The sequence below is a fragment of the Episyrphus balteatus genome, chromosome 4 (assembly GCF_945859705.1).
Source record: "Episyrphus balteatus chromosome 4, idEpiBalt1.1, whole genome shotgun sequence".
Lineage (NCBI taxonomy): Eukaryota > Metazoa > Arthropoda > Insecta > Diptera > Syrphidae > Episyrphus > Episyrphus balteatus.
Window position 1 is genome coordinate 15,134,949 of NC_079137.1, and position 102,519 is coordinate 15,237,467.

At 32.1% G+C, this 102,519-nt stretch overlaps 7 protein-coding genes across 8 annotated transcripts; 4 read left to right on the forward strand and 3 right to left on the reverse strand.

Moving 5' to 3' along the window:
* Window positions 1-7,729: 7,729 nt before the first annotated feature.
* On the forward strand, window positions 7,730-9,039 carry LOC129919084 (zinc finger protein 595). Its single transcript, XM_055999916.1, has 2 exons — window positions 7,730-7,856; window positions 7,913-9,039. The coding sequence occupies exon 2, from the start codon at window positions 7,919-7,921 to the stop codon at window positions 8,858-8,860; it is 942 nt and encodes a 313-aa protein (XP_055855891.1). The 5' UTR covers window positions 7,730-7,856; window positions 7,913-7,918; the 3' UTR covers window positions 8,861-9,039.
* Window positions 9,040-14,617: 5,578 nt separating this feature from the next.
* On the reverse strand, window positions 14,618-15,409 carry LOC129919721 (NADH dehydrogenase [ubiquinone] 1 alpha subcomplex subunit 13). The gene is made up of 3 exons (XM_056000701.1): window positions 15,218-15,409; window positions 14,904-15,124; window positions 14,618-14,837 (listed from the first exon to the last, which is right to left on the reverse strand). Exons 1-3 carry the CDS (start codon window positions 15,315-15,317, stop codon window positions 14,700-14,702), a joined length of 459 nt encoding a protein of 152 aa, XP_055856676.1. The 5' UTR covers window positions 15,318-15,409; the 3' UTR covers window positions 14,618-14,699.
* Window positions 15,410-19,749: 4,340 nt separating this feature from the next.
* On the forward strand, window positions 19,750-38,129 carry LOC129918421 (nuclear RNA export factor 1). The gene is made up of 11 exons (XM_055998943.1): window positions 19,750-19,947; window positions 20,046-20,212; window positions 20,279-20,392; window positions 33,983-34,504; window positions 34,572-34,681; window positions 36,298-36,334; window positions 36,704-36,933; window positions 37,001-37,169; window positions 37,238-37,549; window positions 37,618-37,751; window positions 37,987-38,129. Exons 1-11 carry the CDS (start codon window positions 19,869-19,871, stop codon window positions 38,084-38,086), a joined length of 1,974 nt encoding a protein of 657 aa, XP_055854918.1. The 5' UTR covers window positions 19,750-19,868; the 3' UTR covers window positions 38,087-38,129.
* Window positions 25,228-27,156, reverse strand: LOC129918424 (putative sodium-dependent multivitamin transporter). Its single transcript, XM_055998946.1, has one exon. It carries the CDS (start codon window positions 27,032-27,034, stop codon window positions 25,295-25,297), a length of 1,740 nt encoding a protein of 579 aa, XP_055854921.1. The 5' UTR covers window positions 27,035-27,156; the 3' UTR covers window positions 25,228-25,294.
* Window positions 38,130-41,882: 3,753 nt separating the features above from the next.
* On the forward strand, window positions 41,883-45,590 carry LOC129918428 (NADH dehydrogenase [ubiquinone] 1 alpha subcomplex subunit 10, mitochondrial). Its single transcript, XM_055998949.1, has 4 exons — window positions 41,883-42,023; window positions 42,194-42,914; window positions 44,888-45,286; window positions 45,346-45,590. Exons 2-4 carry the CDS (start codon window positions 42,198-42,200, stop codon window positions 45,445-45,447), a joined length of 1,218 nt encoding a protein of 405 aa, XP_055854924.1. The 5' UTR covers window positions 41,883-42,023; window positions 42,194-42,197; the 3' UTR covers window positions 45,448-45,590.
* Window positions 45,591-47,397: 1,807 nt separating this feature from the next.
* On the reverse strand, window positions 47,398-83,058 carry LOC129918420 (uncharacterized). 2 transcript variants are annotated; one of them, XM_055998941.1, is made up of 11 exons: window positions 82,957-83,058; window positions 57,904-58,270; window positions 57,426-57,839; window positions 57,300-57,368; window positions 54,756-55,142; window positions 51,930-51,980; window positions 51,114-51,875; window positions 50,722-51,048; window positions 50,567-50,656; window positions 48,929-48,958; window positions 47,398-48,865 (listed from the first exon to the last, which is right to left on the reverse strand). In XM_055998941.1, exons 1-11 carry the CDS (start codon window positions 82,965-82,967, stop codon window positions 47,498-47,500), a joined length of 3,876 nt encoding a protein of 1,291 aa, XP_055854916.1. In that variant the 5' UTR covers window positions 82,968-83,058; the 3' UTR covers window positions 47,398-47,497. The 2 variants fall into 2 exon arrangements, with proteins under 2 accessions (XP_055854916.1, XP_055854917.1); XM_055998942.1 differs by having other exon boundaries at window positions 57,904-58,410.
* Window positions 76,945-89,939, forward strand: LOC129918430 (achaete-scute homolog 1a). The gene is made up of 5 exons (XM_055998952.1): window positions 76,945-77,038; window positions 82,982-83,133; window positions 83,194-83,332; window positions 83,462-83,673; window positions 89,448-89,939. Exons 1-5 carry the CDS (start codon window positions 76,992-76,994, stop codon window positions 89,573-89,575), a joined length of 678 nt encoding a protein of 225 aa, XP_055854927.1. The 5' UTR covers window positions 76,945-76,991; the 3' UTR covers window positions 89,576-89,939.
* Window positions 89,940-102,519: the final 12,580 nt, after the last annotated feature.

A 102,519-nucleotide genomic window follows, 5' to 3' on the forward strand; every position in this document is an offset into this window, starting at 1 on the left:
ATTTGGTTTAGTGTTTATGAGACAACAAGTTATAGCTAAGATTGTCGTCAGCAGCTTTCGGGAGTAGACGGTAGTAATAAGAAAAATGTAAGTACTTGATTTTAAAGGCATAAGAGCCTTGATTTCGAATAAATTTAAGTGTCTCCTCTGCATTAACTGCATTAACTTATGTGAAGGATTATATCACTTTAAATCTTATTTAAAATATAGGGAAATTCTAGATTGGTAGAGATGACGGTCCCAGGGAGACTCAGTGACCCAATTAAAGGTGAACACGTCAAGAAGGGGATCAAATCTCTGATCTTTGATATTGAGAGCATATATGTATGTCATTAAACAATTCTCTCCCCCGAAAAGAAGTGCTTTCTTTCTAGCCAAAACAGGACAGAGAATGCGAATGAAATCTCTTTTTCTTTCGACTCTAAAGTCTGGTATATCATCTCTTGTAGCATGTTATTCTATCGACCAGTTTCTTTTGCATACTGCAATCATCCTGGCTATGCCTTGTCTCGATTTGGAAAATAGCCCAGCTTTAAAGCTTTACCACCTGTGAAACAACTTTAGATTCGTTTACAGCACTCCAAAAAAAAAACATAAAGTTACCCACGTTATACTTAAGTAATGAGTTTGAAGAGAATTTGACTGGACTAGTCTGGAAAATTCAAAAATGTTAAATGTGCCTCACAAGATCTGCACATTGTTTGCTAAGACCTATACTTTTCCAACGCAATCACAGTCAGCCTAAATAAATAAATGCATTTGAGTTGAGGTCATTTGAATTTTTAAAATTAATTTATATTCAATCACTCCGCTTAAAAACGTAACGTCCAGAAAAACATATTTAAATTTAATAGAACATCCTTGGAAAATTTCTAAGAGACAAGCAATCTTATTCAGCTGAAAACTGCAGTGAAAGAAGAGCCGGAGAATATTTTACAAGAAGGCCTTCAAAACTTACTTTGTGGAATGAACAGAGCGCTAGAAGAGGCAATACCAAGTATTGAATACAAATTCTGGAAAAAAATTCATGTTTTTGAAGCGAAACGAAATTTTCCATACAAAAATAGCACAGCGAAATCTTGAACGAAATTTAAATTTTTTTGTTTTTGCTTTAAAACTTATTTTCTGATACTTTTTTTTTTAACTTTGCCATAATACCCGATGGTATTTTTTCGTTAACATGTTCGCTGTTGACTTTAGAGACTTATAAATTTTATCGTTTCGCTTTAGCTGCGTACTAAGCTTAAAGAATAAAAAAAATTGAAACAAGTGAAATTGTTTCAATTTTTTTAATCTTAAAAAACATGAATTGTTAAATTTTATTGATTTTTGCTCTTTAGCATTTTTGTCGACTTAAAAAAAAATTTAAAAAAAGTACAGATACTGAGTACGAAAGTAAAGATGTGTGCTTTAAGTTTGAGCTTGAGTGTTTCTTTTATTCTGTATTTAATGTTTTCTATATATAATGAAATCTATAGATGACTTGGTTAAAATACAAGAACAAAAACTTGGATATCAAAATTAACTGCAGACCTACCCAAAAATGTATGCAGTAGATAAATCAAACGAAATGGACAAGCTAAGGAATTTTACAAACAACAATTTATTTTTGGACCTCTTGCCTGGTTAAGGATGTGGAAAAGATATTAAGTAGCAAAGGAAAAATTGATTTTTTTCAAGTGCCGATCTGCCTCCCATCGGCATCGCACGTATTAAGTCTTGTCCCGTCGGAAAAGAAAAGTGTCTCGTGTCACTAATTGTTTATAGTACAATAGTGCTTTTTCTATGTCAACTAAATATTTTAATAAAATTCCCCCAAAAAAATAATATAATAAAAAAAAAAAATCAATAGCCCTATTCAAATTAAAAAAATAAAATAAATAAATAAATAAATGCATCCCTTCTTTACGTCCCTTCTTTCCAAGGTCATGGAATCGCTGATTAATTTCCAGCTTAAGAAATATCTTGAAGAACGGAAGCTTCTTAATGACCGGCAGTATGGCTTTCGTAGCAATAGATCCACTGGTGATTTGATGGTTTATCTCACCGATCAGTGGAACAAATCTTTACATCGTTTTGGAGAAAGTAAGATTGTTGCGCTTGATATTTCAAAGGCATTTGATAGAGTTTGGCATCAAGCTCTCTTATCGAAAATGCTTGCATTCGGTATTGATGAATCTCTTCTTCGTTGGATTAGAAATTACCTTTCGAACCGTTCAATTCAAGTCGTTTTGGATGGATTCAAGTCTGAAACCCACAATATAAACGCTGGTGTGCCCCAGGGCTCCGTTTTGTCTCCGACTCTCTTTCTAATTTTCATTAATGATTTGCTCTCTGAAACTTCTAATCCATTAAATTGTTTCGCAGATGATAGTACCCTCAGCTTTTCATATTCGTTTGAAGATTCACACCCATGTCCTTCGGATGTGGAACTCCAACGGCAAAATATGATAAGCTCATTAAATTCTGATCTCGAATGCATTGTCCAATGGGGAATAAGAAACCGCGTAGAATTTAATGCTTCTAAAACACAATGCTGCTTACTATCATTAAAACGAAACCTTCCCCCTTTGCCACTATCCATGAGTGGTACTTGCATCGAGGAAACTGATCAGCTTTCGATTCTAGGTATGTCCATTACAAACCACCTTTTGTGGAATGAGCACATATTCGATGTAGCCAAAAACTCTGCGAAATGCTTAGGTTTCCTCCGAAGATGTAAGAAATATTTCACCCCTTCTGATCTGGCTATAATTTATAAAGCATATATTCGTCCAAAACTCGAGTATAACTCCCATATCTGGGCAGGTGCTCCTAAGACCCACTTGAGTTATTTGGATAGAATTCAAAATAGAGCTTTTAAAATGATAGGTGATAGGTCCATTACTGGTACAATCCCAAATCTTGAGCACCGCCGGAATGTATCATGCCTGTCCTTATTTTATAGGTACTTTTTTAAAAAATGTTCTAATGAAATAGCTAGCTGCATTCCTCCCCTTAAACAATTCAACCGTGATACTCGTACTTCAAGGAATGCCCATCAGTTTACACTTGAGCCCAATTTCGGACGTACCGTCAAATACAGAGATTCTTTCTTTAGTCGCACTACGAGAATGTGGAATGCATTACCCGGCTCAGTTTTTCCCTCCCATTTTAATGTCCAGAACTTTAAAACTAATGTGCATCGGTTTCTCCTTATAAACCCCTCCCTCTTTTCCTAACGCTCGCACTGTGTTGATACATATTAAGGGTACCCAAAACCCCTTTAGTGCGCGCAGATTATAAAAAAAAAAAAAAAAAAAAAAAAAAAATTTGTAACAGGCTGATTTTTGGTATAGGGTGAAAAGTCGCGAAGTTTTCTCTGTCCGCTTGTCCCATTATAAGGGGTGTCCCATACAAAAAGGTGCAATTTGATTGTCAACTATCAAATACTACCTTAGCCGATTCGGTTCATGGTTTTTAGATATTTGAACTCAAATAAACAAGTTAAAAAAAGGAGCGACACGGTTAGCGAAAAATTGAGGTGTTCAAACTCATAGAAAAATCGCAAAGGATCATGTTAACAGCTCAAGTAAATACAGTGGTGGAAAAATAAATTAGAAGCACGCTGTTTCTTTTCAAAATGTATGAATGTTCTTAATATAAATAAAAAATATTAGAAATATTTTTTAACAGAGACATTTGAAGAGCTCGATATTTTATTAAGGATCTCCTCTTTATTGCACCTTCTTTTCTAAAATATAAGGGGTTGACCTGTCTGGAATTGTTAATGACTTTTTTTTCGGAACATGTGGCATTTTTCGGGGTCTGCAAACTGCAACCACATAAATTATTAATAGTACGTTAAATTAATTGACCAAGTTTTGCAAATGTAAATGCTAAAAATCAAAAAACAGGATATTTTTTAATAATTTTTCCTCAGTGTTTCTAATTACACTGGTCAACAAGGTTTTTGTTACAGACATCAAGACATACTTTTCTATAGGTTTTTTGGGTGCTGAGCTCGAATCTGGAGTCAGAACAATTCTATCACATCACGTTTTTGAGATAATCCCGTTAGAAAATCGAAAATGCCGCTTTTTACCAGTTTTCGAGATTATTTCTTAGCTTTTGGTTATTTGTTTTAAATAAATTTGTAACGGTTTCTAGTAAAACTAAATCTTGTCTTTCTAAATCCGTTTAAATCTTTTAAAAATTTCTTTTCTTCGTTGAGAAATCTGAAGTTGAAATCAACGTGTTTGGTATATCTTATGTTTATTTACTTTTAATAGCGAATCTCAAAAAGTTCTTTGCCAATCGCTTTCAAATTTTGACACAACGTTCTATTTTGAATCTTTCAAGTTTTTATATCTGCGAAAGTGGTGAATCGCGGTGAGATACATCAAAGCGTGACTGTGTCAGATAAGTTATACTAAATAATTACTAGTGAGAAAAATATAATTTTTTTCTTGTTAAAAACAAGACAAGAACTTAATGGAATGTAAACGAAACGTTGTGTCAAAATTTGAAAGCGATTGGCAAAGAACTTTTCGAGATTCGCTATTAAAAGTAAATAAACATAAGATATACCAAACACGTTGATTTCAACTTCAGATTTCTCAAAGAAGAAAAGAGATTTTTAAAAGATTTAAACGGATTTAGAAAGACAAGATTTAGTTCTACTAGAAACCGTTACAAATTTATCTAAAACAACTAACCAAAAGCTAAGAAATAATCTCGAAAACTGGTAAAAAGCGGAATTTTCGATTTTCTAACGGGACTATCTCAAAAACGTGATGTGATAGAATTTTTTTGACTTCGGATTCGAGCTTAGCACACCAAAATCCTATAGAAAAGTATACCTTGGTTTCTGTAACAAAAAAAAAGTTTAATTTTGTTGACCAGTGTTATTTTACCACACAAAATTGGACTATACAATTTTAGATTTTTTGCAATATTTTTCTTTTGTTGGATAAATTCTAAAATTATTATTTTTTTAAAATGTCACAAGGACTATATCATCACTCGTGTTTGCTAAAAGTTTGTTAAATATTTTGTAGTAAGAAAAAAATAACATCTTGTAAACAAAGGAGAACTTTTCTAATTATTTTGCCACCACTGTATCTCTTTCAAGCATTAATTTTAAAAATTGTTTTTTTCCCGTTGTGGAACTTTTGAGTTTTTAATCAGTACATTATCTACCCACTTTCAATTCTGATTCTACCACCTCCCCCAAAATTTGCGACCTATGTATTATGTATTTTCTTATTACAAATATTCCTTCTTAGATTTCTGAGGAGCGAGTTGAAAAAAAAAATAATAATAATAAAATAATACGAACCGAATTTTTGTTTATTTGGAAAGAATTGTTTATGTTGACAAACCTTTTAATTCAAAACATTGGAATGGCGTCTTTTTAAATAACGTCTACATTCATACATAAATAGAAAAGTATTTATCAACAACATAATACGTAAGTTTAATTTTTGGTTTTTCTAATAAAAAAGTATTTATTTAAACAATTGCATACCTGAAAAAAAAACACATACCAAATCAAATTCCAAATTATCTAGCTCACAGGTGATTATTTTGTTTATTTATTTTAAAATTTTGTTGATAAAAAAAAAAAAACAGTTTTGTTTTTTATTTGGCGGTAGTGTTCATAGATGAGGAAAATGAAATAAAGCTTCGTCAAGTTTAAGTTATTTTATCTGAAGGTTGGTTATACTTTTCCATTTTTAAGGCTTAGCTACATTGGCCCAAAAAATAAAATAACTACAGAAGTGAAAGTTTTCAAATTGATTTTTTGGCATTTTTTCAAGCTGGAAAACTTAAAAAAAAAATTATGCAGAATTAGAACTTAATTTGAGCTGACATTTTTTATCTCGGTTTTTTCTTCACTTTTTTTCCGTGCACTTATTTGTGACATAAACACAAAATATGTACTAAGAAAGTGCCTGGCTACACATGCGGTGGCTACACACTGTTGTGCCCAATCACCTTCCACTTTAACATTTTCTAGGAACAAACGTCAAAAAGAGGAAAAATTTAGCAATGGAACTGTACTACCCTCAGAAAATTCAGTTCCCTTCGTGAGCATCTTCCCCCTTCACTCCTCATCCCTCTTGCCTATAAATTCACTGCTTAAGGCGATTGAAAAATCACCGTGTAGCCAGGCACAAACGAAAATGTAGCTGGAGCTGCGCACAACTCCTTTGAAATTCTGGAATAAATTTTAGTTCGGCTAAATTGGAGAGAATTTTGTACTAGCTGAAACTTGATCAAGATTGCCCATTTCAGAAATTAAAAGCTGGTCAACCACGGATAGAAAGGGGACTTGATTTGTGTTATAATCACTGATCTCTATAGAATAACTGGAAATTGTATTCAGAAAAAGAACTTGACTTCATTTGAAGAACCTTAAACAGTAGCCGTTTTTTATTATCACTTGATCCATATAGATCATTAATTAAAACGTATTACAACAACTACATGAGATCTTGCTTTTCATCAGGATCACGAATCGTGATATTGCTTTTCATCAGGATCACGAATCGTGATCTTGCAAGATTCCAATTAGTTGTTGTAATACGTTTTAATTAATGATCTATATGGATCAAGTGATCATAAAAAACGGCTAGTGATTGTTTTTATTTTCGTATAATTACCTGGGACACACTACTACCTTAAAACTCTAGTATCTTTACCACGGTGTGTACTAGCATGGTATTCTATGACACACATATGGTATTAGCTTATACCATGCTATTTATGCTAGCAGTGTGTCACGATTATAACAGTTTAGTAGTTTATAACAGAATTATTTAGAATGTAAACTTCATTTATATATAGTGTTGAGAATATCTCAACTACTCTACAAAACCCCTTGTAAAGCTGGATCGAGTTGAAATGGATTTGGTTCTATTATTTTCGATCTGCATAAAAAAGAGACATAGACTGTTCCATAATGCAGGAATTTTCACAAATTCAGATTATAGGAAGAGTATGACAATGAACATGTTTTTCTGCATTTTGCCGCTGGTCATACGTATAGAGATCAGAGATTTTAGGTATATAGCCATAACTACAATGACCTAAAAAGTGAAAAAGTGGGAAATTTACAAAAGTAAAAAAATTTTATTTCTTTTTAGCGCAATTTGTTTTTAGAAAAAAACTACAATAATTGTTTTTTAAACCAAAAAATAAGCTTTCTGCATCATTATTTTAAATTTTGTGGACGGAAAAACTGTCACAAAATGAGTTTGAAAATGTTCACTTTTTGAATTTTTGCAAAAAGTGGCCGTTGTAGTTATACCTTATATCTATAATCTATATCTATAATCAAAATCCATGGCTACATTTTAAAGCCTTAACTACATTATCCCAAAAAGTGAAAAAGCGAAAATTTTCAAATGCATTTTTGTATAGTTTTTCGGGTTGAAAAATTAAAACAAATGACGCAGAAAGCTTATTTTTTGGTCTGAAAAACAGTTTGTATACTCACATATCACATAACAAATGCGCTATTCAGAAAAAAAAAATCTTTTCACTTTTGTACTTTTTCAAAAAGTGGTGTATGTAGTTAAGCCTTAAAGCCTGGTACGCTGCTCGCGCTAAATTTTAGCTCCCATACAAGCTAAATTTTAGCGCGAGCAGCATACCAGGCTTAACAAACTAATTGCGCTAGGAGAAAAAAATATTTGACAGTTTCAAAAATTTCCCTCTCCCCATTTGTTTGCAAGTGTTTTTTGACATTTGGGTGAAATTCTCGTTTCCCTTTGTGGAAAAAAATCCTTCATCAAACCAAGTATTCTATTCAATTTTCTAAATACTCTGTGGTTTGGTCGGGTGTTGACTATTTTCAAGAATTTGTCGCGGTAAACAACAAAAAAAAATACTATTTTATTTAATTTTCACAATAATTTTTTTTTAGAAAACCATGAATGTAAAACAAGAAAAATACACTGTAGAAGATGAGGTGGTGCCAGTTGTTTTGCACGAGGGCTCCTACGGCACCTACACCATACAAACTTTTCAGCCATCACAAGAAGTTGCCGCTGCAGTGGCAACGCTGGAAGCCAATCACCTTCATCAAATTAGAGAAATTAATGGTGAACAACAAATTATTCATCTCAATGAAGGTGATTGTGTTGAAATTGCAACTGTTTCTGATACAACTGCTTCGGGACAGTCCGCTAATGTGTCGCAAATCATGTCAGACACATCCTACCACAGCGACAACTCAGCCGAATACAGCATGGTCCCCGAAACCAGTCGTGCCAAGACCTACTACTGTCCCAACTGTGGCAATTGCTATAGTGCAGCCGGCAGTTTAAAATTGCACATTCGAGCATGCACTCGCGAGAAGGAAACCAACACAAATGACAGCAGAAAATGTGAGATTTGCCAGAGAACATTCAACTCGAGCACCTATTTGCGAGAACACATGCTACGGCATTCGGGCAAGGGCCCAAAGAAGTGTCCCAAATGCTATCGCAAGTTTATTGACGATGCCAAGTACGAGGCTCATTTGGAGACCCACAAATTAGAAGAAAGAATTGCCATTGAAGCTGGCAGTCCGTTGAATGCAGATGGAGCACCCAGCGAGAAGAAGATCATCAAAGAATATGTATGCTCTTTTTGTTCAAAAAACTTTACAGTTGTCTTCGATTCACGCCACACAAAGAGGCGTTATGCTTGCGATGAATGCAGAGAAAAGTATTCCAATGAAGAAATGCTGAAACAACACAAAGCTCAGTTGGAGGAGAAGCGTGAGTTTCGTTGCGAGAAGTGTGGACGAAAGTTTGTTTTCGAAGGATTTTTGCAGAGGCATATTCCGGCGTGTGATGGAACTATTCGTAGACGACGTGACCGTCAGTAAAACAAAAGAAAAATGTAAAGTTATCTAATTGCTTTTAAAAAGAAAAATCATTTTATATCAAACAAGTCTCGTCAGTTATTTAGGTATTGATTTATTTTTCTCCCCTCTCTGACCTACCCCCCATTTAACTATTACTTGTAATATTTCCTTGCAATAAATACACGTTTTAGAAGCTGAAAGATTATTTTGTGATTGAAAGGACTTCAAGCTTTATGAAGGTTCTTTTGGTTAATTTGTACTTTAACATTATAGTGAAGTTAGTGGAAAGGCAGGGTGAATTAGTGAATCTAAGACTACATTCTCAATGCACAGCCAATGGGGCTGTTGCAGGAGTCTTACGCTCTCAACTTGCTTTCAATTGGGACGATAAAAGTACCTAGAATATAGATTGAAGCAATAAACTTGTATGTAATTAGATTAGAGTGAACAGGCGTAATGAACTAGGCAAATATTTATACTGGCCTAATGGATACGCTGTTGTCCAGGAAGAAGAGAGAAGATGATTCGTTGACAGGGCTGCCAGAAATCATGATTTAGCATGATTTTCATGTTTTCGAACTTAAATCATGTTTTAATGTTTTCGTGCCCAAAATCATGTTTTTTTTTAATCCAAGAGAAAAATCTTTATAATCTTTTTGTAAACCAACAATCTTTTTCACTAGATGAACTGTTATTTTTAATGGGGGTTATCATGAATAAAAATTTCCCTCGAAATGTTTTCCATGTTTTAAATATGGGAGCGAAAATGATCATAAAAAGTTTCCCTCGGAATTTATTGGTATCGGCAATCAATTTTCCAGGGGAATTTAGACATCATTTCTTATGATTTTTTGCTCCCTGGAAATATATTCCGAGGGAGATTCAGGATCGCACAAAAAATTCCGAGGAAAAAAAAATATTCCGAGGGAAACAAAATTCCCCTCGAGATTCACGATAGGGCCCAATAAGTCATTCAATACCTACATGAAGTATGTATATCTTATAACTTTAAACGAGCTAAAATTGTTTATATATATATAAATATATATAAAATTGGGATCTCGGAAACGGCTCTAACGATTTCGATGAAATTTTCAGGGTTTGTTCATCTAAGCGAGTAAAAAGTTTTGGAAGTATTTTTGGAAAAATCCGCCCACTGCCACGCCCACTTTTTTAACATATAAGTTTTTTCGGGAACGGCTCTAACGATTTCGATGAAATTTTCAGGGTTTGTGTGTATAAGCGATTAAAAAGTTTTGGAAGTTTTTTTTGAAAATCCGCCCACTGCCACGCCCACTTTTTTAACATAAAAGTTTTTTTTCGGAAACGACTCTAACGATTTCGATGAAATTTTCAGGGTTTGTTTATCTAAGAAAGTAAAAAGTTTTGGAAGTTTTTTTTGGAAAAATCTGCCCACTGCCAAGCCCACTTTTTAAACATAGAATTTTTTTTTGGTAACAACTTTAAAGATTTCGATGAAATTTTGAGGGTTTGGTCCTCTAGGTAAATACAACATTTTGGAAGTATTTTCTCTTATATTAGTTTTTTTTTAGCGGAGACAGATTCAACGATTTCAATAAATTTTTGAGGGATGGTTCCATGTGTTACGCATTGTTCTTTTTCTTTTTGTTACAATAACTAAACAAAATTTTTTAGATCATGACTTTTTTGATTATGTATTGAAACTTTTAAGTAATTTGTTGATTTGGTATCACTAATTATCTTTGTTTTACGTTTTTTTTTCGTTTTAATGCGACTATTGTTAACGTATAAGAATAAAATAACTCACAAAAAGCAACACCGTTGACCTAATGTCAATCTTATAATATACAGGGTGTCCCAAAAGTAATGGATCAAACGAAATATGCTAATTGGTGAACTTAAGGGCTCTCAGAATTTGGTAACTTGTTCATCCCAAATCCTTACGGTTTTCGATTTAATGCAATTCTTGTGAAATTTCGAAAAATCCCTACTTGGCAACAGTACTCTGCTTCTTGCGCCCATTATTAATTTTTGTTACGTTAACGTTGTTTACGACATTGTCAAATAATTAGGAACAATTAATTAATCAAAATATTTTTTATTCCATACGCCATTTCGCTACAAATTAACTAACAGTTTCAAGTTTTATAAAAAATCTATTTCTAACTTTTATTTGCGACCAACACCGCAAAAAAAATTTTCGGTGTGAGAATGGTTTATTATTTTAAAAAGTTGCCCTCTTATTGTAGTTTTCAAAAAAGTATAAAAGTTTCCAAAGTTGCAGTTAGATCGCAAAATATTACAAATTGAATTCAACAAAACAGGGTTTTTCAGCTGGTTGTTTTTTGTTCTGAAAAACCCTGTTTTCTTGAATTAAAATTGTAATATTTTGCGATTATTGATTAATGGCCGCAGGAAGCAGAATACTGTTGCCAAGTAGGGATTTTTCGAAATTTCACAAGAATTGCATTAAATCGAAAACCGTAAGGATTCGGGATGAACAAGGTTCCAAATTCTGAGAGCCCTTAAGTTCCCACATCAGCATATTTCGTTTGATCCATTACTTTTGGGACACCCTGTATACCTAAGTAAAAAAAAGAAAGGAGTAAAGCATCCACTGATACAGAAAAAAAAAAGAAAAAAACAGGGATAAAAATAGTATTTCTTCATACAAGGCTAAACTTGAAAAAAAGCTTAACTTTATATTCACCATCCAAAACTTTCTGACCCGAAAATTAAAGTTTGAACAAAAAGAGATCTCATAGCTGTAAGCATTTTCGATAATGCAGATTCCTGTAACCCTTCTATTCATTGCTGATCGTATATTCAAACTTAAATAAACTGGATTATAAAGTGGGAATGTAGCGTTTTGTAACCCGCGAAAAAACTGGTCATTGCAAACTCAAACCCACTCCAAAAAATTGCTGTTTACATTTGAATTTTTTCACTGAAAGTTATAACATTTAAGGATACCGAGCAAAGCTCGGTCACCCAGGTACTATGAAATTAACCTTAAATGAGTACAAATTATAAACTGATTTATGTATTCAAGTTTTATTCCCGCCATTTTTGTAATTTAAGTTATAATTACAATGGCCACCTTTTGAAAAAAAAGTGGGTAAATTACAAAAGCAAATAATTATTTTTTCCTTCAAAGGGCAATTTTTCCCGAAAAAAAACTATAAACGTTTTGAAGCCAAGATCTAAGAATTCTCCATCATAAAATGAGTTTGATAATTTTCACTTTAAGAATATTTGCAAAAAGTACCCTGTGTAGTTATACCTCTGATACCTCTGATAGTCACGATGTGGTTGTTCATTTTCTTTCAATTTTTGTTTTTTTTTACAAATCATGTTTTTTGAACTGAAATCATGTTTTTTATCATGTTTTTTTAAATTTCGAAATGGCAGCACTGTTCGTTGAAAAGAAAAGAGCCACAGCGTTAATGCTATTGTTTCTGAACCATTTTGAGGTGTAGAAGAAAATATGATCAGAAACGAAGAGGAGGCCAAACAGCAAATTTGTAGAAACTAAAGTAGACAATTGTGTTGCTTAGGAAATATAAAACGGGAATCTAAGAAACGAAGATACATACGTATGTTCAAAAGAATATAAGAAAAAGACGATTACGTTTACGATTATCGTTTTGATAATTACGGAATGACCCCCGGTTAATTATTTGAATGCGGCTTGATGAGAAGAATAATATATTAAAGGATCGTTTGAACGATGCCCTCGAAGTGCGTGTGATTACCCTCGGTTCTAGATATGTGAATATTTTGGTACCCTTGAGAAACATTCAAGCAGAAATCGAATGAGAGCAGAGCTCGCTCTTTCGTCTATCTGATCTGTGTCAAAAAATTAAGTTCCCGGGCGACATAATAGCCCTAGATTAGAAGCGACTCCTGATCATGTAAAATATTAGGACGGGAAGTAGATTTGGTACGTTACGAAAAAGAGTTATTATATACAGCTCTATTGTGAGTTTCCCGTGAACAAGATTCCACACGGAAAAATTGAATTTCACTTTTCCCCTATTGTGAGTTCCGGGCGAAAAGTTTTTCACGTTCGGACGTCTCCCTTTACTTTCAACTTTTTTTTCAGGTAATTTGCGAGGTATTCGACAGCTCTTCTCTCACTTAAATTTTGGTGCCGAACAAGAAACTAGTTTAGCGGAAAATGTAAATTCCCTTCGGGAGAAACACATGATAGATTTTAAAATTCCGGGCGGAAAACATTCCACGTGAAACTCACAATAGGGCTGATAGTTTTTTAAGCAGCAAAGTGAGAAATTGTCTAGATCGAATTGAAAATGCTTAGAATCATGATTCGACGAAATATTTTTAAAGAACTTGGTATTGTCGGGATATATTAAGATAGATGTATGTATGGCAATTTTGTACAACCATTTCGATATCGTTTATAGTGAAGATAAAAAGAAGAGGACCTAAGTGACTGCCTTGAGATACTACGGAGGTAGCTAGAAAATGATTTAAAATTGCTGATCTGAAACGATTTTTTTTTTGTAGCGGTTTTCTAGGTAAAAAGATTTTCAGCCCTATCAAGGTATCCGTTCGGAAAAAATTTTTTCCAATTTGTTTGAAATCGGAGGATTTTCTATCGAGGTATCCGATTGACATATCGGAGAATCTTCCGATGAAACATGGCGCCAATCAAGAATCAACGCATTGCGATGAAGTGTGTTCAGCAAAGACTTTTTGGCAGTTGTGCGTTAGATTTCTTCGAAATAAAATAGTTGCGGAATATTTTAAGAAAATTGGAATCTTCACAGAAAAAATATAAATATTTAAACATAATTTTGATTTTTTAGTGAAGATTAAGAAAAACAACGACAAAAACGGTTGAAATGTAGAAGACTTTTAAGCATCACAAGGATTTTCACTTATTGAATTAATCTCGATGACACTTGTGTGAAATGAATGCAATTGTATACTTTATTTTTTTGTTCAGAAGTGGATACCTTGAAAGAAATCTAAGTTCCGATCCGATACCTCGATAGGGCTAATTATACAACATAAAGTAAAAAAAAAAACATTGATATTTGAAGACGTTTAAAAACAACTAAACTAACCAATTCGTTAGTCGTAGAAGGTCGCTTTAAAAAAAAAAAAAACAATTGTCGGTAGACTTTACACATATTAGAAATTTTACATCATCAGCAAACAGAAACGTAACTGAGTTAAACAAGATATAAGGCATGTCGTTAACAAAAATGAGTTAAAATAGTGACCTAAGATGGCTTCCTTGGTGTTTATCTAACATCTAATGATCTAATGAAACCGTGATGGGTTCTGAAAGAAATCGGTCAATGGATACAAATTGACCTTCAAGATAGGATTTCAACCATTTTAAAATATTTGAATGTACTCCCACTTTTCCAAATCTTTTTATCAAAATAAAATTACTAAACCTTTCAAAGTAGGGTAGCTCGATTTCATTTTTGTTTTTTATTAATAGAAAGTTGTCCAAATTATAAACAAAAATTAATTCAATACTGCCCCAAGTCTTCACTTTTATTTTAAATTATTTTATATTAAATTAAGGTCTTCACCTTAAATTAAATGTGGAAAAATAAGTAAGCATAGCAGAGGTTCCAGTGTAAAAGAATATTGCATACTTTTGGAATTTACAAGTTTAATTTGGGCTTTCTTACCTTCCAAATTCTGGTAGCAATACTATCATTTTTCAAATCTTAATTTTATTCGTTTATTTCTTTTTCTTAACATTATAAATCTATTTTTTTTTTTTCGATCTAGAAGAAATAATAAATTAAGTCGTGTGAAAGTTATTTATTCGCAAAATATTCCCTCACAGTAATAAGATAAACAAATTAACTATGAACTTGATAAACTCAATTTAAGTCCACAATTTCAAATTAGCACGCTTAGCGTAATCTTTGTAGTCAGAATGAACGTAGAATTCTTTAAACATTGGTGTAAGGAGTTTGTCCTTTGGCAATGTTTTAAAGACAGGTTCACCATACCAAGTTCCGACCTTTTGGAAAAACAATAAAAAATATTAAATTTGCTTTGATCATATAAAAATGTGCTAACTACTAACCTCCCAGCCTTTAACATTAGCCATCAATTTGGCTTCTTCATCACGATTCCTTCGCAATTGCTTCAAGTATTCTCTATCACGTTCGGCAATTAGAATTGGAAAGATGACATTTTCAGCTGAGCGCATCTCAATTTCCTCACGCTTCACTTTCTTGGCAGTTAAATAGTAAACGTAGATTCCTATTACTGTGCTCACTGCATAACCAGTGATCATTTGCCAACCTGGGAAGAAGAAAAACCATCACATTGTGATGTAAGATGGGTGAATAGAATTGGATTCTTTGATTAATAAATAAAAACAAAACAAAGATTTACCGGTGAAATAACTTCTTGCTGGCACTCGAGCAAAGGGAATTTTTTGGTAGCCTCCTGGTGGAGGCATATCCTGCTTTTTAGCAGTTGCTGATGAGGCCATGGCTGAAAATTAGATGAAAAATGCACCACAAATTTCACGACTTTGATATTTTTCCAACCAAAAAAATTAAACCTGCCAAAAGTGACAAGTTTACATAACTTTAGTGCGTTCAGGCAAAGAAAATATAAAAGGTGTGTTCATATAACTGAGTTTTTTTTTGAAAATTAAAAATGTCATAATAGGGTGTTCCTTTTTAAGGAGTGACGAAGGCCACAAACAAACACGTGAAGTGCACTAGTAGCTCATCGAAATCAGCTGAAACTAGCGCCTTCTATAAAGTTTTCTAAGGTTTCAACTAGAGCCCAAATAAGTTTGCAAAATTATCAAATTTCATCTTCTAAAATAGGTGGTAAAGGCTGAGATTTATCACTGGTTCAAGGTTCATATATGGTGGATTTACATACGTCTGCATTGAAAGGAGACACAGCATGTAAGACCCACAGATGTTGGATAGAGAGAGAGATTAGATAAAAATGCAGACATCTTCTCAAATGCAGATTATAGGAAGATTATGGCGAAGACGAACATTTTCTTCTTCATCAATGGTCTCTCCCTCATACGTACGATTTTCAGGTGTTATATCTATCCCCCTTTAAGGCTTGACCACACCGGAAGGTATGCGGTAGCAGCACGGGTAGCGGTTACGGTACTTGTATTAAAAAAATTCCACATCTGAACGTTGATGTGTCAGTTTGGAATTTTTTTCATACAGGTATCCGTATCGTACCCGTACCGCTACCGCATACCTTTTCGTAGTGGTCTTCCCTTAAAGGCTTGGCCACACCGGAAGGTACGCGGTAGCGGTACGGGTAGCGGTGAGGGTACTTGTATGAAAAAAATTCCAAACTGACACATTAACGTTCAGGTGTGGAATTTTTTTAGTACAAATATCGTTACCGCTATACCGCATACCCTCCGGTGTGGCCAGAGATGGCAAAAATGCGATTTTTTTTGATTTTCTACATTTGTTACGTCTACTACATAAATGAGGTAGTAAACGTAGTTTAATGTAGTTAACGTAGTCAAATGTAACAGACGTAGCGCTAGACGTCAAAATGTAGTTTGAAATGCCAATTTTACCACCAAATTGTCAAAGTGTTATTCAAATCGAAAAACATAGCTGTGATAGTGTGAATTTGAATAGAATATTTGAAACCAGATTGACTTGGGATGGTTTCTGTGAAAAGGTTTTACTTTACTAAACCTAATTCTCAAGAAAACACAGCAGTTGCCGTACCGCCATCAACTTAGCAGCACTTAGTGGGGATTTTCAAAAATTTTTATGCAAATAATTAGGTGAGAATTAGGTGAAATTTAGTGAATCAATTTTACAATTTGGTGAATCATAGTTTAAAAGTTATTAACAAATTACGTAAGGCGTAAAGTTAGCAGCACTTGGTCATGAAATTCAAAAAAAAATTCTCCATAATTCAGTGTCAATTTAGTGAATCGTATTTCATCAGTTTCATAATTTGGTGAATCATAGTTTATTAAATAATAACTAAAATAGAAAAATTAACAAACGTGACGTAACGTAAAAAAGCATTTGTTAATCATGGACACAGACCTCACGAATGAGAATGGCAGAGTTCAACACACCAAAACTGAACCTAAATTCAGATTTTTTCACATTGAACGCACTTAATATAAATGTATACTATGACAATGCGTTCAGGTGACGCTTTTCATTTACAAGATACACTTTGATTTGAAAATTTCCAATGCGAGTTACAACAAAAATGCTATTTTATAATACAAAAAAAGTTTGTTTACATCTTCACTAGCCCAGAACTAACATTCAGTGGAAGTTACTCACAAGAAAGATTTTGTTTTTTTTTTCGCATGAGTCTTGGACACTGATCTGTCTTGGAACATTTTTGAAGTTCCGCAGATGATTACTTCAAAAGTATGATTCACCAAATTCTGAAATTTGGAACATTTATTCAGAAAAAGACCACAAGCATTTTGGTACATAATTCATAATTTGGTGAATCTTAATTCAAGAGTTACATGCGATTTTCTTTTTTTCGCGTGCGTCTTGGAACATTTTTGAACTTCCGCAGATGATTACTTCAAAAGTATGATTCACCAAATTCTGAAATTTGGAACATTTATTCAGAAAAAGACCACAAGCATTTTGGTACATAATTCATAATTTGGTGAATCTTAATTCAAGAGTTACATGCGATTTTCTTTTTTTCGCGTGCGTCTTGGAACATTTTTGAACTTCCGCAGATGATTACTTCAAAAGAATGATTCACCAAATTCTGAAATTTGGAACATTTATTCAGAAAAAGACCACAAGCATTTTGGTACATAATTCATAATTTGGTGAATCTTAATTCAAGAGTTACATGCGATTTTCTTTTTTTCGCGTGCGTCTTGGAACATTTTTGAACTTCCGCAGATGATTACTTCAAAAGTATGATTCACCAAATTCTGAAATTTGGAACATTTATTCAGAAAAAGACCACAAGCATTTTGGTACATAATTCATAATTTGGTGAATCTTAATTCAAGAGTTACATGCGATTTTCTTTTTTTCGCGTGCGTCTTGGAACATTTTTGAACTTCCGCAGATGATTACTTCAAAAGTATGATTCACCAAATTCTGAAATTTGGAACATTTATTCAGAAAAAAACCACAAGCATTTTGGTACATAATTCATAATTTGGTGAATCTTAATTCAAGAGTTACATGCGATTTTCTTTTTTTCGCGTGCGTCTTGGAACATTTTTGAACTTCCGCAGATGATTACTTCAAAAGTATGATTCACCAAATTCTGAATTATGTACCAAAATGCTTGTGGTCTTTTTCTGAATAAATGTTCCAAATTTCAGAATTTGGTGAATCATACTTTTGAAGTAATCATCTGCGGAAGTTCAAAAATGTTCCAAGACGCACGCGAAAAAAAGAAAATCGCATGTAACTCTTGAATTAAGATTCACCAAATTATGAATTATGTACCAAAATGCTTGTGGTCTTTTTCTGAATAAATGTTCTAAATTTCAGAATTTGGTGAATCATACTTTTGAAGTAATCATCTGCGGAAGTTCAAAAATGTTCCAAGACGCACGCGAAAAAAAGAAAATCGCATGTAACTCTTGAATTAAGATTCACCAAATTATGAATTATGTACCAAAATGCTTGTGGTCTTTTTCTGAATAAATGTTCCAAATTTCAGAATTTGGTGAATCATACTTTTGAAGTAATCATCTGCGGAACTTCAAAAATGTTCCAAGACAGATCAGTGTCCAAGACTCATGCGAAAAAAAAACAAAATCTTTCTTGTGAGTAACTTCCACTGAATGTTAGTTCTGGGCTAGTGAAGATGTAAACAAACTTTTTTTGTATTATAAAATAGCATTTTTGTTGTAACTCGCATTGGAAATTTTCAAATCAAAGTGTATCTTGTAAATGAAAAGCGTCACCTGAACGCATTGTCATAGTATACATTTATATTAAGTGCGTTCAATGTGAAAAAATCTGAATTTAGGTTCAGTTTTGGTGTGTTGAACTCTGCCATTCTCATTCGTGAGGTTTGTGTCCATGATTTACAAATGCTTTTTTACGTTACGTCACGTTTGTTAATTTTTCTATTTTAGTTATTATTTAATAAACTATGATTCACCAAATTATGAAACTGATGAAATACGATTCACTAAATTGACACTGAATTATGGAGAAATTTTTTTTGAATTTCATGACCAAGTGCTGCTAACTTTACGCCTTACGTAATTTGTTAATAACTTTAAAACTATGATTCACCAAATTATAAAATTGATTCACTAAATTTCACCTAATTCTCACCTAATTATTTGCATAAAAATTTTTGAAAATCCCCACTAAGTGCTGCTAAGTTGATGGCGGTAGTTGCCGTCCACTATTTTTCGCTGGTTAATATTTTTTTTTTTTTAATATTTTTGAAATTTAACTTTTTTTTTTTGTTATTACACGGAGCAAATGTAGGTAGTAAATGAAACAAATCAAGCGAGTAGTTTATTCGATTAACTACGCGTAGTTAACCGAGTAGATTACCTGACGTAATCTACTCTGCCATCTCTGGGTGTGGCCAAGCCTTTACTTTTCTGCATACAGATATATGTAAATCCAGCATAAAGGCTTGGGCACACCGAAGGGCACATGCGGTACGGGTAATTGTATGAAAAATATTTCACACCCTAAACGTTGTTGTTCCAGTTTGGAATTTTTTTCATACAATTACCCGCACTGCTGCAGCATATACTCTCCGGGTCTACCTTTTATTTTTCTGTTTGAAAACTTTCCCATAAATATCCCCTATTATGGTAAAAATAAAACTAAATTTCCCTTTGTAGTGGCAAATCTATCTTCAAATAGTCTTTGGTTGTATAGTTCGTTATCTACGTAATGATTGATCTATGCATAATTTTTTGATTAGTGTGATTTTTTTTTGACATTTCACAACTTGCAAAGGAAAAAACAAATTTGCGCGTGTCGTAAAAGAAAAAATATAAAATTTAATTAATTTCACGCTTGTGTAAAAATAAAATAAATATTTACCCTTCGAAATGCCTAAACGTGGAGGGCAGCGAAATAATTATAATAACAATGGAAACAGATTTGGTGGATTAAGCTCATATTCTGATGGTAAGATGTTTTTTCATTTTTTGTCTATATAGCCGCCATTGATAGAAAAAAACATTGCGAAAAAAAGAAAATTAATAAAAAAAACAATTTTTCTTCAGAACACGATGATCGGGCGAAGGAGAGGTCAACTACTCGACGAGTTAGTTTTAAGCCTTCTAGCTTACACCAGAATAAACCTGGTTATAATAGACGAATGGCCGAAATGGCCATTCATTCTAGATTGGAAGATGATGATGATATGAATGAGTTTATGGGAGGGTCAAGAGTAAGTTGAGGAATAGAGTGATCTTATTCATGAATTTGTTTGATGATTTGTTTTTGTTGTAAACAGTTTGATATGGGCCGTTCTGATCGAGGGGGAAGGAGAAAAGGATCGCCGATACCTCGAGGAAAGTTTGGAGGCAGGAAACTCTTAGCAAATTCTCTTGGATGGTATCAAGTTACGGTAAGTGATAGTCATTTATGTTTTTAATAAAAGATACACTTTACTCTAATTATCATATTTAATTGATTGGGGACAGGTATATGTCTGTCAGAAGCTAAATCATAGGTATTTGGTTAGGTCGATTTACTGTTTAAACTTTTTTGAGAAATTAAGTTTGTGATTTCTTTGGAACAAATGGTTATCAGTATTTGTTCCAACATTTCAAAATTTTTTGTCTCAATAAACTATTCGGTCTATTTTTATTACGGCCTGCTTTATTTGGAATATATTTTCTATGATTTAACTATATTTATTTATTTATTTAAAGCAGGAAGCAATCCCTTATGATATCTTCAACCACAGTACTGTGTACTTTGGTCTTCAAAAGCCAAAATGGCTTTTGTTCGTGCATAGAGGAAGGAATACCTAGAGAGCCGACTCGTACCCCCCTTGCCTAATGCCGAATTCCTTTCAATTGAAAAATCGAATTTTCGGCGATCTCGAAGCGAATTTTTTCTGAAAATCATGTTCCATAGAAAAAAAATTCGCCTCAAACGAAGCAGAATTCGAATTTTTTTTAATCCCTCTTTTTTGAGAGATTTACACGGATTTGCACACACACTTGGAACATTTGACATTTCTCAAACGTCAAGCTGAAAGTTTTCTTCGTGTTGTTTGTTTATTTGAGAACACCAACTTCAAATAAAGAGTAAATTTTAATTGAATATCGTATTTTTATTGCGGAAAAATATGAAATAAATAAAAAAAAACAATGTGCGATCAAAATATATATAATAACCTTCTACTTCATCTTCACTCAGATCTTAATAATAACTGCAATTTCCCTTTGATTCTGATTAAAATAAATCTATATTACCGAAGAAAATAAACAAAATTATTGATCAAAGGAATCTCTGGTTTTATTTTGCAGAAATTGTTTTGGTTTCAGCTTGACGTTCGTGTAAAAATTGTTGTCAAATGACACACATACAATCGCAAAAAGAATTCGGTCTGTTTTCATGTTCCTTTTTAACACCAAAAATTCGATTTTTTTGAGGCGATTCAAAAAATTGAAAGGAATTCGACATAAAACACCCGCAAATTTAATTTCAGATAATTGGTATACATCTCTCTTATTTTTCTCTTGTTTTCCTATCTGTGAATACGTGTGAAAGCTATAATGTTCCTTTCACCAGTAGATGTCCTCACAAATTTTGAATTTAAACATGATTTTGGTTTGTACATGAACTTGAATAGCTCAAATAGCTCACTCCAGACACCCACCTTTCAATAAATATGTACAGAAATAAAAAAAAAGGTTCGTGTTTTGAATTTATTATATTATTTTTTTATGAATTAATTCCTCTACTGAGCACTTAAATTGTTTTTAATTGTTTTGAGCTCAACTCCACAGTTGAATGTGTTGGTGCCATTTAAAATGCACGGGAAAACTACCACATATAAGCACTGTGGAGTTTTTCCTCTCATTGCAGCTTGTAGGGTGGAAGAGAAAAACCAACCGAAGTCGCGTCTCTAGGTATTCCTTCCTCTATGTATGTGTTCGTGTTTGTTACATAAACATTTGATTTAAAATAAGTCTTTGTTTTATTTTTTTTACATTGCATCGATTTTCTCTAAAAAAAGTTTTCTTTAAATCTTCTGAAAGAATAGTTCTGAAGAACGAACACTATGATTAACCTCCAAAGGGGAACGAAAACTGATTTAGGTATTTTCTACCAAAGTAGTCTTGATTTACCTGTACTTACAAAAATGAGAGGAAAAAGTCATTAAAAACTGTGTTTATCAAGCGAATGGTGTTCCAAAAATTCGTATAGTAAAATTTGAGCCCAAGAAGTCTTGATTCGATTTAGCTTGTTTTTTAAGTCCCAAAATCTATTTTCCAACACTTAATAGATCTTAGAAAATAAAACCTAAATGTCTACTGCGGCATCTAACAAAAAAAATCCTGAAATATGTATATGCAAACTGAAAAATGCAAAAATATTTCGAAGAGTTCGGTAGTAATAGAATAGCAAGCAGTATATGTTTTCACATAGATTTAGATTACATTAGATTGATTTTATTTAATAACTTTGATTATTGTTTACAATATGTGATAAATACAATTATTTCAAAATCATTTGAGCATGGCATTCCCGTCTGCCTGATTGACAACATTTAAAAATATTTACTGACAATTTTAATAAATTAAGTTACAGTTATTGACTATAAATATTCTGCTATTATTTTGCTTCTTTAATTAAGAGCTATTTTACAAAATTTGTACAACTTTGGTACGTCCATTTCATTTAATAGGCCTATCACTTCATTCTCTGTGAGAAAAATGATCGGAAGCTCTTTCCGATGCGGAATAAAATTAAGATTAAGCAGCTCCCCTCTTAGACGAAACATACATGACGTTCGATAGTAAAATCGTCTCGAAAATAGTTTTTCAGATTGATGTCAAAATCTGGCGATGTAGTGAGTTTGTGGCCTCTTCTCTGTAAGTCTCTCTATACCTCTCATCCAATCGACTGATTACCTCATACAGATCCGATTTCCATGATCCTCTTTCGATGTTTTCGAGCTCCACGCCAGTTTGTTGAGCCAGTTCTATCCACTTCTTGAACCAGCCTGCCTTGCCTTGGATAGCTTCAAGAGCTGCTTTTTTCGGTAGGCATATTGAGTGCTTTCAAAATGTAGTCCACTTTCAAGTTTCAAAGTGCTAATAAATAGAGGTGACGCACCTGTTTCCATCATTAGCATGTAGTTTGGGCTGTTCGGAGGTAGATGAAAAATTCGTTTTTCCACAGATTCATACTTCATTGCTCCCCACACTTGAGCTGCATAAAACAAAACAGATTCAGATACCGCTGCATTCCCTTTTGCGGAAATTTTTAATTCGAATGCTGTACCAAATTATTTCAGGAAATCAATCATCTACCCACTTTTTAAGAAAAGAGAAAGGGAGCTAACTTTTGTCCAACCTTATTGGACTGTCTTTTTTAACAACACGTTTTATAAATTGTACACCCGCATTCTCTTATGAGGAATTACGACTTCAGTTAAAAATAAATATTAAAAAAATAATAATTTTAACTGAATTTCAAGCTGGCTACAGATACAACTATTTCTTAAGGCTGCAATCCCAGCAAGCTGTAATCTGTTGTACTCCAATGTACGAAAATAATTTTTATTTTAAATTTCGAAATATGACTTATTTTTTATTTTTTTTTATAGCTCTTTATGTATATACAATTTAAAAACGTTATCGTCTTTTTAATTAGAATACATATAAAATAAAAAAAATATTATTAACACTCTGTAGACACGCCTCTTTTTTGTGACGTGATAGGCAGACGGTTGCGAATTTAGTTTTTACTTTTTCAAGTCGCTATAACTTTTTTCGGTTTAAATATTTAATGAAAAATACGGTATGAAATCGGTGTAGAATTTTCCGAGAAATTCGAATATTTTATTCATTCCTATTTCAAAAAAAAACATTTTGTCACCATTTTAAAGAGAATCTTTTGCAACAATGCCATTGTGCACTGTAGGATAAAAACTAGAAATATATTTAATATCAACAGCGGAAAGCAAAATTGTGTTGCTTTCCGTATCCTTCTGTTTCGCGATTTTTGTGTAAAATTCCCAGATTTTTCTTGGCAAATGGAAGATGAAATCTAGTTCTGTAATTATGTGCGAATTTATCTTAATGCCAAAAAATAATCATGAATGCATACAAACCAACATCGTCTTAAATAATGTTTGAAATAAAAACTAATGGAGATTTACCTTTAACTTCGACAAAGTCGCTTAAAAATCGCAGAAAAAAAGCTCGATATTAAGCAAGAAAGCTTTATTTTCCACAATTAAAATGTTATCAAAAATATTATGTTGTCTTCTATACTTATTGCCCGACCATATCTTATAAAATCTTTTTTCTTTGCTTATTCATTTTACAACTTTAGCCCCATTTGATTTGTTTGTATCACCATAATCTCTATGAGGTAGCATTCGATTAAATTTTATGTTTGACTCTTACCATATACAAAGATTATCTTAACTGATTTATTTAATTGCCAAAAAAACAGCAACAACTCAGTTTCCAACTATTTGTTCTAGTTTTTTGTTAAAAAATTAGATTTAAAAATATATTCAACTTTATTTGTTCTTTGGTTGGTTCTCACGTGAGTAATTTGACACTTTCAAAAGAAACTGCTTATCTTGGTGATGAAGAAAATGAAAGATGAGCCAACACAATTTCTAATGTTCTTTTTTGATAGAAGTAAAAAACAAATTTTTGTATCTATGTATATTACATGCGTTTCATTGTTTTTAGCCAAAAAAATAGAAGCTTTAATAGAGCTTCAAATAAATAAACAAAATTATTAAATAAAAATAAGCTTTTCTTTTATTTGCGAAGATAAACACGAATGTATGATGAAATTGTTTTCATTCTTAATTGTTACTTCATCTATCTTTTATTGGATAAATAAATAAACAACTGTCTATAAATATTCTTCTAATGAATTCTATTAAAGCCAACCCAGTCTTAGACAAAAATGCTAATTGATAAAACTGCAACATTTTGTTAATGCAATTCCTTACTCATGAACTGACAGCCACTTGTATACTTTCTATCATAGTAAATATGATAAAAAAAAATACCTGTCTTATCTTCCGTCAATTATTTTGTAATTAACTTAACAATCACTGATAACAAGAATAAATCCTTCATCAACCTCTAAAACAAACATTAATCATTCCTAGTACATAATGCATATGTATTTGTATATATGCAATGAAAAAAACACGTTTAACAATTTTTATTTGAAATTTATTATAAATAATTTATTTAAATTACGCTCAGTCATCATTGCATCATTTAATTAGTTTTTTTTTTTTTTTTTTCATTTGTTGTTATTGATTTCGATCTCCGCCATTCACTTTCGAATTATTAATATTTCTTGATCGCAATTGTTTTGCAATTGGTGTTATAAATAGATCACAGTTGTATTGAGTTCGCTCTTTATCGGTGTATATCAATCGATTGTCATCAAGTTTGAGTAGTTCACAAACAAAGCTTAAAATATATCCGCAGATGAATGTAGCTGCAAATCCTAGTACAGAGTACCACATGTATGACAATCGATATAGATAAAAATAATCACTGTCTTCCGCCCTGGGTTTCATTAATTCCAGTAATAAAGAGTTAGGTGATGAATCTTTGTAGATGGAGCATCCTACAATGGACATAGGTAGTTGAGGTGGAGCCGGCTTTGGTTGTCCAAATCCTATCCAAAAGCCAAATAAGAGTCCTAATATAAGACCGGCTATGCATCCTTTCTGGTTGGCTCGCTTGGTAAACATGCCGAGTGTAAAAAGACCTAAGAGAGGTCCTCCCACAACTCCAAATATTGTCAGAGATGCTTGAAGAACACCACCAAGAGCTTGGACTGCAAACGCCAAACCAATGCAAAGTAATCCGTATACAAATGCGATGGATTTAGTAAGAAAGGTGCGTTTTTTATCAGATAGAGGTTCCTTTCCAAGACACTTGTAGATTTGTCCAACATAATCCTCCAAAGTAACAGCAGACAAAGAGTTGATCGCTGAGGAAATTGTGGAAAGACTTGCACAGAATATACCGGAAACGAAGAGCCCGGCCAAGCCAGGCAAATGACCCATACTGTCTACAACAAATAATGGCAGTAGTTGATCCCGAGAGTTTATACGTCCTTCAAGCAGAGGGTCACAAGATCGATAGTAATAGTATATACACAATCCAGAGAATGAAGTAGAAAGACTTAGCAAACAAAGGATAGGTAAAGTCCACCAAAGAGATAATTGGGCTGATCTAAGATTTTTCACCGACATCAGACGTTGAATTTGAGTTTGATTGACCCCATACAGGGACAAATAAGTGAATCCTCCTCCAATAAGTTGCGTCCACCATGTGGTACGTGTGGTAGGATCAATGCTTACGTCGGAAAAATTTATTCTTCCACCTTCCTGAGCAACAGACCAAATTGTACTCCAATCGCCAGCCAAAATTGTTGCACAAATGATAACACTAAATATTGCCATGTACATTAGAAGAGATTGAAACACATCGGTGATGATAACTGCCTTCATTCCTCCAATCGTCGAATAAAAAGTACAAACAACTCCAATTGCTACTATTGCAATTACTTTATCCAGTCCTGTGACGGCTTCTAATGCCAAAGCAGGAGCGTACAAAACAATTCCCATGTATAAAATCATTTGCACAGAGAATGCCAATGAGGCGGCAAGTCGTGTAGCATATCCAAAACGTTTTTCCAGGTACTCATACACACTGGCAGTTTCGAGACGATAAAATACTGGTAGAAATAAATTCGCGGCGATAGGAGTTGTCAATATATAGGAGAAATTAATGATAACAAACATCGTGCCATATTGATAATTCTCCATAGAGACACCCAGAAGTGTTATAGCTGACATAAAACTTTGCATTAAACTGAATGCAATAGGGAAAATGCTCATATTTCTATCGGCCAAAAGGTACTCTTGTGTGGTTTTTTGTTTGCCACCGGTAAGACGGTAGTACAATCCAATTCCGGCGGATATAACCAACACTACTATTAATATAACGTAATCCCATATTGAAAGCACTGACATTTTTAAATGATTAATAATAAATTAATCTATTTGGAAAAGCTGATAATCCAAATTTAAAAAAAAAACAACTCTGGGAACTAAGAGCCGCGGAGAACCAATCACTAACAATGCGGAATGGCAACTAAGACTGCAAAACAGGTTTACTTTATAATTTGATTCGTTATATATAACAATTTGTTGTATCTATTTGTTGTTCAATTAAAAGCTTTCGTTCATAAAATAATAAGATTTTATTGATACCAATATCAATTAAAAGATTTTTTTTAGTAAATTTAATTTATAAAATATCTTACGCATCTAATCTACCGGGATGTTGGTTATCGCCTTTGTGAATCACGGTAAATTGTTAAGCGGATACTTTGAAGTATCTTTGGTCTCTGAGGAAAGATTTTACATACATAGATACAAACTTCATAGAAAAGTTTGTTTATGCATTTCAACCGGTATTTTATTAATTTTAGTTACTAGGTTATTTGCATTGAACATGTTCTTCGGATTAATAACAAATGGAAAAATATCACAATATAACAAAGTTATTAGAATTTACTTTGTGAATCCAAAACGCCAATCTAATGTTGTTTTCGATTGGCTCTCCGGAAGCGTCCGGAATCATTCAGAAGCCTTCTGAAAGTGTTTTATTCACACGAATATGACAGCCAAAACGCTTCTTAGAAGAGAAATTCTCTTCTCGATTTAAAATCGGAATTCACTCAAAAAGCACTAACACATGAATATTTGAAAGTCAAATTAATCACTCAATCAATGTTTTTTTTTATTTTTTGAAATAAATTATTGTTTTCCAAAATAAATTTTTTAATTAATTTTAAAATTTACTTAAAATATTTTGGAAGCCAACTTCACCATTAATTTCTTCAGCATTAACATTTTTGAACAATTTTAAGGATTTTTTTTTGAAAGAAAAATAAATTAATATGAATATTTGACATTTGAAATTTCAAAGAAAAACACACAAACACAAAAAAAAATGAATTGAGTGGAAGCGATTTAAACTGTTTTATTGGATTTCAGAATGAGTGAATCCTTGAGTGTTTCCAATCGAAAACGACATAATGTTGTTTTCGATTGGCTCTCCGGAAGCGTCCGGAATCATTCAGAAGCCTTCTGAAAGTGTTTTATTCACACGAATATGACAGCCAAAACGCTTCTTAGAAGAGAAATTCTCTTCTCGATTTAAAATCGGAATTCACTCAAAAAGCACTAACACTCATGAATATTTGAAAGTCAAATTAATCACTCAATCAATGTTTTTTTTTATTTTTTGAAATAAATTATTGTTTTCCAAAATAAATTTTTTAATTAATTTTAAAATTTACTTAAAATATTTTGGAAGCAAACTTCACCATTAATTTCTTCAGCATTAACATTTTTGAACAATTTTAAGGATTTTTTTTTGAAAGAAAAATAAATTAATATGAATATTTGACATTTGAAATTTCAAAGAAAAACACACAAACACAAAAAAAAAAAAGAATTGAGTGGAAGCGATTTAAACTGTTTTATTGGATTTCAGAATGAGTGAATCCTTGAGTGTTTCCAATCGAAAACGACATAAATAAAGAACGATTTAAAAATTAATGTCGTTTTCGATTGGTTTCACTCAAGGATTCACTCATTCTAAAATCGAATGGAACAGGTCAAATCGCTTCCACTCAATTCTGTTTTTTTTTTTGTGTTTGTGTGTTTTTCTTTTAAATTTCAAATGTCAAATATTTATATTAATTTATTTTTCTTTCAAATGAAATGTTTTAAGTTTTTTAAAAATTGGTAATGTTCAAGAAATTAATAGGGAAGTTGGTTTCCAAAATATTTTAAGTAAGTTTGAAAATGAATTAAAAAATTTGTTAAAATTAATTTATTTCAAAAAATAAAAAAAATATTGATTGAGTGATTAATTTGACTTTTAAATATTCGTGTATTAGTGCTTCTCGAGTGAATTCCGATTTTAAATCGAGAAGAGAATTTCTCTTCTGAGGAGCGTTCTGCCTGTCATATTCGTGCGAATAAAACGCTTTCAGAAGGCTTCTGAATGATTCCGGACGATTCCGGAGAGCCAATCGAAAACGACATAAATCAATTTTAATGTTTGGTATCAATGTCAGGTTCAAAAATCCTACAAAACTCTGCTATTGTTTATTTCTTAAACTTCTGTTAGACGTGAAGCTATTGAGCATGGCAGGTTTTTTCAATGTTTTACTAATAAACAATTGCATAACGTCTGACTATGTTTTTATAAGTTCATAAAAAAGAATAAACACATAATTTTTGAGTAACTAATATTTTTTGTATTGTAATTTTGTAATAATAATTGCGTTTATGAATAAAACAACAAAAGACCAAAAACTTTGTTTTAGAAAATAAAAAAACGTACATACATATATCAATTTTAAACTAAATGTTTATATGTATATGTATGTTAATAAAAATAAGAAATAATGATTTAAGATAAAACGATGAAATCTAATATTGATTAAATTGAAAAGTCAATAATTGGGCTCTAATTTTATAAGTTCATAAAATTTTGAAGAACAGATAAAGCATCTGAACTTAAATTCATATTTTTTTTAAATGCTATGTTTGGACAGCTGCGATAAAATCCCAGAGGGCATATTTTTTATACTAAAGCAAAATAATAAGTCTTAAAAAATTCTGAGCAAAAGTTCAAATTCTTTGTTTTGAACGTTAGTATTGTCTTAGGCTCTTAGGTATATTCTCATGATATTCACCTCTAAAATCAGTTTGTTTTGATACTTCTATAAATAACCTTTTTTAACCAGAAATCTTATGCCGCACTTGTGGCAACACAAACAGCTGCAATTGAGTACAGTTTGTAAGTTAGTAAGTGATTTGTTATCGTTTAAATTCTAAGGTACTTGATTGAAAAATTTTTTTAAGACACTTATAAATGGTTATGTGATCAAAACATGAGACATTTTTTTCCAAGTGTGAGATGCAACAGGAATCAAATGTCAAATTATAAACGAGTCGTGTATCATTTTAACCAAACTTTTTTTGCCGTTTTTTCTTAAATTTAATTTGTTCATAAAAATAGGAGTGCTTTCTTATAGCTGATTGAAAACTGAACTGCCCAAAAACAAAGTTAAAAGTGTAACAACTCTGGATGCCCAATTCCAGATCGTTTCAGGCCAAAGTCGCCAGCCGATGATTACGAATTGGAATAGGCACATAGAGAAGAGTTTGGTAGATAAGACGAGTCGTGCTCTGATGAGTCTGATATAAAATAAGCTATTTCTTTATTTGATTTAATTAACGTTTCTTTTTCTAATAAAATAGTAATAAAATATATTGTTATAAAAATATATCGTTTATAGAATCAGAAGTGGAAGGATTTGCGCGCGTACTGGAAGTTAAGTAGACGGTATTTATTGTTAATAGTACCTATTTATAACTAAGAGAGAGATATTATTTAAAGTTGATCGAGTGCTGTGCTGTGGTTTGGTATGAAGGATATTAGATACAGTTTGTAATTGTTTTATTGTATTCTTGAGAAATTGAATTTTAATTCGAAGTATCTGGAATATAACGGCAAAGCTATGGCGTTATGTACAAGATGAAGCTTGTTTGAGTGTATATACATAAGTTGAGACGAGAGAAAAAGAAGAATTTTGTTAATGAATAAAAAGTAAGAAAAGGATGACACGTTTCGGTGAACGAAATGTGTTGGGTGTGAGCAGTCAGCAGTATGAGTGAAGATCGCTGAAAAGTATCGAAGAAAGAGAAAGAAAAGAAAATTCAAAGTCTCGAAACGAAAGAAATAAAATTAAAAAAAAAAAAAATTATAATAGGAAAGAAAAGGAAGGGATATTGAAAGATGAACATGAAGTAGTTACTGTTTTGGCATACGAAATAGTATCCTTACTGAATGTGTCATTTTGAACAAGGGAGGTAAAAGATATTGAAAAAAAAAAAATCAAAATGAAAGCATGTGTTTTTCTTGTTTACATTTTCGGTATACGAAAGAGTAACAGAGAAGTAATGCTTTTTAGCTTTTATGAACGTCAATCATGAATTGAAAGGGTGAAAATTACTGTATGAATGACAATTAAAATGTAAGATACCTCAAACAAGTTCCATTCTGATTAGAGTATTAATTTGTTAAACCGATTGAGCGACCACTAGTCAATTAAACCACATGTACAAACTTAATCTTTTATGTTAACAATTGTCGGACAAAAATAAATAGTCAACTTTTACTGCCAGAAGCAAGAATTCAGACATACATAAGACATACATATTTTTTTGTTTTCTTAGATTGCGATGGAGAAGCTTAGCTCTAAAGAACTTCAGTCTCAACTGAAAGATAGGGGACTATCAACAAAAGGGGCCAAGCGAACGATGATAACTCGAATCCGGACATATGACCGACAAAAAACAAATCAAGCTCCGAGAGATGTAGTGGTTGATTCCAGAGATAACAACGAGAATGAGACTAGAGTTGGGGACCCCGGTGAAGAGGTTGCAATTTCACTGTCTGAATCAGGCACAATAGACGATCACCTCCAGAGGGAAAGGGAATGGGACCTTATAAGGCGTCAAAGGGTGCTCCTCGAAAATGAACGCAAGATGCTTCAAAAAGAAAGTGAGATTGCACATAATCTCAAACGTCTGGGAAGAACAGAGGCTTCAATTCCAGAAACAACACACAAAACTAAATTTAATTGCAGCATCAAAGATATTGCAGATGTACTCCCAATATTTTCACCTGGCGATATAACATCATTATCAGCTGAAAAATGGGTAAACCGAGTGGAAACACTCTTTAAAATATATGACTGGGACGAAAGGGCTCTGTTGATGGCCGCAGCTTCAAAGTTGCATGGCCCTGCAAAATATTGGTGGGATACATCTCAGGAAGTATCCGTTACCTGGGTACAACTTGCAACGGGACTCAAAGCCAACTTTACAAATCAACAAAACGAAATCGAAATTCACCGACAAATGGCACGAAAGATTCGCAGACTTAACGAGTCACTTGAAAGCTTTTGCTTCGAGATGAATATGTTGGGAAAACGAGATCAACTCGCCGACAACATAATTATTCAATATATCCTTACCGGATTAAACAACCCACAATTGAGTTCAAGCTTGGCAACAGCAAACTTCAAAAGTATTGCCGATCTCATAGAGAAAGTCAAATATTGCGAAGATATTCGTGAGAATCTTCGCTACACCCCTTCGCCTAGCACTGAGCTGCTTAGAGCAAATAATTATAATCACCAAACAACCAGTGGACAGACAAATTGGTCACGACAGTCGCCATTAAATGAACGTCCTGGGTGGCAGGGCCGACCACCATTGCCTCAAAGGAGTTCACCCACTTGCTACAACTGCAATCAAGCGGGGCATATTTCCCGTGAATGCCCACAAAACAGAAAGAGACCTTGGGTACCTACCAAGGACAACAACTACCGAGTTCCTAACAAAATTGAAAAACAGACCGATAAGAACGTCCGCGTTAATGTTATCCACCGACAAGAAAATCAAAAACGACACCATGATCAAAAACATCAAAAGGCAAATGAACTAGACCTAGACTTCGACGAGGACGGCGAAGGGTATCAGGATGGTCGAGTCTGTAACAACTCTGGATGCCCAATTCCAGATCGTTTCAGGCCAAAGTCGCCAGCCGATGATTACGAATTGGAATAGGCACATAGAGAAGAGTTTGGTAGATAAGACGAGTCGTGCTCTGATGAGTCTGATATAAAATAAGCTATTTCTTTATTTGATTTAATTAACGTTTCTTTTTCTAATAAAATAGTAATAAAATATATTGTTATAAAAATATATCGTTTATAAAAGCAAGCATAAAATCGCATTTTGAATATTTTTAAATTAAAAATCAAAATTACTGGGGAGCTGTCGAAAGCTAGTCGACTCAGACAAAATAGATATAAAAAGGCAAAGCCTGAAATAATTCGCATAGGGCAGAAAATTGATACAGAACATTGAAATGTCGATTAAAGTAAAATGTCAAAAGCCCCCAAAAGCTTTTCATGTCAAATGTCGAAAATAACGGTTTTTTGCCTATTTTTCTTAAACGATGAGTCCTATAGAAAATTTATATTTGAAAAACTGGTAGATAATGTGCTCCTCTATACAATAACCTTTTTTGTTTTTTTTTTTTTTAAGTAGTCGTTCAAAAAAAAATTTGTTTTTATTTGGTCAAAACTCTAAAATTGCAAATTTTTGTACCTAGCTTCTAAAATAAGAGTTTTTTGACATATATTTTTAACTGCCTTCAGTGTAAGTGTGAGTAAATGAGACAAACAAAAAATTCAAGATATTTCGACAAAAACTTTAAAAATCCACCTACATGAACCAAAAAATTGTATTTTTTTCGCTTGGCCCTAATAATATGGCTAGGTACTGTATGTCAGCGAAATGTCAAAGTGTGTGACAGATAGTATGAAAAAATTTGGACAACAGACGACCGAAAGTCGAAAAGAAATAAACTTTAAATAAATGTCAGGTCGTTGTTTGGAATGATGATTCTAGATTTGAGCTTTATTTAGGTGAATAAGGCTAGTGTATTTTATCTTAGTATAAGCGATGGGCAATGCTGCGAAATATATTTCAAAAGAAAATTTAATTACGTGGTACGTGTTGGAGCTTCTAATAAAGCGAGCGGGACTACCTATGTATGTCTATATTTCCTAGATCAATAGGATTGTTATAGTACAATTCTCCCAAATGGAGTCTACGTGTAGTTTTTTCTGATTTTGAATTTCATTTGATTTGACCTTAAATAAGAAAATTTTGAACATTTGCGGGACATGTCCTAGCAATTGAACGAAATTGTTAAGTTATGTCGCGCTTATATTTCCATTATAAACCATTTTTTTTTTTATTAAAAAATCTACCAAATTGAATACATAAAACTTAAACGTAAACTTTTTATTTTTATAGATAAACGTTGGCCAAAAATACAACAAGGATGATCTTATTAGACAAATTCTAACCACAATTTCTCCAGAAATATTTATTCCTCTCTATTGGCGCACAGAAAAACATGGTGTAATTTTCTTTGTGACCGACTATCGTATTGCTGAGATACTTCAAAATGCCGATCGAAATATTATTATGTACGATGGGTTCAAATTACCAGTGCGAGTACGTCCTGGGACTCCTCAAGTGCCGATCGATGAAGCATACAAAGAAAAGATAAAACTAGCTATGGCCAAACGCTACAATCCCAATACCAGAGCTCTCAATCTCTCGAAATTCCATGCAGATGAAGATTTTAAAGAAATGTTTTTATCTCTGGCACGTGCACCAATTATGTCTGCTGTAATTGATATCATCGAAAAAAACATTCCCGAATTAGAAGCATTAAATCTGAATGACAATCAAATGGTTACAATGGAGAGTTTTAAAAACATTGCACAAAGATTGCCGAATTTGAAAATTTTGTATCTTGAAGAAAATAAAGTAAATTATTTATTAACTTTTTGTTTATGAATAAATTATAATCAAATTAATTTTTTTCTTGCTTCAGATTCCATCATTAGCACATCTATTGGTATTCCGAAGTGCAAACATTACAGAATTGGCCCTCAAATTGAATCCATTGCGAAATCGTTATAAAGATCAATCGCTTTATATCAGGTATCAGATTGTGTATTAGAAATATTAATAATAATAATTCCAGTGGAATATTGAGCAACGTTGCATCCTTCAAGTTCGAAGCACATTAGGCACTCGGTCGACTTCTGTTGCTGAGATAAATAATGTGACGGTATTGGAGTACCGAAACCAACATAAATAAAAAGAATTATCAAATAGAATTAGATTAAGGAAATGTCTGATTGTTTTTCTACTTGATTATGTTTACTTTACAATAACTTTAGTTTCATACAAGATCAAGTTTTGCTTGAAGTTTAGAAGTGAACATAAATGCAAACCGAAAAAAGAGCTTGAACTTTAGTTATGAAATTGTAGACACAAAAAAAAAATTTTGAAACAAAATGGTAACGATAATGGAAGTCAGTCAAAATTAAATAAAAAATAAAATAATTGTAAAAGTAAATGAAAAATGAATCGAAAGTAGAAAATCTCAAACAATGTCTGAATGGATGATAACTTTCAAAAAAGAGGAGAAACGAATGTTCGCGAGTTTTATAATATGTAGAAAAAAATAGCATGCATATTCTCTTAACGGTTTTGAATGTTTCAAAAATAAAAAAAAAATAGTTCTCCTTTTCCAAATTTACAAAAGAAGTTTATTTGCGCCAATAATCACTAACATATAAAAACATAATAACCTAAAATATAACAAAAAAAAATATGTTCATTAAGAGATAAACCCTGAATAAGGGTTATCTTTGGAAACATAAAATATACTCAATGAAAAGATAATTCCTGAACAAGGATCGTCTTTGGATTTTAGAAGAACAAAATAGTGTATTCACTTACACTTCGAAACCTCAAAATATGCAGCATAAAGGGCATGTAACTGGTACAAATTCAGTTACACCCTTCAACTAAGCATTGGTTTAACATCAATATAAAATATGAAACTAAAACCAAATGCTGAATATAAAAAGAAAAGAAATCAATCAATCTGTTTTGGTGTTCCCGACAAAGGTGCACACCAAACGGTTGAGCAAACATCGCCGCAATAAACTTAACTAAAAGAAAAAATAAAATAAAGTAAAATAAATAAACTAAAGTAAAACACCGTATAAAGCTTCTTTTGTTTGTATTAAATGAATAAACAAAAAAAAAAATTTTGAAACACAAAAAACCTTTCAGAGAATATTTTCAAATAAAACGCGCTGTAAAAAAAATAATTAAACTTTCTTATAATATAAGCATTTCCTTTCTTCTCCTTGAAACTAAGGTATTCAATATTGTTTGAATTTGAAACTTTTGAATCGTTTTCTATTTGAAACTAAATTTTAAAAATAAAAAGTACATAAATTGTGGTATATTTGTTCCATTTTCGTTTAAATTTTGGTTCAAATACTAAAAAAAAAATATACAAAACATAAAAAAATTCTGACAAAAATAAATAGAAAAACATAAAAATTAGATCCATAAAATGATTCGCGAGTTGAAACTTGTTTGTAAGCTACTTTTTTTGGCGCTGAAATTTATTAAATTGTAACAAATGGTTTGACTCGCATATCATATTAAAGTTAAACATTTATAAAATATTTTTTTTTTTACAAATAACTTTTAAATAACTTTTTTTTGTCACAAAATTTAAACTCGATTCACAGTGAAGTTCGCAAAAAGTTTCCAAAACTTGTCAAATTGGTAAGTTTTATTTGAATATTATTTTTTTGAAACATTTTTTAACCAGTTTTTATATTATGAATGAGTTTGCACCAGGCAAACAAATAAATATAATTTTAGCAAAAAATAAGTTCTCCGAGTAATTTATAATCGATTGGTATAGAATTTTTGTTTCAAATCAAATGAAAACCTAACAAAATGTCTATTTGAAGTTTTTTACTGATTCATTTTCCTGATCGCTGACTCCTTATTAGTTGTAAGCCTTGAATCAAAATTGTGAATTTTGTGAGATATGTGATTGTTAAAAAAAAACATTAACTGGTTAAATTTTTGTTAATACCAATGCACTGAAGTTAAATAACATAACTAATTATCTTTCTAAAAAACAAGGACGGTCGAGACTTGGAGCCACAAATTCTATTTGATGTACATGACACAGGATCACTGCCAAAGCCCAAGGCATCATTTTTATGTGATACATCGGGAGCGGAAATTATCCGACAATTTTTAGAGCAATATTTCATTATATTCGATTCTGATAATCGGCAACCTCTTTTGGATGCATATCATGAGCAAGCAATGTTATCTATTTGTTTGCCACCCGTAAGTCAGTGTGGAAGGTAAGTTTGAAAAAAAAAAAATCTAAATTATTACATCTTAATACATTATTATTATTTTCTTTTTTAGACTTGCAGCATTTTGCAAACTTAATCGTAATTTAAGAAGATTGAACAACGACAACGATAAATGGCGCCTCGTTAAGTACGGACGTTTGCCAGTTGTTTCAACACTCACAGAATGGCCAAAGACGCTGCATGATCCACAATCGTTTACCGTTGATTTAACTTTGTTTACTGTAAGGTTTGAAATGGTGGTATTGAAAGAACAATGTTTCTATTAAGAATTCTTATTTTTTCCTTCTAGCCAAAACTGCTTTCTTTTACCGTGGCTGGACTTTTTAAAGAATTTGATGTTGATACAGGCGCAAGTACAAGTACCGGAACTCCCAATAACACAGAGATTCGTTATTTCCAAAGACAATTTATAATCGTGCCAGCAGGAAGTGGTTTTTGTATTAGAAACGAGTTAGTATTTCTTACAAGTGCAACATTTTCACAACAAAAGAGGGCTTTTAAGCCACCAGCAGAGATCGCCCCAGCAACGAACAACCAGCCAATGGGCCTTCCTCCTTTGCCAAGTGCTGGGGGGCTACAAAACAGATTACAAGTCGGCCAGGTTGGTGTTATTTTTTTTATAAATAACTTTACATTCAAGATTTTATAAATTTACTTTGTATTTTTTAGCCATCTACGCCGCAAGTTGCTGTTATGGCTCCACAAATAGCTGCTGGCAGCATTATACCCGATGAAGCTACAAAATTACAAATGATTCAAGCAATGAGCACGCAAAGTAACATGAATCTGGAATGGAGTAGAAAGTATGTTATATTAATTTTATTTCCTATTAAAATATTTTGAGAACTGATTTGAGTACGTTTGACATGAATTCCATGTATAAAAATAAAATAAAAAAGTTAACTATTAATTTTTTTACGAAATTCTCCAAAAATAATTATGGAATTTCTTAAGTTTCATTTCTTTTTTGCGAAACAATATAAATTTTTGTGATATCAAAACAAAAAATTTAAGGCATTTTTTCGAATTTCTTTTTAGGTGCCTTGAAGAAACTAAATGGGACTTCAATCACGCTGCCTTTGTGTTCGATAAACTACAAAAAGAGAATAAGATACCAGCTGAGGCGTTTATTAAATAAATTCGTTAACAAAATAAAATATATCGTGTCCTCAGATTTTGTACGTTGCAATAGTTTTTAACTTTGATAATGATTATTCGTAAATATAAAAAAAATCAAATATCTTAAAGTATTGAAAATCTTAAAAAACAAAAATATTAATAATTAAAATATTATTAATTAAAATGTACAAAACAAATTTATCAAAAATCTATTATGTTTATGTATTAAATTAAATTAAATCAAAGATCTAGAATACAAGTTTATCTAATTTTCTCATTAAAGTCACGTTAAACACAATACTTTTGTAAAAAAAAATCTATTAACAAAATTTCAAAACCTTTTCATAAAAATAAAATATATGAAAGTTAACAAAATTCTTAAAAGTAAAAATTGCAACGTTTGTATATTCAATTTGAAAGTTTATATTAGCTTTAATTTATCATTTTTTTTAGTCACTTAAGAATATAATCTTTTGTTTTTTCTTTTTTTTTAAGTATGCAACAAATATCAAAACTCAATATGTTGTTTTATTTTGCATGTTTAAGTCAAAAGTCAAATAGCAAAACATTTCAAAGGACGATTATTGATTTGGAAAATATTATTTCGATATTTAAAACATGATTTTTTTTATCCATTTATGACAAACTATGATTGACAATAACTTTGTCTTTATTATGTCCATTTTTTTTAATAAATACATATTTAAGTTTTAATTTTGCAAATCGAAGAGAAGAAATAGAAAAAGAAATAAAGTTTAGTTTTAAATTTAACTAGGTAAAATAGTTTTTTTTTGTTGCAAATAAATTTTACATAAAAATTAAAAAAAGAAAATAGTTAACTTTGTTAAAATCAGCAACAACAGTTTAATAATAAGATTTTTAATAATAATTTACAGCAGCTCTTAAAATAAACTATGTAGATTGAAATAAGAAGTAACATAATGTAAATGCTGTTTTATTTAATTTTTGTTAATTTTCTTTTAATGACTACACAACGGTTTGGTTTAATGTCGAAAATCATCTGTTCACAAGTATTAAAATAACGATGAATCATTAAAGTTCCTACATTTTAGAAGAATTATTAACGGTTTTCACTAGAGGATCCACTCATTCACCTTCACTCAATTCTTATATCTGTGGTATGATTATGGAAACTTTTTATTATTTATTTAAATGTTTACAAAAATAAGCAATTGAGTCTTTAATTGATCTGTTTAATAAAAAACAGCAGCAAAACAAAATCAGCTAAGAAAAAGGTGTCGAAAATCGATGGAAAGGTAAAACGATAGAGGCGAAAGCGAAAACAATAATACAAATCTTCACATTCGCCTTGTTAAACGATCGACTTTGTATTCTATAATCATACAGTGGTATTGGAGAATAAACAAATTTGTTTCTTCACCAGGAAATTTGGTTTTACGTCTGAGTAGAAATGATTCACTTGGATTTTTAAAAATTAAAGTGCTCCCTCGCATATGAACTAAAGATAAGTAAAAATCAATAAATGCACCTATATTGAGTTTCAAAACCGTGGTTAAATATTCCGCCCTAATCATGAATTCAGTTCGTATTAAAGATTTGAAACGAGTTTACCACAAAATCCGTTTGTAATGACCATATGGCAATTCGTTAAAAATTATCCGTTACGAACGGATTCGGTGGTTGTTTTTTTCCATTTGATTAAAGGCTCTTCCAAACCACCGCGACAAAAAAAAAACGCTGCCGATGGCGTTTTTATGTGATAGCAACCGGAACGTCGACGTTCAGGTGTAGAATTGTGTTCATACCAAAACGCTGTCGGGAGTGTTTTCTTTCTTCGGTCGTCGTTGGGCCTTACTATAATAGGCGGACGGGTGCGTACGTTGACGTACGAACGATTTTGTTTATCATTGCTCAATTCTATGGTACACCAAAATAAATTATTATACAAAATAAATCTTAATCAATTTTGGTTTTTCTATTTATTTTTACATAAAATTTTGTAAGTCTGAAAGAAAATGAAACATGAATTCTCGAAAACAACTTGACTTGAATTTAAACTTAAAGAAAGAAGGAACATGACGTAAAAGATGATACAGCTTTTCTTTGTTTCTCAATTCTGTCAAAATATTAATTGGAAATTCAAAGTTCAAGTCAAAATAACAAAAATAGCCGCGAATTTCTTCATATAATAAATTTGTAAATATTGACAGAAATGTTTAAAAAAAAGTTTTTTTTCTTAAAGGATGGAATTAAGATAATATATTGTTAATTTTGCAGAAGAGGTTGAATTGCAACTTAAAATTTTTGACAAATGACGCAAATCAGAAAAAGTGTTCATAAATTCAAAGTAAAATACATGCGCAAATAGTTTTTCTGACATTAGTCTGATCGCAAATGACCGCATGTAAACAAAGCAACCATGCAGTTATGAAAGCACCCATAATCATGCTTCCGTTCTCTTAAAGCCTTAACTACAATGACCTAAAAAGTGAAAAAGTGGGAAATTTACAAAAGTAAAAAAATTATTTCTTTCTAGAGCGATTTGTTTGAGGAAAAAACTAAAAAAATTGTTTTTGAATCCAAAAAAAAAAAAAACTTTCTGCATCATTATTTTTAATTTTGTGGATGGAAAAACTGTCACAAAATGAGTTTGAAAATTGTCACTTTTTGACTTTTTGCAAAAAGTGGACGTTGTAATTATACCTTAAAACCATGATACAACTAAACAGATAGCGCACTCGCGTTTATAATTTTGTTTCGTTCTGCGCATCTACGTCACAGACTCTCAAAGAGTTTGACATTCCTCCTTCAGCATAGGAATTCAAAGCAAATCATGTCTGTATTTTGGTTTGCAGTTTTCTTTTTTATATTAAAATGTTAATATACATTTATTTCTTCACAAATCGATTTTAAAATTTAAAAAATTGTTTGTTCTTGTCGATTAAAGCAATTTCATGTTGTTTTCATCAATAAAAATGTCACCTTAAAGTAAATACTAAAAGCAATAACAACAGAAATTAGAGTGAAATCCCGCCAAAAATACCTACTTGCCTCAACTCAGTGACGTCAGCGAGGCGCATAAAAGTGTGAAAACCAACAACAAACATGCGCAATGCCATATCTTTAGTAGTTGTATCATGCCTTAAAACAATTATGGGTAAGCGGATACAATTGACAGTCGGAAAGAAACGGTTCGTTCGGTTTTGATAGTAGCTTCCGCTCCCGTCCGTCTATTATAGTTGGGCCTTTAGTTTGAGAATACCTTAAATCTTTGATTCGAATTGAATTCGTGATAAGGCCATTTTGCTTCCAAGTGCTTGTAACCGAGCCTCGTTGGGGTATCATTCGTTTTTGTTTTGAAACCTTGGTTTAGATTTGCTGATTGCTGTGACAGCGTTTTTGTATGAAAAATAATCCGCACCGGAAAGTCATCGTTCATGTTTAGAATGTTTTTCAAACAAAAACGCTGTCGGTGGCGTTTTTTATCGCCCGTCCTTGTTAGTGTGAGGCAGCCCTTAAGAAACGACCAGTTTCGCGTTGTTGAGTGTTTTTTGTCGTCGTCGTTCAGGTGTAAAAATTGAATTACAGTTTCTTATGGAAATCCCTACACCAAAACATATCGCTACCGTTTGGTGTTTTTCATACGACACTAGTTAGCGTATTTGGTCATGCAAATGAACGCGGCTTCTCCCACCCTCGAACGAACACGGCTAATATCAGATTGGTGTTGTTGTTTCTCGTGTTATTTTTCTTTTTCGTAAAAAAAGAGAGCGACAAAGACAAATGCAAGAAAATCCCGAACATTGTAAGTTTGAGGTTTAATAATTTCCCCATTTGGGATCAAATTTGACAGATCTACAAGTGGGATATCTAAAAATTTTGTCTATGGCGAGAAGAGCAATTTGCAGAACGTTGTGTTTTGTCACCCAAAAGTGAAGTTAAAAATATAAAAAAAAGTTATACCATTAACCAAGGTAAAAACAAATTAATTCAATTTAAATTAATTATTTTAAAATCTAAAATCATTTGAATTAAAATAATAAAATAAATATCATAATAATCCCATTTGTTAATCTGAAATCAATTCAATGTTAGAGAACCTGTGATGTAACATTTATTTATGCTCTTTAAAAAAAAATTTCAGAGAAATGGCATCTGTAATTCGTGCAGGCATTGCTCGTCTCGGATGCCCTGGATCATCCAACAACCTGCTCAGCATCACCGTCTTTCCAGCCCTCTCCCAATCATGCGGCATTTCCAGCAAATCAATGCGCGGTGGACCCCGCATTCCCAAAGCAAAACCATGGCCATACCAAGAAAAGAACTACGGAGTCTTTCAGGCTATGTACGACAAAACTAGCCATCGCATGGATGAAAATTCCAAACTTATCCTAATCGAAGGCCCAGTAGCGGCTGGCAAATCAAAACTAGCCAAAGAAATCGCTGCCGAATTGGACATGTTGTATGTTCCACCTGCCAATATGGATAGTGTATTTATAAATGATTATGGTTTTGATTTGCGAAAGTTGGACGATCAACTGCCTGAGATGTGCCGCAGTTTTGATGAGAAGAACTTCTTGCGCAATCCCAATCATCCATTGGCGGCACAATTCCAGATCCGCATGTATATGTTGCGTTATTCGCAATACATTGATGCACTCGCTCATATTTTATCGACTGGGCAAGGTGTTGTATTGGATCGCAGTGTCTATTCTGATTTTGTTTTCGCAGAGGCCATGCACAAGAATGGCTATTTGTCGAAGGGAGCACACAGCGTGTATCACGAAATCAAGCAAAACACCATCAATGAGTTGATGAGGCCTCATTTAGTCATTTATTTGGATTGTCCCGTCGATGTTGTTAAGGTAAAATACTGTTCCAACTCTTGCACAATTTTTGTAATTATGTTTTATTTGGGTTTACCACGAGTTCGGTATCTAGAAAGCAACAATCCAGAAAGCAGAAATTTCGAAATCAAAAATCTCGAAAACAAAATATAGAATGAAAAAAAATCTAGAAAGCATAATCTAGAAACACAAAAATAAAATAGAAATATAAATTCTATGTTATAAGTACTCATAAATCATTACCAAAGCCAGTGTGGCTAGTAAACATTCTATTCAATTTTGAATAAAATGCACGACTGTGTCGCACGAACTTGCTCTTAGGGTTGCTCTTAGGTTGCTAAAAAGAGTATTTATATAAAAACTTGGAAAATTTATTTGAAAAAAAAAAACTTAAAATTCGTTTTTCAAAGGAAAAAACAACACCTTAAATCAAATTGAGTCCCAAAACAAGCATGCAATTTCATTTCATTTATTAAGAAGCATTTAAAAAAAATCAAAACCGTTAGAGCCGTTTAAAAAAAAAAAACTAATAATAAATGAAAAAAAAATTAAATAAAATGTGGACTCCATTTTGAAGAAATTACCAATTCACATCTAAAACCAAAATTTAAAAAAAATCAATGTCTGGCTTTCGAAATTTTTTTTTTAAATCCAAAAACTAATTTTTTCAAAATTTCGTTTTTGGCTTATATGTATTAAAATTATATAAATGCTTTTTTTTAAATTCGTTGATTAGTAGTTAATTAGTAGTTTTAGAGAAAAAATCGGATTAAAAAAAAAAAACGGTTCTATGGCAGGTACCGTTAATAATGATTTTCAAAAAACAAATTTGTCATTAGAAGATAGACCTTGTCTTAAATTTACATTTGAAGTTCTTAAACAAAATCGTCGTTTTCGAGAAATTTCAACTTTACTAAAATCGGTATAAGACAAGTACCGTTATATTTGGTTCAAAAAAATTAATTAACGCTACATACCAAGTTTGACATTAATCGGTCCATCCGTTTAGGCTGTAGCTTGGTTTACATACAGACTAACTTCCGGAACCATTTTTTTGGCATTCTCTATCATCGTAATGTCATGGAAAATTGTTTTTTTTTTTTTTGTACGAATGCATAACTTGATGTATAGTACTTATATCGCAAGTAAAAAACATAACCCAGATCGCTCAATACTTTTACATTGGACCGTTTTAACGGTTGTTCTCTTTCTTTTTCTATTGATAGGTATAGGTTCTATTGATATAGTACAAACGTTGAAATAAGCGATAGCACACAAATTTCGTGATTTGGACATCAGGTGCCTGAATTTAGTGTCGCTTATGATCGTTTATCACAACGTGATTTATAGGTTTTACATAGTTAAAATGAAATTTAGTGAAATTGTTAGAAATAAAGGAAAAAAGGAACTACATATGTTGGATATCTTAATAAGAGTCTTGCGTACAACTCAAGACTTGAAAATACATTCATAAGTTTTTGATATATGTACCTATTTGTAGCTTCGTTAAGTTGCATTTTTTTGTTTGGTTTTGATATTTGGTTTATTTGTTAAATATTAATTTTTTGTTATAAATTTGGATAGAAAATATCTTGTTTATGGAAATGAATGCGGTATTGCCTTTTATATGAGTTTAAAATCGCAAAATAGGTTGAAAAAATCTAGAATACGTTTTTTGTTTTCGAGATTTTTTCGAGATATACAGCCCTGTCGAAGTATTCGTGCGGAGAAAGTTCCAAAACGGTAGCCCGTTCCGATCGGAACTAAGATTTCTTTCAAGGTATCAACATCGAATTTTCGATGAAATTTAACGCAAAACTGTCAAAAAGTCTTTGCTGAAACACTGCATCGCACTCCGTTGATGGCCATGTTTCAACGGAAGATTTTCCGGAAAAAAATTTCTCCGAAGGAATACCTCTAAAGGGCGGATAGTCTTTTGAGATTTTTGTTCGTTCGAGATAACGTCATGATCCGATTTTATTTTCTTGTAGAAACGCATCAAGGCACGCAACCTTGACTACGAAGTCAATTCGAAAGTCTTTACAGATTCATATCTAGCTGACATGGAAATGTTCTACAAACAGCATTTCCTTAAAGACATCAGTACTCATGCTGAGATTCTTATTTACGATTGGACAGCAGAAGGTGAGACCGAAGTAGTGGTCGAGGATATCGAACGTGTTGATTTTGATGTGTTTGAGGAGTACTTCTTTAATAAGAAAATGAAGGATTGGCGATTCCCATTGGAGACAGAATGGTGCGAGGCTAGAATAAAGTATTGCAGTGATAAGCATACTTTGATGAACTACTTTAATGTACCTCGATTCGACGTTCCAGAACTTTTGCGTGATCCAGAGGGTGGCAAGAAATGGCGTGATGTGTGGTTGAATGTGAGTTGTTTTTTTGAAAATCAAATGAGATTGTAGATTATTTAAAAATTTGATTTTAGGCCCCTGGAATGAAATATTCGAAAGGATATAATGCCGATATGGGTGACAAGGACCTACTGACTAAGAATGGAGCTCCTTTGCGCGAAGGTGGTATCTATTGAGTGAAAACAAAAGAAAATCGTTTGTCAAAACTACAACAATTGACGCAAACAACCGCAATCAATATGTTATGTAGATTTTATTATTGTAATGGATATTCTGTGAATCATTAATAAATCTGCATTTTTTTTTGTTTAAAACCATACTTGATCTTTATTTAAAAATGCAATCAACTCTATTGTGCGAAAACTATAACAAATATATAAAAACCAATCTTATTACGGAAGATATTTTACTAAAGATCTAAATCCTACACAAAAATACGAACAAAAATAGAGGCTTTTGTTCAAAGAAAAATAAACAAATAACAGTTCGAGAAAATATGTTTATTTTTGGTTGTTTTTTGTTCTGAAAAAACCCTGTTTTGTTGAATTAAAATTGTAATATTTTGCGAACTAACTGCAACTTTGGAAACTTTTATACTTTTTTGAAAACCACAATAACAGGGCAACTTTTTAAAATAATAAACGATTCTCACACCGTACAAATTTTTTTTGCGGTGTTGCTCTCAAATATAAGTTAGAAATAGATTTATTATAAAACTTGAAACTGTTAGTTTATTTGCAGCGAAATGGCGTATGGAATAAAAAATATTTTGATTAATTAATTGTTCCTAATTATTTGGCAATGTTTTCGTAAAAGAATTTTTAAAAAACAAAAATCAATAATGGGCGCAGGAAGCAAAATACTGTTGCCAAGTAGGGATTTTTCGAAATTTCACAAGAATTGCATTAAATCGAAAGGATTTGGGATAAACAAGTTACCAAATTCTGAGAGCCCTTAAGTTCCCCAATCAGCATATTTCATTTGATCCATTACTTTTGGGACACCCTGTATGTACTTAATTTAGATGAAAGATTTCGATTAATGCGTCGCGCATAATCATTATTTTAAGGATTTCAATGACCGAATGGTCAGATCTGCTTTAAGTTTCTTGGATGTGCTCAGTTAAGATTTCAATAAGTTGTAATTTTTTAGTGTAGGATTTTTTGTTATAATAAGCGCTCACTAAGGCCCAATTTATTCACTCTCCATTATTTTTAAAGGCTCCATTAAAAATTATAAAACTGTCAAATCGCATACAAATTTTAAAATTTCCCTTTTTTAATGGCGACTTTAAATTTAATGGAGTGTGAATAAATTGGACCTAAAGGAACACAGTACGAGCATTAGGAAAATAGGCAGGGGTTTGAAAGGAGAAAGTTGTATTTTCTTTTATATTATATAAATCCAGATTACTCAAATAGTTTTCTTCCAGAAAATTCGTTTTCTTTTGTACAATAGACTGCTAAGCGACCCATGCATACGACACTTGTGTGCACTTTTTAGTGTGTATTTTAATCAGAAAAAAGGACAGAGTAGGAAGACTGACATAATTTTCATGATCGCTATAAACGACCATCGGGAAATAATATACAATTTCATTCTCAGCCATTTTCTGAATATTAACTCCCAGGAAAATGTGTTCGGGAGAAGGGCTCCCAATCAGAACGTTTCAGAAATGTTTGATCCCTCTCGCTTTTTCTTCATTTTAAACTATAAAGGGAACAAAGTTGAAACAAAAAGGGAAGATATTGTGGGGATTTTTCGATTGGGAGCCTTTTTCCCAAACACATTTCCAAGGGAGTTTTTATTCAGAATAATGCTGACTGTTCCGAAAGGGAACATATTTGTTTCATTCAGTTTTCGTTACACCTATGTATCTTTCCCTTTGGATGAGTTAACAAAATTGAAATTCTGGTTCTGGAATTTCTTGTGTTTCAGGTTCATATTGGGCAATCGGTCGCAGTGATTTTAAAAAAGCTCCCCTCTAAGGCCTGTTCTGCTAATTTTATTTTCAAAAGTGATATGTTTTCATCTTGGCGTTTTATATTGTTGACTCTTGTACTTTAAGAAACTCTTAAATATGTAGGCTATCTCACTGAAAATAGAAACATATCTTCCAACCAAACTGATTAAAATTATATTTTAATTTGAAATATGTAATTTATTAGATACACAAACTTCAGTTTAACATTAAAAATTAAATCTAATTACATTTTACCATACCATTTAACTTCCAGCCATTAGCCCATGTGATTTCATATGTGAATAAACGCCTGCTTTTTGTGCGAAAAGCTTTCCACAAATCTTGCACTCGTGTTTCTTTTTCTCAGCGTGCAATGCCTTATGCTGATGCAGCGTCTTTTTTCTTTTAAATGCTGCTCCGCAAGTTTCGCACACGTGTTGCCTTTCATTTGAATGTGATGCCATATGATCGCGCAGCGTTTTAGGCGTAAAGAATGCACTGCCACACAAATCACACTTGTGATCTCGCTGATTACTGTGCCGCTTCATATGCTGACGGAATTCCGAAGCAGCTGGCAAAGTTTTTCCGCATACATCGCAGATGAACGGCCGCTCACCCGTGTGCATTCGCATGTGACGATTCAATTCGGTTGACGTTACAAAACCTTTGTCACATTCAAGACACTTGAAGGGATGTATTCCCTTGTGGCGACGCATGTGGACATTAAAGTTGTGTTTATCGTAAGCTTGGAATCCACATTGATCGCATTTATGAGGCTCTTTGTGGGTAATCTGATGATAGGCATACTTTGAGCGTGAGACAAATCCAGCTTTGCACACAGAACACTTGTAGGGGTAGTCTCCCGCAATTTCGATCTTGTGCTTTTCATATGCTGCCAATGTATGGAAATGCTGATCACAATGGGAGCAATATTTATTCATGTTTTGAGGAATTTTCCCGAGGAAAAGGAGGTTTTCATAAAACCATACCAACGGCTCACTTGTTTGGTCAGTTATTAAATTTTTATCGTTTATCTTTTGCTGTCTTACATACGAAAATTGAATAAACCTTATTGCAACTATAATCTGTTCCTTGGTCATTATAATGTTGTATTTCAAAAATACATCTATAATCTTATCGTAGGCCTCTGAATGAAGTGTTGAATTGTCTTTGTCCGGGTGTTTGGTGTCCCACAAACAAGCATGCGATTTATAAGCTTCTATAAAATCAAGCATCAATGGTCTGTTGTCGACAAGATAGCTAAAATCTCCACTAGGTTCGGAAATATCAGAATGCAATCGCGGCACGTAAATTGGAAGTTTTTCAGCAAAAGGTTCCAAAAATGATAATCGATCGAAGAAAAAAGGTTTTGGTATGTAAGAACTACCGAAGTCACCTATTTTAGCGGCATTCTCTTGGCGTAGAGCTCTAAAATATGAATCTCTTAGAAAACGAATTTGATAGCGATATTCTTCAACTGTTAGGTAACAATCATGTTCATTTCCTAGAACTTCAGTTATTTTCTGAATAGCTCTTCTTCGTTCCGTTCGAAGCATATGCAATGGGTGGCTGGTGTCCCATAAGATTGGTTGGGTTTTGTAAAGATCGATGATTTCGAAAACCATATCTTTCTACAAGTATATAATAAATTAACTTCACTCTACAAAATATACAGACATTTTATGAATACTCACGCTCTTAATCTTGTTTTTCTTATTAAATATCTGCAAGTTAAAATAAAGAGGTAGTTAAAAAGCAAATAAATTATCAAACTTTGCTAAAAACAAAACAAAAATATCAAAAATGAGTAATGACCAAACCAAAACTTGAAATTCAGTTATAATCAAGCAGTTCTCAAGGGTCTTGATGTGAAGACATCAACCACCGCGTCGTTAGAGTAGGGTGAATGAAGTGGCCAAAAAAACTCTGCTATTTTCTGTGGCCGAAAAATGCGACTCAAACTGAAAGGAAAACTCTACACGGCAGTTGTTCGCCCAGCTCTTAAATGCGGTTCACAATGTTGGACAATGTACAAACGTATAAGAGCGGAACAGGAGGAGTAAAAAAGAAGCTTGATCCGAATCAGAAGCAAGAAAATCCAAGAAATTTAAATCTGATAGGCCTGCCGACTCGTTTCCTGAGTTCGTTCCGTTGAACTTTTAATTTGAAGCAGTAAAGTGAGAGAGTTGTTGTCCTATCCGAGATCATGACTGTCGTTGATATAATAAAGAAAAAGAAAAAAGTTATGATATAAAAACGTCGCAAATCAGCGTTATTTGGACTTTCCTGAGCAGATGCTCCAGAAGCCGGCATTTCTATTTACCTACCTGACTCCACTAAGTTCCATAAAGAATGCATACAGGCTATATCGCTATGGCAGAGATGGGAGTGTTCACCCACCACCAGTATATGACAAAGACAGTGAAGTTACTGTCAATGTAAAATTCGAAATACCGCCATGTTCTGCTGAGTTTTATTGGGCAACCAAAACGAAACCCATATTATTATGAAGAATGAGAGCGAACCAAATATGAGGCTTATAAATCCATGCAAGAACTGCAGCAGGCAGTTGAAAAGATCTTTATCCAAAAGACGGAAGAGGACGCAGCCTTAAAAACGGTTTAGTCTATTGAGGGATGAAAGCAGATGTAGCCCTGAATCAAAGTCTGCGATGATTTAATAGGAAATATGGTAGGAGATACGCAGACTGTGCAGACGAGACTGATGCGGATTGCCTACTGACAAACTGTATAAAGCATCTGGCCATGACCATTCCCCAACTCATTTGTGCAATCTGGTCGGACGATATTCAAGTCAGAATTGTTAAAAAAAAAAAAAATTAATTTTCAGAGATGCACAATGACATTAAACTAGAGATCAAACTCTTGCCAACATCTGCTTCTTAGAATGCATTAAAGCTCTCTCTATAATCCTGTAAAAGACATTAATCATTCTGTTCTTGCAAAAGTAGATCTTGGAGCATAAGATCCAAAAGCGACCTATATGAGGTTTACAGCGACAGACCCGGTCAGAAGCTGACCATACAAATGGAGCTTATATCCGTCTTCGCCCCAACTAGAAGAGGCTCTGAGCCCATCCCAGATGGACAAGATGCAGCGCACAAGGAAAGGGCTATCTCAACCGCTGCGTAACTCGATGAAGTTAAGCTAGAAACCAGGCTGCCTGGGGTTACTTGTTGGTTGACACATAGATCTTACTTAGAATGTAAGCCACGTCTTTTGTAAAAAAGCAAGTTACTTGCTGCTCTATTATAGTACAGTACAAGGAAAAATAAAAAAAAAAAAAAACATTAAAAAATAATTAAAACTTACTTCTTCCATATTGTCTTCTTCAGATTCGTTGGCTTGAAATGATGATGTTTGATTGGTTTCATTGCACATAGAAGTAGTCAAATCTTGTTCCTAAAGTTTGAATAAAAAAAGAAATCATTATCTCTAATTCCTCAAAATCAATTAAATTAACTCACTTGACCATTTTCTGGTGCACTTGGTGCTTTTCCCTCGATAAAAGACAATTTATCTGCATACCATAGCTTTGGTTCAAATGTTGGATCTTCTTGTTTCTTTTTCAACATACGTTTGTATGTTGCACGCAGTTTAACAATTTCCACACTCATATCTTTGTAATTGTATGTGGTGTTGAATTGAGCGTTGATATTTTTGGCCATTTCTTCGAAAGCCCCCCTGCGGTAGGCATTATCATTGGTATAGTGCTTAATAGCCCATAAGCAGGGTTGCTTTTTGTATTCCTCTATAACAGCCGTTAGAAGTTCTTTGTTTTTGACGATAGATTTCTGAAGAGAAAAAAAATTTTTAAACATTATTTACGAATTTGATTGAAAAAAAAAACATAACTCACCGGATTTTGTCGTTCTTCTTCACCATTATCAGACATCTGTTCAAACTTAATAGGTCGACTTACTTCTTCCTGCATGAACTCCATTTTAAGACTATTTTGGTTTGATTCTTCATTGTCATCACTGTCGGCTGAAAGTTTATCATCATGTTGTAATGGTTCAGCTTCTTCTCTATCTTCCTCCTCCTCATCGTCGTCCTCATCATCTGAATCTTCGTCTTCATCATCATCCTTGTCGTCATCATCATCATTATCTTCCTTATCTTCTTCCTCTTTTTTGTCTGCTTTCTCTTCTTTGCATTTTTTAGTATTTCGTTCTTCATCTTCATCTGCATCTTCATTCTTTTTAGACTTTCGATTCTTCATACGCCTTACAGAGAAATCACTATCTTTAGTCCCAATAAATGACAATTTATCAAAGTACTTCCATTGCGGATGGAATTTCCTGTTAGCATTGGCATGAAGCTTTTCAAAACCTTCCTTGGTACGTAAAATACGCCTGTAACTGCTTCTAAGTTGGGCAATCTTTGCCTTGATCTCTACATCGGTGTAGCTGGTGTTAAATTTATTATTGATTGTTGTCCTGATTTCGGTAATAGCATCACCTCGACTAAAGCGACAATTGGTTTTATAAAGGTAATTATTGTATAAACATGGGTGTTCTTTGTATTCCTCAATAATAGCCAACACAATTTCTGTCTCTCGTCTTTGACCACTAGTTTCTCCTTTGCCATCATCGTCCTCATTTTCTTGTTGGTCAAGTGCCTTAAAAAAGATGATGATTAGAGCATAATTCATTTAATGTTTTTCATGACTTACCGGATTTCCTTGGTTTATTTGAATTTCAGAAACATCTACTTCTATTGGAACCTGAAAGGAAAATAATTATTTGGTTTAAAACTGACTCGGGCAGACTATCACGATAGACAGATATAATTTTGAAGAAGAGGTATGAGATCAAAAGAGCAACTCTTACCAAACGAATAATCATAAATTTATCAAAATATACCCTCTCGAATCTCGAGAGTAACCAAGTTATGACCACTCTTTAAATGTTGCACAAAACAAAACAGTGCGAGCGTTAGGAAAATAGGTATTGGTTTTAAACAAAGCCTGGTTTAGCATTCCACATTCTTATTGTGCGGTTGAAGAACGAATCTCTATACTTAATTGAAGTTCCGAAATTGGACTCGAGGGCATTTCTAGAAGCGCAAATATTTCGGTTGAAATATTTAAGGGGAGGAATGTAGCTGTCTATTTCGATGGAGTAATGTTTATAAAAATATCTATAAAATAAGGAGAGGTAAGAGACGTTATGACAGCACCTGCCCAAATATGGGAGTTGTACTCCAGCTTAGGACGGATATATGTTTTCTAGATATTGCCAGGTCAGAAGAGGTAAAGAATTTCCTGCATCTTCGGAAAAAACCTAAACATTTTGCGGTATTTTTGGCAACACCTAATATCTAATCGTAGAGATGGTTGGTGATGCACATACCGAGAATTGCGAGAAGTTCAGTTTCCACGATGCAAGTGGCACCCATTTATAGTGGAAAGTTATGTTTTAAGGACATTGAGTTTTAGAAGCATTAAATTCTACACGATTTCGTGTTCCCCATTAGACAATGCTTTCAAGATCAGAATTTTATGTGTTAATCATAGGTTGCCGTTCGAGATCCATATCCGAAGCGCATGTGTGTGAATCTGCAAACGAATATTAGAAGTTGAGAATGCTGACCTTTTCAAAACAATAGCGGGGATACTATCTGCACGCTCAACTACCGGTGGTGTAATGACACTCTCAGCAAGAATGGATTTTGAAACAAATTGCTTTTCGAGAAGGTTAGCTTTAGCAAGAGAGCTAACAAATAGAGTCATTGGTGACGAGCGTGGGAACCGAGGACGACCAAAAAAATAATGGGGGCTATCCTGAATAAAAATTTCCCTGGGAATGTTTCCAATATTTTAAAGATAGTCATAAGAAGTTTCTTTCGGAATTAATTGGTATTGAAAAATAAAGCTTTCATTTAATAGGAATTTTTTGTTCCCTGGAAATAAATTCCGAGAAAAAATATTTCAAGCGAAACACGATTGCCATGGATATTCACGATAAGGCCCAATGTATTTTACCAAGGCCTTCAACAGTTTAATCTTCGTGGTGATATTAAAAACTAAACGAATTTAAATTTAATAAAAACACGTCTTAAGGCCCAACTATAATAGACATGAGCTCGCATGGGCTTATGCAAGTAGCATAGGCTTTAAAATATCGGAAGCTTGCTTCTCTGACCCTGATTGGCCTCTTTACAGCTCGAATCCCTTAACCCTATTAGGGATAAAGGTTTTCATAGCCAAGAGAACTAGGTCTGTTATCATATCTGTACTGGAGTCTACGTCACTTTTTTGCGCAACATTTTCGATATCCCTTATTTCATCGTTTCATCGTTTCTAAAGAAATGTATGTCTTTCTCGCGGTATTGCCACAAAGCATATGAGTTGATATAGGTTTAATAGGTTTAATTCTTATTGGAATTTTGTAATTTTTTACATAATTCCAAATTAGAGCCAAAGAGGAAAAATTAAAAAAATCCTTCTTGCAATTCTGCAATAGAAAAATTAGAAATACCAAAATCCGAGCAAGTCTACATGTAAAAATTCTTTTTCTCTAAAATAGAACACAGCCGATTTAGTTGGTAATATCATGTTCAAAGGTAAGATGATGATAAAAAAGATATCCATAAAAAAGGCAATATCATACAACGTTCCAAATGCAAATAAAATGCACGACTGGGTCGCACGTACTTGCTCTTGTAGTTCAAAGCATCTTTATCTTAAATATCTATTGGAAATTTAAGATTTTGTGAAGAAAAAAAAAAAATAAAAACAAAAAAAAATCGAAAGTTAAAAAAATTCAATTTTTTAAAAATTTTTTGAAAAACTTTTTTTTTTAATTTTTTTTTACATTTTACACTTCAATACCTATGATGTCTGTAAATTTTGAAAAAATTGACTTATGCTTTGATGAAATATATGGACTTAAAAAACATGTCAATTTTTGAAAAACGGCAACGCCATATTTCCGCTCTTGGCATTTTTTGAGAAAAACTAAAAACGCAGTTTTGTTGGAATCAATAAGAGTACTGCGCGCACCAAATTTATACGAAATCGTTAGAGCCGTTTTCGAGAAATTTGAAATACCTCGAAAACGTTATATGGGAGATATGCGTTAAATTAGAGATATTAAAAAAATAAAAAAAACGGACCTAGGGAATTACGTAAAAATCATCTGTACCAAGTTTCAAGCAAATCCATCCACCCGTTTAGGCCCTAGCTCGATGTACAGATGGACGCACAGACGCACAGACGCACACACGCACAGACCGACGGACGGCATGACGAAAACCACTTTTTTGATCTTCTCCATCATCGTAATGTTGGTTTTGATTAAAACCTCGATTTTTTTTTTCTACACGAAACCAATACTTGCCCTATAGAGCAAGTAAAAAGTATTCAGTTGGCCTCAGATATGGAATAATACATAACAGAGCTGAATAAAAGGAAGAAGAAGACTCATCTAACATAACAGAATAAACAACATGACCGAAAACTGTAAAAAAAAATAAATTAACAATACAAAACACTTACCACACTGTTTTCTTCTTCATTCGCCTTCCTATCAATAAAAGATAAATCATCGAAATACCATAAACTAATTCGATAATCTGCATCATGTTTCTTTCGTTGCACTCGTCTGTATCCACTACGAAGATTAACAATTTGCTGCCTAACATCTCTGTCTGTGACATTTTTGTTGAATTTCTTATTAATGAATGCAGTTATTTTCCGGAAAGCATCCTTCCTTGCATATTTGCTATTGTAAAGCGTTGCTGTTTGATCCCACAAAAATGGATATTGTTTGTATTGAGCTATGAGATCCGATATTATTGGTGGATCACACAATATCTTGCAACTATCTCGTTCGGGTTTCTTTTTAAATGGAGTTGCTGGTTGTTTATTTCCAGAATCGGAAGACTAAAAATATACAAATAGTTACTCGGAGAACAATAACAAATATAGGCTAAGAGGCCACAGCAAATTTTGAGAGTCGAGTTATAACCAAAATGTGAGAATGCGGTTTTACAGCCTTATGCGTTCTTATAACGAATTCAGAAGTCTGCTTTATATTGTTCGCAGGGGGTTTCAAAAACGTGAGATTTCCAATTCGTATGATTAGGCTAAATGCACACTATTGCATATTCTTAATACTAGAACTGATGCTCTATATTTCCCCTAAGCCTGAAAAACGGTCAATCGAACCCAAGTTGTAAGCTGTTTAAAGGTCAATTTCTTCACAAAGGTACTAGCCCAGGGGGTTAATTCCCGATCTGTGAAACTGTGAAGTGATAAGTTTTATCACGTTTTCATAAGGCCCGGTACTAGCACTGGTACTCGGTCCTAAGGAAAAGTAAGTACCCGAGCATTTCTTCATATATTAAGACCTGATTCACAACGCGTTGATGTTTAGAATAGTTTATTTTGATATTTAAGGGAATTTAACAAAATAAATTTAGACAAAATGTAGAAAAAAATAAAAAGACTATTGAAAAAAATTTAAAAAAGTGTTGTTAAACAAAACAAGAATCAAAAGAAATTTGATTTTTAATCAAGAAATTTCAGTCAAGATCAAGAATGAATTCATGAGTCCGAATTTTATGATTTGGTAAACAGAGACAAAGCAGAGATATAGGCTACCAAAAACAACGAAAATGTCATTCGGATAGACGTTTGTACTTACATACATACAAAATATATTTTAATAAAAACAATAATTTAAGAAAAACGCAGTCCTGCGTCTTTTTTACTACAATGCGACAAGCAAAATTTTATCATGGCTTATGGGCAAATTTTAGGTAGTCGTAGGGTACTGCTTTCAAAGTATGAGTGTAACTTTACACGTAAATCGCCTCGTTTCTGCTTTTACCTCGTAAGTTCATTTTTTAAAGATGTTTGTTTACTGCTAAGGATTAATATAAAACTCAGAGAAAGAAAAGATATAAGGTTTTAGTTTAGAAACAACTCAACCAATATATCTCAAAACATAACTTGATTTCCTTCTGTTCAATTCATATTTTTAATTTTGAGAAAAATTATATTTCTTTTGAGAACTGAACAAAATTTGCTGTGTAAATACGTGGTTCAGGCAGAAACGGGACGAAATGGCTTCCAGCATTGTAGGGCGTCGAGAAATACAAATGAAGAACGTCTACATAAGGACTATCTTTCTTGACTTGGTTGTCACTTTTGGAAAGATCGGACAAAGTTGAAATACTTTTCGGTACTTCTTCATCAAGAAGTTTTCTTTAGTCCATTCATTTCGTTGCGACATTGCATTTCTCATTTCAGGTGTTTTTGATAAATTAAAATACTAAATTCAATAATTAAAATCAACAAAAAAGCACTTGTCGAGCGAGAGAACACGCAAGATTTTAAAAAATCTGTCAGATATCTCTAAAAAAGACTACCGATTTTGAGGTCCTAACTTATGACAATACTGGTAAGCCCTAGAACTGTCAAATTGGTACCGAGTATTAGTTAGGACTTTTGTGAAGAAATCACATTTAAGTATTAACGATTGATATCATAACGGTGTACTAGTTGATTTTAAAGGAACTAGCTAAGACCAAGTCATAACTAGTACTCGGTCTTAAATTGACAGTTTTAGGACCTAGTACTTGAGTGAAGAAATGAGCTGATACTGATTTGAGTACTAAGTTTAGGACTAGGACCGTTTTTAGCGCTAGGACATTGAGAAGAAATCGGCCGTGAGTGGGTTTGTTTTGGAGACTATTCTGTTTGATTTTTGTATTGTTTTTTTTTTTTTATTAAAAACTATAAAAATAGAACCGATATAGTTAGTTAAAAAAGCATATATATTGATTTCTATTTGTCGCATCGCCATGATTGAGGAATTCAAGCTTACACCAAATTTCAAAGCATCAGTCTTTATATTTGGAATATGAATTTGTGTTAATTTAGCCCACTCACAATAATTGGAAAACAAGGGTTGATAAACCTCCCGAAAACCATATAAAGCTGAATTCGTTATTGGAACGCTTAAGGCTATAAAACTGCATACTCACTCCCAAAATTCGCCGTGGACTCTCGGTCTAATACAATTTGTCTTCTTACTTCACAGTCCGATGGTTCCTGCTTCGTAATAATATTTGGATCCCTTTCATCTATTGAAGGCAGTTCAACCTAGATCCAAAATAAAATGTAAATAAACAAGTATTCGTTGATAAAACAATAACAAACCTCAATATCATCATGTAAGCCTTGAATAAACGAAAGCTTCTCAAAGTACCACAATTTTGGATTGAATTTTGTACTTCCATCAGTGAAGAATTTCTCAAAGCTCTGCTTTCGCTTAAGAACTCTTTTATAAACCTGCCTTAATGCAATAATTTGTTGATGCAACTCTTTGTATGTCAAATCCATCTTAAACTTGGTATTCACAGATTTCCTAATTTGCCTGTAATGTTGCTTCTTCTCGCTATTCGTACTCGACCTAGCCATTCCCACATCCCACAAAATCGGGTGTTTCCTATACTCATCAATTATTCCTTCGATTTTCTTCCGGCGAATGACTTTTTCTATCGGCAATTCGTCTTCGTCCATGTAGTCTGACAAGTTTTCAACTTCCTGAGGTTGTTCACTAAAACCTTGAGGCTAAAGAACACAGATAAAATTCTTTAAATTCAGAAAAGAATATGAATAAACTCTACCAACTTGCCTCCTCTTTTTCTTTGACCATTTCTAACTTAAGAGCCATTAAAGGGTCAATATGATCGACCGCTGTTGTCGTCGTTGTCCCCCCGCTATCAATGTTATTACTTTTTAAAGCATCTTTGAGTAGATTATCAATTGTATAGCTGCAAATATCCTGACCAGCAATATTGTGGTCTCCAATATTTTGAAAACCCATTGTTTTGCATTCTCTTATGTGTTTGATAAATAAAGTGCAACTAAGCAAATTGAATTGCTGTGAGCAAGTTCCACAATGAATCAAAAAGTTATCAAGATTTTCCGAGCAATAAACTTCGCCACAGCGTGTGTTGATGGGCGTTGGATTATAAGCTAGGAGTGATGATATTTCTGTGCTAGACATTTTGAGCACAAATTTTATTTAAAGTGTTTATTTTTTCAAAGTTAATTTGAGGATTTGGTTGGTACAAAAAAATGAAAAAAAAATTATAGGCTTCGTACGTGCCTACAGTATACACAGATTGCTGCTGTCCACCTCCACAGAATATACATAAAAAAATAACATAGCTGATAAAACCATAAATAATCAATGTAAAGATGTAAGGGTTGTGACATTATGTTTAGGCGTGTTCCTTTGTCAGAAAATACACGGTGAATCCTTTTCAAATTTTCTTTTGAAAATAATTATAACTCTTTTTTCTTGATGCTTATTTTTGGAGTATATTCTCATTTATATGTACTGTGCTGTGATCAAAAACAAACAAGTTGGTTTGTTGTATGATGAAACATAAAGGAAAATAACACACGTTTGTAAGAGAAAGAGAAGAATAAGTGCACTGTTATACTGTTATACAAAGAATGTATGAGCATAAGGGTGGAGTGTTATTAGCAGATTCTTTCAAATCGTTTGTTGAATATTTTGTAGTAAAAGTGCTCCTATATACAATACACTGCAGGTCAATAGAATAGGTTCACCCAATAGAGAATTTAATTTTTTTACAAGAAAAACCGAAGAAAAAATTTTTTTAATGATGGATATTTTAGACCAGTCCCAATAATTTTTGAAAAGAAAAAAATATTAGCAGCATATATGAATAAGTCGTGGGAAAATTTAGAATGACTGATATATTAAAAGGAATGCAATTAATAATTGCCTACAAATAAATTGGAGGAAAGGGGATAGGTGGGCGAAAAAGTGGGGTGACTGTCAAAAATCATGGTTTTTAACGAAAAGTAGGCTTCTCATATCGAAAAAAGTTAAATACAAAAGTAATAAGTAAAAACTTATCTTAAAAACTTTAAACCTTAGAAAAGTTCTGATAGTAGATACGAATTCAGAAGGTCAAAAAATCGTTTTTTTTGTGCGTTTCAATCTTAACTTTTCAAAAATCAAAATTTTTGTCGGTAACTTTTTAATTGAAAAACAGGCTATTTTTGCAAATTAAATTTGTCAAACATCCAAAAATTAACTTTTCGTTAAGATAATATTAAAAATAGTTAAAAAAAAAACATAAAAGAGTAAGTTAAAACCAAGTTTTTTTTCAATCAAACTATTTTTGTAAAGATAAAAAAAAACAAAAACTGTCCTTGAATTTTTTAGATCTTTTTACTATTTACAACTTTTTTCGATAGGAGGTTTTTTTTCACAGAAATTGTTAAAATCTACGATTTTTAACATCCACCCCACTTTTTCGCCCCACCCACCACCTTTCCCCCAAATGTGGGCATTTTAAACCGGATTGGCACTGGTTTATTTTTCTGACTTATTTAGGGCCAGTTGTACAAATATTTAATCCGTGGGTCAGCAACTTTTATCTTCTGAAATCGGTAGCAAGGCTGAAATTTAGCACTGGTTCAAGGTTCATATATGTAGAAATAACCACATTCATGCTTGAACCGAAGTTGACCCGCAGCTAATCCGCCGAAATCGGTGGGTTAAATTCCTGAACCAAGGCTGATCCACGTTTGTACAACTGGCACTTATAACAAAAAACAAAGGTGTTGGTAGAGATGGCGGTCAAAGCAACCGAACTTGATGACCCAATTAGCGCAGAATGCGCCGTTTTGATACCAAAACTCATGGAACCTGTGAGTGATAAATGGATTTATTTAAAAAAAGAATTAAGATTGATTTTAAGAGGAAAAACAAGTGTTTGGTCTGTCCTAAATCCACTTTGTTGCGTTGCGGAACGAGACCAAGTCTTTGATCTTTGATTCTGAGATGTTATCTATGTCAAAAAACAAAACTTATTCAAAATATCAAAATGAATACAATTTATTGCTTTGCTCCCAAAAAGACCTTTTTTGATGGGTCAGTAGAATAGGTTCACTTGTCTTATTTCGGAAAATGAGATGAAAATGACTAAACTACTAATGTAAAACAGTTTTTATCAATAATATTTGCATTATTTGACTGAATTTATATTTGTGCCCATTATTATGAAAGTGGACTAAGTCAATTTTTGCATTGTTTAAAGAAAATAATTTTCTTATAGGTAACGATTTAATTATATTTCTTTTATGAAATCACTATAGGAGCAATAAAGAAGTTTATTTACTGCAATTTCGCTTTCAAATAAACTTTACCTCTTAGATTATAATTATTTTAAGGCTAGATTTGAGGCAATTTTTAGGAGTGACTTATATAGTCCACTTTCATAATTAAGGGCACATTTAAAAAAACCTTTTTATTTACAAATACATATGTATCTCTATTTGGTTTCAGGTTGTAGGTATAACTTTTTCAAATAATCTTATAGATTTCATTTTTTAGGATTTTTTGACAATATTTTGTTAAAAATTATTTTCGAAACTCATAGAATTTAAGAACAAGCCATACCCGCCCTTACCCAACAGATTTCAGGTCCGCAGAGTAGAATTCCAAACTGGAAATCGATTTATTTTTTTTGATAGAAAACCGAATATTGACATTTGAATCCAAATTTTAGAAACTTCGAAACTTTTAATATTTTTTGATAGTTTTTAAATAAAGCTTATACAATTTAGAAACTACGTGCCAAGTTTCAGAGTGGGATACTTATTCGTTTAGAAAATGTAGGTACCTACACGTTTTAGTAAGCGAACTGCGTGCAAAAAACAGATATAAAAAACAGGAAATATCAAAATATGACAAAGATTTAGTTTTAAACAGCTAGTACATAGAACCAAAAGTTCGTGTGCTGAACTCGAATCTGAAGTCAGAAAAAAATAATTAGCTCCCGTTTTTGAAATCTTACATTTAAGAAATTCAAAATAAGTTTTGTTTTTATTATTTCTGACGTTATTCTTTTAGAGCTCCGTTATAGCTATCAGTAAAAATTTTGTTTACCTATTTTGAATACTTTAAACTTTTATTTTGAGCAAAATATTGATGAAATAAGTTGTGAGCTTATTTTAACTAATTTTTTCAAAAAGAAGCAATGCATTTGGTGTTAAATTTTATTCACAAATCCATTTTATAAATTTTTCTGTTCAGTGAAATGAAATTTCATCAGTAAAATTTATAAAATAAAATTGTGACTAAAATATAAGACTAAATGCATTGCTTCTTTTCTAAAAAAAATAAATTGCACGACTGGGGTCGCACGTACTTGCTCTTATGCTTAAAGTAACTATAATGTTAAAGCTTTTTATTCAAGAAATTTAAAATTTGATATTTTGAAGAAATTTTATACATAAGTAGTATAAAAAAATTAAATCTGTTTTTATAATTAATTAAACTCCGTTTTAAATTATCTTAAAACAAAAAACAAATATGCCATTTTATTTCTTGTATAAAAAGGTATTTTTAGAAAAAAATTTTCGAAAATTGTAGGAGCCGTTTTTTAAAAAAATAATTTTTTATGTATAAAAATTTTTTAACATTTTTCAAAAAAAAAGTTGGTATGCCATTTTGAAGAAATAATTAATTTACACATAAAAACTAAATTTCAAAATTTTTCATTGATCCGTTTTCAAAAAATTGATTTTTCAAAAAAAATTTTGAAATATTTTTTAAAAATCCAAAAATGCGTTTTTTGAAAATTTTTTAAATTTTTAATATTATCTTTAAATTACACACGTTTGTATAAAAATTTTCATTTAAATCGGGTTAATGTTGTACGAGATATTCAGAAATGAAAAAAACCCGTTCTATGACAGGTACCGTTAATAACGGTACAAAAAATATTTTTTTTATTTAAAAAGTTGGCTCTTATGTGTAGTACTACACACAAAAATTTTAATCAAAATCGTTAAAGCCGTTTTTAAAAAAATTAACTTTTCTATTTCCGTTATATGGCAGGTACCGTTAGTTTTGGTCATAAAAATAAATTTCAATTTCCCCTCTAGGGAATCACCAAAAACTGCTAACTACCAAGTTTGAAGAAAATCACTTCACTCGTTTAGGCTGCAGCTCCAGATAGAGACAGACAGACAGACAGACAGACAGACAGACAGACAGACAGACAGACAGACAGACAGACAGACAGACAGACAGACAGACAGACAGACAGACAGACAGACAGACAGACAGACAGACAGACAGACAGACAGACAGACAGACAGACAGACAGACAGACAGACAGAATTGCCGGACCCACTTTTTTGGCATTCTCCATCATCGTAATGTCATGTAAAATTGTTATCTCGAGTTCGATTTTTTTTACGAATCCTAAACTTGCCCTATAGTACCTATATCGCAAGTAAAAATAGTGAAAATATTTTTAATTTATTTCATCAATATTTTGCATAAATTAGAATCTTAAAGTATTCAAAATAGCAAAACAGAATTTTTACTGATGGATTTTACTAATAGCTATAATTGAGCCCTTATGTAAGCAAAATTGTTATAACACAAATTGTAACGGTTTCTATAAGAACAGTTTTCCTTCTTTCGATACCTATCTTTATTATTAAGCGAGATATCATCATTTCTTTGGCTTATTATATTATGTTTATGCAGTGGCGTTGCTAGCCTTTTGGGGCCCTGTATCCAAATTTTGTTGGGGGTCTTAATAAGAATCTTTGTACCAAAACTTATCAAAGTAGAACTTTCCTTGCCTTGCAAATTTCGTGATCAAATCAAGCTGAACAGGATCTTAGTTTTTCAACATTTTCTGCTTTTATGGATAAAATTCATAGGTCAAACTGTTCCTGTCCCCTAGATGTTCTGAGATAATTGTTTAATTTATTTGGCTGGGAAAAGCTGTCCTGTGGTAACCGAAAAGGTAAAAAAAGAAAGCATGCTGTGAATATCTCAGAAAAACGAGAAACAAGAACATTAAAATTGATAACCAATATTTTAACGTCCCTTACTTTGGCGGACATATTTGGTGCAGGGATGAGAATGCTAAGCCCGAAAAGTGAAACATATTGCCCAAAAAAACGAAGTAGATTTGGAAAATATGTAGCAGATAATGAAAAAAAAAAAAATATACATATAAAACAAAGGAGAATGCCCAAAAATAAATATATTTAAAAAAAAATTATTTTCATTGACTTGGTCTTAGTTCCATGAGCAAAGATGTGCCATCTGCCATATAATAACCTAAGATTGTTTTTTAAAAGCCGATGTCTGATTTATTTTATGCAAAATGCATGACCGGACCCAGAGCCATTATGGGGATCTGGGCGGTTACATAAAATAATTGATATCTTGGATGGGTCTTTGATTTGGATGTATATGAAAGTGAAATTCTTGCAGTGCCTAGTGAGCCAATTTAAAAATAAAGAGCACTAACAATGCATTTTTTTAACAAAAAATGTAACAAGACGACACACCTTAAATGAAATTTTGTTCGTTAGAAAAAATTTGTCAAACGAAGTAGAAATAGGTTGCTACGTAGCAGATACATCAAAATAAATTAATGAAGTAGATCTGCTACATATGAAGTAAATACTCATCTCTGATTTGGTGGAATAAAAAATAACTAATCACAGAAATTGTAGAAAATTAAATGCTTGCAAAAATCAAATGCAAACAATTTAGAAATTTGCATTTTTTTTGCATTTTGAAAGCTCACTTTTCACTTGCTTTATTAAATCATTTGAAAATGGAAGGCTTTGAAATCTTTGTTGACTTTGACCAACCGAAATATCCAAGCAGCAGTAATAAACGTTGACCTTAAAGTACGATTCGAATTTGAATTTTAAGCACAATAAAATCGCAGGTCTCTAAATGTTTATTACATTTTAACATTCGTTTCATTGGTACACAAGATACACAAGAAAAAAAAACTTTCGCAAAAATAGTTTTTGAGAACTTTAGGAAAAAAAAGTAAAATGAAGCACGAAATTTTACTTTGGAAAAAAAAAATAAAATTATTATTTCTGGAAAAATAAAAATAAAAAATCCTTTTTGAACACTTTTCTTTGGTAATACTTAGGTTGAGCTTTTTAATACTTTTTATTTTGATGAATTATATTGATAAATGCAGAAGTTACAGCTGTTCAAACATAGCAAGGTCTAGAAAAATGGGATCAGTTCCGATAGATTTTTTTTTCTATAAAAACAATTCTTTTAGTTTTTTAAAATAGCTTTACTCCGTAGTTTGATTCAATCTCAATCCAAAATAGAATCAAAACAAATAAAATTTTAAGTCTGAGTAAGAAACAAACACAAAACAAATAGGTCGTACTAAAAAACGCTCAAAATTAGAAATTATAAGGTCGAATATTTTAAGAATTTTAAAAATTTATTTCATTCAATTATCTTTACAAATGCTAAAGTTATCTACCAATTTATAAACATTTATAAACGTTGAGCTGTTTATGTGATGGTTTCCCCCCTCTTAATCTTAAGATATTGTAGCTTGTAGGTGCTGCCGTTGTTATCAAAATATTTTTTTTTTGTGAGAAAATTACATTTCGAAGATGACTCCCATATATTTTATTTTCTTAAATTACCTAGACAATCTTTTGCACGTTTGGGCTTCTTACGATTTATTTTGAAGCAGATAATACCCATTTTAAAATACAGCATAGAAAATTCGGGCTTCTAACGACGCATGTTAATCAAACTACCTATCGTTAAATGTACAGCAAACCGCTTCAAAAGAATTCTTTAAAATGATTACAAAGGACTTGCAAATCACTTTTATCACCTTTTTAAAAGCATTTAAAAGCTGCAAATTATTACCAACTTTCAAGGACCTTAAAATAAGTCTCATTTAAAGTTAGGTTCTTATTTTTATTTATTTAAATTAAACAATTCATACACCATCAAATATATTTGTGTGAATTCGAAAGGATTATGAAATATTCCCACAAAACTCACTAAAAATCTCATGCAATTCAAAACAAACAAATCAATTCGCTTTGGATTAAACCGTCATCAAAACAAACAGTTTAGTCCGAAATGAATGAAAGTGGTTTGTGTAGGAAATAAAACCACTTCCTCTTCATTTGTCAATAGTTCTTCAACAAAGCATACCACAGCTATAGAAAGACCAACCGCAAGCGCATCCTTAAATATTTACAAATCAATCTGTTCCGGGATTAATAGTTCGCGCATATCGTATACCCTTCACCAAATTGTATCAGTGAGTTTCCAGTTAACTCAAGGGTTCTTGTGAGATCTGTTTTTTTTTTTTTTTGTGTACACCTCTGACTGTAGGGTTGTGTGTTGTCCTGCCGGAGGGTGTGGGATGGAAAATCTTGCAGCATACGTTTGGTCACGTGTTGCATGACGTTTTCAATTGCGGGTTGTGGCCAATGTCATTTGCACAAATGAATTTTTGAAAAAATGGTTAACTACACAGAGAAAGCCCAAATAAACTACGAGGGGTATTTCTTGAAAAGGACCTCTTTTCCCTTCTTACTCTTCACAAAAAAAAAATCACAGGCAATTATCACCAGTTAAATAACTGGCGTGGAAAATTATATGTTAATAAATTAACCGGAAGATGTTAGTTTGCATTTTGTCGTTTGATACAGATCTGGTTGGATATCCGCTGCACCGAGCGAGGCACACAAAAATAAAAGGGGTAGCATAGAAAGTGACTTTGAAATTGAATTTTCTACATTTCATCGGATAACAAATTGATAGTTATGTATTTGCTCAACAAGATAAATGTGTATTTAAACATTGGGTATGTTGGTTGTTTTTCTCGTGGGATTTATTTGTATTTCGGAAGAATAGAGTGTTAGTTGCATACGAAATTATAAATGGACAAATTCGTACGATAACCGAAAATCAGACTGAAATGGGATACTGCTTCTTTCTTAAAGTATATGAAATTAAAATTAAGTCGTAAAATTAATGGTTTAGAGAAGTGTTAAGATATTTCTGGTGTTGGTGAAAATAAGTTAAAGGGTAGGCAATGTGGATCTTGACTCCAGGCGTTACAAAAATGGCGCCCAACATGAGATAATAGATTTAATATATGACTGTAAAGGCAACACGGCTCGTTAAAAATGATTTATTAAAGAGAAACCTATAGAATACAGTAATCATATATTTGAAAAATCAGTTTTTAAGCAGAAGTTTTCTTTTGGAGCTCAATTTGAGCTCAATTTGTCAAACCTATTTTTTTTTTTAACTGTAGGTTTTTTAATTGGCGGTTTTAGCAGCAGATTTTATAACGTGGTGCCCCGTACCGTTACCGTGTACCTCCCGAAAAACAATGTTGGTTCTATAAAGCTTTACAGATGCAATTGTTGCTTCTGTAAAGCATTATAGAAGCAAAATTTTTAGTAGGGCTATTCTGTGTCTTTGTATTGTTAGTCTATAAAACTACATGTTGTCGAAGACTTGTGGTCTTGTGTCGACACAAAACCTGATGCTAATGACGCGAAACAAAAAATCCCATACGAAAGTCATCGCTGTTTGACAGGCAAAATTGATATTTGTACTAAAATATAACTTGAGTTTTTGACCGGGTTTAATACACAATCTACTTACTATTCTTACATACTTACAATCTAATTAAAATATTCCGAACAAATTTCTTAGTCGATTAAAGTTTCATTGAGTGGGTTTTGTTTGATTTGAAGAATGGTTTTTTGCTGTTTTTTTTAAGAGTAGTCGAAACCACTCAAAAGTATAAGTAGGGTTCCATACACAGATCATAGACAATTATTATTTTATAATACAAAACGCAGATGCATACAAAATATTTTGGAGATACTTGTACAAGTACATTTAATGTTTAAGCCTGCAACAAAACTTTTCAAACCCTTTAAATTTGTTTATTGAAGCTAAATGACTTAAAATAAACTGCAATATTGTAACATTGGTGCGCGTATTCATAGAAACAGTTTAAGTTGCTTTTAAGAAAAACTCAGTCAAACTAGCCGCGTTCCTTAAGAGGTGGTAGGTAGACTATTCATGACTTAGATAGTTAGTATAGATCTTGTATTTCAAAAGTGCAAACAAGACATGATCTTCTGCACGAGTATTAGATTTTTACTCAGGAGTAATCTACGACTTCTTCAGAAACACTTCTACTATGAGAGACTGTGGGGATATTTAATGAGCTGGGGAAGGGAAATAAGGTTACTCTTCACCTAGTTCTCCGAAGAGAAGAACAATAAGAGCCCCGCACACTACAGACTTTCTTTCGGCCGAAAGTTTAGTTGGGTTTTGGGCTCCTTTAGTGTGCGTACAGGCAGCCGACTAAATAGTCTAGTCGGTATGAAATATTTTAGTTTGAAGGCAATTGGGTAGCAAAACAAACTTTTTTTTTCTATCAAACAAACTTTTTCATCGTCCGATACTTAATCGCTTTCATAAATTTTCATACTGACTAGGAGACCGACTTAACCATCGGCTGATAAAAAGTCTGTAGTGTGCGGGGGCTCTAAAAGCCAAGTTCCTTTGGGAGATGGCAATACGCCAAATTATTGTAAGCGCCAAATTAAATTACGAATTATGAACTACTTGTTCTCTAAGATAAAACTTTTTTGTTCTGCCACAAAATTGCTCAAGAAAATATTCACATCAACACTGTCTCCAATAAGTCTAAGGAACAAAACGAAATACAGATCTGCTTTAAACTAAATTACTTACCGTAAGCCCTACCCTGCTAACAATTTTGCTTCTATAATGCTTTACAGAAGCAACAATTGCATCTGTAAAGATTTATAGAACCAAAATTGTTTGTCGGGTATGCCGTTTACTAAAATTTGGCGTAAAGCCCATGAGATGATGTTCAAATATGGGATGAGAATTGATTGAAAAAAAATGTTATAGTTCAATTTATGTATTATCCATAAAATGAGCCAACTAACCTTCTTTTAAGAGATATTAGGAAACTTTGCGTGCGGATTTATAAGTCAAGATTAATGAGAACACTTTCTGCATTGTAGTATTTTTTGAAGGAATACTGCCACATTGTTTGAACTCTACAAAAATAATTCTTGTTTTTTCTTCGCTTTTCCCATGAGTCAGTTAAATAATTATGCTTTCTCTAATTAATATTCATAGATTTATTTTTAAAACCATGGCACCAGCCACAGCTTTATTAAGACATATACCACACATTTAATTCTATTACTGTTGTACTCTTATCCTTAATCTGGTTTGGTGATGGTATTAAGTCAATTGAAAATGAAAATATTATTTTTTCCCACATTCAATTCACCTTAAATAAACTCACTCCTGTCCTTATCCTGATGCACCCCGGAAGGATGTTGTTTATCCCTTTGAATACTCATATATACTCCGCGCCTATTAATTCCCTTTCTACCCTCCGCCAGGGTAAATCGTTAGAGAGCGGTGGACTTTAGAATTAACAATCCTGTTTACATTGCTTTGTAACAAGATTGCACTTAAGGATGTCAAATCAAAGTTCCGCCGCGCGCCGCTACACAACTACCCCTCCTTTTTTGATACTATCTCTGATGGTCCTTGTCGGGGTTGATTATTGTTATCACCATGAGGACGAAGGTCGTTCGCAATGCAAATACACTTTGGCTAGATGTCAGAGAAACATATTGAAAGAATGAGGATTTTCTCGCCTCGAGCTATTTGAACGTTGTTTCATGTGGACGACGACGATCGGTCGTGTGCGTGCTAGAAGAATGAAACGAGTGCAAGGATATATCGAAAAGTTATGTCCTCCGCCTAACAATTGACGGATAGCTAATTTCGATGTTTTGCTTTCAAGGAATATAATTCATTTATAGTTTTGTGCCGAGTTGACACCCTTGTAATTTTTGTCATGGTTAAATGGTGGTGATTGCATAAGATGAACAGATTGACAAAGGACCTTAGTTCTGTCACTGGTGGCCGATGTTGTATGGTCGAATACAAAAGTTGATCTGTTTGTGATGATTCAAATTTGTGGCAATAAAAAAACTATAAAATGGGTTGTTTTTCTTTTCCAGATCGATGCGTTACCATGACAATTGTGTCATTTTAGTGGTGAAGTGATGCGTGTGTTTGGAGGTTAAATGAAGTGGAAAGAATTTTGTTTGTAATTTATGTAACTAATTGGTTAAGGGTTTTTATGTGATAGATTTTGGAGATTAGTGTGGGAATTTTAAAGAGCTTTTTTGGGTTAAAGGAGATATGTATACATAGATGAACTCAAGAGGGTTTATAGTTTTAGTTGAAATAGAAAAATACATACCCAATCGTGAGGCATCACGAGAAAAAGGATAGCTTAGCTTACAAACCAGAATATTTTTTATAATAGGTAGGTATTTCATAACTCCAGTTTTCGATGGTTTGGTTTTCAAAAATTAGTTGAAAAAATTCAAATATAAAAAGTTTTATAAGTTTTTAATAAATTAGGTAATAAATATCTTCCAGTCAAACAATAATTTAATTTTTAAGGTGGTAACGATATCCTGCGACGGGTAAGCTGTGGTGTGGTATAAGTCAAAGAATATCATCGCGGTAAATATGTTATAACAAATAGATTGTGTGTACACGCGACCATCAGTTTGGCTTAAGACCAGGAAAGTCCAACATCTCCCAAATATTCACATTATGGCAGATCTAGGGAAAAATCCAGGAACATTAAATCGATTACAACCATCTGTTAATCAATTTTGAGGCCTCTTATAGTAGAGACTTGAAATACATAACGCCAAAATGAAATAACACCAAATTCCAAATTTGGCCTTATTTCACCTTATAAAATGAAATAACCCCCATTTGGCTTTATTTGGATTTGAAAAAAAGAAATAAGGCCAACAAAATTAATGGAAATAACCCGGAATATGTTTGATTCAAGTTGCATTGTAGTTTAGAGTTTAAAATCGGGCCAGAAGGGTTAAACAAAAATTTCGATTTAAGCAGGAGAATTTTTTTTTTTTACAGAAGGAAATCTTCAAAAGACCCTTGGCAGTATTCGACACCAACTAGTGTGGAACTCTTAACCACTAAAACCTCCTTAATCAGGACCAATCTTGAAAGATCGACATCAGATTTTTCTTTCTTAACTTTGTAAAATCTCTTTGGGGGAAGTTTAAACTTTTAATACTTTCCCATTCAGAATTAGTACATTTCATTATTATTATGACTTTGCAGTCTCTGATTGTCCGATACAGCGTATTTTTTAACAACTTCTGTAACCATTTCTATTTGTAAGTCACGATGTATGTAGATCGCTATTTCTTATGTTCCACGAAGGACTTTGTTTTTGAATTTTTGGATGATTTCGATATTTGTTTTCTTTGTACAGCCCCATAATTGGATTCCATAGGTCCAAACAGGCTTTAGTACTTGATTATACAGCATTATTTTGTTTTGGGTTGATAAATCAGAGTTGTTACCAAGTAACCAGTACATTTTTCTATATTTCAAGTTTAGTTCTTCTTTTTTCTTTTTGATGTGCTCTTTCCACTTTAGCTTTGCATCCAAAGTCATTCCAAGGTATTTGGCCATATTGGCGTAAGGTACAGCTTGATTATTAATGAATATTGGAATATTATTTATCTTTTTATTTGTAAAGTTTATATGTGAAGATTTTGTTTCATTGAGTTTGAGACGCCATTTTTCGGTCGACGGCATTTTGTAGTTTTACTACTGCCTTAAAGACACATTTGTCGGGTACCAAAATTGCGGTATCATCTGCAAAAGTAGCCATTATGGTGTGATTACCAACTGGGATATCCCTTGTGTATAGTAAATACAGGGTAGGACCTAGGACACTTACTTGTGGTACACCGGCTTCTATTTTCTTCAATTCCGAATATTCTTGATCGTATCTTACTCTAAACAATAGGTCTGAGATGTACGATTTTAATATTTCATAGTACTGCCTGGGAAGATCCCTATGCAGTTTGTACTCAAGTCCCTCATGCCAAACCTTGTCAAAAGTTTGAGCAACATCTAAGAATATAGCTGAACATACTTGTTTTTCTTCTAATGCTTTTTCAATTACATCCGTTGTTCTATGAACTTGGTCTATCGTGGAATGTTTATTTCTAAAGCCAAACTGATGATTTGGGGTTAAACTTCTTTCTTCTATGAGTTTACTAAGTATCTTCAGTAGCAGTTTTTCAAAAACTTTTGCCATAATTGGTATAAGCGATATTGGTCTGTAAGACGTAACTTCTGTAGGTGGTTTACCTTGCTTGGGTATGACAATTACTTCAGCAATTTTCCAATGACACGGTGTTACAAAAATGAGGTTTCAAAATATACGCGGGCGGAGTTCTATCAGGTTTTGTAGAGCTAGTCGCACTGATTACGAAACGGTATTTGAAAATCCCCTAACACCCCCAAAATCTGGAGTTACGGGCAAAAAACGGTTTTTTGGACCTTCACCCATTGAAAAAATTCTAGCTTCGACAATTTTTTACCCATTTTCAATTTTTTTACAGTTTCTGATAGGAGATAAATATACCTTTTCAACAATATATAAAACATGTAGCTCGGTTAAACCACTTAGAATTTATAAGCTGTCAAAGTTCAAAAATTCCATTTTTTTCGTCATTTGCCCAACTTCGGCATCAATTTAAAGTATATGTTTTCAAAACAACATGCTATTTTAAAAATACATTCTAAAACTATATCTATTTCTCAATCAATCGAGGTATTTTTTATGAAAATCACTTCAAAATTGGCTTAGAAAAAAAAATTTTTCGATTTCAACCCAGATACAGAAATTCGAACTTTTAGGTATAGAACAAAAATGTTGTTTCGGCACGTAGTAGGATAACTTGGGCGCCAGGATTTGATAACGGGTTTTTGTAGAGAAGCTCAATACAAACATTTTTTTCTTTGGGAGGGGGGTCTATCTCCCTCCGTTTAGGTGGGAGGGGCATTTTTCTAAAAAAAAATTATCAAAATAAAAAAAAAATTATTAAAAAACAACGGCAACACTTACAGAAATGAATGATACCATTTCCGAAAGGAAAAATTGTATATTTGATTCTAATTTTTAAATCAATATAATATAACCAATAGTTTTTGAAATAATCAATTTCAAAGTTAAAAATAGGCGAACAAAATTTTTTTAAAATTCATTTTATACTATTTTTTCCAGACTGTGAATTTTAGTAAAAAAAATACTCACACAGAAAACTGCCTCAATTGATTTCTTAAAGAACAGTGAAAACTATATGTTTCTATGTCTTCTAGTTTTTGAAAAAATTGAAAAATTAAAACAAATAAAAACAAAAAATATTTTGAAAAATAAAAAATCTGATAAAATAATTTTTCAATTTTCTCAAAAACTAGAAGACATAGAAACATATACAGCCCTATTCTGCTGTTCCCGTGAATCTCAGATCCGATTCACACATTCGGTTCACTTTAACTCTACCTTGCCATCCTGCTATCCATCGGGTAAACTGCATTATCATCCCTCAATTTGACGTCCAGGTGAACGTCAAATTAAAAAAAAAAAATGGCGACGAAGTAAATTGAAAGGAAAAAAAATTTTTTTGTTTGTGTTTATTTGCATAGAAAAAATAAAAGCAGCCGATTAAATGTTAAGAAATAATTAAAAATTTATGAAAAGTGGCATTTTGCTTAATTTCAACGATGGTGAATTTATTTTTACAAACAAAAGTGACAGATCCGCAACATTTTGTATGCGGATTGCAAATGTATGGAGCAAGTTCATTCACGTGATTAGTGGAATACTGAACAGCATTACCGATATTACCGACGTGAGTTTGGATTCCCCCCGATGAATAGCAGAATGGTAATTGGTGAATATTTAGCGATTTTTCCCCCCGATGGATAGCAGAATAGGGCTGATAGTTTTCACTGTTCTTTAAGAAATTAATTGAGGCAGTTTTCTGTGTGAGTAATTTTTTTACTAAAATTCACAGTCTGGAAAAAATAGTATAAAATGAATTAAAAAAAAATTTGTTTCGCCTATTTTTAACTTTGAAATCGATTATTTCAAAAACTATTGGTTATATTATATTGATTTAAAAATTAGAATCAAATATACAATTTTTCCTTTCTAAGCCAATTTTGAAGTGATTTTCATAAAAAATACCTCGATTGATTGAGAAATAGATATAGTTTTAGAATATATTTTTAAAATAGCATGTTGTTTTGAAAACATATACTTTAAAATGATGCAGAAGTTGGGCAAATGAAGAAAAAAATGGAATTTTTGAACTTTGACAGCTTATAAATTCTAAGTGGTTTAACCGAGCTACATGTTTTATATATTGTTGAAAAGGTATATTTATCTCCTATCAGAAACTGTAAAAAAATTGAAAATGGGTAAAAAATTGTCGAAGCTAGAATTTTTTCAATGGGTGAAGGTCCAAAAAACCGTTTTTTGCCCGTAACTCCAGATTTTGGGGGTGTTAGGGGATTTTCAAATACCGTTTCGTATTCAGTGCGATTAGCTCTACAAAACCTGATAGGTCTCCGCCCGCGTATATTTTGAGTGTTACACCGTGTGATGTGGGACATATCGGTGCTTAAGGCATGCATTTATTATATATTGGAGTTTTATGTAGGCTTTCAATGGCATTTCTTTCATAACCTGAGCAGTAATTAGATCGTAACCTGGTGATTTTTTATTTGATAGTTGATGGAAACACATACTTTTTATTTCTTTTAGTCTTACTATTGGTATTTCACTTTCATCTATCTTATCAACAAACTGTAATCTATTTTCAGCCGCGTTTGATGAGTATGGCTTTTTCTTTCGGGTTACCCATCCATTTACCATCTTGAGATTTCAAGGGTGAGTTTTGTAACTGCTGTCTTTTCAGGCGCTTGGCTGCTTTCCATAGCGAAAAATCGGTTGAAGCATCAGTCGTTAAATTCTTTAGGAATGTACTGCGTGAATCATTTTTGAATTTGTAAATTTGTTTTTTAAGATTGTTGCTTATACGGTTGAACGTTGTTTTATAATCTGGAAATCTAAAATTTTGCCATTATCTTCGAGCTCTTCTTTTCTCTATTATCAACTCTATTATCTCTAAAGAATATTTTATTTCATTTTGTCTTCTATTAGAAAATGTTGGAGTACTTTCTTCGGCGGCCTGTTGCACATCAGCAATAAATTGTTCCACTTCATGGTCAATTCGCTCGATTGTATCCATGGGAGATCTTAGATTTATAAAACTTAAAAGCCTTTCTCTAAAATCATCCCAGTTTGTTTTCTTATTTACAAGCTTTGGATTACTTTTTTCTATTACTTTCGATTCACTTAGTGATATAATCACTGGATCACTGATGACAGGTCATAATTACCTTCGACACTAATGTAATTTCGTTTGATTCCTTTAGTTACAAAAAGTCGATAAGGTCTGGTATTTTGTAAGCATCGGAAGGCCAGTAAGTTGGCGATCTGGAGGAATAGAATTCGAAATTGTATTTACGGCCTGCTTGGTAAAGTCTTTTGCCTTTTGTTGATATAAGTCTTGAACCCCAATGGGTGTGTTTTGCATTGAAGTTTCCACCAATAAGAAAGTTATGTCCAAGAAGATTTAATAGATCTGAATAGTAATCTTCTGTCGGGGAACGCCTTGGTGGGCAGTATATAACTGCTATCTTAAACTCTTTCTTTTTCACACCAATACTAATAGTTGTTACTTGCATATTTTCATTATTAAACTTGGTTTCTTCATAATGTTTTAAGCTTTCTTTTATAAGAATCGCCGATCCACCTCTTGCCTTGTCAGCTGGATGTGTTGGAATTTGACTATACCTACTTCATTTGCAATTGACAAGCAATTGACCCTTATTATGATGAACTGAGCACGAGCGTTAGAAAAATAGGGAGGCGGGTTTGAGAAAAGATACCGATTAATATTAATTTTGAAGTTCTGAGCTTTGAAACGGCATGGAAAAACGGAGGCGGGTAATGCGTCCACATTCGTGTAGTACGACTTAAAAAAGAATTGAGTATTACAGTTGCATCGAGAGAAAAGTTTTTTTGGGCAATTTTTTGTCCCGTCCAAATTGATGTGCGATTGGTGATGAACTACATCGATCTGTACAAGGACACTTACCTAGCCAAGAGAGTAAAAGTGCAGCGTCTGAGATGGTTAGGTCTTGTGGACCACATGGACAACAAAATGACAAGCAAAATTTTCAAAAAATGACGCACATCACCCGAGCCAAACAAATTTTATGGAAGTTACATATCAAGTCAACTCGTTAGACAAAAAATTGGTATTTGGTCAAAAACTCTGCCAGGTGGAAATCAGTTTCTATCATCATTATGCATGTGATATAATTGTAGGTACGTACACAAAAAAGTTATAAAAAAACAGATGCAAATTAAGTAATACACATCGAAGGGTTTGTTATAAAAACACATCGATTGTTTTATGCGGGTGCATAACAGATCTATAGTTCAAAACTGTTACCCAAACCAACTAAAACCAAGAGACCAACAAACCTAATGATGCTAATGCCTTTGATCATATCTCTTTACTTCCGATAAGTAAACAAACCATTCTGTTTAAAGTGCAAGTATTTGTTTCAAGCAGACAAAAATCACAGTGATACAAATTACAAATTCAAAAGAATGACAAAAACAAAGTATTCCATTTTGTTTTATTTGGGGCAATTTGTACAAATATTTAAATCGTTGTTCATCAATTTATATGTACATATCTCCTGAAATTGGCATTATAACTGAAATGAAGGTATTGTTGAAAGTTCATAAATAAATCTTAAAATAGGAAAGGATGGCTTAAACTAGAGTTTAATCAATGTTCATCTACTGAATTTGGTCAGGTCAGCCAAAAAACTTGAAAGTATGTATAACTGGCTCTTATAATTTCACGTTATTCGAGTTAAATTCTTCAAATCACAAACCTTTCAAAAATGTATGCCAATACATGCAACCAATTGTGGACATTATTTCTTATGAAATTGATAGCATTGCAAAAGTTATGCTTATGTCGTAACCAGACAGGATATGAATGGTGATTACATTTCTGGGTGTAATAATGACTCCCGCTCAAAAGAATCATTCATATCGCCCTTTTATAAAGTAAACAATGTTTGTTTATTGTCAAAAACAGGTGAAGAATTTAATAATGCGGGTCGCGAATATTGTATTCAAGGAACAAATCAATATCGCATAAAGGATGCTCGCAGAAAATGACTCAGAGATTTTCTTTTGGACAGGTGATTCGGTGGACTTTGATTTACAAAATTTACTTTAAAGACTAGAAAATAATTTAAATTTATTTAAGATGAAAAATGTATAGTTTATCCTGAATGAAAAAAAAAGGAAATCACTCTCCCTACCCTAAGAGCCATAACTATAAAATACATGAAAGATGAAACCCAAAATGGCGTACTACGTTGCTATGGGGATGCAGAATCCTGTGTAAATTCCAGTTAAACTCCACCCCTTAGCAACGAAAATTCATCTTGAATGATAAAAATTCATTTCATCCCTAGTTACCGATGAATATAGATGAACTTTTCAAATTCATTCAAATATAATAGCAAATTCCAAAATGTCCTTCAAGGGATGAAGAGAGATTAATGAAAGGATGCAATAATCCAATTAGAGGCGGAGTTTGTTATATATTCCTATTAGATTCCTTCGTAACTTGGTATAAAAATCAAAAGCATCGTTTTAGATTAATTCAAATTGGATTTTACATTGGTGAAGTGCGGTCGGTTAGTTAATTCCTTTGACTACGGTTAAAAATAATTTTGCAAAAATAAATAAAATTCACTTCCTGTGAATTTTTAAATATTTCAATAGTACAGTTACTGTCGGTGAAATATATTTTAAAATGTCGCGAAATCAACTGCCAGACTCATCATCTTCACCACCAATTAGGTTAGTTACATTTTCATTACTCCCATAATAAAAAAATTGTTATTTTAATTATTTTAACACAAAACTACTTGGAATAATAAAGAAGTAAAACAAATAAAACAAAAAGTGAATTTTGAAAAAAAGTTCGAGCAAACAAAGTGATTATCTCAGGAAAATAAACAAAATTAACCTTTCCGTCGGAAAAAATGTTTGCAATGATCATAAAAGCCCAAATTAAAAAATATTCAAAATATTTATTTGTTGAGTGGTCAATCCAATTTTAATAAGAGTTCAAAAATGTTTCAATAATTGTTGTGTGAGTTTCAAAGTGGAGGTTTAATAGTGTACCAACAAAAAAATTATAGAATTAGAGGCTTAAATCACTGTTCAAAATCTAACCAGTAACCCAAGAATAACAAAACAGGAAATTAATTCTTTCTTTCTAGCTTTTTTCTCAAAGTAAAACTGAGATGGGATAAATCCTTCAGAAAAAAATTTAAAGTATTAAAAAATATCCATACAAAAAGAGCTATAAAATCACATAAAGGCAAATTAATGTTTTCGCAAAAATATTTTGTTTTACTTTGTACCTACAATTCTCATGAAAACACGTCTATATTGACGTCTTCTTCTATCCAATGGAATGTTTCTAACAACCAAAAGCCAAGTTTTTGTAATATGTATAACATTGCATTTAAAGTTTAATCTTTAAATTATTATCTTTAATGTAAAAAAAAAAAACTTAAAAAGAGCTTCTTTAAACAGTAAATACAGAACCTGAAACCCTTAAAACCCAGTAAATTAAATATAGATTTTTTTCAAGGAAAAAAATTACCAACACGCAGTGTTTCTAGCATATTATAGAAGGCAAGGAGACGAATTTGAAAAAACCTTGGAGCCAAAAATAGCCGCTTTCAAAAATAGTCTAAAACATCGCATACAATTTTATTTTATTTGGTATGGAAATTATTTTTTTTTATTTTAAGAAAACTTTTGGTTATCAGACTTCAAATATTAGGCGTGTTTTTTCTACAACTTAGTAGCTACTCATTTTTTGATTTTATTCGAAAAACAATAAAAACAAATACTTAATAAAAATAAATACTACAAAATTTAAAGAGCCAAATTTTGATGAACCGGAAATAAAAATTTTTAGGATCGAGTGAAATGTTCAAGGAGTCCCTTTTAGGTATTTCTATGTCTTTGAATTTCGTTAAATTTTTCGTTTTAAACGTATAGTTTTATCACTTTTTGTTGAAAGATATGCTAGTACTAAGGTTTAAATTTTCAAACGTATTTTTTGATGGTTTTTCAAAATGGTCTAAAAAACAACACCCTTCAACCCTGAACGAATTTAGTTTGAGTATAGACGTTAAACAAACCTAAAAATCATGTGATATTCACATGAATGTTTCATTGCTTGTAGGGTAAATAATTAAATTAAAAATAGTCAAAAAAAAAACCATATTGGGTTATGTACGGGCAATATTGCGAACCCCATTTACATCGGAACCCTTTACTTTTTTTTACGTATATTCGGCATTTCTGAAATATAATTATACATAAGTTCATAAAATTAACGGTAAATTGAGGTTAATTTCAAATTACAAAAAAATGCAGAGACATTATGTAAGTTACTTTTGAAATTAGTTTTACATTGAAACTTCATAAGGGCATCATGGCGCAGTCGCGTAAAATGTCGCGCCATAATACCTTATTGCATCTGCGCCATATTGCAAAATAAAAAACATATTCACAAAACACCAAAAACCAAACACAATTCTTACTTCATTTAAAATATTACAAGTTATATAACCAAACCAAAACTGTACTCTGCATTCCACTCTTCACAACAAAAACGTGCAGTTTATACTTGCCGAGGTACACACAAGCAAAAACTAAGCGATATTATATTGGAACCCAGAACCGGTATATTTTTTTGTTTTCTTTTTTGTTTGACACAAAAATAAAAGCTAGTGTTCGACGAAGACCAAAGTTTCTGCATTGGTTTTAATTAAATACGAGTATTGGAAATATGGTAGTTGAGAGGTGCGCCATAATGCCCGAAGTTACCCTATAGCTTTCAAATGCAACAAGCAATATAGCGCACTAGTATTTCAAGACTGTAGTAACTCAAAAAAAAAGTCATATGTGCAATTTACACGTGGTAGAAAGCTTAAAAAAAAAGAAAAAATCTACCTATTTTTTATTCTATCTCCCTAAAATACATGTTTTTTATATGACAACCTATATTAATTTTATATCATCTGAAAGCTTATTGTTTCAGTTCAAAATATTTATATCGTTAATTTCTATACAACATCTACAAAAAGAGCTTATTTTTTTCAAGCCAAATCACTTTTCATCAAAAAATCAATCTTTTTTCTCTTTTAACACCATTAAATATATTTTTTTAAATGACAACCTATAGTAAATTTAATATTATCTGAAAGGTTATTTCACCTTTTATATGACGTATGAATCATATTTCTACCATGCCTAGAAAAAAAAAAATAAGAATTTTTTAAAGCCAACTATGTCAAAATTTTAAGCTGAGATTACGGTACTTCCTACACTGGTCGTCGTCAACAGATCTCCACAGGTGTTTTAAGGTATTTTTCAAGTTTTTCAATTTAAGATTGTGTAACTTGTAGAGCTTTTACAGTTAATTGTGATAAATCAAATGAAAGGTTATGTTATCAGCATGCGTATTAAAGTTAATTCAAATTTGTATGTGCACTACAATAGTCGGAAAAAGTATTTTGACATGATGAACATTTTTTTAACTGATGAGAAAAATGGGATCGGGTCAAAATTCTGGCTTCAAAATTCTGCTTTTCAAAATTCTGCTTTTTCAGCGAAAATTCTGTTTTTCAAAATTCTGCTTTTTTTCTATTCTGTTTTTCAAAATTCTGCTTTTTAAAATTCTGCTTTTCAAAATTCTGCCAGCATTATATTTGAACAAAAAAATTCTGCTAATTCTGTTTTTTTTTTTATATAGCATATGCGCTGGCTAAAGAAAAATACACCTCATTAATATAATTCAACATTGGTTCTTTCCTAAATTTTTTTATTTAAGTGTCGCAAATATTTTTTGAAATGCATATACTGACTTTCTTTCAAATAAAATATGTATACTAATTGAAACCGATGTTGTATATTCCTTTTCTTATTCAAATTTTTGAAAATTCATTTTTATTTGATAAATTAATAAATTTTTAGTTATTTTCGGAAATGTTTAATATTAAAAACCTTTACTTAATATTTTCAAATTTATAAAACAAAAATTAATTCGCATTTAAAGAATGACAAATTATGTAGGTAAGTAATCAAATAAGCAGATAATTTTTCAAAAAGATGATTTTACAGAATTCTGCAAAAAATTAAAAAAGGGTTTGGAAAATGTTAAAAAGCGCGCGCTTTTTATCATTTTCCAAACCCTTTTTTAATTTTTTGCAGAATTTTGAAAAGCAGAATTATGAAAAGCAGAATTTTGAAAAACAGAATTTTGAAAAGCAGAATTTTGAAAAGCAGAATTTTGAAAGCAGAATTTTGTAAAGCAGAATTTTGAAAGCAGAATTTTGACAAAAGAATTTTGACCCCTGCAGAATTTTGACCCCAACCCGAGAAAAATCTGTAACGGTTAAACATTAAATAAGGAAGTTGACGGTTATTTAATAAGTATATTATGGTGAATCTCATGATGGTCAATGTCAGTCATATAGTTGGTATTATGCTTCGAGGCTGCATTTTTTGTATAAAAAGTACTAATTTTTGAGGGAAAAAAGTATTTTGACAAACGTTCTTTTTCAACGTTGGTAAGGTAAGGTAATGCATTTTGCGTGTTTCAAGCACGTATACAACTGACAGAGTTATTAAGGCTCCGATTTGTAAAAAATTGGACAAAACGGCGGAACTTAACATCGAAATTAGTGCATCTTCTGTTGCAAGTCATAATTTCAGTGTGTCTGTTAAAAGATCTGTGGAGAACTGAATTCATCACGGGAAACTAAAAATTACCAAATATGACAACACAAAAATATAATTATCCTATGCAAAATTTACACGAATGGACAAAAAAATGAAAAAATGCACTAAAAAAAAGAGACGCATTTTGAGGAATTCACTTTAAATCCGGAATGACTCCAAAAAGTCTGGATTTGGAAATGCCATTCTCTCATCAAAAACTTTGTGAGCAAAAGTTCCCTTTACAGGAAAGCTCGCAGAAGACAATTTTACCATGTTTATGGGGAGATAATACAGTATTTATCTCATAAAAAAAAAATTAAAACAAAATCGAATTCTCAAAGGGACATGTTGTTGTGCTTTTCGCTTCTGGAACAAACTTGAAAAAATTTTTACGGAGCTTCAACAGTTCCTTTGCGTTTCCCGGATCATTGAGATAGAAATTTGTGAGAATGTGGTCCATGAAACTTTGTATTTGAATGAAAGAAGCATACCAATATGTTCCTTTGAGAATTCAATTTTTTTTCGATTTTTGTTTTATGAGATAAATACTGTATTATCTCCCCATAAACATGGTAAAATTGTCTTCTACGAGCTTTCCTGTAAAGGGAACTTTTGCTCACAAAGTTTTTGATGAGAGAATGGCATTTCCAAATCCAGACTTTTTGGAGTCATTCCGGATTTAAAGTGAATTCCTCAAAATGCGTCTCTTTTTTTTAGTGCATTTTTTCATTTTTTTGTCCATTCGTGTAAATTTTGCATAGGATAATTATATTTTTGTGTTGTCATATTTGGTAATTTTTAGTTTCCCGTGATGAATTCAGTTCTCCACAGATCTTTTAACAGACACACTGAAATTATGACTTTCAACAGAAGATGCACTAATTTCGATGTTAAGTTTCGCCGTTTTGTCCAATTTTTTACAAATCGGAGCCTTAATAACTCTGTCAGTTGTATACGTGCTTGAAACAAGCAAAATGCATTACCTTACCTTACCAACGTTGAAAAAGAACGTTTGTTTTCCCTCAAAAATTAGTACTTTTTATACAAAAAATGCAGCCTCGAAGCATAATACCAACTATATGACTGACATTGACCATCATGAGATTCACCATAATATACTTATTAAATAACCGTCAACTTCCTTATTTAATGTTTAACCGTTACAGATTTTTCTCATCAGTTAAAAAAATGTTCATCATGACAAAATACTTTTTCCGACTATTGTAGATCAAAAGTTTATTTAATAACCTATCTACAGTACAAATTTCATTCATCTATCTATTAAAATAAAAAAAGTTATAACAAGTTGAATGTTCGTGTCGCGTTTTCGTTTCATCTTGTTTCAAATCACTACGATACTAAAGAAGTTTTCACTTCAAAAATTTTCTCGCTGAATCAGTGAAAAACTGTTCCAAACTAAAAAAAAATAATTTTTTTATCAAGTTCCTTTATAAAAATAATGCAATTTACTATTCACCAATTATTCAAAATATTAAATATATAAATATAAAGTTATTGTGTAAAATATGTCATCTCAAGCAAACAAAAATTTTGAGTTTTACAAAATTGTAATACTAGTGCGATATATGTATGCTCTCAACTACCCTCCCATAAAGACTCCTAAAAGTGGTCGAATAAATCAAACTAACTTGTTTCCAAGTATCATATTTTGTTTTTGCTTAGGTAGTTCTTCAGTAAAGTAGTAAAGATTAAACAAGCTCACGACATGAAAAACACAGAAAATTAAAAAGTAACGTATGGCGTATACGTACTTTTTTATAGTTCCTTATAGTATGACGCTTGAATTCATATTTTTAAAGAAAGCATCATCTACATACATCGAAATAAGTCCAATGATGGTTTAGTTTAAAATTTGTTGTCTTATATTAACAAATAATGTATCTATGTATTAATTGTCTTATGAATTTTTTTTTAAGTATTTAAACGCTTAATATTATATATGTACATACCTCAATGACATTTCTTATATTTCAGCCAACTCTCTTTTCATAATTTCGATGATGACTTAATCAATGAACTACCGTCTTGCGTTTATGCAAGTCAACATCATTCTGGCAACAGTAATAATAACATTCGTATGAGTTCAAATATTCGACAGATACAACATCAATACTTACATCATACTGGTAATATCAATAAAAAGACTCCATATAAAACTTAAACTGAATAAATATTATCAATTATAGAATGTTTAGACTCACCAACACCATCAAATATAAGTCTTCCAGCAAATATATCCAATTACAATTCAGCACCATATAAAATCCAGAGACAACAAGCGAGTATTCGAGAAAGGAAACGCATCCAGAGGTCTGCTCCAACTGGGTATTTTGAAATTTTTATTTTACTTTATTTTGAATAATTATGTATGATTTTTGAAACACAACAAAAATATTGAATATTACTAAAATATTTTCTCGTTTGCTACTTTCTTTTATTTTCAAAACTTTACAGTAGTATCAATTCAGCTTTCGATGAACTGCGAGTCCATGTACCGACATTTCCATATGAAAAACGTTTAAGCAAAATTGATACTTTACGACTTGCTATCGCGTATATTTCTCTCTTGAGAGAAGTCCTACAAACTGATTATGATCCATTAACTTATGTGGAAAAGTGCTTGAGAGGAGAAATCAAAGCTGATCGCGCTAATTGGAATACCAGTGGTGAGGCTTTTTCATTATTTTCGTATTTTGTTTTTTATTATAAGAAAAATGGTTTTATTTAGGTAAATTTTAGGATAATTTCGACAAATCAGTGAAGTTTCTAGAAACTAGCTCTTTTTTTGATACATTAGCGTATTCCAAGTTGTTTTTTTAATACAAAAAATGAATACAAGAAAGGCTTTGTGAATGGTTTTATAGATTGTCGTTTAAGGGGGGAAAACCCTCTGGAATTTTTTTATTTTTGCTTTATTAATTTTTTGCCTAATTTAGGTTCATGCAATGCGTATAAATATATTTTAATGGAAAAAATTTTCTCTTTTTATTATAAATAATTAACTGGCCTGGGCATTGCACGGCGCAAACGCGAGGCATCAACTTTAAAAGGCTGTAGAGCCGCCATTTTGTTTTTTTATTACTTCAAAAAAATTGTGTTAACACTTCATGATGTCAATAATATCATTAATTTTTCAAACTTTAATTAATGCTTTCAGTTTTCCAAAAAAAAATCTTGAAAAACTCGTCGTCCAGAGGGATTTCCCCCCTTAATGGACTTATTATTATAGGGAGCGGGTCATAATTCTGCTTGTCAAAATTCTGTACGACAAAATTCTGTGGGGTCAAAATACTGTAATACCATAATTCTGTACATCATTATACTGTAAATACAAAATTCTGTACGTAAAAATACTGTATCAACAAAACACTGACATGCAAAATTCTGTTTTGTAAAATTCTGTACGGCAAAATACTGTATATCAAAATTCTGTAAAAATGCTGTAAAAAAATATCGTTTTGATAATGTAAAAAAGTGCGCGCGCACTTTTTTACATTATCAAAACGATATTTTTTTACAGCATTTTTACAGAATTTTGATTTACAGAATTTTGATGTACAGAATTTTGAAATACAGTATTTTGACCAACCAGAATTTTGCTATACAGAATTTTGACTTTCAGTATTTTGTTCCTACAGCATTTTGCACATACAGAATTTTGACATACAGTATTTTGGCATACAGTATTTTGAATACAGAATTTTGCAACATACAGAATTTCGACCCCAACCCATTATTATAATAGACAAACAAATTAAATTAAAGTTATGAGTGAGTTTTCTTTTATAATTTGCGTAACTCAATCAAGTATCATTTCGGGAATGCTACTTTAGAATGAATTTAGATTTAAATTATATTTTTTGGCAATATTATGATTAACTATTGAGGTAAATATAATAATTAAATCTCAAATTTATTTCGTTTTGCATTCATGTAGTATTTTTTACATAATATTGACATATTACAATACCAACTAAAAGTATGAAATCACTTATACATAGGTAGATATTTACGTTTTTGAACCAAACAATACTTTTCTTAAGGATTTTAGTGTGCTGATTCCAAATGCAAAAGTGCGCGCGCACTTTTTTACATTATCAAAACGATATTTTTTTACAGCATTTTTACAGAATTTTGATTTACAGAATTTTGATGTACAGAATTTTGAAATACAGTATTTTGACCAACCAGAATTTTGCTATACAGAATTTTGACTTTCAGTATTTTGTTCCTACAGCATTTTGCACATACAGAATTTTGACATACAGTATTTTGGCATACAGTATTTTGAATACAGAATTTTGCAACATACAGAATTTCGACCCCAACCCATTATTATAATAGACAAACAAATTAAATTAAAGTTATGAGTGAGTTTTCTTTTATAATTTGCGTAACTCAATCAAGTATCATTTCGGGAATGCTACTTTAGAATGAATTTAGATTTAAATTATATTTTTTGGCAATATTATGATTAACTATTGAGGTAAATATAATAATTAAATCTCAAATTTATTTCGTTTTGCATTCATGTAGTATTTTTTACATAATATTGACATATTACAATACCAACTAAAAGTATGAAATCACTTATACATAGGTAGATATTTACGTTTTTGAACCAAACAATACTTTTCTTAAGGATTTTAGTGTGCTGATTCCAAATGCAAAGTCCAAATTACGCTGGCACATCACATTTTTCAAAATACTTGAATGTTAACAGGTCGAAAACGCGGCGTCTGGGCACTTTTGAATTACATCACCGTTAAATTTTGTGAAAAACTTTTTTATGATATTTCAAAATCTTAGTTGTTAACAAAACTAATTATTTTGAAGGAAATACAAATTTATAACTTCTGATTTGGATTTAAAAAAGAAATATTATGTTACGGAGAATATTGAAAATAATTAGTCTTTGAAACTTTATACATATATTTTTATTTTTTTATATTTTGTCTACCAGTGTTATTAAAGGTCTTTTACCTTAGTAATATAATAATGCATCTCCCTCTTTTTCCTCTACCGTTTATGAACAGATAAATGATAACTAAAGTCTTTATAAAACAAAATAATTAGGAAACCCTCTTTTTCACATTTTGTTTTTCATCGTAACAACATGCCTAAAATTTTGTTATCTTAACAATTTATTTATGATTATGCAAATTTTAAAATCATTGTAATAATTTAACAAAAGTTTATAGTTTCCAAAAAATGAGGCATTCCTAAATTGTTGCTAAAATATTCTTCGTTGTATTATTTATAAAATCAACCAGTTCGACGAAATGCTGTTTGCATCGATGCAACTTTCATACGTTCCGAAGTTAAACAGCATTTTGGGCAATCGCAATTTCTATACTCGCAGTAACGTTTATGTCCTTTCAGAGGCATACTCAATCCATGATTTCGACAACGAACACAAGTTGACGGAGGTCGAGGTAACATCTTGCACTGATCTTGGAGAAGAAACGAAAGAAAAAGTGAGACGTTTCCTTCTAATAATGTACAAAGTACAATGTACATACTAAAGCTACTTACACACAAAAAAATTACAAAAATATTTTTACTACTTAAAAACAATAAAACATATTGATATGGAAACTTATATTAGTATTTATGTTTTCAATGCGAGAAATGCTTTAGCGACTCGATTCAACAGCTAAGATGCAAATAATTATTATGACAGCACAAATCAGCTGAAATTACTAAGCCAGTTCAAATTTCTGAGATCGCTCAGTTTGTCATCTATTATTTTGATAAAACATTGACATTTCTTAACAAAAATTTAAAAGAATCATACCTGAGTTTTGGTTTTTAATTTGATTCTATTCAGCGAAAATCCACCAAGTTTCTTAAGGAAAATAAAGTAATTTTGCGAGGCAATAAATGCAGTTTTAGAGTCAAACACATGAGAATTACGAAGATATCTGAATCCTAAAATCTCAGAAATCTGAACTGGCTTATTATCACAGCAGCTGATCGTTGACATCTCTGAAAATGCGTTCCCTTGTATGACAAACATGATTAAACTATCTGCATCATATACATTTGATTCGACAACAGGTTTAGAAAGTTGTAAAATGTATATCGCCATAAATATAAGGCCCAAATAAAAAAAAAATTTGGTTTACTTTGCTTATTTTTTTTTTAAGTTTTTGTCAAGGAAACTAACATATGTATTTAGAAGAAAAAAGTGCATGAAATACGATTGCTCCGAATTTTTAGAAGATTTGTTTAGTTATGGCTCAATGAACATGAACTTTTTTTCTTTATTCCACTATTTTTTCAAAAGATACAACAAAAAAAACTTTTTTTCATATCAGAAACCGAAAAGATTCTGGGGTCGAACTACGGCATACGTTCGTTAACGTATGGTTACTATGTGTCCCTATCTTTTTCTACTAAATAAATAGAGAGAGCAATAAACAAAACGTTAACGTATGATCGAAATCGTGTGCGGTAATTCGACCCCTGATTTTTTTTCCTGTGAAAAAAATCGTTAGTTTGAAAACGTGGTTTGTTTTCCCAAGGTTAGCCCAGGATAGCCCAACTTTTATTTTCACTATCCCACATATTTAGTTTAAAAATTGTAGAAGAATTAGATTTTATTCACCACACAAAAAAAAGTACGCATACGCCACAGTGACCTTTTTTTTTAAATTTATATTTAAGAAAAATTGAATCCACTAGTGACTAGTGTTTGCATTGCGCCTCATATGTTATATATTTAACTTAGAATTTTTACGTGATTGAATGTAGTCCATACAATTCCTGTTAAGAAGCTGAAGTTGATTTTTTGTTATAATTTTTGAACTAAGGGTTGGCTAACCAAAAAAAATTATGTAATTTTTTGGTATTACCAAAGTTAGCTCAGAAAGTTTTAAAAAGTACTATTCGTGTACTCATATAATCAACTTCCGCACCATTTTATATTTATTGTTACTCTTTTGATAGATTTTATTAAACATGTAGCTTTTCTAGGTGCTTTATGGCAAACTAAAAAAATAAATGATTTTTACACTAGAAAAAATATTTGTATGATGTGGTTTTTAAGGTGAAATGAAACAAATCAACTTAAGCTTCTTAAAAGGAATGTTATAGGGACTACATTCAATCACGTAAAATTTCTAAGTCAAATATATAACATTTGAGGCGCAATGCAAACACCAGTGGATTCAATTTTTCTTAATTATAAATTTAAAAAAAAGGTCACTGTGGCGTATGCGTACTTTTTTGTATGGTGAATAAAATCTAATTCTTCTTTAATTTTTAAACTAAACGTAGGATAGCGAAAATAAAAGTTGGGCTACCCTGGGCTAACCTTGGGCAATCCAACCAGGCAGGTTTGAAAAAAAGAGCATTTGGGGGTGCCAACTTGACATAGCCAGTTTTCGGGGTCGAGTGGCGAGCACAACAATGCCAAAAATCCAAAAAAACGTCCTAAATACATGAATTTTTTAGTTTTAGCTCTTAGATTAGTTTTTGACAAAAATACATAACATATCACATAGTCAAAACTTGTAAAGTTTTAGTCTTAAACATTGTCCGTGACAGAAACCGTTCATAACGGAAAATTTCATACAAATTGTCATTTCGAACGGATTTTGTGATTGTTATTTTCGGGGTTCGTAACAAGTTTCCGATAAGAATAGAGTTCATATTAAGACCGCTCGCTTTTCAAATTTCGTCAATTACATGGCAACAAAATTGTTTTTTTCTTTTGCTACAGAAACCAAGTTTTATACTTTTCTAAAGGATTTTGGCGTCCTGAGCTTGAATCTGAAGTCTATTACATTCACATCGCAATTTTGAGTTATTCCCGTTAGAAAATAGAATAACAGTTTTTTAAGTTATGCACGGGTTTATTTTTTTAATTAAATATATAAAGGTTTCGAAAAGGGCTACTAAAAATTTAAAAAAACAGTTAAAAATATAATAATTCCTTTTTAATAGCATAATACGTACTAAATTTTTCTTTGAAAAAAGTTCATTAAAAAAACTGCTTTAACGATAAACAATTTTTTCTCCTCAAAATTCTTAAATATACGAGAAATTAAATGTTATATTTTGTTATTTGTTTAGAGGTCAAAACCATACCTTTATAAAATTTTTAATAGATTTAAAACTCATTGAAAAAAATGTTCATGGGTAAGTTTTCCCCCAAGTACCTATATTTAGTATCCGGAAAAATCTTTCTAACTTCAATTAACACCAGCTTTTGACAGATTTAGATAAAAAATTAAATTAATTTAGTTAACAATGGAAAACCCTATTAAACTAACTTTATTTGTTTTTTTTTTTTTTAATTGTGTTGCATTGTCTGATTTCTGGCAAAGATAGACAGTTGATAGATATTCTTCTGACGATCTTGTTAACCTCTTACTTACTTTATCAAAAGTTTTCCATCGATCTTTTAACTCAAACTTTTGTTCATATTTTCCAGATTTAACTGCTCGCTTATCATGGATCAACTGGGAGAATCTTGGAGTTCACCCAGGACGTAGAACTTTACTTACTTCATTAGCACTCTCATCTGATCCACTTTGTGGACCACATTGTGGACCAAACTAAATTAAATTTAGTACAATCCAATTGCTGTCCATTAAAACTGAAAAAATGCCAAAGAAAAATACTCGTGTCATGTGAAATTAAAAGTCTTCCTTAAAAATTATTATTGTTTTTTTTTTTTCATAAATTAATTTTTTATTATATTTTAATTTTTAATTCCTTGTTTTCATTTAAATACACTTATTTTCAACATCAGTAACGCTTTTTTAAAATTTTTATTTCATTGTTATTTAGTTTTATTTATTTTTATAATAATAAAATAAATCATCTAGTCTAGAGATTTACATTATACAATAATATACTACATTGAGCGAGACAAGAGATGGTGATAGATATATAGAGTTAGATGCGATAACAAAAATAAATTATTTTTAGCATTTTTATAATGTACCTATGTATGTATTTTATAATTTCAATTTACTTTAAGGAAAAATATAATTTGTATGTATTTTTGTATATAGTTTTATTTTATTTTGTATTATAGATTAATTAAAAATGGCATTTTTTGTTTGTTATTGTTGTTTAGTTTAACCTATTGCTTCTAAAAATATTTGAACATTTCTCTTAAGAATGTTTTTTTTTTTTTTTGCTTTTATTAAGAATAATTAAATTCCTTCGATGAAAAAATAAATGTATTTTCTGTTTGTTATACAATATATTATTATTTTTTAAACTAAGACAAAAAACTTTATAAATAAGAATACAAACAAAAAAATAACATTTAACACTCGACTAGAGTTCTTAATGATAAATAATAAAATTAATAAACATTATGAAAATATATACATTAGGGTGGGTCAAAAAAATCGAAATTCTTTTTTTTGAATTGGTACTCCGAAAAATCGATTGCTAGACCCCTCTAGAATATACACACCAAATATGAGCTCTTTATATTAATGGGAAGGTCCTCCGCTTTGCAATTTTCCATTTTTACATCAAGCTTCTACTAAAAAAAAATAATTTTTTTATTAATTGACTTTTTAGCAAATTTCTTTTCATATTCTTGTAGGAAATTGAACGCTCTACAAAAAAGGCCTTATACACTTTTTTCGTTTATCTAACCGTTGAATAGATATTTGAGGTCCAAAAATCGAGAAAATCTTTAAAAATTCATTTTTTGTTCTTAATTTTGTAACAAATTGAAAAATTATAATGATCAAACGCGCAGGACATATTCTTGTTGGAAATTGATTGCTTCACAAAAAAGGTCCTGTTAACTTTTTTCATTAATCTAACCATTCTAAAGATATTCGAGGTCAAAGTTAAAAAAAAATATAAAAACATTTTATCTTATTAAAAAAATTCTAATTCACTGAAACTTCATTATTTTCAAATTAGCAAGATATATTCTTGTAGGGGCTTAAGCGATCTACAAAAAATTCTTTGGAATCAAATTGATTGCTTTAACCGTTTAGAAGATATTCGTATCCAAATCGCAATGCATACGGGTCATAAGAAAGCTATTGAAATCAGTGAGCATTGGTTTGGATACGAATATCTTCTAAACGGTTAAAGCAATCAATTTGATTCCAAGGAATTTTTTGTAGATCGCTTAAGCCCCTACAAGAATATATCTTGCTAATTTGAAAATAATGAAGTTTCAGTGAATTAGAATTTTTTTAAAAATATAAAATGTTTTTATATTTTTTTTTAACTTTGACCTCGAATATCTTTAGAATGGTTAGATTAATGAAAAAAGTTAATAAGACCTTTTTTGTGGAGCAATCAATTTTCAACAAGAATATGTCTTGCGCGTTTGATCATTATAATTTTTCAATTTGTTACAAAATTAAGAACAAAAAACGAATTTTTAATGATTTTCTCGATTTTTGGACCTTAAATATCTATTCAACGGTTAGATAAACGAAAAAAGTGTATAAGGCCTTTTTTGTAGAGCGTTCAATTTCCTACAAGAATCTGAAAAGAAATTTGCTAAAAAGTCAATTAATAAAAAAATTATTTTTTTTTTAGTAGAAGCTTGATGTAAAAATGGAAAATTGCAAAGCGGAGGACCTTCCCATTAATATAAAGAGCTCATATTTGGTGTGTATATTCTAGAGGAGTCTAGCAACCGATTTTTCGGAGTACCAAATCAAAAAAAAAAATTTCGATTTTTTGACCCACCCTAATATACATTACATTTCTTTTAAATTATTTTGTTATATTTCAACTGAACATTTGTGTTTGTTTTGTTTAGATAAATTAAACAGAACCGTTTATATAGAAAGAAACACATCAACAGTTTTAGATTTTAAAGAAATCTAATGACTATGTCTTGGAAAAAGGGCTGTCCTTGTGACGAAAACAAAAACAAAAACATCAAATCAAGATTTACGAGAAAATTGAGCATTTTAGCAAATTGTAAATAAAGAAAAGACATAGGGCACTTTGTTTGACACTTTGTGGATAAACATTACTCAATTTGCTTAACTCTCGCATTCGTGTTGCCATTTGGGTGCTTCAAGAACTATAATCTTTTATGTGGAAGAAAACCAGAATAATGAATTTTTCAATCAAATACATTTGTAAGCCTTAAAATGTGCACCAAAATGTTATGTGCATCGCCCACATTTATTTTTCATTTGTTTCTATTCTGATGAATTGACATTTTGTCAATTCATCGTATTATATATCATTTTGCTTATCTCATTTTGCTTATCTCCAAACATTGTATTTGTATATATATCTTAGAGCCGTTTTCTTCACTAAAAGTTGAAGTCAACTTGAGGATTTTTATTCTCAACTTGAGATTTTGTTTTTCTTCACTCAAAGTTGACAGTTCCAACTTTCGATTCTCAACTTTAGAGTTTATCAACTTGAGATTTTCTCAACTCTCGGAAAAATGAAAGTTGGGCTAGCAAACTTGAGATTTTGTAGGAAAACATCATATATTTTTTTTTTTCTTTTAAATTGTATGATAATGTAATGATTCCTCTTTTTAAAAATGGAAAATTAAACTAATAGATATCTAGTAAAAAAATGGCTCTAAATTTTTTTATTTTTTTAAAGAAACATATTAAATTGTATTCGCTTTTTCATTCAATTCAGCAATAAATTGTTGCACTTTATAGTTAATATATGAACATTATGTACATTATAATATATTTTCGAATCACTGACAGTTGTAAATTATGAATATATTGATCATTTCACATCCCGTAAATTTTTTTTTATATCGCTTCAAAATTATTGCTACCAAATAGAATCTTTTGAAAAAAAAAATCAACACCAAATAAAAAAACAAATCTATCCACCGATTTTTAATTTGTTTTAAAACAAATTCGATATTTTTAACACAGAAATTAGACAATTAAACAAAACAAATGACATTAAAAATTTATTTTAAATTTATTTGAATAAAATGTCACAAATATCCCAGGGATATTTTGTTTAACTGAAAGTTGGCCAACTTTTGTTTTTCAAACTCGAGAGTTGAGAACAAAATAGTGAAGAAAACAAATGTTCAACTTTTGCTTCTACTCTCGAGTTGAAGTCAACTCTCAAGTTCGCCAACTTTGGAGTTTGCTTCAAGTTGAGCAATAGTGAAGAAAATGGGCCTTATTATGCTGCATCGACAGCTTTCAATGTGTATCATTTTATGAGACGCTAATTCTTTGGCGTCTCCATAATTAAAATCAGTCGGAAATAAAGATCATAACTAAGCAGACGTTTCTAATTCATTCTTAAAGATTTTAACGCATAACAAAAATAAATATATTTATAAAAAAAAAAGAACAATTTCTATTTAAACAAAATATAAACAAGAAAAGGTTTGGGCAGTAATTGCTTAGAAATGCAATAGTTCGGCTAGCAATTTAAAAATAATTTGGTATAAGAACTTTTAAAGAAGACAACACTGAACTTGACATCAGCACATCAGTGCGAGTTACATATGATATAGCCGATACCAAACAACCAAATGCAACAGCAGCACATTTGGGTCAAACCAAACAACCAAATGCAACAGCAGCACATTTGGGTCAATCCAAACAAACAATTGCAACATCAAAGGGTCAACAACCAATATAATATGCAGTATCATCAATCAACGCCTATTAAAGTAAAGGCATTGCATATCAAAGTGCTCCAATAATACGTTTATAACCTTTGTAGTCGCAGCGACGCTTGGACGGCGGGATACTCTGGTTACTTTTTGTAAATTAATATTTAATATTTCTTTCAAATTAAATAAAGCGTAAGAAGCCAGTGGCCCAAGTGAAATATAAAGAAACAATTTTTTTATTTCCTTAGCCGCCACTAAAAATATCAGTTGCGCGAACATTCAAAGCATTCTAGTCCCGAGGTGGTACGAAAAGAAAAAAAAAAAATATAATAAGCAAAACGTAAAAAAGACCAAGTAAAAATCAACATTTAAATAATAAAACAACGCCCCCAAATTCAGAAAAAGGCCCCCCAGTAGCAGTCTTAGGAAGCCAGCAAAAAGGAGCAGATCACCTGTAGCCGATTTTGAGAAAATGATGATAATTACCTTTTAAGCAGTCCTCTTGTACTGTACAAAAGCTGACACACAATTACTGGTACCTCAGCAACACGCAACTTATTACACTGGAAACAGGAATAGCGAAAGTATAAACGGGAACATTCAAATTAATACACATTATAGAGCTTCAACAATATGAGACAAGATAGTCACCGACGTAGAAAAATAATAGATACAAAAATTGAAGTTAACCATCCCTTTTATCCCTTCCCTAAATATGAAATCCATTTAATTAATAACCACCTCATAATACTTTTTCTCCAAACAAAAAAAAAAACAAAAAGATCTCTTAATTTTATTGGTAGTGCCTGGAAATGGATTTCTGGCAGCCCTGACCATTCCAATTTCGAGATAAATAACAAGTAATTTTAAATAAAGTAACACTAGAAAAATTTGCAGAACGCAGATATATCACAAATGAAATAATTCGAATAACAAACGAAAATGACAAATTTTATGAAAACAACCAGTTTATTAAAAACAGAACTAGAAATAATTAAGTAAGAAATTATAAATTTTGAATACGCCATAAACTGGGCTAAGGCAGGAACTGTTAATTAATTTATTTTATCTAACCAAGAAATTAAAATTGTAAGTAAATTTTTAGAAAATGAAAACATACATACATTTCATAAACATTGACGAAGCTATTGAAATTTCTGAAGTTAAAATCGCCTCAAATGGCTCATCTATCATTTGCATAATAAATTTCCCAATAACCGATACAGACATTTGTAAAAGTATGCTAATAAAACTTGTCAAAAGAAGCAAACTTTTAAACGACATAAAATTTCAAAATATTTTAATTTATAATCTGTTCTTGGTATAATGAATAAAATGTAAAACATGGAATAAGTTAACGATATGTAATAGAAATAAGATAATGCATTTAAGTAACGATACTTTTATTGCCCACCTACTCAAAAGCCGTCGATAAACGTGGTTTTCTCGTATTATACAACAAAATACCTAAAAACGAAGAAATGCACAAAGGCGAAGATCTCATTGTTCTCATTCAAGTCGAAAGTCAGAATTTTCAAGTGGTCTGAGGAAACAACTGTTTATTATGCGTTGTCGAAATTAAAAGGTCAAGCAAGACATAGTATAAGGGGCTTCTTAGGTAGTATTTTTTCGGGCAGAGTGGAAGGTTAGACTTCAAGATGTCTTCCCCTCTACTAAGTAAATTTACAAAGAGACATTTGTTTTGTTTCATAAACAAGGTAACAAAAAAACAATTAAAAAAACAGGGGCCATAAAGAAAGTTTAGAGATAAACGCATGAACAAATTTTGCATTTGTTTTTGGGATGCAAATTAATAGAATTTTTGAAAACTTCCACACATTGTTATAAATGCTCGAGTGTTTAGCAATATCACACTAAAACTCATTTCTTCCCTTTATTAAAATGTCTGAGGTAATTAAAGCTAAAATAGCGACTAAAGTTAGGAGCCTCATTACATCCTGGAGCAATGAGACAAATTATAGAGAAATACAGTTTTTAAAGGAAAAAATAAGTGATCTAGATCTAAAGATCTAGATAAAGATGCCTGTGTATTAAGACGCACGGCTATCATCATTCTGGCATAAGCTTCATATTATTCATTACGATGATAGGATTTGTCATTTTTTATTTAATTATAAATTGTTTATACATAGAAAAAGCTATAAAAGATGAAGAAGAACGAGTTAAACCTAGCACATAAATTTTCAGTAACAAACTCAACAAACACAAAAAAGACCAGTGCAGTTTATGTGAAGAGTTTAAAGTAATGAACGAATTAAAAATAACTTTGGAAGTTTAAAAAAAATTTAAACATAAATTACACGATTCAAAAAAATCATCGATGGATCAAAGGCATAACGACTATGAGTCATCTTTTTCCACTATGGAATTCAAGGTTCTTCAGACTACACTTAAAAAAAAATAATAATAAAAGATTATTTTTTTTTTGTTATTCAAAAGAAAATAAGAGCCATCATCTCTTGATATAAGAAAAGATACCACATATAAAAGCAACTATTTATAGTGGAAATAATTCACTGCGGTTTACATAAATCACTCTAAATTAAGTGAAGTACAAAAATGATTTCATTTACTTTCAAAAACAAAATATCAATCATTCGACATTGCAAATAAGTTCGGTTTAATTGATCAAAATTTTTATTTTCATGAGAGGTCAATAAAATGAACAAAAGAGTGAACAAAAGAATCTTCTCGAAAAAATGGAGAAACATCTAGAAGAACATCGCGATGAGCAAAAGAACCTTCTAGAATCTAGTATAGAGTATGTATAGTAGCAATGTATGCTATTGTATGTTATACATTACTAAAGAGTTGGACAAGGTTCGAAAAGTTAAGGCTCGAGAAAATTCTGGTGAATATTCAAAGATATAAAGGGAAGATATATGTATAAGGAAATGCACCCACCAACCTTTGATGGACAAAGTTCTTGGTCGATCTACAAGAAACAGTTTAAGGCAGCTGCCACAACAAATGGCTGGGATGACAAAGACAAATGTATAGTGCTGACTCTTGCTCTTAGAGGTCCTGCTGCTGAGTTATTGCAAACTTTACCACCAGAAGAGAATGTTAACTTTAACGCTATTGTCCAGCTCATTGAAAAATGCTTTGGAGATGGCCATATGAAGAAGTCTTTCGCGTCCGATTGAATACAAGATTCCATACAGTGCGGTTCACATGGTTAGACGCACCAATTATCTTTTTCTTAAATTTCATTTTTTTGTAAGTGTGTACAGGAATAACCAACAAAATTGTATTCATTAGAATGGTTACTTAGTTCTTAATAGAAAAACAAAAAGAAATAGTGGGAGAGTGGGAGTTATTGGTACTTTTTACTCCTTCTTGTCTCTGATGTAAGAAAAAAGGGCACTTTTTTTGGTTCACATTATTAGACGCACACCTTAAATTACTTATTTTGGCGAGATCTATTGCGCTGATTTGATTAAATTTGGAAGATTAAGCATCAAGGAGTATTTTTTTAGTGAATTTCATTCAAAATCTGTAAAAAAAAGTTCTGAGCGCAAAAGAAAAAGGGTAAAATGACACGTTGGATTCCAAAGGTGTTTCCATAAGCACCATTTCCAAAAAAATAGGACGAAGTTACCATTTCGAGAGGATTTATTTTTTAGACAGTGCCTCCTATGGTAAAAACTTCAAGGGAGGCACCAAAGAAGCTTTAGCACCTCAGGAAAAAAGAAAATTTATAAGAAAAGCTTCGAATTCAGCCCTATCCACGAGCAAAATTAAAGAAATAGCTGGGATAACGGAAAGAACATCAACTTTTCGGCAAATTATTTTGAGAACCGAACATCCTTAATTAATATAATACTGAAAATTGTAATTAAAAAACGCTGTTTGAAAAGAATAGCAGTTTGAAATGAAAACCAAATCGAATGTAGTATTAAATGGCTCCCAAAACCATTACACCTGCTTGTATTGAATTGTGGAGTGTCAAAAACTTTTCCTCCTTGTGAAAATCGTGAAAGTAGTGTTAATACTCATGAGAACAATTCAAATTAAACTTTTTTTCATTAGAAAAAAACACATTTGGCCAGTTTAGAAAACTTCAAAAACTTGTTTCATACATTATGTGAAGACGTGCGATCTATAACCGCTTTTCTTTTCAAACAGCGTTTTTTAGAGACTATTTTTAAGTTTTATTTTAACGAAGGATGTCTACTAAAGTAATAAAATCACTTGAAAACAACGAAAAAATTAGATAAGAAATTATAAGAAATAGTTGAGCAATTGAAAAGTCTAAGCTCATTAGGAAAAAAAAAAAAAAAAAAAACAGTTCACGACAGAACTTGAAAATTTTGCAAGTATAAAATTATTTCCCTCTAGAACCCCAACCACGTCTCCAACGCATATGGGAAAAGACGACGGAGATTATTCAAGTCAAATGATAAATCATTTTTAGTAATTGGTCATCAAACTGTTAAAAAATCTGCACAGGAACAGCTTCCGAAAGATGCAAAGGCTTTTGTTCGGTCATCCACCGATGACCTAGCATTCGACATCAACATTACTAGACAATTCTAATCAGTGTATTTACCCATCTTTCCCCCTGAGTTAGTGAGTGTAGAACTAAAAAACAATGTCTCATATTTCAAAATGTTCAGCTGCGTGCACCGCCATCAAACGGATGCACTGTATCATCTTGTCGGAAGAGACTATTGATTGGGATGGAGCAGCGAACTCTGGACTTCCAGTACGAAAGATTCCAGGCAGCTCATGAAATTGCTCGCTGTGAGATTGTTGAATTCAAGGATGCGGATAAAAAGGCGCAATATGCATTGCAGACGTCGATTGATAGGCAATACAACGAAGCTATGGCGGGATTGGAGCGGATGCTAGTCAAACTGCAGGTGAAAGACGCACCCCCCACTCTCTCAAACGAAGACTGGCATCAGGAACAAAAGTCTTGGCTTGCACAACGATAAGTCACACTTACTGTAATTAAGAGATTGCATACGGCGATTGTGACTGCCGATCTCAACGCGTGGGACGAAGGACATTGGACAATTATTTAGAGCGTTTCCAATCTACCCACGCTGAATCACTCCGCGACCCAAATGATGACGAAATTGCGGATCATGATGCGTTAGAACGAGAAGTTGTTACCCAATACAATGAGGCTACCACCTTTTTAAGACGAAGATTAGTAGTTCTTGATAACTCAAGAAACGGTGCTCCACCAGTCGAAGCTGCTGCTGCATCGACACCAGCAAAACTCGATATGAAGTTGGAGTCTATCCACATCCCCAACTTCACCGGCGAACTGCATACTTGGTTGCAGTTTAAGGACGTATTCGAGACTTTAATTCATAATGCCGAATTGCCAGAGGCTTATAAATTGCAAAAAATGGGGAACTCAGTTAAAGTGACAGATGTCGGCTTGTTCGGCAGTGTATATTCCGGTGGCTATGAAGAGCTTTGGCAAGCACTTAAGAAGAGAGCACATGGTTTAAAGGCTGAGATCGTCAGACGACCGTTCACTCAGCGGTCCGGACTCCAGGGTCCATCGACCTCGCGTGCAGTCGCTTGAAACCAACCTGTTACCCGAGTTCATACCGTATCGGCAGCAGGTAGCCACCGTGAGCGTTGCCGATGTTGTAATGGTGCAAATCGCATGATGGGATGCAAGGAGTTCTCGAAATGGGACGTAAAGACTCTTTTTCAACTGCCTGAAGGATGGTCACCGATCCGAAAAGTGCCCTTCCACAACGAAAAAAAAAACTGTAAAATTTCTATTTCCAAAGCAATCTCGAATGGATACAAGATCCAATTTAATGAAAACAATGCGATTTTCAAAAATAATAAGAACTTTCTAGACACGCCAAGCTGGTGGTTATAAAAACCAAAGTGTTTTCATTTAAATAAAAAGTATATTTTGCAAATTAAATCCAACATGTTTATTGTAAAAAAAAAAGAAAAAAAAAAGAAAGAAGTCGCTGTAGATATTCGTTCATAAATAAAAGAACAAAAAAATGGCAAACCACATAACCGTGAAAGACTTAATTACTGGAGCTCGATCCGTCTCAGTGTTCAGAGGCGATGGGTCATCAGAACTCATTTCGTTCTTGTCGGTGGCTGAAAACATTGCGTCCTTGGCAATAGAACAGAACTCTAAGAACTATATCTACAACATCTTCATCGCTAAACTTCAAGGAGAAACTGCAACGTCGATAAGACGTTGATAACAGAAAGTTTGAAACAATCAAACATCAACTGATCAAATCTTGCATTTAACGGGATAAAAGATCAATATGAAAATATAAGGATTTTGGTTAACAACCAATTCTATTGACTTAACGACAAATCCAAAAATTATTTCATTTACATACGTGCAAAAACAAAAGATCAAACATTCGACATTTTAAATAAGTTCGGTTTAATTGATCAAAATTTTCATCTCGCATTTAACGGGATGAAAGATCAGGAAATATAAGGATTTTGGTTAACAACCAATTTTAAATTCTATTGACTCAACGACCAATCCTTATAGAATCTAGTACAATAATAAAATCACTTCAAAACAACGAAAAATTTAGATAAGAAATTATTAGAATTATTTGAGTAATTGGAAATTCCAAGCTCATTCAGAAAAAAAAAAAAATAAATAGAACAGTTCAAGATAGAACATGAAAACTTTGCAAGTATAAAATTATTTCCCTCTAGAACCCCAACCACGTCTCCAACGAATATGGGAAAAGACAACGGAGATTAGTCAAATGATAAATCATTTTTAGTAGGTGGTCATCAAACTGTTAAAAATTCTGCACAGGAACAGCTTCCGAAAGATGCAAAGGCTTTGATCACTGATTCCGGGCCAGCAGTGACACATGCTATGAAAGCAGGTGTTTTGAACCCTGTTATAAGAGAATATGTCATGACATCGCAGGAAACATCAGTGAATAAACTTTGCGAAATAATACTCAATTTGGAGCTTGAGACGAATAGTTCGTATTCGAATCCATTTGCTTTTCCGTTTCGCAACCTTGTTCTCAACAATTTTCTCAACCGTTTTTGCAATCCAAGAGCCTGCAAACTTGGTAATATGCAATTTTTGCAATAACCCCAATCAAACCATGTATACCTAGTCTAGAAAAAGAAAAACTATTTTGTTCGGATTGTAAGGATTACGGGCTCAGTATAAAGGACTGCAGTAGAGATTAGAAAAGGTCAAACCAAATGTTTCAAGATACAGCCCAGAGACCTTCTGTTATGGCCACTAACTACAATCAAACAAGAAACCAAAGAGTAAATGAACAAAAAAGTGATTTCTGTTTGAGAACAGGTCATAATATAACAAATTGTTATACCAAAAAACGTTGGGATGAGAAAAAATACATATATTTGTCAAAAAACTAAATTGCAGTCGGGTGAGCGAAAAAAGTATTGGTAAAACATCCGTAGAAAAACAATGATTACAACGAACATATTTAGCACTGTTTTCTAGAAAAATAAAATACTCTCTAAGAAATAGAGAGAAACTCAAAATAAGTAATAATATGTAAAAAGGGCTGCCGGTAGATGTAAGAACAAAAGAAGAAAAGAGATACCGAGATAGATTCCTTCCGTTTCAAGTTTCTTCAGTTTGAAATCGAGAATCATCCCGGTCGGATGTGTTGTAGCTTTGTTTGCGAAGTAATAAAAATTATTAAATTGAATTAAAGTAAATTTGTGTTTTTATTTACAAAGAAATAGGCCAGTTTAAAATTCAGAAGTGGGATTAAGAATAATCTGAAAAGAAATAAGCCCTCGCGAAATTGAAAAAAAAAAACAATACGAACGAAAAATAGTAACAAACAACCCCCCGCTTGTAATTACGCTCTAGCAAAGGAGTGTGCCAATTAGTGCGTCTCATTAGATAAACAAATTGAAAAAAATATATCAAAAATACCCTTTGCGTTGCGCGTAGTAAATTACAAGAATATAACGACGCGACGCTGTAGTGTACGTTGAATCGGTTAAAATTCAAAATTAACCAACCAACTCTTTGGTAGTTTTATTCCCACACTACTACACATACATAATGGAAGGGGATAAAACACACGCCGTTGACTATTTTAAAAAATACACGGCTGTGCAAAAAAAAGCATATTAAAGCCCGAGATGGAACAGCTAAAGAAAAAACAACACACCTCCAGTGCCGTCAGTGTAGCAATTTCGGTTCTGAAAGAACTTTTGCCGGAATTCAATGGTGAGTTTTTTGCACATTGGGAGACACAAACCGTAATGTTGTGAATGTGTATAATTTAACCGATAATGATGCACGCATCCTGATTTCGTGTCGGCTGAGTGGTAATGCACTGAGATGGTGAACCTAACTCATTTGACGACAGAAGAACTGATGAAAGAAATGGGCGAGATGTTCGCGTCAAATGAAAGCCGCCTAAAGTTGAAGAGAGAATTTCAGGGAAGAGTGTGGCAAACGAACGAGACGTTGCAAAACTATGTCCATGAGAAAACTATCATGGCAAATAAATTGAATGTGGACGAGGCAGAGGTTCTCGAGAATTTGGTGGATGGGATTCCTGATGTCGGTATACGAACACAGGCGCACATGCAGTGTTTTGTAACCAAGCAGCAGTTGATTGAGGCGTTCAGCAAGATTGAATTGCCTAAAATAAAATCATCTCCAGTTTTGTCGGCAACAACCGAGACGTCCTATGATTATGGGACCATCTACATCAAGAGCAGCATTTGCTACATCAGCTCCAGTCGCACCGAGAGCAGCAGTAAAACCGGACATAAAACAACTTCGCTGCTATAATTGCAACTCACTTGGACATTACGCATCGGAGTGCCGTAAGGAGCGGAGGCAGTATGGGGCGTGCCATGTTTGTGCACAATTTGGCCATCGGGCAGCTGAGTGCCCAAATCGGAAGGCAGTTGTGCTGCACACACTATCGGACGACGA

Bases quoted from the DNA above. Each gene is read 5' to 3' on its own strand.
- LOC129919721 (XM_056000701.1), bottom strand. From the start codon at position 15,317: ATGGCCTCATCAGCAACTGCTAAAAAGCAGGATATGCCTCCACCAGGA. The intron at 15,125-15,217 runs GTAAATCTTTGT...TCTTCTTCCCAG, and splicing joins AGCAAGAAGTTATTTCACCG to GTTGGCAAATGATCACTGGT. The intron at 14,838-14,903 runs GTTAGTAGTTAG...TTTTTCCAAAAG, and splicing joins CTAATGTTAAAGGCTGGGAG to GTCGGAACTTGGTATGGTGA.
- LOC129918430 (XM_055998952.1), top strand. From the start codon at position 76,992: ATGTCGCGAAATCAACTGCCAGACTCATCATCTTCACCACCAATTAG. The intron at 77,039-82,981 runs GTTAGTTACATT...CTTATATTTCAG, and splicing joins TCATCTTCACCACCAATTAG to CCAACTCTCTTTTCATAATT. The intron at 83,333-83,461 runs GTATTTTGAAAT...AAAACTTTACAG, and splicing joins CAGAGGTCTGCTCCAACTGG to TAGTATCAATTCAGCTTTCG.
- LOC129918428 (XM_055998949.1), top strand. From the start codon at position 42,198: ATGGCATCTGTAATTCGTGCAGGCATTGCTCGTCTCGGATGCCCTGGA. The intron at 42,915-44,887 runs GTAAAATACTGT...ATTTTCTTGTAG, and splicing joins GTCCCGTCGATGTTGTTAAG to AAACGCATCAAGGCACGCAA. The intron at 45,287-45,345 runs GTGAGTTGTTTT...ATTTGATTTTAG, and splicing joins GGCGTGATGTGTGGTTGAAT to GCCCCTGGAATGAAATATTC.
- LOC129918420 (XM_055998941.1), bottom strand. The intron at 55,143-57,299 runs GTAAGAAGACAA...GTATATTTTTAG, and splicing joins AGGAACCATCGGACTGTGAA to TCTTCCGATTCTGGAAATAA. The intron at 51,049-51,113 runs GTGAGTTATGTT...TTTTCTCTTCAG, and splicing joins AAGAAGAACGACAAAATCCG to AAATCTATCGTCAAAAACAA.
- LOC129919084 (XM_055999916.1), top strand. From the start codon at position 7,919: ATGAATGTAAAACAAGAAAAATACACTGTAGAAGATGAGGTGGTGCCA.
- LOC129918424 (XM_055998946.1), bottom strand. From the start codon at position 27,034: ATGTCAGTGCTTTCAATATGGGATTACGTTATATTAATAGTAGTGTTG.
- LOC129918421 (XM_055998943.1), top strand. From the start codon at position 19,869: ATGCCTAAACGTGGAGGGCAGCGAAATAATTATAATAACAATGGAAAC. The intron at 19,948-20,045 runs GTAAGATGTTTT...ATTTTTCTTCAG, and splicing joins ATTAAGCTCATATTCTGATG to AACACGATGATCGGGCGAAG. The intron at 37,170-37,237 runs GTAAGGTTTGAA...TTTTCCTTCTAG, and splicing joins TTGATTTAACTTTGTTTACT to CCAAAACTGCTTTCTTTTAC.